The sequence below is a fragment of the Diceros bicornis genome, chromosome X (genome assembly GCF_020826845.1).
Source record: "Diceros bicornis minor isolate mBicDic1 chromosome X, mDicBic1.mat.cur, whole genome shotgun sequence".
NCBI lineage: Eukaryota > Metazoa > Chordata > Mammalia > Perissodactyla > Rhinocerotidae > Diceros > Diceros bicornis.
The window spans coordinates 113796820-113940998 of NC_080781.1; the positions used below are offsets into that span (position 1 = coordinate 113796820).

General features: G+C 35.9%; 1 protein-coding gene across 6 annotated transcripts; it reads left to right on the forward strand.

Annotated features, from left to right (window-relative positions):
• The first annotated feature begins 756 nt into the window (after positions 1–756).
• Positions 757–114927, forward strand: STAG2 (STAG2 cohesin complex component). Of its 6 annotated transcripts, none has more exons than XM_058536647.1 (34): positions 757–983; positions 46233–46376; positions 50033–50111; positions 53821–53985; positions 59516–59612; positions 63203–63279; positions 65198–65402; positions 67377–67528; positions 69949–70022; positions 71148–71271; positions 72081–72179; positions 72275–72354; positions 76072–76179; positions 77331–77442; positions 79165–79282; positions 79701–79804; positions 80851–80943; positions 81092–81181; positions 81774–81977; positions 83506–83576; positions 83907–83994; positions 84089–84169; positions 86310–86402; positions 89472–89646; positions 93829–93968; positions 95448–95549; positions 97806–97954; positions 99423–99551; positions 100420–100643; positions 103412–103601; positions 103692–103802; positions 106792–106918; positions 107909–107986; positions 113006–114927. In XM_058536647.1, exons 2-34 carry the CDS (start codon positions 46333–46335, stop codon positions 113027–113029), a joined length of 3807 nt encoding a protein of 1268 aa, XP_058392630.1. In that variant the 5' UTR covers positions 757–983; positions 46233–46332; the 3' UTR covers positions 113030–114927. The 6 variants fall into 6 exon arrangements, with proteins under 6 accessions (XP_058392630.1, XP_058392629.1, XP_058392633.1 ...); XM_058536646.1 differs by lacking the exon at positions 757–983 and adding an exon at positions 1849–1975; XM_058536649.1 differs by lacking the exon at positions 757–983 and adding an exon at positions 2207–2225.
• The last annotated feature ends 29252 nt before the right edge of the window (positions 114928–144179 follow it).

The following is a 144179-nucleotide window of genomic DNA, read 5'->3' on the forward strand; positions in this document are numbered from 1 at the left end:
GGTAGAGAATCAACTCGCTTTCTCTCCACACCCGAAGCAAAAAGCAAACAAAACAAAAAACTCAAAAAACCAACCCCCTGAATCCCTTAGGATCAGGTGCCAGAGTTAGGCGAGTTGAGTTCTTTCGGTGGGAAGGAGTGGGGACCGCGGGGAAGCGAGGGTCCAGGGACTAGGGCCGAAGGGCCCTCGCTGGGGCGTGTCAGAGGGGACGTCGAAGAGTGATGCCCGACTGGGCTGCCACCTCGGGCTGCACGGGGGGCGGAGGGTCCCGGGGGACGTGTCCCGAGCGAGCCCAGTTTCTGATTTGCCACGGCCCGGGGCTCTGTCGGACATTCGTACCGCCCTAGCCTCGACCCCCCAATAAACAAAGTGGAAACGCGGCCCGATCTGGTCCGCGGCGGAAGCGCAGCCAAACGAATGAGTAAGTGAGGCGCGGGCACGGCACCTTGTTTACCCCACTCGGCGGCGCGCCCCTGCGGGCGCCTCGTTTGGAGGCGGTGTCGGAGACGCTGAACCCGGCAGGCAGTCGGCCACGATTGGTCGGTGACTGGGAGGAGGACGCTGGCTGGGAGGGCAGGGAGCCAGGCGCTGCAGTGCCCGCTCTCGGCCGCTAGATGCCGCTCCCTCCCAACGGGAGCCGGGCGCGGGTTCGTGGCCGACAGATGGCGCCTGCGCGTTCCATTCGCCTCCAAGTCGCCGAAGAGCGAACACCCCAAACAATCCCGAAGCGCCACCAAAAAAAAAAAAAAAAAAAAAAAAAAAAAAAAACCCGCCGGATCCGACCGCCACTTTCAAAACCCCCCACCGCTCTAGAACCGCGGGAGCTTCCGTCCCTGAGTAGAATTCGAGGGTGTAAAGAAGAGGAAGGGGAAAATATCTTGTACCAGCCCAGGGGTGAGAAGCCCCCGGCCTGAGAAAGAAGGAAGGAGGAGTGGGGGAGGCGAACAGTCGCGTTGCTGCCTCTGTGTACGCTGAGGGGGGAGGTAAGTTATAAAATGGCGGAGGCGAAGCTTCTAGAAGTTTGGAGGGGCACCCGGAGGGCGCGGGGCCCACCGTGAGGTGTGTATGGTTGAAACAGGGCGAGAGAGAGGAGTTGGGAGGGAAAGAGATCGGGCACTCTGTTGCCATTTAATTTCCCCTCTTCTTCCTTTGCCCCCAGCGGGGCCCGCCGTGGAGCGGGCGGCGAAGTCAAGGCGGGAGACTCCGCCTCGTCCCCGCGTAACCCTCAGCCCTTCTTTCTCCCTTCTCCCCCAAGTTGCTCCCTCCACACTACCAAGGAACTTCCAGCCCCCTTCCTCCCTACCTCCTACTCCCAGAGTGGCTTTCTACCGCACGACTCTTCTTTTCGACTACCCTCGCGGAAGATTTTCTCTTCCTTCCCTCGCCCAACTCTCCCTCGGGGCCTCTACGGAGACCCCCCCCCCCCATGGGTGGCCCAAAATGGAGAACGCGGAGCGGCGCAAGATGGAGGCGCCGCTTCTCTGTGTAGCATTAGCTTTAGGTGCCTTTTCTCCGGCAGGCTCTTAAGCCTCGGAGAGCCAAAACTGGAGGTGGGGTGGGGTGCGAGCCGTAGTCGGGGGAGGCAAGCCGGGGAGGCTGTGGTCGGGGTGGTGGGGAGCGCGGTATCGTGGTGAGGGGAAGGAAGCGAGCAAAATGGTGGTGCTGGGAACCTAGGGGGGAGGGGAGAAGAGGAGTCTCAGTTGTGTATATTTGGGCCTCGGACCGAGGGAGGCGAGGGAAAATCTACTCTGATCACACCCCTCCCTCGTGCCCCCTCCCTTCTCCCTTCCCCTCCTTCCTTTCCTCCCTCCCTCCTCTCCCTCCCTCTCTTCCTCCCTTCCTAGAGAGGGAACAACATTCATGTGACGGGCCCCTCTGCTTCTCCCCCGCCCCATCATCTCCAGCGCGTGGTGGGGGAACTGCTTGGGAAAGCGATTGGCATCGATCTCTCCATCCCTTCCGAGGCCCGACTTCGGTCAGTTTTCTTCGGGCAACAATTTTATAAATAGGCTGGGGTCTGGCGGTGTCGGCCCCCGCGTGCAGTCCTTGCCCCGAAGGGGGCCCTGCCTGCCTGGCATGGGAGGAGGGGGGAAGGGCGGGAGTGGAAGGCTGTTTGTTGGGGGGTTTTGGCGCCACTTTTGTTTTAGTTTTAGTGCTGCTTTTCGTTCCCACCCCCACCCGCACTGTCTTTCTCAAGGCACGAACTGAGCTGATCCTTGCCCCAGGTAGGCAGCTTCTGCTTTTTCCCTCCACACTTTTATTCTTGCTTCGGGTTGACTTTCTTTTTTCTTCTTTCACGTTACCCGGTGATCTGTGGACGGCGATTTTAGGACGAAAAGGGTCGGATAGGCCATTAGGAGAGAGAAGGTGTGGGAAACAGCATCAAGTAGTTCCGCAAAACTTTGAGCCCCGTTCCCATTTTCTTCTGGCCTATATTCGTAAACGTTATTGTTGATTTCTGCCCCCCTTTTTTTTCCGTCGCGAGAATGTCTTGTTTTGCCTTTAGTTTTTTATAAACCGCTGTACTTTCGACATTTAGTTTTCGCTCCCCCTTGGTGTATATGTCATTTTATTTTTAATCCTGAACTGTAATGGGTTTTATCGTGTGATTTTTCATGCTGCAGTGTTCAGCTTTAATTTTTAATATTGCATTAGTAGTTTCAGCCGGTTTGTGAGACTTTCTTCTCCGTGGCCTAGAAATGTTTTACATGTTGTTGCCTACTCCCCCCACCCCGCCTTTCTCTCTCCCTCCTCCTTTCTCTTGGATGTAGTTTGTAAGTTGAGGGTCATGGTGTTTGATTAAATGGTTATTTACAGTTTACATGATATATCTATTAGAAACTTTTGATCTGTAGGATTAGGTTTAAGTAAACGAAAAGCTTGTGTTGGTTTGAAATGGTTCCTTAAAATGCGCGGGCCGCACCCCCCACACCCCACCCCCCGGTAAAGCCCCATCTTCCCCACACTGGAGTGTAAATTCCATACCCCTTTTCTCCCACGGACCGCCGTATTTCACAGCAGCCACACCCTGTATTTGTCTCTGTGGATTGGACTCATTATCAGCTTAATTTAGTGACTCTTAAACCACCATGATGGGACTTGCTTAAGCACGAAGCTTCTTTTCCTGTTTAGTCCTAGTGGTTAGTGTTGAAAGAGGAATAATCGAGGTTTCTTGATGAAACCTGGTGCGGTCCAACCTCTGCCTTTTTTCTGTTGTCTTTTTTCCTACTCCGGGCTGTTGGCGGTGTCAGCACCGCTGCTGGGGGCGGGGGTGGAGGGGAGAAAGAGTCGGGTTACCGAAGTGCGTCATTCCTGGCTCTAGCAGGGCCTGCTCGGGAGCTGCTGGTGTTTGTTACTGTCCTCGCAGCACTTTCCTGCCAACCTTCTCTCTGTGCGTATTGGTTAGGAGCAAAAGCAGGAGGCGGTCTCTTAATTCTATCTGTAGCCTAGCGCGTTGCGTTTAAGGGTATATGTGAACTTACTTAAAAAAAAAAAAAAACGGCCCTGGAAAGTGGATACATTTCTGTTTAATGACATACAATTCAGGTAGTTTAGACTTGCTTTCATATATTTTCCAATGAACGGTAGGGCTCATTTTGAACATTTTAGACCACTTACGTTAAAATGCCTGGTTTTCTTTCTACATTGATATCAATCTATAATTAGGGATCAGAAGGACCAGTTAAGGCGTAAGTGTTCAGCGGTTTTTCAAGTGGTTGAATTGTAATTTTATGACACATTATGTTAAATAGTCTGTTTTTTTTTCGTTTTGAGCCAAGATGCTACGTGAATGCAAGCTAATTGCAGATGTTTAAGTTCATTTTCATCACATATGCCTATTTACCCTTTTAGATATAATTATAAATATGTCCTTTGGAACTTATGGACTTCTTAAAGATGGCTATTTCTTTGTTTTTAACTGAATTCTTAAATTTTACCACCTAACAAGGAGTTGTGTAGGGTGGCTGTACAGTTAACGTTGTTCTCTTCTTGACTTCCTGCTAGTCTTTGATACTTTTATTATTTTTGGATTTTTCTTGGTGTCCTTACTGAGCGCACAGTGTCTTCCTTTTAATTCTTTTTTGAAGATAATAATTGGGGGAGGGAGTAGTGGGAGGTAGAGATGAAACACAAGTGGCCTTGAGTTGATGATTGTAGCTGGAAGATGAGTACAGGAGAGCTCATTGTACTGTTATTCTCTCTATTCACACTTTTATGTGTAGTTGAAAATTTCCATAATTAAAAAAATTTTGAAGACAAATTTTCAAATTGTCTTGCAGTTTTGGTGTAATGACTTAGGTTTATATTTACATTTCAATTATTTGCATGGGAAACTTGGCCTTGTGTACACAATGCCTGATAGACAAACTTTCAAAAAATATTTCAATTGAACCAGTATAGAATAAGCAACATAAATGCTTATAAATTAGTTGAACTTTAAATGTTTGTTACTTAGTCTGAATTGTTCTACTTTTAGTTTCTTTTTTAATCTTTTGAAAATAGGAAAATTCCATTTGAAAATTTTGTAAATTCTGCTTTGTGTCTATTTCATTAAGTTGGAGTTACAGTGAGTCAGTATGAGAGAGATTTACTATTAATAGGAGGGGCTTTGGCACTTGGAATAAGGGACAGTGGAAGGGATTCGAGTGCCCTAGGGAGCATTCCTGGTAGGAAGATGGAGGTAGGAGTTGATTTCAGTTTCAGTGTTTGGTGTTTAATGAATGGGTAGAGAAGAGGATTGGAAAAGAAATGTACTTATTAGCCATTCTTTACCACTGTGAAATAACTAGCATTCTAAGGTATCAGAGACTGGCAGTGGGGGTGGGGTAGGTTCTTTTTTTAACTGATATGAAAATGAATGTTTACATATAAAATAAGTTGTCTTCCCCCAAAACGATCCGATGCTAGAAATAGTTAAAAGTTGATATGTAAAATATTTTAATGTTTTCCATTAAGAACATTTTGACTGTTACCCATCAACAGTAAAATAAAAGTGCATTGTGATTAAAACCCTCTGAGTCTCCTTAATTAGTGTATTTGTGAATTGCTCCTAAATTCTTTGAAGGTAAGTGCCTTATTTTCTGCGGTTTTGTGTTATTCAGTGTCAGGTTTTTTCCTCTGTGAGATGTATTTTTGAATATATGTCAGAGTTCTAAACGGAATCCAAAATAATGGATATTTAATTTTTATGTTTGGTGAGGTGTGTTCCCTAATCATTATTAAAACAAAATTCTACCCTAGTCTGGGAACAGATATTTCATAACTGTTAATATTAGTCTGTTTGTATATTTCATATTCAACATTTTAGCTTTAAAAGGATGTTAAGAGAAGACAGATTATATATTTTGAATTCTTATTGTATGCAAATAATATTAAGTAGATAATGAGGATTGTGGCTTCAAATTTATTTTATTGTGGTGAGGCAACTGCTAAACTACTAAACCAGCAAATTAGGAGTTTGGTAACTTTGAAGTCTATTTAGTTAGGATTTTTCAAGTCCAAACACTCAAGATTTTAATGAAATTAAAATTTACCTTTTATTTTCTTTTTCGACCTTACTGACTTAACTGATTGCCTGAGGACCTATGAATTAAAATGGGTGGGGTGGGGTGGAGGTCAGGCTCAGGCTCAAATTATCCTTTGGGAATATAGGGTTAGATGTGAAAAAACGCCTTAGACAGTTTAGTAATGTTTAATATTCTGCATATTTAACTGATGCCACCCACAGTCATGTGTGGGAAGGGAGTAAACAGTGAATAGCATATTCTTTTTGCTTTGGGTTTTTTATAATAAATGGAAGACTTCAGTTTTTGATGCTGCAAGTTAACTTTTGAGCTTAAAATTTGCATTAGATGGACACAATGATTTGTCTATTACATCTCAGCGGGGTAACGTTCATATCTCTTTAATGTTGTGACTTTTCTGTCTTACATGTTTTAAAAAAACCTGGTCTTGTATTAGCACTTTGAAATTGACATTAGTAGATTATTCAGACTTGAACATGACAGTTTACTGTACAGTGGAGCACATTTTATACGTATTTTGGGATTTGGGAAGCATAGCAAAGGAAAGGGATGGTCCCAGTTAGCTATGGGTATCAGTATATACTGAAGTGTGATTAATGGTTGGAGAGTAAAGAAGAAACTTTAAAGATACAGGTTATTTGAAAAGTTCTTTACATTTTCCATTTGTAATTTTCTACATTTGATATATGTTTGGAACTTTTAATTTGTGGTTCAATACTGTCCCTGTATAATAATTCTCTATCTCCAGCAATCATGAGTGGTGGTTATTGCATGTTCTGTTTGGCAAAGACATGTGAGAAAACAAAATTGTCAGTTTGGTTTTTTTCAGTCTCCTGAGTTGCCTGCTTTGCCTTTTTTTTTTTTTTTTTTTTTTTTTTTGCTGAGGAAGACTGGCCCTGGGCTAACATCCGTGCCCATCTTCCGCCACTTTATATGGGACGCCGCCACGGCATGGCTTGCCAAGCAGTGCGTCGGTGCCCGCCTGGGATCCAAACCAGCGAACCCTGGGCCACCGCAATGGAGCACGTGCACTTAACCGCTTGCACCACCGGGCTGGCCCCCGGCTTTGCATTTAATTTAACTAAATTTTATATTTCTTCAGTGTAAGTGGTGTTGCTTGGTGGAGTCTTAATTTTTGTGTATGTGCATTAAAAACAATACATCTCTTCAGCAACTGTGATAATTTCCTACCTGAACTGTGTTTTGAATGTATGCTTGCTCTAGTTCTGTCTTTGATACTAACCAGAAGAAAATAAGAAGTCTTGACATATGGTTAGTCTAATCAAGAGATTATTGAAATTGTTTTAAACTCGCCACTCCCCCAAAGGAAAGGAGGGTGAATAATGTCAATGGTCTGTTCTTTTTTATTATTTTCATTGGAAAATGCATGACTAGGCTTGATGAGACAAACTGAGGAGATTTGTATAAACTCTGGATAATATAATGTACAACTCAAAGGCAAAATTCCTTTATAAAAGATAAACTGTTTAAATTCTGTTGAATGTTGTTAGAGGGGAAAAAAAGTAAGTCCTGTTTACACTTTTGCAGGGATAACATTTGTTGTAATGGAATTTCATCTATAACTTGTTGAATCCTTACATACTCTAAGAAACTCTTAATTGAGTTGCCATTTGAGTTCCTTTTGAATGCCTGTAACCGTACTATGTGTTTTAACATGTATTGTTTAATCTTCTCGGCTACCTTGCAAGATAGGTGGTTATCATCATTTTACAGATGGGGAAATTGAGGTTCTTAGAGAATAAATGACTTGTCACATGGTAATAATTGACAGCCTGAATTCGCAGCCAAATTAGTTTGGCCTCAAAAACCTTTGTGCTTTTTTGTTAAGCTCAGTAGTTTCCCTTAACTGGTTTACATCTTGGGTTATCTATCACCAGAAAGCAAATATCATTTTAATGTTACAAAATGAAGATTTTTTTTCATGTGTAGTGCACAGTAAATGCAGATTTTTACACAGGATTAGATGAGTTGCTGCCTGATGAAAGGTCTAAATTTGTTTTATACTAATAGTAGAAATACTTGCAGTAAATCTGAGCTTTGGTTTTGTTTGGGTATGCTCAGTGTACAAAAGTTTGTGGGATAATATGTTGAATTCTTGATTTTCTTGGGGTCATACTATGGTAGATAGAATGGTTTCACTGATTTTTTTTCCTTTATATCACTTACGCTCTTTATACAGAATGGAGGCTAAGTGTGTCTGAGAATAGTTCCCCAATCTTCAACTTGTTCATTGAGTGGTTAGATTTGAAAATAAAAATTTAGGTGACTCTCTTATAATTCACTGCTCTGCTTGGTTCTCTTGGGGGATTTTTTTATTTAATGGTATCTTAAAAATATTCTCTTTGCTTCTAAGTGTTAACATCTCCTCTGTTTGTTTCTACTTTCTATTCTAGTTCATCTTTTTACTTTTTTCAATTTTCTTGTTCTCTTTTTATCAGGTAATAGTTAATATTGGTTCCCTGGATTATTAGGTTCATTAGTGATCAGAATCTTGGTCTCAGCTTTCTTTGCTTTTCCTCTTTCTCCTTCCTGCTTTTCATAAACTATAACTAGAATTTTTCGTATCTGAAGGAATGCTAGATGTTGGATATCTGGCCTAAGATAAATTAGTGGACATGAGGTAAAACTGAATATATTAGTGCTTTTCATAGCCATGAGTAATTCATATATTTTATGTTAATCATTCCCTTAAGCTTCATTCTGTAGGGAATTATTTTTCTAGGTGATACAGTCGTCTACTCAGACTCTTCATCCAGTAGTCTTTTCATCCATATTTTCCCCTTTGTATTCCAAGAATACCAGGATCCTGGTGTGCTACAACAGAATTATGCCCCAAGGCATCCATTGTATATAATGAGTTAGTTTCTCTCCTATGTATCTAGAAAGATGTACCATTCTTGGGAGAATTCAGGAAATTGTTACTCAATTATTTTCTGAGTTCTGTGGTTAACATGAGGAACCCTGGTTGAGAAAGGCTGCTAGAATATTAAGGGACTTGGTTTGGCACCAAGCAAAGTTTTACTTTCACAGTTACTTTCCTATCAGTAACCCTAATATAGCCTCTACTAAAACTTATGTATGATAAAATGTGAATGCAAATTGATAATATTGCCATCTCTGTGGCTTGGTTATTGTTGACTTCAAGCAGTTAGTGTTATGTAGTTGTTTTAAAGAATTGAATATGGGAAGTTAAATGCTTAACTTTATTTGTAAAAAGGAATATCGTAGGAGCTCTGTTCATTATACAATTCAAAACCTTTTATAAAAAGCCTTTGACAGTGACTAACATTAACAATAGCTAACACTAACTGAACTCTTACTATGTGCCAGACACTGGTACAAATGCTTTACATGTATTAGCTCACTTAATCTTCATAACCTAATGAGGTAGGATGACCATATGATTTGTTGTTCAAACCAGGATACTTTTGAGAGTGAAAGGGGGCACTAACTGGATGGCATGCTGGGGTAATAGTAAAACTAGGACTGTCCCAGAGAAACTAGGATGTGTGACGACCGTAATTAATACCCCCCTTTTCAGAAGAGGCAACCAAGCATCGGGAGGCCAAGTAACTTGCCCAATTAGTAAGTGGTAGGAAGGGATTCAAAACCCCTACAGGGAGATTTCTTGAGGCATGAAAGTGATTTAAATTACTTTAAACTGCCATGTTCTGAGAGTTTGTTTATTTTTACTCTTTTGGAAGAGTTTTTATTGATATGGGGTCAATAGTAAAAGACAAGATACAGTGTTTTTTAAAACCCAGTAGAATTTCCATCTGGCTTTTTTCAAGTGACTATTAAGACTTGAGTGATTATGTCTTGATATTGAAAAGCAACTTCTCTGAGGTCCGCCTAAATAAAAAAGAGAAAACTCCAAGATAATTACTTTTACTGTTTACATCTGTGTTTGTTTTCCTTACATATTATTCAGACTCCCTTTACTATTTTCTTAGGAGGAAATATGAGTTGTATGATACTTCATGAGGGTTCTTATGTGGAAAATTTCTCCTGAGAAGAAAGCTGAAAGAGAAATAATTTTGTGACTAGGGAGAAATTGTATTAGAAAAGAAAGAAAAAGGTCTAGTTTAGAGACTTATCTGTAGTTAAACTCATTCTGTGACATAATTTGACTTGTCTTGTAGAGATTGATGTGTCATTTCATAAAATTAATAGTTCTCTTTTATTTTTGGTGACTTTTGTAATTGCTTTGTATTCATGCTTATTTATGTTTGTGGTACCTCCCACCTCCAAAAATGATTACTGTATTGTAAACTAAGATTTTTCCCCTCTTTATCTTTTAGTGGTGGTGAGTGATAGAGAGCTGATCTTAAGAGGACTTCGAATTTTGTTTTCATACTTGGCTATTTTAATATTTCATTGAGGAATTTGTGTGTTTTTTCCCCCTAGCTAGCTCAGTTTTGGAGGTTTTGTTGGTGTCACTATCTTATAAACAACTGAGAGGTTATTAAGTAGGTCTAGTCAATTTTTAAGCCTTTTTATTTAGTTCATAAAGCTGTCATGAAATTGGAAGGGGGGGACTGCATTTTTGACCAGATGAAGGAATTTGTGGGCTGCATAGTGACTGGTAGACAAAAGGTTATTTTTTGTGGATTTGATTTATTATATGAAATTAATACAGTATTTTTTAAAGCTATTACTGGTTTTTAATTTGGGGCCCATGGATAGGGGGGAGTTGTGAGAACCCTATGAAATTATGTAGACTATGTTCAAGTGTGTGTTTCTTCAGGTTCTCAAAAGGGTTCATTCATTGTTACATCAGCTGGTACTTAAAGTGCCTACAGAGACAAGCTATACAGTGGTATACTAGATTACATAGTCTCTACTCTCAGATAACATTGTCAGTTGGGCTTTATTACCCCAAAAGCGTTAAAAATAAACCTTTTTAAAAATATTATGTACTGGGATTACTATATATTACAGAATATTAGGCTAAAACCAATAGCTGTCAATGAGATTTTGATACAGCGTCCTTAATTTGAGATTAATGACAAGTATTCAATAATAAGGACTATGAAAGGCTTTAGGGGAAAATAACAATTGAGGACTGTTAATGTAGCCTTGCAATGCTTCAGTCTTTGGTTCTTGTTAATAAACTAAGTTAAAAGAGCCCAAGATTATCCCCCATAACCAGTTACTGTTATCCAAACCAAACCAGTTACTGTTATCCGGTAACCAGTTACTGGTATCCATAATACCATAAATGGTATTATAGTTCTGTGTAAAAGCAAAAGAGGCAGTCAACAATCACTCTGTTATATGGGACTCTTGTGTGTCTGTATTTCGAGTTCTAAATGCTTGCTTTTAAATAGGGATTTACACATGCTTGTGTTTAACTTTTGGATTCTTTGTTGGAATATTAGCTTGAAATGTCTTTGTAGCAGTATATGATACTCATTAAGTTCATTCTGTATATATGATATATATGATGATTTTCATTTGGTATATTTGAAGTAGTTGCATTTCAGGATTGGGATGTATGATATCCTCTTTCCTTGGATTTCTAACCTTTTTTCTCTTTTCAAAAGCAAGGAGAATTTTTCCACATTCACCAATGTGTCTGCTGCCTTGTACCCAATTTGCAAACTTGATGGCAACTAGAATGTTATTAAAAAGAGCACGATTACTATCCTCTTACTAAAAAAGGCCTTTTTTGTGGTTTAAAGAAATAGTATTAAAGATAGTTGGGAACATGAACCTTTGAGAATTTCCCTTCTACACTAAAGAAGTAGAGAAAATGTAGGAAATATTAGCAAAGCCATATTATTTTTCCTTTGGGATATGTCCCTCCCTGTTTCCACCACTCATTCAGGCCAAAAGACATTCCTCAGACTTTATTCCTGGCAGGAGAATTGAGGAAGTGGTGGTAGCCATGGCTGGCAGGGAAGCAGAAGCATGAAGGTATGTTTTTGAAAAGCAAATTTGTCAATGACAAATGGATTTTTCCAGCTCTGAGTATATGTACTTTTTTGAGTTTTGATTAAATATCAATGCATAAAGTGCTACTATTCATTGAGGAATATTCAGTAGTTGCATTCATATGTGGGTGTTCTAAATATACTTGAAAAATTTCAGAGGGATTATTTGGACAATATGGGATTATATTAGAAAAGATCCTTTAGTAGAGAATTAGTTGCTAAACCTTTGAAGTTAGACTGAAACAGTTATTCACGTTGCTGCAGAAAAATAGCAAACCTAACATGAGGTAATTATTTGTGTGTGTGAGTGTATAAATATATTGTTTAAATGTACAATATTTATGAATATCCAAATTTGTCTCTTGATAACTAGATTGTTAGCTTTTTCAGACTAGAAATTATGTTTTTATCGGATTTTCTATCCCTGTCGCATTGTGTAGTATATATTATATAGATTTTCAAATGGTAATTGAATTAAAACCTTAGGTTTTCTAGAAATGTAGCCCTGCATTATAATTACATTATTAATGTTCATATTAAAGAGCTGTAGGTTGGAAGAGAAGTAGGCAATTAGTTTCCTCTGTTGGCGTTGCATTAATGATAAACTTTAAGTTTATATCTACAGGATATCATTTACAGCATCTACTGCATGGCAAGTTGTACTAGGCTTCCTAACATTTAGTTTTTTATTTCTTAAAACAACCTTCTGAGATAGTTAGTGGTATTTTCATTTACTGAGGTTCAGAATGGTTAAGTGACTTGCCTAAGTTCACTCAGTGAGTAAGTAGCAGAGCCTACTTTTGATTCCAATTCTACCTAATTGCAGCACACTTTTTTTACACAGTGATACACTGCCTCCCAGTGGGATGATTTGTAGATTTCATAGTGATAAGTTTTTTGAGTAAAGAGAATAAAAGGAGACAAGAATCCTAAATTGATGAGATTGAGGAGGAAGTTAACTTTTCAAAGTAGTCAGAGCCTTTTGGAAATTAGGTAGGGGAAAGGCTTATTTTCTGCCAAGAGCTGATAGGATAAATCATTCTCAGTCTGAAGTTACATGTGATATGTTTCATATTTTATAATAAGCATCAAATAACACCTAGAAGGGGGTAGGCTGGGGGGAAGATGATAAAGTTTGTTATATTTCACTTGTTTTAATCTTCAGTAAATTGATATCTGAATTAATTTTAAGGAATTAAATTTGTTAAAAAATAAACTATGAAACAAAATGTTATCCAGAGCATTGTTGGCATATGTCTCACTAGTAGTGTTCCTACTAAAGGACAGTAATACTAATAGGAACAGTCCATTCAGGTAAATGGATCTAAGTCCAGACAACATTATGATGCTACTTGTGTGTTGTTTTGTTTTCATTTTCTCCAGCCTCTCTTTTCTGTTGCTTTTCCACCTCCAGTATCTTTACAATTTCTAAAATTCTCTACGGAAAGTAGAAATGTTTTGATGGTGATTTCCTTTTTATACTTTTATGCTATTATTGTTAATACTAGATAACTGTATGCTAGGCACTGAAATAGAAGTACTTTAAAATATTAACCCATTTAATCCTCCCAACAACCCTGTGATGCAGGTGCTATTATAATTTCCTGTTTACAGGTGAGGAAACAGGTGCAGAGTGAAAAGGTAGAATTGTCCAAGGACATATACCTAGGAAGTGGTGGAGCCTTGATGTGAACCCAGGCAATCTGGCCGTAGAGTCCATGTCCTTAGTGCTGCAGCACAAGACTGCTGATTAGTTGACGTAAATGGGAATGGTTTCTTCATCCTGGCAGTGTATTTAAGTCTTCTCTTTAATTGTGGAGTATGTTCGTTCATCATTATAGGAATTTTAGAGGTCAACAGAGGATTGGACAAATTTCTGATCCTCAGGTTTCCCAGCTGTAAAATAGGTATAATACCACCTGCCTTGTATGTTATTGTGGAGATAACAATAATATTTCTTAGTGTTTTCTGTCTGCCAGACAATATATTGAGGGTTTTGCTGGCATGATATGCCCCCAGATAACTGTAATATTGTCATTTATTAAGTATATTCCATGTGTCAGATACTTGATGTGATATACTACCTTTGCTTCTTACATGGTGTAGGGGATATTGTACCATTTTACAGGTGAGAAAACTGAGGCCTAAAGAAATTGAGTAATTTGTCCAAATAGGTTCTTACCTCAGGGCCTTTGTACTTGCTGGTCCCTCTGCCTGGCTTGGTTCTTCATTTCTTCAGGATATTTTGCTCAAGTGATTAGCCTTTCAGTGAAGCATTCCTTGGCCATATAATGTAAAATATTCTTTGCCCCCAGCACTCTCTTTCCTCCTTACTCTGCTTTATTTCTCTGCATGACTCTTTTCACCATTAAACATAGTTTTGCATCAGTTGTCTTTTTTCCCCACACTAGAATGTAAACTCAATGAGGGCAAGGATATTTGTCTTGTTCATTGTCTTAACCCCAGCACCTAGAACAGTGCTAGAGACATAGTAGGTTGTATACCATTTGTTGAGTGGATGCATTATGTGGTATCCTTAGACTCACTAGACTTATTTGCAAGCTGATCCTGAATTAAACTGATTGAATCTTAATGGACCAAGATGGGCATTCCCTGGAACAGAGAAGTGCTTGTGGCATGTGCTTGGGCCTGCTTTGGGGTGGAAGTGGGGAGGCAGTTGAGTCTTGTGTTGTTGTTTTTAGAACCCTATTCTCATGAATTGCCTTGAATTCCAGGAGGAGTATGTGCCCTCAGCTCAGCTTCTAGGTTCTGTGAAGCCTTTTAAAAAGTCTTAGTAGAGGTCTGCCTTCCAGCTTCTTCTGTCTTAATTTTCAACCCCTCATTTTGCCTAAAGATTTGTTCATTGGCCATTTATAGTGTATTTGTGATGTGTACAGTGGGGAACTAGATGTGAAGCAGGGAGTTGGCTTCACACAGGAGGATTCCTAGCTTTGCCATTTGTAATTTAGTAGGAAATAATATACATACAACATATGTATGCACATATGTGCATACATACATATGTGTCTATGTTAAAAAAAACTGCCGTGTGTTGAAACTTTCAATAATTATGCTTTAGTTAATATTTTGATAGCACAGAAGTCATTATTTTCTGATGTCCTAGAATGTATACCTCTCTCTTTGTTACTACTTCTCAAAAAATTTCTTACAATAATGTATATAGTTGAAACACAGTAATGATAATGTTGTATTATGCTCTTGCACCTAAATGATAGCTGATTTTGGAGAGAAAGAGATAAATTGTATTTTAGATACATCACCCCTAAGCTGATATTATGCAGCTGGAGCTCAGCAGATGTAAGAGTAGGAGATATATGTTAGGAATCCCTCTGCATAGAGTGCATTGGCTTTTAGAGGGGAGAACTTATAAATAAAGAGGAGCAGTGGGTCAGAGGTGAAAACGTCATTGTTCATTGGGCAGGAGGAAGAAATAGGACCATCGATAGAGTGGTCAGGGAGATAGGAGAAGATCTAGGAAAATGTAGCATAAAATCCATAAGCATCTCAAATTTGGAAAGAATCCAGATGGCATGTTCTCCCATCTGGAAGATCCTTTTAAATTGTATACAATATAAAAACTGTTGTTCCAATTATGTCAAGTTGAAATGATCTTTAAAGCTGATATAATCAATGATTATCCTTATGTAGATTGTTTTATTTGTGGCATCTCTTGGAAGTTGGGTTCTTCTTCCATGCTGGGTCCCAGATTACCAAGAGTAAGACTAAGCTGGGAGGTGGTCCAGGACAAGCAGGGGGAGGGCCTGTCTGGTTTATTGCATTCTAAAAAGTCAACTAAAATTTTATTGGAATTATTTTGTGTGAAACATTTATATTAGTGTGGATAATCAAAGAATTGATTATACTTAAATATGTGAGTGGTAAAAATAATATACTGCAATTTGATGTCTTCTTCAAAATAGCTATATGATTGGATTTGCTGGAGTCATTTTGAAAAGGAAAACCTTTTTTTCCCCCCTCTGTACTTCCAAGTGAAATAAATGTCTAGGCAACCACTTCAGTTTTCTTCAAGTTTTGTGGAAAAGCTACCTTGCGTAGAAATCATGCCAGACACGAGTATCTTATAAAATTTTCTCACTTTTCTGCTTCTTGGGATAATATTTCAACGAGAAATTATTGTTATCAACTGGAATACCACTCATAATTCTACTTTATTCATTCCAAAAATATTTAATTATTTTTTTATTTTGGCAAAATATACATAAAATTTTATCATTTTAACCATACAGTTCAATGGCATTAAGTACATTCACATTGTTGTGCAAACGTGACCACCATCCATCTCCAGGACTTTTTCATCATCCCATAAGGAAACTCGGTACCCATTAAACAGCTCCCTGTCTCCCCTCTGCCCTCAAACAGTCCCTGGTGATCAGTGTTCTGCTTTGTGTCTCTATGTATTTGACTATTCTAGGTACCTCATATAAGAGGAGGCATAGAATATTTGTCCTTTTGTGTCGGGCTTATTTCGCTTGGCATGATGTTTTCAAGGTTTATCCATGTTGTAGCATGTGTCAGAATTTCCTTCCCTTTTAAGGCTGAATAATAATCCATTGTGTGTATACAGTCATGCATCGCTTAATGACAGGGTTAAGTTCATTAGGCGATTTCGTTGTGCGAATATCGTAGAGTGTACTTGAACAAACCTAGATGATATAGCGTGCTATATGGTACTAATGGCTATATGGTACTAATCTTATGGGATCACCATCATATATGAGGTCCGTCGTTGACTGAAATGTTGTCATTTCACTGTCATGTCGCTGTATACCACATTTTGTTCATCCATGATGGACATTTGAGTTGCTTCCACCTTTTGGCTATTGTGAATAATGCTGCTATAAACATGGTGTACAAATAACTGTTTGAGTCCCTACTTTCCATTCTTTTGTGTATATACTCAAAAGTAGAATTGCTCTACAAATACTTAAGTGTCTAGAATGTGGCAGGCACTGTGCTAAGTACTGGGGATATAGCAGTGAACAAGACAGACCTGGTTCCTGCCCTCATAGAAGTCTAGTAGGGACTTAGCAGTCTAGTAGGGAAAAAAGATATTAAATAAGCAGTTAGGGCTGGCCCCGTGGCTTAGCGGTTAAGTGCGCGCGCTCCGCTGCTGGCGGCCCGGGTTTGGATCCCCGGCGCGCACCGAGGCACCGCTTCTCCGGCCATACTGAGGCCGCGTCCCACATACAGCAACTAGAAGGATGTGCAGCTATGACATACAACTATCTACTGGGGCTTTTGGGGGGGAAAAATAAAATTATAAAAATAAATAAATAAGCAGTTATAATTAAGTATGTTAAGTGTTAAAAAAGGGCAAGTACAGAGTGCCATATCTATGTTTTATATGGTTGTACTAATGTATATGTTAAGTGAAAAGAATACAAAACATCAAATGCTTTTCCATATTCCAGTATAATCCCCTGCAGCACCCCATTCACCCACACTTGGAAATCTGCTTTTTTTTTCACATTTAGAAATTTAATGCATCTGGAATTTATTTTTGACTATGGTGTGAGGTAAGGCTATGGTGATATTGTGATTTAAAAGAAATACATATTTGGTCTTTGTCCCCGTTTCTGGAATAGATCTCCTAAAACCCTTGGAATTTCCTAACTGTTGAGAATGATAAAGGTGTCTTTTGGAAAGCACCTAAGGATGGGGGCTGGTTGGTTGCCAGTGAAGCCAACCAAGTGATTGGAGGGTTGAAACTTTCAGTACACCCTCCACCTCTGGGAAATGGGGAGAGGCTGGAGATGGAGCCCAGCCAGCAGCCAATGATTTAATCAATCATGTCTATGTAATGAAGCCTCCATAAAAAAACCAAAAGGACAGGGTTTGGAGAGCTTCCAGGTTGTTGAACACATGGAGATTTGGGCAGAATGGCATGCTCTGAGAGGGCATGAAAGCTCCACGCCCTTTCCCCATACCTTGCCCTATGCATCTCTTTGATCTGCCTGTTCCTGAGTTAGATCCTTTTATAATAAACCAGTGATCTAGTAAGTAAAATGTTTCTCTGAGTTCTGTGAGCTGCTCTAGCAAATTAATCAAACCTGAGGACAGGGTCTTAGGAACCTCTGATTTATAGCCAGTGGGTCAGAAATACAGATAACAACCTGGACTTGCAACTGCTGTCTGAAGTGCGAGGAGGAGGTCGGAACCTCCAATCCGTAGGCGGTTGGTTCAAGCACAGGTAACAACCTGGGCTTGCTACTGACCTCTGAAGTGGAAGGGGGGACAGGCTTGTATGACTAAATTCTTAACCTGTGGAATCTGGTGCTATCTCCAGGTAGATAGCGTCAGAATAGAGTTGAATTGCTTGGTGTCTGAAGAATTACTTGGTGCTGTGTGGGAAACTCCCCCCAACACACACGTTGGAATTGGGTCTCAGAACCAGTTTAGCTATACATACTTTTGTCTTTTTTTTGTGCCATACAATGAACTACCTAATTATTTTCCTTGCTGTACATTTGTCTGTCTCTTTCCCCTCTGTTTTAGATGGCACTGCTTTTAGGAATAGCTTTGTTGGGTTTTTTTTTTCCCCTATCTAATTATGTCCAGCAATGGCATCATGCTGTCAATCAATATAAACTTTTTAAAGCTCTTTGTAACTAAAGATATATTGTTTTCCAATAGGATTGTACACACCTTACAGTGCCACCATTGCTGTGATATATGGTAACCACATTATCCGTGCTTTGGAGACGTTATTTTAAGCAATTTTGCCGGTGGTATCTCAGATTCCTTTAATTTGCATTTGTTTGATTACTAGCTAGAATGAACATTTCCCCTTGTTTTTGAGCAAGGTGTTTTGAACGTGACAGACAACACTTAAGTTTAACCTGAAGTCCTTTTAATTATGAGTATGTAGTAGTTTTCTGGTTAATTACTGGTAGTGATGGTTTTTAGTATTATGTAGATGTACCTAATTATTTTAAATTGGATTTGTGTATTATTTTGTAATGTCTGTTCACCTTATTCGTGGTTTTGGTTCATTTCAATTTACAAACAGCAATTACTTAGGAAACCTGCAATAATCTGTCTATCCTCTTGTCTAGCCCAGTGGTGCTAAGTGGCATTCAGTGGACAGTTTGTGGATGAGCTGTGCTCAAGTGTTTTGTAAATAGAGTATGAGAGAACCAGTGGGAAAAGCCTAGATTTTTTTTCTCACTGCCGTGTAATCTTTATAGCAATGAAGCCTACAGTGAAATTAAATTTTTATTAGTAGTTCAGCCTGTTTCTTGCTAGTAATGGTTATTTTTAGCCATGAGCAGGGTAGATAAAGTAAAATTGGCTGTTTGACATCATTCTTTAAAAAAAAATAATTACATGATTGTGTTTGTGGATAACCATAGACTACTTCCAGGTAGGAAGTCCATAGACTTCCCCTTTTGAGAATTTGTCAGTGCCAAGGCATGTAAAATCTGTGGAAAAAGATACCCTTCTTTTGGATATCTGAGAATGTTCTGGACTATCTAACTTTAGAGTGATTAAAGGTATACTAGCAACTTCGTAGTGAAAAAATTTTCAGGTCTGGGGAGAGAAGTTCAGGGCTAATGGAAATACAGAGTAGTTAATTTTCAAACACTCTTTATAGATTAAGACTTATTTTAGTTAGGAAGAGAAAATGTATTATTTATAGCTTTATTTAAAATGATCATGCATGTTACATTATGTTTAAATGTAGTGAATGGAGCCCTGCTCCCCTCTCAAAACAATCACCTTGTTTTATTTTCATGGTAGCTTTTACCACTGCTTGGCATTTTCCTGTTTCTTTGGTCTCTCTTCCCCCTGCTAAAATTTAAGCACCATGGCAACAGGGACTTCGCATTTTAATGTTGTAACCTCATTCGCTGTTTAATGTTGTAACCTCAGTGTTTCTAACAGTGCCTGGCACAGAGTAGGTACTCAAAGAATATTTGTTGAATGAATGAATCGTTTAATGATTTATCTGGATACTGATTAAAATATTTAGAAATAAATTCAGTCCTAGTTGTGAGTGTAACTAAACTTCTGAACTTTTAGAAATCGCTCAGAGCTTTTTGGGTTTTGTTCTTTTTTTTTAAAATCAGTTTGAGAAGTGGGAAAAAGGTTCGAGATCTGAGCGGCTTTATCAGTATTACTATAGAACAAAAGAAATTAGAGGTAAGGCTAAAAAAAGACACCAATCTCAAAAGTTCTATTAAATAAACCTTTTGCTGTATGTAACTATGTCTGAGCTCATTATCTGAGCTATAACCATTAGCGTATTTTCTTATCAGTTTTATCTTCACAAGTTAAGACAAGCTTTTACTCTTAAGCATCTGATTTGGTGTATTTCCAAACTTAGACAAGTTTCTTTTGCAAGTTGCAGGAGTTAAGAAATCTGAAGCAGGTGAGAAAAGAGTAGTTAGAAACTATATTGCTTTTTTGCCATCATCTTGTAGGAGGATTAGGGGAGGGGAGGTATGTTTGCTTGCACTATATTGTCCAGTGTTGGACATATTACCTAATATCAAATTCCGAGTGTGTTGCTTATTATGCGTGCTAATCAAATATAATAGTAGTGATGATTCCACCATTTTAGTGCATTGTGGAGTTTACATAGCACTTTCACTTTGTCCTCATAATAATCCTTTAGGGAGGGAGGTCTTGTGGTTTCCATGCTATTTTATAAATGAGGAATTAGCCTTTCAGAGGAGCCAAACAACATGGCCCAAGGTCACACAACTAGAATTGGTAAAATAAACACTAGAACATACATCTTGTGTTTCCTGGGTCTGGTTCTGTGTTCTTTAGAACCATAGAATTTCAGATCAGGAAGAAGCCGTAAGGACTCTAACCTCCTTTATTTATTTATTTATTTATTTATTTATTTATTTATTTATTTATTTATTTATTTATTTTTGAATGGCTTTATTAAATACTGAAATGTCTTTTTTTTTTTTTGTAAGGAAGATCACCCCTGAGCTAACATCCATGCTAATCCTCCTCTTTTTGCTGAGGAAGACTGGCTCTGAGCTAACATCTATTGCCAATCCTCCTCCTTTTTTCCCCAAAGTCCCAGTAGGTAGCTGTATGTCATAGTTGCACATCCTTCTAGTTGCTGTATGTGGGACGCGGCCTCAGCATGGCCAGAGAAGCGGTGCATTGGTGTGCGCCCGGGATCTGAACCCCGGGCCACCAGTAGCGGAGCACGCGGACTTAACCACTAAGCATCGGGGCCAGCCCTCTAACCTCTTTTATATATACAGGCATACCTTGGAGATATTGCAGGTTTGCTTCCAGACCACTGCAATAAAGCAAATATCTAAATAAAACTAGTCACATGAATTTTTTGGTTTCCCAGAGCATAAAAAAGTTACATTTATACTATACTGTAGTCTATTAAGTGTGCAATATCATTTTGTCAAAAAAACCCAATGTATATACCTTAGTTAAAAAATTCTTTATTGTCTAAAAATACTAACCATCATCTGAACCTTCAGTGACTCGTAATCTTTTTGCTGGTGAAGGGTCTTGTAAAAAACTGCAATATCTGCAAAGCGCAAAATAGCAAAGTGCAATAAAACAAGGTATGCCTGTATAGAGGAAATAATTTAACATTACAAAGCTAATGTACCAGGATTCCAACCCAGGTCCCCTCCTCAGATTGGTTCTGTATTGTTTCTAATCTCCCATGTCTTTGATCTTGGAGATGTATATGCTATTGGATGAATTGGCTGGCTGATAGATGAATTTGGGTTTCTTAATAGTTTTCTGGTTCATGTTTTTACCTGTAATGATGAGTAGCTTCCAAAAACATTTGAATGTATTTGAGGCAGCTTGGGATAGTGGAAAGAACATAAACCTTAGAGCCAAGCAGATTTGAGTTGGAATCCTGACTCCTTTCCTCATTAAATATGTGACCTTGTGGAAATTACGTAACTTCTTTGTTTTCTCATCTGTAAAATGGGCAGGATATCACCTACCTTGAAATAATTAAAGATTGTGTATTATGTTGTTTCTGACACACAGAATATGCTCGATAATGGTAATATTATTTTACAAAATGTCATAGAGATGAAACACTTCTTTACAGTACAGAAAGGAACAAGAAAGATGAAAACAAAATTGGGAAAGCAATTGTTGCAAACATGACCAAAGGTTTTATATTAGTTAGCATTCATACAAATTGATATGAACAACAATTATTATCTTAAACGTTTGTGGACATGAAGTGTTTTAATACTGCCACTTACTGAGTCTTACTAAGTGCCAGGCACTAAGCTAGATGCTTGATATCTGTCAATTTAAATCCTTAGGCAGTAACTATACAAAGAATAGGTGCAAATCTCCTCATTTTACAAATAGCAAAAAATTGTAGACATGCGCCTTGTCTCTAATCAAGAGCCCTAAAATAAATGTTGATCTACTTGGATCTAATAATGAGAAAATAGAGAATAATTCAACATAAAATCTATACACAGGAAGCAGTATTAGTTATTATAATGAAACATTGGGGTTAATCTTAATGTCTAACAATACATAAGTAGGTTATGGTACATCACATCTGGTGGAATTTCATGAAACTGTTAGTAGTTTTTACTATGAATATTACAGAAATGGTAGAAATGCATATAGAGATGAAAAATTATGCACAATTATATCCATTCTGTGGTTATAGTTTTGAAAAAATTATACCTGGGTATTTATCCATGCACATATGGACAAAGCCTGGGAAGAAAAATGAAAGTAAATGATTTATCAGGGAAATAGATGCTATGTGATAGTTCTGAGTCTTTTAAAAGTAATTTTGGGGGCCAGCCTGGTGGTGTAGTGGTTAAGTTTGCACGCTCTGCTTTGGTGGCCTGGGGTTCGCAGATTCGGATCCTGGGCACGGACCTGTGTGCTGCCTATCAAGCCATGCTGTGACAGGTGTCCCGCATATAAAGTAGAGGAAGATGGGCACGGATGTTAGCCCAGGGCCAATCTTCCTCACCAAAAAAAAAGTAATTTTGTCTGGACCAAAATCATATGGTTCATGTATAATGTGCACTGAAGAACATGGCCCTTAAAACATTCAGGGGGTTTGACCTAGATGACATGGTCCAGTATATTGTTTCTTATACTTTGAGAGGGTTTTAATAGTCTCAACTACTGGCTTCTTACTTTCTTCTTCTTCTTCTTCTTTTTTTTTTTTTTGCTGAGGAAGATTTGTCCTGAGCTAACATCTGTTGCCAATCTTCCTCTTTTTGCTTCAGGAAGATTTGTCCTGAGCTAACATCCGTTGCCAGTCTGCCTCTATTTTGTATGTGGGCCGCTGCTGCCGCGGCATGGCCCCTGACGAGTGGCGTTGGTCCATGCCCAGGAACCGAACCCGGGCTGCGGAAGCAGAGCATGTCAAACTTAACCACTAGGCCACCAGGGCTGGTCCATTTTTACTTTATTCTTTTAGTAAACTCGCAGTGCACATTATCATTCGACCCATTGCTTTAAACCATGGAATTTTAGTGTTATTCTTTTCTTATTTTCTTCTTGTTCTTGAAAATTATAGCTACAATAAGCAGACCTATATATTATATAACTATTTTTGTGCCTTAAGGATTTATTTGAGAAACTTAAACTTCTTTGTAACATGAAAGAAGCATGCTTTAAGCCCCATGTATATGTCCCATTGCAGTATTATGAGGGAGACCATCCATTGTAATCTTCTTTGCCTGTTGCTTTTTGTGTAGCTTGTCTTGTCAATCAGCAAAGCAAATACTTTAGTGCTTTCTGCCTTCCGAATTGCTTCATATATTTTATGGTTGATATATTTTATGGTATGTGTGTTCTTTTCTGTTTCATTGCTTCCATAAAAAAGACTGGTTGAGGTGTTAGTTTGATTCCTTCTCTTTTTCCGTTCATCTGTGTGTGCTACAAGACACAGTGAACCATTGATTCTTGCATTTCTCGTTTATGTTCTGATTTTAAAAGAAACTCGTTAGAAAGAATTTGCCTGGGTAAATGTTATGATGGTCTTGGTGGTTTGAAAACTTACTAAAATACTTTTTCAGTTGTTTCCAGTTGTGTTTCAGTTAAGGGTATTGTTAAATTGATTTTTTCTGTGTGTGTGTGTGTGTCTCTCTCTCTCTCTCTCTCTCTCTCTCTCTCTCTCTCTCTCTCTCTGTGTGTCTCTATCATTTGTTGTAAATTAATCTTTAGGGAGTGTGTCTGCAAGTGCAACCATTGAGAGTTCCCTGTACTGTAATTCTTTGGAATGTTGGCCTTTCTTGGGTTGTTGTGTATTTTACAGAAGCAGTATCCAGAAAACTTATAGATTCTGTAGCATAGTCCTCATGTCTTCAAAGGATTTTTTAAATGTTTAGAGCAAACTACTTCAAAAGAAGGAAGAACTTTATTATTACTTGTATAAAAATAATGATCTTTGCCTATGGTAAAAATTCAGTACAAAAGACGTGTAAAGTGAAAAATTCCAATCCCTCCAGTCCCAGTTTTTACGGGTAAACACTGCTGATAGTTTCTTTCTATCCTTGTAGAAATTTTCTAAACATTAACAAATTGGATCATATTTATATGTGTTGGTCTGTAACTTGTTCTTTTCACTTGGTGATACTATCTTACATTTAATAATATGAGCACATTTTTTTTAGCAGTGTATACTTTGTATTTATAAATCTAATCATCCTCCTGGCTTTTAAAAATGCAGACTTTTTCTGGGCATACATGTAATTTAGTGTTTTTTCTTCCAGAAAAAAATGGTATTATAATTATTTCTCTATGCAAAGTTAGCCTAGACAATTTTGTTGTGTGAGAAGTTCATGGTGATGTGATTTAGGGCATACTTTATGTCAAAAGAATAAACTTTATATGTATTGTAATGGTGTTTTCTTAGAGTTAATTGTGTGTAAGATAACAGTTTTTATCCTCAGCGAGTCCACAGTCTTTAATACAGAAGGTAGCTAAGGAAACAAAAACATAATACACGATCATTATTGTAATGGTGGAAACTTGTGAAAAGTATAGGAACAGAAAGAGGTAGTGATTATCTGGGAGACTTCAGGGAGTGTGCCTTGCAGAGAGGAGGTAGTGATTGAAGTTCAGTAGACGTTGATCAGGGCATTCCAAACCAACCAACCTCCCCCACCCCATACATGCAGTAGTATCCAACTGCTCTTAGTTCCCTTAACATACCACACTGTTTGATGCCTACATGTTTCTTTGCTTGAGCTGTTTCTGATGCCTAGAATACCCCTGCACCCACTTGCCCGCATAACTGGACATGTCCTTCCAGATTTAGATTGGGGTCACCTGGAAATAACACCTGAGCTCGCCTTTCTCAGTTAAGAGCCACTTCTCTGCCCTGGGGCTTCCTATGCATATTTATACCAGTGTACTTGCAGTGTACTCAGTTGTAATTGCTGTATTACACTTTCCCTGTACTGTAAACTCATTTGGGGAGGACGACTATGTTTTATTCATTTTCCTCCAACATTTTATTATGAAAAATTTCCAACATACATAATTGTACAGTGATCACCCATATACCCATCACGTAGATTCTGTCTTTAACATTTTGCTATATTTGCTGTGTCAAATATCCATCCATCTAGCCATCATTCCCTTCTATCCATCGATCATATGTTTTTTTTTTTTTTTTTGGATGCATTTCGAAGTAAGTTGCAGACATTAGTACCTTTCACCCCTAAACACTTCAGCATTAAGGTCATTAAATAGAGTTCATGTTTTATTCATTTTTTTTTTTTGTGAGGAAGATCAGCCCTGAGCTAACATCCGTGCTAATCCTCCTCTTTTTGCTGAGGAAGACCAGCTCTGAGCTAACATCCATTGCCAATCCTCCTCCTTTTTTTCCCCAAAGCCCCAGCAGATAGTTGTATGTCGTAGTTGCACATCCTTCTATTTGCTGTATGTGGGACGCGGCCTCAGCATGGCGGGAGAAGCGGTGCTTTGGTGCGTGCCCGGGATCCGAACCCGGGCCGCCAGAGCGGAGTGTGCACACCCAACCACTAAGCCACAGGGCCTGCCCAATGTTTTATTCATTTTTATCTTTTTTTTTTTTTTACATTTTGAAAATTGTGCCTGTTATTTTTATCGTCAGGGCTATCACAGTGCTAGTACAGGGGTGCTTAGTATTTGAATGGAAATCTTTAATTTTATGCATTTGACTGTAAGTGTATTGCACTTGAAAGGAGCAATTCATTAAGGGCTGGAGTAGAGAGAATTTCATAGAACAGGGATAATTATTATGATTATTTGAATAATTTGCTGTTTAAAGGCTGAAATAAATGCTCAATAAACAGAAAAGGGAAGTCAGGCAATGGATTTAGGGATAGGGTGGGGATGCATAGCTAGGTTGGGACGATACCAGGAGCTGATCTTAGAAGCTAGAGTTTTTATTGGGCCTCAAAGAATGATTTTAGTTTGAGTAGAAGGGGATGGTTATGGTTACAAGCTGGAGAAGCAGAGATGGGAGTGAACACCTTTCATGGAATAATGAGACAAGCATTGTAATTGGAGCCATAGGTTTGATTTCATTAATAAAAACATTGGTTTTTAGTCTTTGCAGGATCTCCTTGGGATTGAGAAGGGGCTTGATGATATTAAAATATAACAAGTGCCCAAAGAGGTTATCTTGTATTTTTCTTAAACTCACAGTTTTAAAAATAAACTCTTTTTTATCTGCTGCTTTTTTCCAATTGAGTAAACTTTTGTCTTGTGTTATTCAGACTTTCTGGAAACTGGCAGCTCATGGTATTTCTGTAGAAGATAGAGATTGGAAAGAGGAAGATCCCAGTGGCGAGTGGAAGTCTATATGGAATAAACTTCCTGGTGATTTTCAATCTTGGTTAACTTAAACTTGGGCAGTATCTTTTAGGAAAGGCACATTTCTTGCTTGTGGAAAGAAGAGTAGTGTGGTGACCACTGGTGGCTTAGACTCTGGGAAGCTTCTTAAGGACATTCTGGGGAAATGCATCATTGAGCTGTGGGTTTCTGGCATTTGAGTGAATAAGGTTCAGATGATTAAGTGGCCCAAGGCAGGAAGGGGGGGACGTGTGTTTGCTCCTCTTCCCCAGCTTCTCGTGCCTTCTCTGTCTCTAAAACTGCGTCATCCTGTATGTCAGAGGTTGCTGATTCTATGGCTTGAAGCAGCTTTTCCTACAGTAGGGTATAAACCCACCTATATAGGGGATTTATGAATAATACAGATACTTGAGACTTATATGCAGATCTACTGAATGAGTCCCTAGGTGTGGGTCCTATGATCCTGCATTTTAACAAGCATTTTATATGATTCTTAATGCACACTGGAATTTAAGAGAAACACTCTCTTATAGATAGAATTTTGCATTATTTATTGATTTAAGTGATCACTTGTAGGTATTATGATGAAGCTACTGCTCTCCTTCAGGGAAGTACAATTACAGGCAACAAATGCCTATTTGCGTTATAATAAGATTGATGGTAAAGTGCAGCTATTGGGGATTTTCTGCTGCTCAAGATTTGCTAGAGATCATTTTGTGTACACAATTGTAAGGAAACAATATTGTTTTTATTGCATGTATTGAACAAGGTGTGTAAGATATTTCAGGGGTTTCTGTATGATAGTTTGACATTTACTTAAATAATGAGGAAGGAAACTACCTCTCTTATATTTGTAATTGATTCAGAAGACTTTTTTTTTTTATTGATGTTTTAATGGTTTCTAACATTGTGAAATTTTGGGTTGTACATTTTTGTTTGTCCATCACCACATATATGACTCCCTTCACCCGTTGTGCCCACCCCCCACCCCCACTGCCCTGGTAACCACAGTCCAGTTTTCTCTGTCCATGTGTTGGTTTATATTCCACATATGAGTGAGATCATACAATGTTTGTCTTTCTGTTTCTGGCTTATTTCACTTAACATAATACGCTCCAGGCCCATCCATGTTGTTGCAAATGGGACGATTTTGTCTTTTTTATGGCTGAGTAGTATTCCATTGTATATATATACCACATTTTCTTTGATTCAGAAGACTTTTAAGAGCATAATCTCATTTATGATCTGAAGAGCTGATGTGTGAATTATCTTAACAAGACACCCTTCTATTTGTGAAGCAAATATGCAGAAGATAAGTTCAAGCCCAGATTTTGCCTCTTACTAGCTGTGTGACCTTGGGCAAGAGTTTGAACCTTGTAAAAAATATTCAGTGTTGATGAATGTTTAGGGGAAGTTGATTATGTGTTACAGAAGCCATTTTATGACATTACTTGCTTAAGTATTTTGGTAAGACTTCTGGTCTTACCAGGATGGTGTGAGGGCATTTTTCCTTTTGGGTGTAATACAGAAATAACAATGTGAACAGAAAAAACCCTCTGCACCCCCCCCCTTTTTTAAAGTATGCTTGGAGACAGATAAAACATACAGATTACAAAAATGTGTAAGAAGGGGTAGATAGTGCATCAAAGAAGCATAGAGAGTATTGAGCTAGCCCAGGGATGGCTGATCTCAGAAATCTCAAGTGCAAAAGATAATATCCTTTGTATTTGGCAATGAGGGCAGATAAAGAAGTGAGCAGGCTGGAAGATAAAGCCCTCACAGACAAGGTTTAGTCAGACTAGGAGAGATGGCAGGGCCGTATGAAACAACTATTGCACGAAGACACCATTTTAGCAGGAAGTGGAAGCAGTAGTTGGCTTATCAAGCCTGAAAGGCTATTCTAACACATAAAGAATTTTTTTTTTCCTGAGGAATACTTGCCCTGAGCTAACGTCTGTTGCCAGTCTTCCTCTTTTTTTTGCTTGAGGAAGATAAGCCCTTAGGTAACATCTGTGCCAGTCTTTCTCTATTTTGTATGTCGCTGCCACAGCATGGCTTGATGAGTGGTGTGTAGGTCGGCACCCAGGAACCGAACCCAGGCCTCCAAAGTGGAGCATGCTGAACTTAACCACTACGCTACAGGGCTGGTCCCTAAAGAACTTTTTGAAGTCAGCAAGAAAGAGATCATCAGCCTGTTAGGAAAATGGACAAATGACATGAGTAGAGAGAGTTTATGGAAAAGACAATAAGAATGGGTCTTAAACATAAGGAAATTAAAGAAGTGCAAATGAAAACTACAAGTATCCCTTCTTAGTCAGACCTCTTTGGTTCCTCATTTTCATTAGCAAAAGTTTAGATAAAGACGAATACTGCATTTTCCAAATCTGTTGGTTTATGAGTTTTGAATAACAAGGGATTTATTGAAAATGTGTGTTTGGTTCCTGAGTTTGTGAAGTATAACTTCAGGTAGGGAGATTCACCTAATACCCTGAATTACCATTTTTTGTCTTAGCAAATTGGCAAAAATTTGAGTCTTGACAGTGCTGTTAGTGAATGTACAGAAACAGAACCATACATAAGTTGCTGGTGGAAGTACAAATTGGTATAACCTTTGTTTATGGAGGCATATTTTGGTATTATCTGTTAAAATTAGAAATGCATTATGGCCTTTGGCCAAGATCTTCAATCATGTGTCAGTTGATATAAGGGATAGCTTATGTGTTTAATTGATTAAAATGACCAGAGCAGTGTGGAGTTAAATATTGTTAAAGTTGCTAAAACAGATAGTTTTGGGGTTCCAGTGTGGATATTGAAGAAATTAGAAGAAAGCATTGGGGTGGTTGTGGGGGGACAGCACTGATGGACACAGATTTTAAAATTTTTTATTAAGATAACATTTATATAAAGTCCGGTTCACTCTTTTTAATGTGCAGTTCTGTGAGTTTGGAAAAAATGTATATAATTGTATAACCATATCACAATCAAGATATGTTACAGTTCCAATACCTCTACCCCCAAATCCCTCCAGTCCTCTTTGATGTAGTCTGTCTTCCCGGCCTGAGCCCCTGGCAGCCACTGATCTGTTTTCCGTTCATACGTTTTTTTGCCTTTTCCAGACTGTCATATAAATGGAATCATACAGTAAGTAGCCTATTGAGTCTGGCTGCTTTCACTTAGCATAATGCTTTTGAGATTCAGCCGAGTCATGTGTATCAGAAATTTCTTGCTTTTTATTACCGAGTAGTATTCTATTGTATGGATGGAACATGATTTGCTTATCCATTCACCAGTTGAAGGATATTGGGTTGTTTTCCACCTTTTGCTGATTACAAATAAAGCCACCTAGAAGTTTTATAGTTTTAGGTTTTTACATTTGAGTCTGGCATTCATTTTGAGTTAATTTTTGCATGTGGTATGAAATATGGAGTAAGGTACTTTTTTTGGCATATGGCTAGTCAGTCATTTGAAAAGACTGTGTTGCTTCATCGAAGTGCCTTGGTACCTTTGTCAAAAACCAAGTGACCATATGTGTGTGGGTCTCTTTCAGGTCTCTATTCTGTTGATCTGTCCTGATCATCATTCACACTGTCTTGATTACAGTAGCTTTATAGTAAGCCTTGATATAGTGTATACTGTGAGTCCTCTAAATTTGTTCTTTTTCAGAATTGTTTTGGCTGTTCTAATTCCTTTGCCTTCTCCTCTAAGAATCAGTTTGTTGATTTTGAAAAAAAAGAAACAACTTTGCTAGAATTTTGATTAGACATTTTAAAGTTTTATTTTGTATAATACTAGGTTCATAGGAAGTAGCAAAAATAGGAGAGAGGTCCCATGTATCCTTCACTCAGTTTCCACCAATGGAAACTTCTTGAATAACTATAGTACAATATCAAGATCAGGAAATTGACATTGGTGCAATACACAGAATTTATTCAGATTTTGGTTACACGTGCACTCATTTGTGTGACTATGTTTGTTTGTTTTTTTTGTGAGGAAGATCAGCCCTGAGCTAACATCCATGCTAATCCTCCTCTTTTTGGTGAGGAAGACAGGCTCTGAGCTAACATCTATTGCCAATCCTCCTTTTTTCTCCCCAAAGCCCCAGTAAATAGTTGTATGTCATAGTTGCACATCCTTCTAGTTGCTGTATGTGGGACGCGGCCTCAGCATGGCCAGAGAAGCGGTGCGTCGGTGTGCGCCCGGGATCCAAACCCGGGCCGCCAGTAGTGGAGCACGCGCACTTAACCGCTAAGCCACGGGGCCGGCCCTGTGACTGTGTTTGTATGTTTATAATTCTGTGCAATTTTATCACATGTGTAGATGGGTATAACCACCACCACCAAGATACAGAACTGTTCCATCATCACCAAGATCCCTCTAACTACTCATTTATAGATATACTCATCCCCCTCCCTCACCTTCCTCTATTCTGTCCCTAATCCTTGGCTGCCACTAATCTGTTCTCCATAATTTTATCATTTTGGAGGCTGTTATATAAAGGGAAATCATACAATATATAACCTGTTGAGATTGTTTTTTTTTTTCACTCAACATAATTCCCTTGAGAACCAACCAAGTTGTGTTCCAACAGTTAATTCCTTTCTATTGCTGGATCGTGTTCTATGGTATGGATATACCACAGTTTGTTTAACCATTCACTCATTGAAGGATATTTGGGTTTGTATTAGTTTGCTAGGGCTGCCGTAACAAAGTACCACAAACTGGGTGGCTTAAACAGCAGAAATTTTTTGTTTTACAGTTGTGAGGGCTAGAAATCCAAGATCAACATGTCAGCGGGGTTGTTTCCTTCTGAGAGCTATGAGAGAGAATCTGTTGTATGCCTCTTCCCTAGCTTCTGGTGGTTTGCTGGCAATTTTTGGTATTCCTTGGTTTATAGAAGCATAACCCTGGTCTCTGCCTTCATCTTCACATGACATTCTCACTGTGTGTATGTCTTCAAATTTTCCCTTTCTATAAGAACACCAGTCATATTGGATTAGGGCCCACACTAATGACCTCATTTTAACTTGATAACTTCTGTAAAGACTCTAACTTGAAATAAGGTCACATTCTGAGGTACTGGGGGTTAGGAATTCAAAATATGAATTTTGGGGGAACACAATTCAACCTATAACAGAATTGTTTCCAATTTTTGGCTATTAAAAATAAAGCTGATATGAATATTCATATACATATTTTTGTGTGGACATAGATTTTTATTTCTCTGGGATAAATACTCAGGAAGGAGTAAGATTGCTGGTTCTTATGGTAAATGTGTGTATGGTTTTTGAATTTTTGAATTTTTAAATTATTTATTGAGATATAATTTACATACAACACTGTATAAGTTTAAGGTGTACAACGTGTTGATTTGATACACATATATTGCAATACGATTACCACCGTAGCTTTAGCTAGCACTTCTATCCCCTCACATAATTATGATTTCTTTTTTTGTGGTGAGTGTATGGTTTTTAGAAGAAACTTCTAAAGTGTTTACCAGAGTAGCTGTACTATTTTACATTTCCACCAGCAATATATGAGAATCAATTTCTTCACATCTTTGCTATCATTTGGTTTTGTCACTACTTTTTATTTTGGCCGTTCTAATAGGTATAGTGATATCTTGTTGTGGTTTTTATTTATTTATTTATTTTTGTGAGGAAGATCAGCCCTGAGCTAACATCCATGCCAGTCCTCTTTTTGCTGAGGAAGACTGGCCCTGGGCTAACATCCGTGCCCATCTTCCTCCACTTTATATGGGACGCTGCCACAGCATGGCCTGACAAGCGGTGCGTTGGTGCGCGCCCGGGATCTGAACCGGGGCCGCCAGCAGCGAAGCGCACGCACTTAACCACTCTGCCATGGGGCCGGCCCTCATTGTGGTTTTTATTTGTGTTTCCTTCAATTCAGTTTTAGCATGTGTTATTAAAGTTTTTTTGATAATTATTTTTTCTGTTAAGCACTTGATTCTTAATATCATTAATGTGATTACTTTTTTTGCAATCCTACAGTAAAAAGAAAACTTCAGAAGAGCAGAATCAGTATTACAACAAACAACAAAACTATTAAGTAAAGTTTAAATTTTCTTTGTATTTCTTTTTGTCCTTAGAATTTATCTCACTAAGGATAAAATGTGTTTTAAACTCTTCTTACTATAAATGCTTTCTCTGTATGCTCATGTTATTTATTTGATGCACATGATTAGGTTTATTTTTTCTGATTTCTGTTTAACTTTAGGAATTTGAAAAGTTCAGGTTCATTTTTTGAATAGGTACTTTATTTCCCTAAATCAAAAGTTAAAATTATATAGAAAGTATACATAGAAGTCTTCAGTGACTCCTGCCTCCTATATTCCTTCTTTCATCCCCTCCTCCTTATAGGCAACTTTAAAAGGAAATGTTTGTTAATCCTTCCAGTTATTTTTTCTGTGCAGACAAACAGATGCATCCGTATATACATTCTTATTTTACAGTTCTTTCTTGAAAGTAGCATATTATCAACGCAATTTGTTGTGAACATTGATATTGGTTAAGTGCCAGATGTAACAGAAGATGGTACTAGTTGTGTTGATGACGTTTTTCATGGTGTGAGAATTGAATCTGCCACACTGACTTGTGAACCATTTCATGATCTACCAGTTAGGATCAATATGAATTAGTGAGGTAGGTTCACTAGTAACTATGTTAACGATTATGTAGCCACTTCAGCAGTGGAGAAACCCTGCTTGTTGCTATGTAACTTTGGACAGAAAAAGAGACAGGTGAAATATAGTTGAATACCTTAGTAAGTTGTTATTGCTAGCCAAAGCAGGTGATACAGGACTAACCTGTGTGTGGGGGTGGGGGGTTGAGGGCTGGGGGTTAGTGACTTTATTAGTTACTTTATTAATGAAGTAATAAAACTTTCAATTAAAATGACATGACAGGGATATTTGGCAAACATTAGAATAATTTACAAGAAGCAGTTGGAAAAGAAAACTTTTTCTCTCTTTCTTGTTTGGAATTTATTAATCAGGAAAGCGTAGCATAATCACTGATGGTAGTGAGAGAGAGATTGCTTTTCATGATGAAAAGAGCATTTTGAGCACTTTTGCCAGAGTAATCATAGATTAAGATGGGAGATGCTCACAAATGAAGAATGTCCTCATACATGTTGTTCTCAGATTTTGCTACATTATTTGCCAGAAACCTTTTTGTGAAGTAGATCATTATACTCATGTTTTTCTATAGAAATAATTTTCTAATTGAGAAGTTTCTTTCCTGACTAATGACCTAGCAGATAAATTATTGGTGCAAGAAATTATGTCTTAAAAGCCAAGGTGCAATAGCTATATTATTATTATTATTATTTTTGTGTGAGGAAGATCAGCCCTGAGCTAACATCCATGCCAATCCTCCTCTTTTTGCTGAGGAAGACTGGCCCTGAGCTAACATCTGTTGCCAATCCTCCTCCTTTTTTTTTTCCCTTTTTCTCCCCAAAGCCCCAGTAGATAGTTGTATGTCATAGTTGCACATCCTTCTAGTTGCTATATGTGGGACGCCGCCTCAGCATGGCCGGAGAAGCGGTGGGTTGGTGTGCGCCTGGGATCCGAACCCCGGGCCACCAGTAGCAGAGCGCGCGCACTTAACCGATAAGCCCCGGGGCCGGCCCCAAAGCTGCAATAACTATAAATGTCGCCAATTTAATATAGTAGTTTCAAGTTCTCTGCAGTAGAATATATTTTCAAGTGTGCCTAACGCATAAAAACATTAGTTCTAGTATATGTTTGCTTTTAATAATATATTGGTCTTAATTAATATTAAATGTTTGCTGAGTCATTATTTTGCTTCCTTAGCATTTAGATAATTCTTTTGGGGATGTTTTGCAGGATGCTTTGATATATTCGTGGTGATTTAGAAATAAGGTAGTCTTTTGGTTTCAGTTGCTCTATGAAAGTTTAAAAAATTTCTGTCATGTTAGAGCTCAGATTGAGAGTTGGTCTGTTGTCCTCTTTCACCATTGGATGGCATACTAAAGTGGATGAAATATACTTATGGGTGTATAATAAGGCACTGAAAATGGAATAGGTTATAGGGCAAAATGTGAGGGCCCCTTGTAATGTCTAGTGCCGGTAATTTAACTACGTATATGTAACACTTCGATATCTCTTCTTACTGGTTCTTATTGGATCATCTTTATGATGTATGCTAATAATAAGCTCCCTCCCCCAAGTTTAATGGAATCGCATGCTATATTTTGGGGATCAGTAATTCCTAATTCCTAGTATCACATGATGCCATTCTAGCATGCTAGCCCTTGACTGATGCCAACTATCAGCAAGCAGCTTGCCTGAATTGCTGCTAGAAGGTTCTTGTTGCTTTTTTCTGGCTTTAAGTTGTGTGCTGTTCTCTTGTGGGTAACTATGAGACTTGTACCATCAAATTTTTAACAAGGGAGAGAAATGTCGAGCATTTATTAAATGGATTTCAATGATAGTTTTCATTCTCTGTGGCAAGTTTAAAAATGTAGCTGGGATTAGCTCACATTGTTCAACAAATGCTTCTATGTTTTTTGGAGGTTTTTTTTTTGAAAAGCTAGGTATTGCTTCAGATCCTTTGCCATAAAGTTACATAAGCTTTGGTTCATTTTTACTGTATTAAATACGAGACAAAAAAATCTGTTTGTCAAAATAAAGGATTCTGAGTATAGATATCAATTTTCAGTATCTTAACTTATAAAATTAATTTTCAAAAGATATCAATAGTTATGGTATATAGTGTGCTTGTTCAGTATAGAAAGGAGTTCTCAAGTGATTGGTAAAATCTTGTGAGTGTATATGATAATGAGAGAAGCTGGCTTGATAAAAGGGAGTTTAAATTTTTTTTATTGTGGTAAAAAAACATAAAATTTACCATCAGCCATTTTTAAGTGGACAGTTCAATAGTGTGAAGTAAATTGACATTGTTGTGAAACAGATCTTCAGAACTTTTTCATCTTGCAAGCCTGAAAGTCTATATCCTTTTCTCCTCACTCCACCCCCTGGTAACCAACATTCTACTTTCTGTTTCTATGAATTTGACTACTTTATTACCTCATGTAAGTGGAATCATACAGTATTTGTCTTTCTGTGACTGACTGGCTTATTTCATTTAGCATCATGTCCTGAAGGTTCATCCATGTTGTAGCATATGACAGGATTTCCTTCGTTGTTAAGGATGAATAATATCCCATTGCATGTATATACCATATTTTGTTTATCTGTTCAGCTGTTGAGGGACATATTGGCTGCTTCCACCTCTTGGCTATTGTGAATAGTGCTGCTATGAATGTGGGGGTGCAAATATCTCTTTGAGACCCAGCTTTCAATTATTTTGGATATATACCCGAAAGGTGAGGATTGCTGAATCATATGGCAGTTCTATTTAAACATTTTTGAAGAACCTCCATATACTGTTTTCCCTACCACTTGCACAATTTTACAATCCTAGCAACAGTGCACAAGTGTTCAGTTTTTTCCATAACCTTGTAGACACTTGCTATTGTGTGTCTCTTTGATTCTAGCCATCTCAGAAGGTGTGAAGTGGATCTCATTATGGTTTTGATTCAAGTTTTGCCCATTTTTTATTTGGGTTATTTGATTTTTTTGTTGTTGAGTTGTAGGAATTCTTTGTATATTCTGGATATAACCTCTTGTCAGATATATGATTTGCAAATATTTTCTCCCATTCTGTAGGTTGCCTTTTCACTCTGTTGATTGTGTCCTTTGATGTGTAAAAGTTTTGACGTAGTCCCATTTGTCTACTTTTGCTTTTGTTACCTGTGCTTTTGGTGTCATATCCAAGAAGTGATTGTCGAGTCCAATGTTATGAAGCTTTTCCCCTATGTTTTCTTCTAGGAGTTTTATAGTTTTAGGTCTTAGATTTAGATCTTTAATCCATTTTGAATTAATTTTTATATATGGTGTGAGATAATTAATGGTCCAACTTCATTCTTTTGCATGTGAGTATCCAGTTTTCCCGACAGCATTTGTTGAAGAGACTTTTCTTGGCACCCTTGTCAAAAATCATTTGAATGTGTATGTGAGAGTCTGTTTCTGGCCTCTGCATTCTATTCCATTGGTCTGTATGTCTGTCTTTATGCCGGTTCCATACTGTTTTGATAATTGTAGCTTTATGATATGTTTTTAAATCAGAAAGTGTGATTCTTCCAACTTTGTTCCTTTTTTTCTAAATTGTTTTGATTATTTGGAGTCCCTTGGATTTGGTGATGAGTTTTTCTGTTTCTGCAAAAAAATGCTGTTGGGATTTTGATAGGGATCGTGTTGAATCTGTAGATCCCTTTTGGTAGTATGGACATCCCAACAAATATTAAGTCTTCCAATCCATGAACATGGGGTGTCTTTCCATTTATTTGTGTCCTCTTTAATTTCATTCAGTAGTGTTTTTTTAAATTTTCAGTGTATAAGTCTTCTACCTCCTTGGTTAGGTTTATTTCTAAGTATTTTATTCTTTTTGGTGCTATTGTAAATGGAATTGTTTTCTTAATTTCCCTTTTGGATTGTTCATTGTTAGTGTATAGAAGCACAACTGATTTGTGTGTGTTGACTTTATATCTTGCAACTTTGCTGAATTTGTTTATTCTAACAAGATTTTGGTGAAATCTGTAGGGTTTTCTACATATAAGACCATATCATCTGTGAACAGAGATAATGTTACTTCTTCCGTTCGATTTGCATGCCTTTTGTTTCTTTTTCTTGCCGAATTGTTTTGGGTAGGACTTCCAATGCTATGTTGAATAGAAGTGGCGAAAGTGAGCATCCTTGCCTTGTTCCTGATCTTAGAGGGAAAGCTTTCAGTCTTTTACCATTCAATATGATAATGGGTGTGGGCTTTTTATAAGTGACCTTTATTATGTCGAGGTACTTTTCTTCTATTCCTAGTTTGTTGAATGTTTGTACCATGAAAAGGTGTTGAATCTTATCAAATGCCTTTTCTGCATCAATTGAGATGATCATTAGGTTTTTTTGTCCTTCCTTTTCTTTATGTAGTGCATTACAATGATTTATTTTCATATGTTGAACCAGCCATGCATTCCAGGAATAAATCCCACATGGTCATGGTGTATAATACGTTTATGTGCTGTTGAATTTGGTTTGCTAGTATTTTGTTGAGGATTTTTGTATTGGTATTCATTAGGGATATTGGTCTGTGTTTTCTTTGTGGTGTCTTTATCTGGCTTAAATTTAATTTTTAAAGAGTAATTTATATATTTTAATCTTTATTTAGGAAAGATTAAGTTTAGAGAGAATTTGGGCTGGCCCTGTGACTTAGCAGTTGGGTGCGTGCGCTCCGCTGCTGGAGGCCTGGGTTCGGATCCCATGTGCGCACCGACGCACCACTTCTCCGGCCATGCTGTGGCCGCGTCCCACATACAGCAACTAGAAGGATGTGCAGCTATGACATACAACTATCTACTGGGGCTTTGGTGGAAAAACAAATCAATAAATCAATAAATCAATCAATAAATAAGTTTAGAGAGAATTAAGATAATTTTAGAGTACAACATATCTGTGACTCTCCTGTCATTGTGTAGAATTACCAAATGAAGAACAAACTTCTTAGGTCTGAAATAAGAAATGGGAAGTACCTGTACTGTGTTCATAAACTTCATGGTGAAAGCATATTTGGTTTCTGAACTTGAATATGAATATAATTCAAGCCTATGAATTGTTTACTGTGGATGTTAGTAGAAAAGTTAGTGGTTCATATCAAGTGGATGCTAATGCTAGATATTTTAATAAGATGTTATCTAATCAGAAGTGGAAGATACAAAAATATTAAATATGTATGTTGTGTTTTGTGGTCATATTAAAATGAAAAAAAATATTGTGCTTAGTAGTAGTAACTGCAGTTCTAAATTTTAGATTAAAATTTCCCATTATCCTCTGTAAAGTGGTTTATTTTACACTTTGGTTTTATTGTTTATTGACTGAATTGTATCCGTTACAATTGTATCTGCATCTTCATGTGACTTATTAATAAATACTCTATTTCATTTGGATACTTTCTACTACTTTGAATAAATAAATGTGAAAATTTTTGATGCAGTCAATCCAAGAGTATGTGAAATAAAAATTTAGATTTCCTTCAAAATTCAGGCAGGAGTATCTTCTCTTCAGCTACTGTGCTGTGAAATCTGCCTTGATATCTGCTATTGCTTGAAATCTGCCAGTGAGCCGGCAGTGCCCAGTGTGAAGTAGGTTTGATGGTAATAATGCACTGTGTTTATATCATGCTGTATACCGTTTATGAGTGTTAACACAAGAATTTAGCTCATTGTTGTAAATTTGATTTTCAGGTCTAGATATTCATTTATACCAAGTAATTGGGTCTCACCTCTGAAATGTTGATAGCCGCTACACTCAGTTGTAATTACCACTGTTTATTCACGATATCTTAACATACAGAAAGTTATGTCAGCGGGGTGTGTATATATATTTTAACAGTATGATATTCAGGTATAAGTGAGATGAAGAGTAAGCGTTGATGGTACTTTTAGAAATTATTCCCGATTTAGCTGTTGACCTTGTAAGACTGAGATATGATTTTAAGGTGATAGTATATGATAAAACAAATATTTTACCTGTTTTGATATTTATCTTGGGATAGGTCTGGGTAATGTGTAGTCAACTGCAGCTTATTTGGGGAAACTGGAGAATTAGCAGACGTGGAATTAGATAGCTGATGTGTCTCCAATATATCAGGTATGGTATGGTATCCATTATCTAGCAGCAGCCAGTGCCAGTATGGTAGACAGATGAGGGGAGGACAGTATTGTGGCATTCAGATTAGGGCAACTAGAGAGACAAAGGGAGACTTTTTAGGGTGGGTTTAGGGGTAGGATTTCAGTTGCTGGGATGGGGTTAGTAGATATACTAGAGCAAGAACAAGGCATGGTATTGGTCCTTGGATGACTGAGGCACCGAGTACAGCTGAATACAGGGTGATAGAATAGTGGGTCTGCAGGAATAAGGTAGAAGCTTTTTCTTATCTCCCTCTCTATCCAAAAAAAAAACCCCACAAACCAAACAGAACTGATAGTACTCATTTGTTGCGAAGGTCATAGATGGCATGCTAGGGGCCGGCCCCGTGGCTTAGCAGTCAAGTGCGCGCGCTCCGCTACTGGCGGCCTGGGTTCGGATCCTGGGTGCCCGCACCGACACACCACTTGTCCGGCCATGCTGAGGCGGCATCCCACATACAGCAACTAGAAGGATGTGCAGCTATGACATACAACTATCTACTGGGGCTTTGGGGAAAAAAAGGAGGAGGATTGGCAATAGATGTTAGCTCAGAGCCTGTCTTCCTCAGCAAAAAGAGGAGGATTGGCATGGATGTTAGCTCAGGGCTGATCTTCCTCACAAAAAAAGCCAAAAACCAAAAAAATAAATGACATGCTAGATTTTCCGCAGAAATCAAAACTGATAGTCGAGGACTGGGGCTGAGTATGTAGGTTGGGCAAGGTGGTCCTAATTGTGGCTAAAGACTTGAGTCACATTTGGCATGTACTGGGGAATGTGGGTAGACAAGGAAATGAGGAATATTGCTAAGCACCTACTATCATACACTTAAAAATAGGAGAGGAACAGGTGGATGTTTCCAGTTCTGTCTGGCTTTAGTTTCTGGCAGTGTATAGTGATGCCATATCTGTGTAGACTGTGCCCCAGCTTGCTCCTTCTCCTCTTCCTGAAAGTAAAAGTTGTTTTTGAAGTGTTGTGGCGTTAGGTGTGTTCACTTTGCCTACTTAGTTATTTTAGGAAGTCCTTTTGCTTTTGGCCTCCCCCTTCCTCGTGTATATTATTTTTTAAGTTTGTAAGGGCAGATATTTGACCTATTTTACGGTTAGTTAGGAAATGTAGACGAGGTCATTAATTCTCTTATGTATGCAGATTTCTTTTAGTCATAACTTCTCTAGGTTACCTATTCCTGCACTAGAGCAGATAGTACCATTAGAAATTCTTTAGGACTCCATCCAGGTTTGTGAAAAGGAAAATATATTTGCAAAGGATATGTGTGGTAGCTGTAATGTGGGTATGCTATCAAGAAACTTTTAGGTTAAAATTTTGTTGCTGGTCTGAGTATACATGATCATTGCTTGATCTGTCATCCTTTTCACCCTGTCCTTTACTCAGAAGACTATAGCAGAAATTGGGGAGAAAAATAGAGGGAGGAAAAGTATCTTTTTTTTTTTTTTTGTGAGGAAGATCAGCCCTGAGCTAACATCCATGCCAATCCTCCTCTTTTTGCTGAGGAAAACCGGCCCTGAGCTAACATCTATTGCCAATCCTCCTCCTTTTTCCCCCCTTTTTCTCCCCAAAGCCCCAGTAGATAGTTGTATGTCGTAGTTGCACATCTTTCTAGTTGCTGTATGTGGGACGCCGCCTCAGCATGGCCGGAGTAGCGGTGCGTTGGTGCGCGCCTGGGATCTGAACCCCGGGCCGCCAGTAGCGGAGCGCGCGCATTTAACCACTAAGCCACGGGGCCGGCCCAGAAAAGTATCTTTGTGAGCAAGGAGAAATCTTTTTTAAAGATTAATCATCAAAGGGGCAGTAGATTTTCTTCTTCTTTTGAAGGTAGGTATTTATGTCTAATTTAATTTCTTGGTGAGCTTTTCATTTCTTGCCCTATGTCCTCCAAGTTGCCATGTGTCATTTGGCATATGGAATGATAGTAACTGTCCTGTTTTAATTAAATGTACTAATGCAGAAACTAGTCTACCTTTTAGCATTCACGATCTCAACCTAAATGACAGACTTCTGTCTGCTGTCTCCTAAGAAAGTAGATAGGCCAAGAAAAGGACCATAGCTTTGGGTCTCGTTGGGAGTTCGTAAGAAAGTTTCTGTTCCCTGCTAATCTTGAGTAGGTGAACATAATAAAGATAATTTTATGATAGAACTCAGAGTTTTTTGTAGATGTTTGACTTTATGAGATTATGTATCTGAAATATGAATAAATCAGGTTTTAGCAGCAGAGCTAGTTTTATAATTCATTAGGTAGTTCAGATTTTAAAAGAGAACATTAAAAAATAAATTTCCACCCTCATAATTTACTTTTTTTGTGCTAACAATAAAATTATAAATTAAAAATTTAAAAATCACCCACATTTTTACCACCCTGATAAGTTAACTGCTTTCATTTGCTTTTTTTTGTTGTTAATATTGCACCCTAATATAGGGCTTTTAATGTATCAAATTTTACCCATGTTGTTACACAGTCATCATAAATAGTTTCAGTGTATGGATGTCTTATTAATTCCTTTTCTGTGCCATAAATTAATCCATGGCAGGACATTTAGGTAGTTCCTAAAAATTTTTAAGTGTTTGTGTTGTAATGATGGTGGCATTTCAGAAGGGTATATTACATTCCTAGATATGATCCTTATAGGTAGAAGGATATAACCCTTTTGAGAGGAGTGTTAAGTTAAGGAGGTGGCATGTGATATATGTGCTAAATTTGCTGGCTTTTAGCAGTTGAATATTTCTGCATTTTTAGGGAAAGAATTAACACACCAGTTATTTTTTTTTTTTCTTTTCGTTGCTTTTTTGTCGCTGAGCTAACATCTGTGCCAGTCTTCCTCTATTTTTGTATATGGGACACAGCCACAGCGTGGCTTGATGAGCGGTGTGTAGGTCCACTCCCAGGATGCGAACCCAAGAACCCCAGGCTGCCGAAGCGGAGCATGCAAACTTAACCACTATGCCACCGGGCTGGCCCAATACACCAGTTATTTTAAGTGTTCCCCCCACTCTCCAATAACATGTGGATTCTGAGGAAGCTTGTTAGTGATGACTCTGTTTTGTAGCTTTTTATTTTCTATCTTGAAACTACTTGGGATCGAATTAAAAGAACTTTGAAACGATTATTCTTTTATTAAATCCAAATTACTCAATATTAAAAATATATTTTTATTTTTTCTTGGGGGGATAATTTTAATTAATTTAGCAACTCACTATTTGGAGTTAAAGATGCAAGCATAATTATATATAATTTTTACATATTTCTGTTTATATGCTATAGTTATAGGTGTGCAACAGGTTTTCAGAAGTAGAAGAAGAAAATTTTTTGCTATTGAATTAATTTAACTTGGAATCTAAACTTTGAGTAACAGGCCAAAAATGTATATTTATTATAGGTAACCTGAGAAGTTATGGTGATCAAATTTCAGCTTTTAGATCTCTGTTTATATCAAAAGTAGTGCCACTGAGTGCATCACTTGAATTTAATGTATAGAATTAAAAATGTGTAATTAGTTATTAATTTTTAATCCAATAATTATATATGAATGTACTTAAGAAACCTTTAATGGCAGTATACTATATACTTGAGCCTAAGGAAGTGGTTTTACTTTAATGTGTATTATTCAATCTATCTATAAATGTGTTTGCTTAGTTTTCAGTAAGGAGGATCAGAAGCTAGTTGTTACTGGATATAATTTTTTTTTCCCTAAAGGAACATAGTGATTGAGAGTTAAAGCAAGTTTTATTTGTATGCTTTATCTTCCAAAGCTTTTGGAATGTTAACTCTTCTATAGTAGTTATGGAAAATTGGTACATGTGATAAAAATCTTGGAGTTTTCCCTTGACACTAGGTGAGAGCTCCACCTTGTGATCTTTGAGCATATTTCTAAAAAAATTAATAACCTACAGTAGGCCAGGAATGGTATGGTGAGTTTTATTATTAAACTCATACTTTTATTTGAGCATTACATATTCTTACAGTTTTGGGTTTCCAAACTTAGGTCAAATGGTATCAAGTACACTTAAAGACCTTGTTTGTGAAATTTTTAATGTAAGTCTTTGGGGGAAGCAAACGGTATTTATATACAGCTGTAGACATTTGCAATAAAAAGGGAAAAGTTCTCAGCTCTTCCTGCAGATCAAGTTTACATTCCTTAAAAAAAAAAAAAACAATGCTAACTTACCCTTTTTCTCCCCATTTAAATTACAAAGCAACTTTAATATACATCAATTTTTTTGAGGTATGAAAAACTTTTTTGGTGGCAAATTGATTAGAGAATGATTAAAATAGTAAAAACTCAGATACATGGAATTTAGTATTCTTATGTTTAATAATATTAGGTGGCAGTAGAGGTAAGTGCCTTCTTGTAGAAATGAATATATTTTCACATTTATTGTTAGAGGTAGTTCCATAAGGGCAAAGTTCATTGCTCTCTTGTTCACCACTGTATGCCCAGTGCCCAGAACTGCATTTGGCACATGGTAGATACTTTTAATTGGCTGGATGGGTTTTTTTTTTGTGTGTGTGTGTGTGTGTGAGGAAGATCAGCCCTGAGCTAACATCCATGCTAATCCTCCTCTTTTTGCTGAGGAAGACAGGCTCTGAGCTAACGTCTGTTGCCAATCCTCCTCCTTTTTCTCCCCAAAGCCCAAGTAGATAGTTGTATGTCATAGTTGCACATCCTTCTAGTTGCTGTATGTGGGACGCAGCCTCAGCATGGCCGGAGAAGCAGTGCTTCGGTGCGTGCCTGGGATCCGAACCCGGGCTGCCAGTAGCGGAGCACGAGCACTTAACCGCTAAGCCACGGGGCCAGCCCTGGATGGGTTTTTAATATTTAGAAACTTTTTATTTTTTTTTGTGAGGAGGACTAGCCGTGAGCTAACATCTGATGCCAGTCCTCCCCCTTTTGTTTTTTCTTGAGGAAGACTTGCCCTGAGCTAACATCTGTGCCCATCTTCCTCTACTTTATATGGGACGCCGCCACAGCATGGCTTGACAAGCGGTGCGTCTGTGCATGTCTGGGATCTGAACCTGCGAACCCCGGGCTGGCAAAGCGGAGCGTGTGCACTTAACCGCTTGCACCACCGGGCCGGCCCCAGAAACTTTTTAAAACAAGTCTTTCGCTGGTATAGGGAGTTTGCCAGTTTAATAATTTTTTCTAAATCTATCAGTCCCTGGCATGATATTTCTTGTTAAAATATAGGTACCATGTTTGGGAGACTCACATCTTTATAAATTCTGTTTTTCTTTTGTGTTTGCTTTAGTTTATAATTACCAAATACATGTTAGTGTAGCCCTATACTGAGCAAAATAATTTGATCTGACAAAACTTCTTTACACTAGAAGTTAATTCTGTGCTATTTAGAGAAATGTAGTATATCACACAATACTTATTTTATATAGTGCTCTCTGCTTTTCAGAGCTCATACATTCTTTATGTCCCTTAGGAGAATATATTTATGAACTATCTTTAAAATCTGTTTAAAGATATTTTATTTAAGGAATGCAGCAAGTTTGGTTTTATAAAATGCTCAGAGAGAGTGAGCCAGTTGGGGAGGGGGCAGGTAGGCAGACAAAGCAAGCACTTTATTTCCATCTTGTCATCTAGATGACCTGATGTGTTGGTTAGAACTTATTAGCTCTGTACCTCTCTAGCTCCCTTTAAAAGACAGAATTATTTTATTTTTTAAAAAACAGTTTTCTTTTTAAAATAAGTTTAGATTTTTAGGAGGCTAGGGTGTCTCCGGCATGTGGATGGCAAGCCTCAGAACTCTGGTGTGTACTACTTAGATAATTCCTTAGGTTACAATAAGAATAAAACCAGATTAACAATTAGTGGTCTCAGAGGGAAACAACCCTGGGACCATGATTTAGTGTAAGGAGAAGACCATACTAACGGTCATCTCTAAATAAAGATTTTACTATGTATGAGTACTTTTCAGAACAAAAGATAAACTCAAAGTGGTGGTGCAGACAACCCTTGATTATGCAGGGCTTACTTTGTGGCTTCTTCATTCTTCTTGTTTCTTCTATTACCTCATTATTTTGCTATTTATAGTAGCTTAATTAGAGTGAGCTAGGAAACGCAGTGTTTTGGACTTCTGTATATTAATTAAATATTAGTAGCTATGGATTATGTTTTTTATAGATTTAAAATTAGTGGAAAAATTATCAGTTTCTTGTACAACATCTATTCTGTTGGAAACTTCTCTTCTAGATAGAAGTTTATCAGTATGTGATATTTGAACATTTATTATTAATTGGATATGTTTAGTCTTATCTGCTTTTTCTTTACGTGGCCACCAAGTACTAGATTCACTTGAAAATAAAAGAAAAACATAAGAAAATTATAAAAGGAAGTTACACATAAAATTAAGAGCTTGAGACCCAGCCTATTTTCTCTTTTTTGTTATAGACTTGTCATTTGCTTGTACGTCCTTCTCTCATGTAGGAACTGCATCTTTGACCTACAAAACTGGAAATAGTAACCTTCCTATGGCCAAACTTACACTTACTTCGGTCACAAATGGCATTCATCTGTTGTCTCTATGATATTATTGATATTTAAATTGACTGTAAGTTCCTTGAGGGAATACCTCAGAGCTAACATTTTTTTCCCTTCCCTGTTCAACACAGTGTGGTATTGTCATGAAGTGGTTATTTATTAGTAAGCCAGGCTTTGTACTGTATGTTTTTTCTACTGTAGAAGAGCCTGCTTTTAAAGTGTTTTAGGTTTTTTGTTAGCTCCTTTTAACTGTACTATACATCATCAGCAAAAACCTATAGAATTTTCAGGCATCTTGTATTGTGGTTTAAACTTGCCATAAGGATTTCAGGACCAGCAAAAGAGTCACATTCGGTTCCTAGTTAGGGCATACGTCTTTTTAAGCCAGGCTAGAGAATCATAACAAATTTTTAAAATAATTGGCTGTAATACAAGCTTCTTGCTTTGTATCTGTTATTACTATTGTGGGGCTACAAGAGTTGTAACAAATCCGTATCTAGAAAAAGCAGTCAAATGCAAGGGAAAGAAATCCTTATCTACTAAAACATATTAGCAGGCGCTGGGAAATTTCGTTTTTGAGTATAGATACCCTTCTCAATATTTTTGATGTGTTTATAGTAAATATGGCATCCTCCCCCTTTTAAAGGAATTGTCTGTCTTAGAAGAAAGAAGTAAACCATCGTTTTACCCACGTAAATACATGAATATATTTCTGACATTGGGGCGTTCCAGAAGATGATAAAGAAATGATAGCAGCTCCAGAAATACCAACTGATTTTAATCTACTACAGTAAGTATATTATGATAATTTTTAAATACTTGCTTTATCCACAAAATGGGAAATGTATTAAGTTAAAAATTACTTCTGCTTGAGAAGATCTAATATATGAGGTAGTATGTATACTTTGAAACAGTTTATATCAACATTCATTGGGCTCTGTAACAGTAGTTATTCCATGCTTTTTTGGTACTATGTTTCAAATTTATTTTTTAATTTAGATACTACACAATTTATTATTTTTGCTGTGCAGTTCTTTGAGTCAATAATTGGTTCTACAATAGCAACTGTTTTGAGGAAGTGTCATGAAATTCCTAAGTGTTCTCATTAGTAAGGAATATATATCATGCAGTAGTATTTAGGATGTAATGTCAGATTTCTATTAGAAAATCAAATGATGATAGGCTAAAACAAATCTAGGAGGGTAGGACATGCTCTCCATATTTTTGGCAGAAACAAATTATATGCTTATTGGTCCATAAAGTGACTTCAACATAGGTGTTTTCTTTATCCTCATCTTAAAAGCTACCTATACATCTTATTCAACTTTTATTCTACTTACTCTTTGGTGTTTGATATAGGAAAGAATTTGAGCTACTATATGTAATAGTGACTGGTTTTCATACTAAGCTCCAGTTTCACTAGTGCCTCAGTGAAAAGTGAACCTTTAAACTGCCCATGGATCCCTTTAACTTAACTTTACAAACACACATACACCACACTATATTTGCTATTAGGATCTTTATAAGACTTGATTTGAAAACAGTCTGGTTGCTAAAAATTTTGAAAACAACAGATAGATACCCTTGTACCTAATGGTAGCCAGTGTCTGCTTTTGATGGTATACAGGTTTTCATTTTTAAAATAATTTTATTGAGCCGGCCCCGTGGCTTAGCGGTTGAGTGCGCACGCTCCGCTGCTGGTGGCCCGGGTTCGGATCCCGGGCGGGCACTGACGCAGTGCTTCTCCGGCCATGCTGAGGCCGCGTCCCACATACAGCAACTAGAAGGATGTACAACTATGACATACAACTATCTACTGTGGCTTTGGGGGAAAAAATAAATAAATAAAAAAATTAAAAAAAAATAATTTTATTATTTTCAGTAGGGCCTAAGGGTCTACTGGGATATTGCCAGTATTTCAAAGTATGGTTTTTAATGTGATTTAAATCCGAGTATATTGACTCTACTTTAAGATTTTTGAGGAAAATTTGTTTTTCTTTTTGTTTGAGGGAGGATATGGGATAGTCTGAGAAAATTAATTTTTGGTTTGACTATTGTAAAATTACGTTATGAAATTTCTTAATTAAGATTAGAGATAATTAAAAAGGTTTGTATTATAAACTATTGACTATTAGACTATCTCAAGTAATCAGGGCCTGAAAAAGGATAGCGGATAAGAAGGAATTGATGTTGTGGAAGTAGAATAGACAGCATTTGACTGGATATGTGAGGTGGGGGGCTGGGTAAAGAGAAAGAAATGGAAGATTCAGTCATGTGATACTCATGAAATTTCAAGCCACTAAAGTTTTAACCCAATATTCTCCATAAACATATGTTATTTCACCTAGGATAGGGTTTTGTTGTTGTTGTTCTTTTTTTTTTTTTTTTTTGTGAGGAAGATCAGCCCTGAGCTAACATCCATGCCAATCTTCCTCTTTTGGCTGAGGAAGACTGGTCCTGGGCTAACATCTGTGCCTATTTTCCTCCACTTTATATGGGACGCCACCACAGCATGGCCTGACAAGTGGTGCCTCGGTGCCCACCCGGGATCCGAACCCGGGCCACCAATAGCAGAGTGCGAGCACTTAACTGCTTACGCCATGGGGCTGGCCTCGATTGTTGTTGTTCTTTTGATCTTAAAAGCTGAGAGAAAGCGTTGGAGAAAGACAGACGCATGAGGATATTTCTTCTCTGGTTGGGGATATTTTAGTTTCCTATGCTGATTACTCACTTCAGCTTTCTTCAGAAGGTTTTCCAGTTAGTAATCAAACCTCTAGTGGCTCATTCTCTTAGTTGGGATAGCCTGGAGATGAAGATTAAGAGTGTAATTGAGCCTTTGATTACTCTGTGGCCGTTGGAATATTGGGAAGACTAGTGATTGTTTGCAGACTTACAGCAGTTGCTGAGCTCTCTAAGAGAGCTGGTGTCCCACAAATGTCTTGGGAAGAAAGAAGTATTACTTATACACCAAGGTATTTTAAAAGCGTTTCAATTTTTTTTGTAAGGTCATATAGGCATTGGGAAGAATATTGATAACAATAGTTTTCTTAAGAAGTAACAGGCATGAGTTTCAGGGTTAATATTATAGTAGTCATTCAGTTTTTGGTGCATTAACTCTGGGAAATGGTATTATTATAGGCCCTTCCCTCGAAACATTATAGAATATAGTTAGGATTGCCACTATCTTCAATATGTTGTTTAAATTACTTTGTAGGTAAGTGCTATAAATAGTAATTTTTTTTCCCTGCTCACATTTATAAAGTATTCCTACCTCACAGCCTCTGGACAACTGCTTATTGTAGCATTAAAAATGGAAATATAAGAAATCTAGTTAGAGAAGACTAGCTTTAGAAAGATAGCCTTTCACTTTGATTCTATTTATTTTAAGCAAAACTGGCACTAGGTTTACACATTTAGAGTGGTAAAACCTTTATCTTTTACGGGTGTGGCTCAATTCTAAAATTCATTGTGACCCAAATACTGAGTATGCCTTGCCTTAAGCATTTAAATGAGGATGTGCTACTACTATTTAGATAGATAGACCCATGTTTACATATATAAGAAGCATCACACATGTGTATTTAAATTAGTCTACTTCCTTCTGTGTGAGAAAATCCAGGTTGTACACAATCCAGGTTGTTCAAAGTGTTCCTCCTATTCCAAAGTGAGGGACAATTTCTTAGAACTATAGATTTACATCTTGGAGATTGAAGAGACTTGAGAGATTTCATTCTTTCCTGCATGTACGTTGTTTATAGATGAGAAGATTGAGAGGTTGTCACTTGTCCAAGATCACACAGTTTCTTAGTACTAGAACCAGTTCTCCTGACTCTATAGCTCACCACCTCTTTACTTTATAAAGTTTTGATCAATTAGCACACTTTCCCTATTGTATTTCAAATGATTTAGTTTGTAAAAATGTTGTATACATATTCTTTAGAAATAGATGTTTTGTATAGTTACACCTAGATTTATGAGTATTTTTTGAGTGAGGTAGGAGAGGTCAGAGGATCCTTAATATTGCTAAAATTTCCTAATAAAGCTCATCCAATGCCTAGTGTTAAAATAGAGTTTTCCCTGAGCTCCATGGTCTTTGAATCAGAAAATAAAACCAGCCATTGCAACAGAACACCACAGTTCCTAGGGTTAAAGTTTTGAGAGCCACTGATTTCATTTTCTATGCTTTGGTTAAAAATTAACAAAATAAAAATGTTTAGACATTTGTGTTTTAGATTATTATTTTTGTGGTTGGTTATGTGATTTTATATATTTGGTAATGTGCTATGGTATGATGTTTTGGGAAAGCATCTTAATTACACTTAATGCTCATATGGAGTTTTGTAATGAGTAAACCAAGCCTTTCTTTTAGAAAATATGGCAAAAATTAGAAACGCCATCTCCATTTCTAAGGAAAGTTTTAAATAATTGCTTATCTTTCTGTCACAGGGAGTCAGAAACACATTTTTCTTCTGACACAGATTTTGAAGACATCGAAGGAAAAAACCAGAAGCAAGGCAAAGGCAAAGTATGTACAGAATATGGGACGTTATTTTGGTTCTTAAGGTCATTCATATACATAAATGCATACATATAATTATATACATAAAATATATATAGTTTTAATTATGTCTCAGACGTTGTCTTTTAAAAATATCTTTTTTTTCCTGATTGGTATGGTAAGCCTTGTGAACACGTGGATTCTTTGGCTTCTAGATCAAATATCTTTTGATCATCTATTTCCACTACCGTAAAGTTGAAATTAATAATACACTATTGTTTCTAGTAGTTTATTTTGTAAAGCACAGTATGCTAGGTAAAATGTGATATTGTTGGCTTTATTTTTACGCATGAGTAGTTAAATATAAAGCAAAGCAGTAAATGAAATGTCTTATTCTAAAATGTAACTCTACAACCAGTAAACCCTATAACCCTGAAAATGTAGCCTACAACCAGTTTAAGTCTAATGAGTTACAATTGACATTAATTTTACTCTTTACAAGTAATGTCAAGGATAAAAACAAAGTGAAGTTATGTGTCAACAGAATGCAAATTTAGAGTGGATAGCCTGAGGGCCCTGGATAACTTGGTGAATGGTTAAATCATTTTGCTGTTTTGAAAAGTACATTTGATCCATGCATATATAAATACATTGTGCAAAAGATGACTTGTTTTTGTTCAGCATTTTCTTTCTCAAAGTGAATTTTGATTTATATTTTCTCATGACACATTTACTTTTAAAAAGTCTAAATAATACAAAATGTACAATGAACAAAGTAAAATTTTCCTATAAACCTATCACCCAGAGGTAATTTATTCTTTAAACATTTTGATGAACATACTTTTATACATAAACATATATATATAAACATGCACATTGAATTTTACTTAAATGGAATCACAGTATGCAAACTGTTTGATTTGCTTTTAAAACTCAATGGTATGTTGTCAGCAGTTTTCTTATCAGTGAACTTTTCTTGTCTGTAGTATTTAATGGTGTCTTAGCATCCCATTTTATGTATGAGGCATGATTTATTTAACTAGTCCTTGGAATATTTTTTTAGAGTACATATAATCCATGTGTTTCATAATTCTATATGCTTTCTTAGTCCCTTAAAAAGTAGAAGTTTTGAGAGAGAACTGTGAATGAATAAAAATGTTAACTCCTGACTATCCACAGACAGCCATAGTTCTAGTGGTAGTATAGTCATGCGCTGCATAATGACATTTAGATTAACAATAGACCGCATATACAATGGTGGTCCCATAAAATTAGTACTGTAGAGCCTAGGTGTGTAGTAGGCTATACCATCTAGGTTTGTGTAAGTCTGCTCTGGTGTTTGCACAATGGGGAAATCGCCTAATGGCGCATTGCTCGGAATGTATCTCATCATTAAGTGATGCATGACTGTATATGTATATTCATTAGAAAACCATTTTTTCTTGTTCTGCAGCCATCTTGCAGAAATGAAACTCTACTTTTGACTTTGATTGAATTTACAAGTTGGGACAAGACTCACAGTGGTATCTGAATAGAGGACTCCCCAGTGTTTTTGTGGCATAGTTTGGTTAGCTTTATATAGCCAGTGCTGTGAGTGAGGTGTTAGAGGTCAGATCAAGGATTTATTATAATAAGAGCCAGTGTGTTTTGACACTATACTATGTATGTTCCATCACTGTAATAATACTTTTACATGTCATCTAATATTTCAACAACCCCGTGGATTAGAAAACTTCCTCATTTTTTTTGTTTTTTTGTGAGGAAGATCAGCCCTGAGCTAACATCTATGCTAATCCTCCTCCTTTTTCTCCTCAAAGCCCCAGTAGATAGTTGTAGGTCATAGTTGCATATCCTTCTAGTTGTTGTATGTGGGACGTGGCCTCAGCATGGCCGGAGAAGTGCTGTGAGGCCGGAGAAGCAGTGTGTCGGTGCATGCCCAGGATCCAAACCCGGGCTGTCAGCAACGGAGCACGCGCACTTAACCGCTAAGCCACGGGGCTAAGCCACGGGGCCAAGCCACGGGGCCAAGCCACGGGGCCGGCCCCTTCCTCATTTTTATAGATGGGAAACTGAGATCCAGAGAAGCTCAGTGGTTAGAGGATTTGAGCCCACGTCTTTTGAAAAATGGTGCTCTTAATCCACTGTAGTAGACTACCTCATATAGTCTATTTTTTAGAGATTTTTTTTCCTCTACAGGATTGTACTCAGGTTAACATGTTTACTTTTTGTACTTCCCTGTATTATCACTCCTTGCACATTGTTTTTTCTAGCATAGCATATCCATTGAGCCATTTTAATTGTACTAATTAGTTTTTCATCCTGGCAGGGAATATTGAGGTATATGATAGATAAATTGCAAATATATAGCTCCATGTTAATTAACATTAACATTTTGTACTTTTCTAGTGTACTCTTTGTAGTTGATCTTTTCTTTTACCCTTATCTCTGAAATTCCTTTTACTCAGGACAAAAGCCTTTCATTCTACAATTAGGAATTAATGGCTTAGGTTCACAAAGACTGACTCTCATTAACAAAATAGTGTAAATTAACAAATAATATCTTTCAGTTGTTAGGAAGGGGTTTGAAGTAGTTGTTAAGAGTAGGGTGGTTTTGGACTCTTGAAAAAGAAGGAAGGACCCTCAATGGAACAAAATATAGAAATATACAGGCTGTCAGTGAAAATAAATTTGTAGACCTGGCTGTAGACCAGGAGTCTGCAAACTATGGCCTGTTTTTGTACTGCCCGTGAGCTAATAATGGTTTTCGCATTTTTAAGGGGTTGACAATATGTTACAGATGATATGTGGTCAGCAAAGCCTAAAATATTTACTATCTGGTACTTTACAGAAAGTTTGCCACCCCTTGTTCTAGATCATAGAAATGCGTAGGTCTAAAAGAGGCCTTAGAAATCATCTATTCTCATCTGTAAAGATTTTAATAAAACTCTGGCATTTTAGAAATGAGGACTCTGAGTTAGGGAATGACTTGTTTTTCTATGACAAGGTATACAAGCTGTGGGAAGTATTTTATAACTGAGGCATCTAGGCAACCTTTTCATTGATTTATGAAGCCCCCACCCCCAATATTGACAACTTCCTTATGAAGGGGCTTCATTTCCACAGTGTTCATTAATTGAATTTTCATGATAAATAAGTATTGGAGAGAGGGCCCAGAATGAGAATGAGGTTGATACACCTATTCATACTATTTAGAATTCCTTTTTCAATGCACTGCAATGATTTATGACTAACAATAGACATCAGGTTAGAATGTTGAACTAAGTATGAGTTACTTATTTGATAAAGAGTTTTGTTGTTTTTGCTGCCCACTCTAGTCTGCACCCTAAAGCAGCAACCCTATGAAGTAGGCACAGTTTTAGCCTCACTTTACAAATTAGAAAATCTCTCTGAAGCACAGTGTGGTTAAGTAACTTGCCCAAGATCACTTAGCTAATAGGAGTAGAAATTTCATTCCATACAGTCTGTCAGTCTTCAGAGACTGTGCTCTTAACTACAATGTCATGTGAGGTGTATGGTAGTCTAAATGAAAAAATTGATACCACATAGAGGCTGTCATAACCATATCATTTTATTACGACATATGTGTACGGCACTTCCCTTTAGGTCAGGTTTAAGCGTGTTATAATTATGTACCCTATTAGCTGCCTCTGCTCTAGCTTTATTTTGAACTCTCAAGGATAATGATAGAACTTACTCAACTTATATTTTTATGCAGACTTGTAAAAAAGGGAAAAAGGGCCCAGGAGAAAAGGGCAAAGGTGGAAATGGTGGAGGAAAACCTCCTTCTGGTCCAAACCGAATGAATGGTCATCACCAACAGAATGGAGTGGAAAACATGATGTTGTTTGAAGTTGTTAAAATGGGCAAGAGTGCTATGCAGGTAATGTTTATCATGTTCTTTCCAGTTTATTTGTACATTTTAAACTTTAGTGAGTTATATAAAATATATCCCTGATTTTTGAAATTGCATTTAAAAATTTTCTAACACTGCTTATTAGAAAAAAGCAAAAACTAGTCAGAAATCTAGGAATCTGTCTATTCAGACAAAAGACCTTTAAGCTACATCTTGAGTCATTTTCTGCTGCATTATTTTCTTTTAATGGTGTATAATAAAAAATTGGTCAAAAAATATGCTGATGTAAACCCTGATTATGAAGTTTCAATTTCCCCTGGATTTATATAACTGCCATTAAAATATGAAGTCCTTTGCCCTTATAGAATTCTTGGTTGAGTGACCTAATATAATTACTATCCACTTTAGTGAATTGAATTATTTTGATCACTGTTGTCTATTACAAATTTTATTACTTGTGCTGTTTCTTAGCAAAAGACTAAACAGTTTGAGTTATATCCATGTCAGATCATACTAATTTTGTTTCTTCTCCATAATTTTATGACAATAGAAGCATTTAGGCTTTACAATGGAGGCTAAACCCATATGGTTTTTAAAAATTAAGTAAATACTATACTCAATATACATGCTTAATAAAGTTATTTAATTTGTAAAAGCTATAGGGAATAATTTCTTTCCTTCGTAGAATAATCAAAAGGTGCACATGGATAGTTTAGGGAGAACTAGCCATTTAAGCTTTTTGTTATTAATGAATAACTGAAACGCAAATCTTGTTTATAAATATGGGCTTATCTAAATATGCGTAGTTTTGTAAATAAATTTTAAAATATAAATTGGGACTAATAAAGAACATTTTAACATGTAAAATGAAAAAAAATTATTAGTTTTTAAGTTATCACCAATTGTGCAGAGCAGTGTATTTTCTTAAATTCAAATTTACCTTCATTTATCCATATATGGTTTGCTTTCATATAGTTGAGATTAGAGTGTGGATTTTATTTCCGGTATGATTTAAATGATTATTTTTATACACATTTGATATTAAAAAATAATATTATATTACTATACTGTGGTTTATTTAGTCATTCCCTAATTTGAAAAATTATCCCCCTCTCTCTAGTTTCCATTTTGGGTTTAATTTTGTCAAAGAGATAAATTATGTCAGTTACATGATGGATCATTTCATTAGTTTCCTTTTTATTTTTATATTATACTTTTTTTCTATAATATTTTGTTGTAAGTAGTTAAGTGCATTAATCTTTTTTCTGATATCTTTCATTTTTGTTAACATCAGAAATCTCAAATTATATCCACAACTAATTAGGCTGTTCTATTTTTGTCTAGTCTGTAGGGTTTTTGTTTAACTTTTTGGCTCATCAAAAATTTCTAATAAAAAATGTGAGAGTTTAGCTTTATACTTAATTCTTTTTGTTAATGGTATCTCAGTGTTTAAAAGAGTGAACATTTTCCTTATTTTTGTGTTGCTTATGGTTTGTCATATATTAAGATTGTACCTCTATGCCATCTGTTTCTAAATGTGCTTTCCCCCTGAAAAGCGGAATGTCCACAGTATCTCTCCGTTGATTTCCTCGAATCGTTTCTCCACCTCCAGTTGGTTTTGTCTACTCCCACTTGTGTTATCTTTCTAATACCAAATTTGATCAAGGAAGTCTCCTGTTTACAAACTTCCAAGAGTCATTCCTTATCTAATAAAATTCCAACCCAGATTTTCTTACGGCATACTTGCTATTCTCCAGTCACAGTATGTACTCTGCCACTAGGTCTTTCTTGTTTTTTCTTTGCCTGAAATAATCTTCTTTTCCTGCCTTCCATATCACGATTGACTAAATCAAATGTCACTCTTCTTTTGAGAAGCATCCCCCAAGCCCATTCTTGGGCTCTGTCTCCTTCTCCCTTTGAATCTATTTCTTACTCTTCTCTTTCCATTATAGCACTTAGTATATTCTATTATAGGTATGCATGTGTATGAATTTGCTTCTAGGTTAATTCCTTGATCATGTGTTATTCATTTTTTGTATCCCCAGGATATACCTATTTCAATGATTATAAGTGAGAATGAATAAATTCAAGACTGGCTATTGGTTTTAAAATACTTCTTACATTTTAAGAAAGGAGAAACCATGCATGTGGCCCTAGTTCTATTAGATAATAGGTGTTGAATTTTATTGAATACGTTCTTAAGCATACTATTGGATGATTAAAAATTTAAAATATATCTCAGTGTGATAGCTTGTATTATTTTTATTACAGCAGCCTTGTATTCCTAGTATAAACTCTACTTGATCTTCGTGAATAATTTTTTAATACGATGTAGTGATCTTTTTGTAAGATTTCATTAGATATTTTTGTATCTTTATTGATTCAAATCAGTATTGTTGTTTTTTTATTCCAATATCTATTGCTGCATAACAAACCACTCTGAACTTAGTGATGTAAAAGAACAACCATTTTATTATGCTTAATGATTCTGTGGGTCTAGAATTCAGACAGAACTAAATAGGGATGACTTGTCTGGGCTCCCATCCATGATAGCTGGGTCCTTACCTGAGACAGTTCGGATCCCTGGAGGTGACATAACACTTACGGACTGTAATCATCTGGAGGCTTCTTTATTCATATTTGGTGCCTAGTCTGTAGTGACTTGAAGGCTGGGATCAGCAGCAACTGTTACCTGGAGGTACCTACAAATGGTCCTTCCATGTGGCTTGGGATTCTTACAGTATGGCTTCTAGGTTTGGAGAGAGTGTTCTAAGCGGGGAGTGTCTAGTTCTCTAGTACTTGAAGAACTCAATGCAGAAGTTGAATGGCCTTCATGACCTAATCGTGGAGGTATCATTTCTACTGTACTCTGTTCTAGAGAAGGGGACATAAGCCTCACTTCTGATTGGGGAGCAATGTCAAACAGTTTGGGGCCATGTATTAAAACTCTCACAGTCCATAATATATTCTCTTGATATTTATTGCTCTTATCATATTTGGGAATAATCTTAAGCACGTTTCTTTCACAAATTGAGTTGGTTAATATACACAAGTTTTTGTAAAATATAGAAAAGGACTGAAATCTAGATTTTAAAGTTTTAGAATATCTCTAATCTTTTTGAGCCAGGTAATTCTTAGATAATGTTTCCTTTTTCTTTTCTTTATTGTGTAATCATATTATCTTTTTTGTATATCAAATTGCATGTATTTTATTCATTCAGTTGTACCCAGGTTCCGTTTTTATTAGTTTATAACTTAAAAAACATTTTTCCTTCCTGACTTTTCATTTTGTATATTAGCTGTTGTTTATCCAATTTTTTTTAATTTGGTCTACTTAGAAATTGTTTTTATCTGTTTTGTGGTTTCCTCTTCAGTCCCCCAAAGAATAAAGTACTGCTTTTACTTTAGTTCTATTCTATTTTTTAAAAAATTAGTATATTGAGATATACTTTACATACCATAAAATTCTTCCGTTTAAAGTGCAAATTCAGTGGTTTTTAGTATATTCACTGAATTGTGCACCCATCACCAAAATCTAATTTTAGAATATTTTTCAGTACCCTAGAAAGAAAGCTTGTGCCCATTAGCTGTCACTTTCTCCTCACCTGTCCCAAGTCTAGGCAACCACTAATCTACTTTCTATAAATTATGCCTATTCTGGACATTTCATATGTATGGGATCATATAATATGTGGTCCTTTTTGAGTGGTTTCTATGACTTAGCATAATGTTTTCAAGGTTCATCCATGTTGTGGCATGTATTATAACTCCATTCTTTTTTATTGCCAAGTAATATTCCATTGTATGGATATACCATATTTTGTTTGTCCTTTCATCCCTTGATATACATTTGGTTTATTTCCACTTTTTGGCTATTGTGAATAATGCTGTTGTGAGTATTCTTGTACAAGTTTTTGTTTGGACATATGTTTTCATTTCTCTTGGGTAATGTATACCTAGGAGTAGAGTTGCAGGGTTATATGTTAACTCTGTTTAACCTTTTGAGGAGCTGCCAAACAGTTTTTCCAAAGTGGCAGCACCATTTTATGTTCTCACCAGCGGTGTTTTAGCTCATCCTTGCCAACATTTGGTGTTGTCTGTATTTTTTATCATAACCATTCTAGTGGGTGTGAAGTATCTTACTGTCTTGATTTCCATTTCCTTGCTGGCCAGTTACATTGAGCATCTTTTCATGTGTTAATGGCCATTTGTGTATCTTTTATATAGAACTGTCTATTCAGATCCTTTGCCTGTATTTTTAATTGGGTTATTTGGCTTTTTAAGATTATTGAATTGTAAGAGTTCTTTATATATTCTGGGCACAAATCCCTTAACAGATATGTGATTTGCAAGTGTTTCCTCCCATTCTGTGGGTTGTCTTCACTTCCTTGATGGAGTCCTTTGAAGCACAAAAAGTTTTAATTTTGAATGTCAAATTAATTTTTTCTTTTGTCTCTTGTGCTTTTGGTCTAATATCTAAGAAGGCTTTGTCTAATACACTGTTATGCAGATTTATTTCAGTGTTTTATAGTTTTAACTCTTACATTTAGGTCTTTGATCCATTTTGAGTTAAGTATTGTGTATGGTGTGAGATAGGGTCCAACTTCATTCTTTGCATATAGATAGCCAGTTGTCCCAGCGCCATTTGTTGGACTAGTCTTTCTCCATTGACTTGTCTTGGCATCCAATAACCACCAATGTAAGGGTTTATTTCTGGACTCTGATTTTTATTCCATTGATCTACGTCTGTCCTTATGCCAGTACTATACTGTCTTGATTACTGTAGCTTTGTAGTAAGTTTTGAAATCATGAAGTGTGAGTCCTTCAACTTGATTTTTCTTTTTCAAGGTGGTTTTGACTATTCTGGATCTCTTGAATTACCATAAGAATTTTAGGATCAGCATTACAATTTCTGCTAAGAAGCCAGCTGGGATTTTGATAAGGATTACATTGAGTCTATAGATCAATTTGGAGATTATTGTCATCTAACAATATTAAGTCTCCAGATCCATGAACTGCCCTACTTTGTTTTGATGTTTATTTAGCCTTCAGTTTGCCTTTCTTATTAATACAGGACTATTGGTGCTCACTGTTGAAAAAAATTATTTTGTTCTGCATTTCTTCATTGACCTACGCATTCACTTTTTTAAAAAAAAATTATTTCCATTCCATTGCAATGTTAATATTTGAATATTATTTAGTATAATATTTTAGTCAAAAAGAATATAGGAATATTTTAGTCAAAAAGAATATTTTCTAGAATATCTTTAATGTCACTAGGAATAAGTAATTATATAGAGTTGGGTTCCATAGTTTGATTTTCAGATTCCTTTTAATGCAAAATAAACACAATCATCATTATGTGCTATTAGGTGATTATTTTACTGAATTTGATTCTATTTTATTGTTAAAATTTAAATTTTAGTGTACAAGTATTATGTATATGTTAATTTAAAGTAATGTGATAATGTTAATGTTGAATCTTAATGACTTTAATCAGACTTAATTAATTCTTAGAACATTAAAAAAGCTGATTTTTTTCCCCTCTCTACTGTAGTCGGTGGTAGATGATTGGATAGAGTCATACAAGCATGACCGAGATACAGCACTTCTTGACCTCATCAACTTTTTTATTCAGTGCTCAGGCTGTAAAGGTAAGATACATTTATTTTGGAAGCAGAATGTCCTCAAATGGTCTCTTCTTTTTTGTTCCACCTAAAGATATATTAGCACTTAACATGGAAAATAATGCCAGGATATTGAATTGTTTGTCTTGTCACCATACAAAATGTATAAGGAAGAAAGAGCAAAGACCAAAGTAAGAGAGACAGTCTGTTGAGACAGTTGTATTTATATGTTAAAGTTGACTAAAAACTTGGGAATTTATAATTGTTATGTTACTTTTATTAGATATATTTCCCACTTTCAGCATCTGGTTTTAGGAACAAAGAAATGGATTAAGAAGGGAGGAGGAAGATAATGAAGAGATACAGGTTCAAATGGCAGGGAGTAAAGTGTAGGGAATTAAAAAGTGCCATGAATAACAGTAAGTAAGTAAGTAAGTAGGTAAGTAAGTAGTAACTAAGTTAAGTAAGATATTGGTGAAATTTCCAGTTTTTCTTTTAAAAGATAGAGAAACTCTAGAGTGGGGAGTGGGGTCTTGTTGACAATGTTTTTACTATATTTAAAAATATTTTGAAATAGGAGTGGGGAAAATATAAAATATAGAAGTGTCTTCCCTGGAACAAAGATATTTAATGCAGACATTTGGCAGGGGGACAAAATTATGTGAGTTGGGGATTCATACATCCTGATCTGGATCAGTGAATGAGTCAGTCAAGATCATGGGCAGGGTATGATCTGTCCCGTGTCTCCTTAATACTTGGCCCATCCTTGAAATTCTAGAAGATACCCAGGCAAATAAATGTTACAGAGTTTTCCCAGGGTATTACATTTTTTTAAATGAAAATGGCACCAAAAATGTGGGTATTAGAAGCCAGGAGGAGGGAACATTAACTTAAAATTAGATCTAAAAAGTTAAGATGCTCAAGAATGACTGATTTAAATAGATTTGAAAAAAAAATCGCAAGAAGCAATTTACTTATGTCTACTACTTTAATTCTACAATACTCCCTTAAAAATACTGCCATTGGAATTGAAAAACAAGTAACATTACAAGAAATGATGCAATTTATTTTAGATTGATTACAACATTCGGTGCAGTGTACATATTAAATGTTAGGTATGTAAGGCCTGATAGACAAATATGTTAACTTTTGAGTCTATGATCGTCATAATACCATTAATGTGGTCACTTTTGAGAAATTTTAAAAATTGTCTTAACTTTAGAGTACAGAGAGTTACCTAGTTTACTTGACTTCCTAGCTAAAGGTAGCTGCAAATCAATATCAGAAAATTCTGCTGACTCTGCTCAGAGGAAGTATTCTAGTAATGACAATATGATGAACCAGATTAACTTTTAAAAAATGAGATATATTAATACTATTTTTATTTTGTCTATGTCCAGTCCATTTTTCTAGAGTAGAGGGGTAGAAGTACCTGTTTGTTGTGTTATGTTAAGGGCCATGTCCTTTCTTTTTAGATTCTTTTAAAATGGAAGGTTGACTACAGAACTGAACAGGTGCCAGAAATAGTTTGATGAGTTGAAATTCAAATTTTTATCTTCAGTCTTTCCTGTTACGCTGTAGTTTGGTCCTTTTTAGTAGGCTTCTGAATTGTAGTTTTAAAACAAGGCCATAGCCAGAGCAATTTCCCTTTATCAGATTCATTTTTTTTCGGCATCACTGTGATTATAAATTAGGAGCTTGCCAACTCAACATTTGGATATACCTTGTCACAAACCAGATTGTCAAGATTTTTAAAAATTCAGGTGTTGAAAACTTAAATTATCAGGTAGATTTAAACACTGCCATAGTATTTATTTTAGAATCAAAAAAGCTCCATAAAGGGGAATTTGCCATATAGTCAAAAAAGTTAAGGTCCTTAAGTACTTTCAGAACACACTCTAAATTATTTTGATAGAATTCTTTTATAAATGAGTTAGAAACTTAAGTATATGCAGTGTATTTTTTTTTTTGAGTGAGGAAGATTAGCCCTGAGCTAACATCTGTTGCCAGTCCTCCTCTTTTTGCTGAGGAAGATTGGCCCTGGGCTAACATCTGTGCCTATCTTCCTCTACTTTATATGTGGGACGCCTGCCCCACATGGCGTGACAAGCGGTGTGTCAGTCCGCGCCTGGGATCCGAACCTGCGAACCCTGGGCCACCGAAGCAAAGTGCGCAAACTTAACTGCTATGCCACTGGGCCAGCCCCTATACGGTGTACTTTAACCATTTCCTGTGGACTCAGAAGTGTCATTATGTGCATCAGTTATTTTACTGTAGTTTTGCTTTCTGCAGCTATTGAGGTGTGGAGGGATATTTGGCCCTATACTTAAAAGCTCCAAACTGCTTTGTGGTTGGTGATTCTGTGGCTGATGTTGCCTTCTTTTCTTTCCTGGTCAGCTGTCACTTTTTAGTTAACTAGTTTTTAGTGGTCTCACTTCATGTCCCCCACACTTAAAAGGCAGTGGCCTCTGACCTGATGTCCTAACGACGTTTTCACAACTGCCTCAGGAGTTACATGCAAGGAGTTTGTGACAGCTACTTTCTCTCCTGCTTGTTTTTGGGTTTCTGTCTGTCATATGGTCTGTGAGATGAGAGGAGGAGCTTTAGAAATAGGACATTTGTCAAAATGTATGCATTATGTTTGCTTTGAGATTTATTGATATGTAAGTGTTTATTTCGTAGAAGTTGTTTCAGGGATTGAGTTACTTGTATTTCTCTAGCATTGCCAAGTTTACCTGGGTATAAAGTTTGGGAAGGTTCTGAAGATATATCCATGACTCTATATTAAAATAGAAAACCTTCAAAACGTTTTTGAGAATGTGCTTTTTTAGCCAAGGAAATGGTGCTTTTCTTCCAAATTTGTTAATATGTTTAAACAATCATTTGGTTCTTTAATGTTGTGGTAAATAAGGGCTCTTCTACAGCACCACTAGAAATTGATCTTACCCAGGGATGGACAGCATGATGTAGATGAATAATCTCAGACAAATTATTTAACTTCTCTTTGCCTTAGCCTTAGTTTCCTCATCTGTAAAGGCAGGATTATAGTACCTGCCTCATAGGCTTGTTACCAGGGCTAAATGTATGTGAAGTGGCTGGCGCATAGGAGGCTCAATGGATGTTAGTTCCTGTTCTACTCCTGCTGGCTTCGTTATGCCACTGGAAAGTCTTGAATTGCATGCCCATAGAGAAGGAGCTTATGTATCGATTGTTTTTTTCAGGTTTGGGGTTGAAAAGAGAGTATGATGTTTTGTTGTTTTAAATTTAAACACACACACACACACACGAGTACACCCTCAATGACATATGTTTTATATTAAAGGGTAAGCTAGTATACATATTATAGGCATGAGTAAAGTAAGTCAGGTAGAAATGGCCAAGGCTGATTGTGCTAGGAAGAAAGATATGTGTCAGAAGTGTGGGACTGTTTTCTTGTGCATGTTGAGAGTGGCATTTGTGCTATACTTACAGGGTTGAGTATTATGGTAAAGATCACGTAATAAAGGAGTACACCTTATTGTGCGACTATAGATATTTTAGTGTTAGAGATGGACTGAGAAGTTCTCTTTATTTTGTCCTTCTGCCATGTATTAACTTCTTACACTTGCAAATTTCAGGAGTTGTCACAGCAGAAATGTTTAGACATATGCAGAACTCTGAAATAATTCGAAAAATGACTGAAGAGTTTGATGAGGTAACTTATTACCCTAAATGTTTTGATAATTTTATGCATGTTGATCTTGATTTACTCTTGAAAGTATTCTTAAATTCTGAGTATTAGTGTGAATAAGTCCTTTGGCACCAGAGTCAATCAAATGATGGCTGTGTGACCTTGGGCAAGTTGTTGACTTAGCATCAGTTTCATCATCTGTAAAATGGGACTAATAATTCTTATCTCATAAGGCTGTTATGAAGATTGAATTCGGCAATGTTTGAAAAATTCCCTAGCATTTTATAGTACCTGGCACCTAGTAAGAACTTAATGGTAGCTATTATTATTGTCAAAAAATTAAAATTTCAAGGAAGAATAAAATTTAGAGCCTAAGAACATATCTTGGAATGTTGTAAAAGGAAAATTTAGTCCATAATTGGGGAAACAGGTAGTTGAGGCAAAGAGAGGCACACACCATATTTTATTGTTTAAAATCTCTTTTGTGTTTCAAATATGAATGATAAGAACAATCAAATAAAAAATAAATAGTAGCTTAGACTTGAGTTGGTCCTTTATCACAGTGATATCTTTGAAGTACTGTTACCAATAAAGACATGTATATATTTACTATAATATAAGCTCTTACAGGGCAGGGATTTTTGTTTGTTTTGTTCACAGCTGTATTCCAGCACCAGTAGTTTTACTCTTCAAAACTTTACACCGTGAGTTTTCAAGTAGAAAGCCTTGTCTCATTTGAGTTTTATTTGATTATTTTTTTCTTGCTTCCTCTGATGAAGGAGCTTTCAACTATCATTCTAAAAGATAGACAAGAGTTGTTAAAACGGCTTTGGTGATCCCTAAGTGCTATTAATCAGTCTCCAAGTAGTTGAGAGGTAATTATGAGTAATGGTATTATTTTAACCTTCTAATATTAAATGTTTTAGTGAGAACCTTCTTATTAAAAGGAAACAGTTGAGATAAGAATCCTGAAATATGATATGAAAATATCAGCAAACTAAGTTGCTAACAACAATTAAGGTGATACATTTCAATATAGTCACTAAATGAGCCAATCAGAAAATATGGAAGAAAACATTTTTGTAGAGTATTATTAGGACCTTATTCTCAGATGAGAAATGTTCAAATTATATATGGCATGACTTAAAATTAAAAAAAAAATTAATGACAAAATTTAATTGTTAAAAAAATTTAGTAAACTATACTGATAAAATGACCTTAAGTCTCTAGGATATTCTTGTCAGAAACTCTTACTTTTAGAGGTTCTATGTAGTATTGGTCTCTGCTTTTAAGGACTGGTTTGTTTTTACGGATTTATGGAGAATCTCAATATAATTTTGTTGGAGAATGCCCCATCTTTATATAGAGGAATACCTGAGTACCTGTCTTTCCAGGCTATACTAGCTATATTTCCATTTCTTTTTAAAATTATCTGATTGTTTTTGTCTGTTGACTATTTGATGCCTGAAGCTAATGAAGACATACGCTGTAGTATTTCGATTATTTGTAAATCTTACACCAGTCCTTATACTGACTGAGAATATGATTTCATCGTTTTGAATCCATTGAAAAATATAACTTTGGTTTGATTTTGGTTTGCTTTTGTTTTAAAAGAAATTTAGTAAGTATATCTTTGCTTATCAGAATAATGTTTTGCTTTCATGGGAGAGGCTTTTTTTTAACCTCTGAGTAATTGGTATATATTTTCATTGGTTAAAGTGAATTCAGAATGTCCATTTTTGTCTTAAATAAAAGAGCAGAGGTGTTCAGAGGTACTTTTACCTTTGCATCTTATTCTCCTGCCTACTTTGAGGATTTATTGGAGAAGACAGGTGAGATAAAGGAATCTTTTCAGCTTCTGCCCAGAGTATTTCGAAAACAGGTGAAGTTTTATTAAGTCATGCATTTTAAATGAAATTGCTGTTTAAAATTTTTGTTTTAGGATAGTGGAGATTATCCACTTACCATGGCTGGTCCTCAGTGGAAGAAGTTCAAATCCAGTTTTTGTGAATTCATTGGTGTATTAGTACGGCAGTGTCAATATAGTATCATATATGATGAGTACATGATGGATACAGTCATTTCACTTCTTACAGGATTGTCTGACTCACAAGTCAGAGCATTTCGACATACAAGCACCCTGGCAGGTCAGTATTTAGAAATATTTTCTCTGTATTTCCTTAGGTTAGAGATGAAAATGATTTTCATTAAAAGAAATGAAATAATGGTGACAACTTAATAATTTTGTTTATAAAGTAACCACTAAGAGGATATTCTCCCCTCTCCTCCAGCCCCCATGAATTACTGAGAATAGGATGGTATTTTCAGTTTTGATTCTGTGAAGGCATACTGTAGTTAGTATGTGGTGATTTTCTTGTGGTTAACCTACTTGATTACTATGCCACAGAAAGGGAAAAGAGGTGGATAGGAATGTGTTGGGTTCTTGAAAGATGTTTTGTCAGGGAGGAGTTTGATAGCAAATTTGGGGAGACTCAGTCATTTTGGCTATGTAGTCCTAATGACCCTTATTTTGTCTCTGGTATGCATAGTCCCTCCTGGAATGATGATCCCTCTTTAACCACCACAGAAAGTTGATTTATCTTATGTTTCTGAGTAACGTTAGGCTGAGTCAAATTCTTTGATCTTTAAATTTTAACGAAACGAGTTACATTTTTAAGCCTCACACGTTTAATTCTAGAACAGAGATTTTTGGTGTTGATGTTGATAAAATCGTTTGGTTTCTCCTTTGTGCTAAAGGTAAAATTGTTGATACATGTATTGTTGAATGTGTGCTTTTTGATTTGTTTTTGAATAAATCAACTAGGTATTGTTACTATAGTATTCTAAGGCTTAATGATAAAGTATTTTGATTTCTACCAAAAATTTTCATTCTCTATGTGTGGGGATATTCTTTTCCTTTAGAGCATTTTCCCAAAGAATTAAAGCTACGATTAAAGATGTATTTCTGCCAAGCCCTCCATTTTTAAAAATAAAATACACACACTCACCCTGTAGGTTTTTTTGATTTTAGATTTGAAGTCACAAGATAGGATTGTGATCTTGCTCTATGAACTTAGATAGCATTTAATGTTAAGAACTTGATGGCTAAAGTAAATTAAAACAAGTATGATGGCATAAGGTGAATAATTTTAGATCAGGATGACAAACTGGTTTGCTGAGAGTGTGAAATAGCTCAGAGCAGAAAATTGGGAATCTCTTTTAAAGAGAGCCAGTAGCTACAAATTAAGATTTAGTTTTGTGTTTTTCTATCATGTAATCAAGCAGGTCTGAGAAATAGTCTGAAGGAAGCTAAAGAAAGTATAAAATGGTCAGATACTTCAATTACTAAGTTTTAAACCATGGGCACTGAGTCTTGTCTCAGGAGCAAGAGTTAAGTAACAGAAGGTGGGAATCTGGAGGAAGTCTGATAAAAAGCATTTCATTGAGTGATATTTTATTTTTTGTATTTTTGACTTTTCATTTAGATCTGTTCTTCATAATTTCACTGTTGTCTTTATGATGATATGTAATAGAGTAAAATTAAAGGAAATCAAATGCTGATAAAACTCCAACTTTTTTTTACACATTGTAGTTTGATATAAAACACTTAAGCTCCCTCTTCCTTTGTTACTGAGATAGCTAAATGACTGCTGTGTGAACCAAAATTTACTTAGAAGGTGAGTCATGATCTCTGAAAACGTTCATTCTCGGGGACATATAGAATAGTGAGATTTGAGCCTAGTCTGGAGTCAGATTACCTAGTTTTGAATCCTGGTTTAACTACTTATATGAACTGTGTAATCTGAGGCAAATTTCTTAATCTCCCTGGAGCTTCAGTTTCCTCATGAATGAAATGGGGATAATACTTAACTTGGAGGGCTGTTATGAGGATTAGGAGATAAATCCATGAAAAGTACTTAACATAGGTAACTGAGTGACATATAATAAGTATTCAGTACATATTAGCTGTTTTATTATTGTTGTCATTTGTAGCAGCTGTATTTTTCTTTTCTGATAGAAGCAGAACAGCTTATCTTGTTTTTGATTTCTTTTAATTTGATCTTAAATTGTAAATTTTTGCATCTGTGAGACTAATTTCAACATTTTCCGTTTAAAAATAGCTATGAAGTTGATGACAGCTTTGGTGAATGTGGCGCTAAATCTTAGTATTAATATGGATAATACACAAAGACAATATGAGGCAGAACGGAATAAAATGATTGGAAAACGAGCCAATGAGAGGCTAGAACTCCTGCTACAAAAGCGGAAAGAGGTAAACTTTTGTATTGAATATTTAAGCTATTAATATGTGACCAATTTGGTCACCATTAATTATGATATAACTTTGCTAGTTCGGCAGATAAAATTTTTTTAAAAATTTAAATTTAAATAACATTTCAAATTGTTTATATGTCTAAGTTAGTTTTGTTGACTATCTGTGCCACCAGTACCTTTTGCATGTATTTTCTTTCTGTGTGGACTAAGATTAAGAGTTCAAGGCTTCAAGTAAGGAGTCCTGGGCCAGTCTGGCAAGTTGTTTTAAGCCTTAGTATTTTTCATCTCTAGTGTGAAAATATCTCTCCTAGCTTCATCCCTCAGCTTGTTGTCAGGATGAAATGAAATTTTGCTTATGTGAAATCACTTTGAATAATAATTTATAAGCTATTTATGGTGTCTAAATTGGTGGGTTTCTTTTGTAGTATAGGAGGCACTTGGTTAACATTAATGACTGACCACCCAATTCAACTTTGAATGATGAAAATATTTTTTCAGCCTTAGGCTAAATAGTAAATAAAATCTTTTGATGTTGTGTTTGATTTAAATTCCTCCTTCACTGGTGATATAGTATTTTACTATCTGATATTGGGGATGTTTATTTTTATTTCTAATAAGCAAAGTCTGACGTTTCAGAAATAGTAGTAATGTAGTTGAGTTAAAATATTTGCCATGGTAATCCGTAAATTAGTTACTTGATTTTGACACTTTACAGGGGGAGGGGTGGTAGCTGTAATTTTAAGTTGGTTATTTCTGAGATAGTCAAAAACTTTTTAAAATGCCCAAACTCAAGAAAAGCTGGGAAAATCTTGTGCATATTTCCCCCATGCCTAAATTTCTCATCTTTTTCATATAGTTTGAAATGAAGAATTTACCTTTGGCCCCTTAATTTAGTTAATAAATTTCATCAGATGATTTATTAGGTAAACATAATGCATGTCTTAGTACTTGAAATTATGGCCTAATTCTTGGACATAAATTTAAGATTGTGAACATACAATGAGTAGGTATAGGTAAAAGAGTTTTGAGATTAAAATTCCTGTACAGATGTATTAGTATAGGTTAGGGTTAATTTTTAAACATGTTGAAAGACCACCTGTATCTTTGACTATTTATCTCTGCTAATAAACATAAGAAATGCATGCCCTTGTTAGTATTTGAAAATGCAAGGTTATATTCATAAAAAGAAAAAAACACACATTTTAGCAAAGCGCAGAACGTAACCTAAAAGCTAATGGATCCTTAGATTGTGAAAGATTTTTATCATTAACTCTCAAGCTCTGAAACAATTTTCTCTTAACTCTCAAGTTTTGAATTGAAAATATATGGGAATAGATAAGCCAACCAAGATTTGAAATGTTTACTTGATTGTTTCAGGTGACCTTTGTTCATCTCAAAAGAATTTAGCAGGGAGACAAGTTTTTTACCAAGTTATTTTACTCAAATTCCTTTTGTTCTTTGAGCAGGCACTAGTTAACTCTTCTTTTTCAGACCATAAGGACCAAAATAATGAAATATTGCTATGCTTTTTGTGTGTGTGTGTGTGTGTGTTTTGTGAGGAGGATCAGCCCTGAGCTAAGATCCATGCCAATCCTCTTTTTTTTTTTGCTGAGGAAGGCTGGCCCTGAGCTAACATCCGTGACCATCTTCCTCCACTTTATGTGGGATGCTGCCACAGCATGGCCTGACAAACAATGCATCGGTGCGAGCCCAGGATTCGAACCCAGGCCGCCAGCAGCGGAGCATGCGCACTTAACCGCTACGCCACGGGGCCAGCCCCCAACTATGCTTTTTTTTTTGATATGAACATATATGTTACAATAATATATGTTATATGTATTGTAATAAACTACTTAACAGATTTCTTTATGTACTTTTATGCAATGGAAATTTGTGAGCATTAGAAAAAATTAATTTACCAGCTAAACATGAAAAGCCAAGTCAGGTATTCCACATTTCAAGGGCCCTTAGCTACCTGATATACAACAGCTGTTAATTTTCCTATGTGGTTACTGTTGTGTAGTGGAATTAAAAATTAGATGTAACTGGGGCCGGCCTGGTAGTGTAGTGGTTAAGTTCACGAGTTCTGCTTCGGTGGACCGAGGTTCGCCAGTTCAGATCCTGGGCGCAGACCTACGCACTGCTCATCAAGCCATGCTGAGACAGCCTCCCACATAGAGCAACTAGAAGGATGTACAACTATGACATACAACTATCTACTGGGTCTTTGGGGAGAAAAAAGGAAAAAGGAGGAAGATTGGGAACAGATGTTAGCTCAGGGCCAATCTTCCTCAAAAAAAAAATTAGATATAACCACCAAAATACTGGAGAAACCTGCATTTGTACTTGTAACAACTTTTAGATGTTCTTTTGGTTGTCTTCCATTACAATTGAAAAGAAATGATGTATCCTTTTCAGCTTCAAGAAAATCAAGATGAAATAGAAAATATGATGAATGCAATATTTAAGGGAGTGTTTGTACATAGATACCGGTAAGTCAGGACAGTTTTTTCTGTGTAATTCTTACTCTATTCAAATTTGGATATTTAGTGGTTTAGGCAGTATAAAATAGTGGAAAGAGCTTTGGAGTAAGATCAGTGTTAGAATCTAGGCTCTTCACTGATTGAGACACTTTAGGCAAGTTATTTAACTGCTCTGAACTTGATGTTTTCTCTCTGAAAAATGGGTTAATATTGTAGCTGCCCAGCAATTGGAAGCTACTGCTATTATTAGGAGTCAGAGTACAGAATACTTAATTGCTTTTGGATATACTATGTTAGCAGAGACTGTTCATGCTGACTTCTGACTCTTTTCCATTTGAATATCAGTGGGAAAATTGGGATAGATTTAAGTGAGACATTTTCTTTTGCTATTTTGAATGAGTAGAGGAAAGAAATAGATAATTTTACCTCCATTTCTGCTGTAACGTCTTCTTTAAATGTTGGTGGCATTTCTATTCAGCTTCTCCCTCATTTCCTCAAGTTGGCAGTTATTGAATCAGGTTAATACTTCCTTTGTAATGTCCTTTTGTCCATTCCTACCTTTTTATTTCTGTTGTTGCCATTTCCTTAGTCTATTCCCTCATCATTCTCATGCCTACAGATTATTGCAGTTTTCCCAAAATGTTCTTTTGTTGCATTATTCCTCTGCTCAAAAGCCTTCAGTGACTCACCAGTACCTATAGGATGAATTCAAAATAATTTAGTCTCACATTCAAATCCAAATTGAGCTTGGCCTCAATGTTATGTGTAACTAATTCTCGCCTGGAAAATTATGCTGTAACCAGACTAGTGTGCCTACTGTCTTCTGAACACACCATGCCCAGCAGGTGTGAACAAAGGCTGGGATATGGCATGGTGCAAAAGGTGGGGATTGGATTTTGTTTGTAGTTTTATTTAATTTTAAATATTTGTGTGGTGATAATTATGCTTTGCCAACTAGACTGTAAGCTGTTGGCATTCAGGGGCCACGCTTCAGTTCTACTTTTAAATCCCCTGTCATACTTAAGATAGTGGTACATTCATAGTAAGTATGGAGTGTTTGACATCTCTTGAATAAACCACAAGTCCTGTGGTATAGTGGCACTCATATGCATAATTTTTCCTTCTTCCATTCAGCGATGCAATAGCTGAAATCCGAGCTATTTGCATTGAAGAAATTGGCATTTGGATGAAAATGTATAGTGATGCCTTTCTTAATGACAGTTATTTAAAGTATGTTGGTTGGACTATGCATGATAAGGTAAGATGCCCTACAAACTGCTTGTCTGTCTACACATAGGCATAGCTATCTGCAGCTCTCATTCATAATGAGTTATCTGCATGTAGGTATACCTGGGACCACATTTCTATAGGCCTCTCTCCTTGATTCTTTTCTGTCTGTTCCATGAAAACATGGTCTCTATCACATCAAGTCCCCTAGATTTTTGAATTTTGGCCACTGATTTAGCCTTCAATCTTGAATTAATTTTTGTACTGAAACATTGGGATCATGTAGGTGGTGGTGGTGAGGCATTTCTTAGAGCAGTAACAGGAGTCCGGACTCTGTTAATATGTGAGTGCTATATGTTTTTAAAAATTTCCTTAATTTTGATTCTCTCTTTTGATAAATGTATATCTTAGTCAGATTATAAGTTACAACTTGGCCTCTGACTTTTTTTGTTTTTTATTTTTTATTAATCTACCTTTCTCTTAGGCTGCCTCTTCACTAGCCTTGAAGTTCCTTGTATATATCCCTTACAAATATTACTTTCTGTAAAGGAAAACTTACTGTGAAATATGCTACTATCGTCTTTCACAATAGTATTGCTCTGAACAAATTTTCAAAAAATTTTCATTTGACCTACAGAAATAGTAACCCCAAAGGTATTTAGTCTTAAACGTTATATATTGATTCCTATTTTTGCATTATCAAAGATGAGAATTTCTGAAGAAATGCTATTGTATAGAATGTATTTAAAAATTTGAAGTAGAAAATGTTGTGTATATCTTGACTATTCAGGTTGAAAATATGCAAAGTTTTAATGCGTTTTCTCCTCTTGTTTCATTTAGCAAGGTGAGGTAAGACTCAAATGTCTCACTGCTCTGCAAGGACTTTATTATAACAAAGAGCTTAATTCCAAACTGGAGCTTTTTACCAGTCGCTTCAAGGTTAGTATTACTTTAAGTATTTAAAAATTACCTGTTATTTGAAAATATTTTTCTCTTGCTTTCCCTTTAAAAAGTCTTAATTTTTTTGTCCATAGGATAGAATTGTGTCTATGACCCTTGACAAAGAATATGATGTTGCAGTACAAGCAATAAAATTACTCACTCTTGTTTTACAGTAAGTGTGTATTTATTGCATGTAACTAATGTCTAAATATCTAAGTATCTAAATAATAGATTACTTGGTTTGAATTTTTCTAGATTTAAATTTTAATAACTTAAGTCATGGGGTTTTACAGCTAGAAGTTTAATTTTCTCATGTACAGTTGAGAAAACAGAAAGAGGGAACCATTAGACTAGAACATTCTAACTGAGCTAGAAATTCTTGTGTTGCCATTCTTTTGGCTAGTTTCCTTTCCATTTTAGTGTCTTAGATGCTCTTGACATAAAGTTCAACACTTGAGTGTATTAAATGTGCGTATTATATTTTGTCATCCTTTTATTTATTTATTTTTGTTTGTGAGGAGCACTAGCTCTGAGCTAACATCCAATGCCGATCCTCCCCTTTTTTCTTGAGGAAGATTGGCCCTGGGCTGACATCCGTACCCGTCCTCCTCTACTTTATATGGGACGCCGCCACAGCACGGCTTAGCAAGCGGTGCGTTGGTGTGCGCTCGGGATCCGAACCTGCGAACCCTGGGCCGCCGCAGCGGAGCGCGTGCACTTAACCGCTGCACCACCAGGCTGGCCCCTTGTCACCTTTTTAGAAATTAGTATTTACTGAAACACCTTTGTAAATAATCTGAATTTAAAACATATTCTATTATGTTAAAATATAATAGTGATATAATTCATGTTTGTCCTTCTTAAAAGAGCTGTGGTAATATATATAACGTAAAATTTACCATTTGAAACATATTTAAGTGTACACTTCAGTGGCATTAAGCATGTTCACATTGTTGTGTACCCATCACCACTATCCATCTCTAGAACTTTTTTAATCATCCCGTACTGAGACTCTGTACCCATTAAACACTAACTGCCCTTTCCTCCTTCCTCCCAATACCTGGTGACCACTGTTCTAACTTTCTGTCTCTATGAGTTTGACTATTTTAGGTACCTCATATAAGTGGAATCATACAATATTTGTCCTTTTGTATCTGGCTTATTTCGCTTAGCTTTAATGTCTTCAGGGTTCATCCATATTGTAGCATGTATCAGAATTTCATTCCTTTTTGAGGTTCAATAATACTTCATTGTATGTTTATACCATATTTTATCTATCCATTCATCCATCAGTGGACATTTAGGTTGTTAATACAATCCAAATAATAATTGCAAAAGGGTCTTTTTTTTTTAATCATAGCATGCTAATTCTGACACTCATGTGGAAAATTCATCGTATAAGATTAGCCAGCAAAATTCTGATAAAAACTGAGACGACTGCCCAATGTGATTTTAAGCCATATGGTAAAGCCATAGTAATTTTTAAATTTTGGTACTGGTGCATGAATAGACAGAGATCAGTGGCACAAAGTAAAGAGTAGAGACAAATGCAAATGCATCTAGGAACCTAGTATAGGGTTCCGATACTAGGAACCTAGTATTGGAAAATAAATGGCTTTATGACAACTGGCTTTTATTTGGGAGAAAATTAAATTGGATTCCTATTTCATTCCTATACAAAAATAATTTCCAGATGGATAAAATGTTTAAATGCAAATAAATGAAACCATTAAAATACTAGATGAAAACTTGGGGAAGATTAGAAATTTTTATTTTATATGTAAAATGACTGAGCAGCATCTTTCTGAACATGACAAAACCTAGTCATGAAAAAAAATCGTAAAAAACTGAAAATGTCTATATGACATAAAATACCATAAACTCAGAAAACAATGACAGATTGGGCAAAATATTTGGATCATAGCAGTCAATTTCAATAAATCAATGAAAAAACAAAAACCCAGTAGGAAAGTCGTCAAAAGTTAGGAACTAGATCATTGACAGAAAATAAAATAAAATTAAACAGTTAAAGATACGAAAAGATAGTTAGTCACACTGAATTAGAGACATGTATATTAAAATGAGACCATTCTTTACCTATTGCTTGGCAAAGATACAAAAATGTTTTGTAATAAACTATGTTGGTGACGCTATGCAAAAACACGTTGTTGATGGGACTATAAATTGGTATACCCTCTTTGGAGAAAAGCTTGGCAGTATCTATTCAAAATTTAAAATGTTCACATCCTCTAATATAGCATTGTTGTAATAGAATTTTGGAAATAGCCTAGATGATTATCAAGAGGAAGAATTAATATGTAAGTTAATAGCTAATATAAGCACCTTATATGGCTTATCTCATTTAATGTAGCAGCCCTGTGAGATGGTGGTAGTTGTTATTCCCATTTATATGAAATGGACTACACTGTAGTCATAAAGAAGGCAGCTCTAGCTGTAGACATTTTCTGAGAATTCACTTAACTGGGAGCATTTTGAGCAGTCTTAACTATTGCATTTTTCTTTAATTTTTAATTAGATTTAAAATTATAAATATTGCATACACGTTATGAAAATATTGAAAGAATCTTGAAATAAATAAAAAAGTAATAGTACTTGACATATATTTTTGTAGCTTCTTCCCCCTTCCTTTGTAATACACTATGGACATCTTTCCTTGTTGTTTCTGATATTTTTATGAAGGGTACTAGCCATTTATGTTGATTCAGCCTTGTATATACCTAAAAACTGAAACTTGCCAGGAACATTCCTTCTCAAACAGTTAAAATGAGTGAACTACTACACATTTACTATACTTGACCTGATTTGATTCAATATATGTTTTTTCATTATAAAATGACAAAAATGTTTTTTGCAAAAATGATCCATTATTAATTCATAGAGTAATTTAAATCACAGTGCTTTTGAAACTTGAACTTTAACGTTTTGGTTTCGTTTCTCTCACAAAGAAGTAATATTTCCTTATACATCAGACTTCTGGAAACCTTGAGCACAGCAGAAATCCCAAAAGGATCTCAGCTCCTTAACTAAGTATACTTAGGCTTTTCTCTCTGATGGTGGCCCTCTGATTCTTAATTCACATATAATGGTAAAAACCTAGATTGTTTATCTCACAGTAGACTAAAAGAATGTTAGGAAGGAAAGAGGTGCTGGAGGCCAGGACCCTGAATGCAGAGTCTGCAGGAGAAGAACCCAAGAAGGATAACCTTGGGGTACTGTGGTTGACAGCCTAATAATGACTGATTTACCAAGAAGATTTTGTTAGGTTTACTTTGTTCTTTTAAAATAGGAAAATGAGCAGATTTTTCCAATGATAGATTGTAATTAAAAGTCTTTGGTATTTGATTTTTATTTGGAAAATCCATTTGCATTGCCTTATATGGTGTTCAATACATGGTGGATGAAGTATTCTTTATCATTATGAAGTAACTGGGGTGTTAGTATATTTTAATGTTGTGGTATTGTCCTTAATATTACTATGAAATATATGCAGAGTGTTCTCTGTGATTATTAACTCTAAGCTCTTACCATGCCACCATTTTATTTTCTACATTAGTTTATGTTGTCTTCATTTCCCTTTAGCATCCTTGTCACATTATTACTTCTCTTTTCCATTTCTTTACATTCAGTATTCACTCTAAGTTTACCTCCCATTGATCTTAGATGTTAACAAAATACTTAGCTCTTTTGTCAGGGCAAGATTTTACTGACAGACAATAATCAGATAAGGTTGATTTCTTCTTTTTTATTTTTTTAGCATAAATTAGTGAAAGTGTACTATTTTTTAAGGTATGAGCATGGATTTTTGTATTCAATGTGCTTAAAATTATGACATTATTTTAAAAAACTGCTACTGCTTATTTCTTTTTAGGAGTAGTGAAGAAGTTCTTACTGCAGAAGATTGTGAAAATGTCTATCATCTGGTTTATTCAGCTCACCGGCCAGTAGCAGTAGCAGCTGGAGAATTTCTCTACAAAAAGTAAATCTATATTTCTATTACACATTTTCTAAAGTATAGTTTTATGACAGTAATTTATTGTGTTATAATTGATATTAAAATATGTGTATATAACTTACTTTAAAAAATTATTCAGTACAGGTCAAATTGACACTTTCACATTTTACTATTTCCTTTAAAATTTTTGATTTCCCTTCTCCAATTCCTTTGATTTATTTAAATTAAATCTCTAAAGGGAAACGTACCCATGTCTTTTAATGGATATGCGTAAATATATCTAACTATATCATAATGTTAAGACTGACCTCTTCCTAATTTTTCATGCTTCTTTTCTCCAATGTCAACTTCCAAATATTGCCTATACTATAATATTTAGTCTTAAGCCCATTTTTCCTTTGCTTTAGAAAATATTTAAAAGTTTTGCTGCAAGTACTTGATACAGTTTGACATAAAAATCCTCGAGTCTCTTTAATTTTATGTTGCCGTTTAACACCTTAAGTTAGGTAGTATAGATAGCAGTGTGAATATCTGATCACAGAAAACATTCAGCAAATGTTATGTAATGGCTTTTAAAGAGAACAATTTGAACCACATGGGCTATATATTTTTGTAAGGTTTTATTAAATTGCCCATTTGGGATGAAGCATTTATTAGAAAGAGTACATAATGTAAAACATTTACACTACAGTTTTCTATTCATTGTTAGCTAATGATAGTTTTCCTTTGTTGTTTATAAGGAAAAACGACCATGATATCCATAGAAAGAGGCCACTGAGTTCAGGCTTTGTGATAATTATGCAAGGATAGAAGGAAAATATGTGTTCACTTTTTTTTAAAGAGAAGAATATTTATCATGGATTTATGTACATAAATGGTATAGATTAGTCAGTAACACTTTCGTAAAAGGAGATGGTTGCATACAATGCAGTAAGGCTTTTCAAAAGAAATAGTTCACAACTCAGTTCAAAGAGGATTTAGAAGTACCAACAAGTGTGAAATGAAAAAGGTTTATAGCAGTTATTTACTTGGGTATAATGTTGGACAACATTGTACCTACCCAGCTCCCATTTACCCCTTTGTTAGATGCTTGAATATGGAATCCAGACAGTTTTTGTTTTTATCAGGAAATACGGCTTTTTGTTTTAAAAGTAAATATTTTACATTGATCATAGGCTCTTCAGTCGTAGAGATCCCGAGGAGGATGGAATGATGAAAAGAAGGGGACGACAAGGTCCAAATGCCAACCTTGTTAAGACGTTGGTTTTTTTCTTTCTGGAAAGTGAGGTTAGTTGATGTTGTACATTTTATACTGATGTTCAAAGCAATTTTGGAGATGGGGTTAAAATGATAGACATCTTAAAATCGTCCACATTTCACAGTAAATGTTGGATAGAGTTCTACCCATTCCACAAAACTGAAAAAAAACTTTCTACTTTTAGAAAGATGTTCAAATAATAGGATTTATGTGTAGTGCTAAGAATATGAATTTTGGAGTCACAAATACCTGATTACCAATTGAGCTCCTTTACTTATTATTTGTATAACCTTAGTTTAGTTATCTAATCTTTCTAAGCCCCATTTTCCTAGTAAAAATGTCGGTAATAATCTCTTACCTAACACTGAGATAATCCATGTAGAACTCTTAACACAGACCTAACACCTTGTTAGTTCTCAATATTTGGTACCTGCTTTTATTACTGTTGTTGTAAATATATATTTGCATTTAACATCAACTCTTTTAGGTCTCCCCCAGGTTGAAAAACTACCTGTTAACCAGAATTTGAGAGGCCCCAACATGTATTTTTGGTGTTCATATTATGCATTATTTAATCAGTTAGGGCCTTTTAATTAAAATTTCTAGTTGTGTCTGTATGTAGAAATACAATTAGTTTTTACGTATTGACCTCTTCAACTTTGCTAAATTCATTTATTTTAGTAAGTTTTTAATAGATTCCTTAGATTTTCCTATAATATACAGTCAAGTCATTTGCAAATAACAATTCTTTTACTTCTTCCTTTCCTGCGTTTATACCATTTTTTTCCAAGCCTTATTCAACTGGTTAGGACATCCAGTAGAATGTTGAATAGAAGTGGTGAGAGTGTACATATTTGGATTGTTCCTGATCTTAGGGGGAATACATCTAATATTTCAACATTAAATATATTGTTAGTTATAGTTGTTCTGTAAGCTACTTAACATATTGAGGATGTTTCCTTCTATCTCTTCTTTTGCTAAGTTTTGTCATGAACGGATATTGAAATCTGTCCAATGCTTTTTTGCATCCCTTGAGATGATTGTTTTATTTTATCCATCATTGTGTTGAATTATGTTAATTGATTTTTCGAATGTTGAACCAATCTTGTATTCCTAGGATAAAACCTGCTTAGTCATGATCTATTATCTTTTTTATATGTTGCTGGTTTCAGTTTGCCTATTTTTTGAAGATATTCCCTGTATGTTCACACAGGATGTTGGTCTGTATATTTTTTTATTTGTAATGTCTTTGACAGGTTTTGGTATCATGGTAATGCTGTTGCCATAAAATGAGTTGGGAAGCTGTAGGGCCTTTTAAGCTTCACATAGTGAAGAAAAATAATTTGTTTATATATTGGATTGATAAGTAAACATATATTTTATGTTTTAAGTAACCATTATCACTCCCATTCAGTTAAAATTTATAGCATATTTTATAATTGAGAGTAGCTAACTTATGTAATATTGGGTCCAAATAGGCAGTAAATATGCATGCATATAATCTTTTCAAAAAATAATTTTTATGTTAATGATTTAATGATTATTATGAGAAATGTTTAATGATACTACCTAATAGGATTTACTTATACACAGCAAACTAAGGCAGTTTCTTTTCTGTCTTTTCTTCCATTTGACCTTAAAAAACAGATCACTGTTTGGGTTTGTATATGGTGCCAACAAAGCTTCCATTCTTTTGAGTTAAGGCTAGTATGCTGTTTGTCTAAGAGCACGATGCACTTTTTTAATTTTAGTTACATGAGCATGCAGCATACCTTGTGGATAGCATGTGGGACTGTGCTACTGAGCTGCTGAAAGACTGGGAATGTATGAATAGCTTGTTGCTGGAGGAGCCACTTAGTGGAGAGGAAGGTAAGGATGTTTAATTATGGTATTTTTGTTATCTAGACAGTTTTGAAAATACATTTTACTTATTCCATTTGTCTATCTTTTAGTGTTAAAATAATTGAAAATCTTATTTTGTGAATAATTTTGTTTTCATACACATGAATATTATGCTATATAGAAAGATATAGGTGCTGTGAACATTCTTAAAAAAAATTTTTTTTTGGTATCTGTTTATATTTTTTTTTTGCTCAAATTGTAGACCAGTGATGAACAGATTTGTCTAGGAAGGTTTAACTTGTTCTGATCCTTTCTGTGATACAGTGATGGGATTTTCTTTAGTACATTAGGTCAGATTCTGTCATAGGCAGGAGGAACTGTTATGTAATAATTATAAGTGGCATATAGGGAAAAGAAATAGGTTAACTCTGATTTTTTTTTTCAGCACTAACAGATAGACAGGAGAGTGCTCTGATTGAAATAATGCTTTGTACCATCAGACAAGCAGCTGAATGTCATCCTCCTGTGGGAAGAGGGACAGGAAAAAGGGTATGCCAATATATTTTCAGTATTTTAAGCTGTATTTCTCCATTTTCAATATCTTTTTAAAAATTCCTATTTGTAACCATAGAACCAAACTTTTGAATCTTAACGTTTTATTTTTCAGATTATCTTTGCTTGTATAAATATGTGTTATAAGTAAATTTTAAAACATTAGCAATTTGGGAAATTTGAGTTTCTTCCGTAAGATACTTTGTTAGTTACTGCAGGAGATATAGTGATTGACAGTCCCTGCCTTCAACACTGAATGTAGTATACCATTTTAGAATGGTGCGTTTGTCTATTTTGGTTTATTTTTTAGATTTGCTTTCTTTTTCTTTTAATAAAAATTAGAAATAGAAACATAGTTATTCATTAAAGTGGGAAAATTCTTATTTCTTGGGGTTAGATTTTAATGCATTATTGCGAAGTTCACGTATATTTGCATTGTATACCAACAATTCCACAGGCTTTCAAACTTCTTTGATTATGAAGCACAAAAATAGATTTTTATATTGTGACCTAGTACACATTTATATGTGTGTGTTTGTGTATAACTGAAACAAAATGTCATCAAACAGTACTGAAACTTATGGTATATGACGCATTCAGTTTTCTTTCTGCTTTTTTCTTGTTTTTCTAATTGCTGGTAGTAACTTATGTTGAGTACATAATCCATGGATCATGGCCCACAGTTTAGAGTAGGCTGAAATGCTGCTTAATCCCATTATAAGCTTCTAAACTACATTTCCTATTCCTAACTGCTTCTCCTTTCATACAAAGGTAGAGCTGGTTAGTCTAATTGGGTATTGATTTTGCCTCTAGAACTATTCAAAGTTTCTTTGTTATTTTAGGTGGCTTTTTTTTTTTTTTAAATAATGTGCAAGTTATTCTCTTTGTCACTTTTGGGATTCAAGTTTTATAGTAGAAACTTTTGTATCTGTCATTTCAAATGTAGTTTTATTACTTATTTTGTATATTTTAACTTAAACTTGAGCACCTAACAGTGTTATTGTGCTTAATAAATACTTAAAAATGTCATTGTGTTAATTTAGGTGCTGACTGCAAAGGAGAAGAAGACTCAGTTGGATGACAGGACAAAAATCACTGAACTTTTTGCTGTGGCCCTTCCTCAGTTATTAGCTAAAGTAAGTTTTTGTCGATATCAGAGTGTTACTTAGAAATGACAGATTTTGTTTGGATATGCCACACAGAATTTTATCATTATATTTACTTACTACTATTGTGATGTTTTTGATGTGATTTTTTTTGTTGTTTTTTTTTTTTACTTCAAAGTACTCTGTAGATGCAGAAAAAGTGACAAACTTGTTGCAGTTGCCTCAGTACTTTGATTTGGAAATATATACCACTGGACGATTAGAAAAGGTATGGTGTTTTCTGTGTATAAAACACCTTGAAGAAAAATTTTTAGTTCAGTTCATCCCATCTCATTGTTTATATTTTTTGAAATATGTTTTTGTAACTTCTAATGGGAAAGCAAACCTATATCTTATATGTTTTCTGTGTTTTAGGTCAGTTGGATTTAGAGAATGACACTAATGAGGTTTCCCTTTGATTCATGCCCACAGCCGTACCCTCATTCCTAGCTATTATGTGACTATATCACTGATCATTTATGGAGATTAGGTGTGGGTAACTAGATAATAACAGTTACAAAATGAAAGCAGCTAATATCCATTGAGTACTTTTACTATGTTCCAGGAACTATTGTAAGTTCTTTATATGTATTAACATTCTCACCAAAACACTGTGAGATAGGTAATGTTATTCCCGTTAAAGTTGAGGAAATAAGTATGGGTAGGTCAGTGTATTTATTTACCATGACTAGAAAAACACCTTAAAATGTATGCTCTACTGGTTATAGAGTTACTATATTTGAAGATTTTCATCACGGTGGTCTAGTTGTTTTATGTCTATCGTATATACCTTTGTTTTAATGGAAAAAACTTTTTTACAGCATTTGGATGCCTTATTACGACAGATCCGGAATATTGTAGAGAAGCACACAGATACAGATGTTTTGGAAGCATGTTCTAAAACTTACCATGCACTCTGTAATGAAGAGTTTACAATCTTCAACAGAGTAGATATTTCAAGAAGTCAACTGATAGATGAGTTGGCAGATAAATTTAACCGGCTTCTTGAAGATTTTCTGCAAGAGGTATATATTAACAATTATTTTGTCAGTTGGGCCCCTTCAGTAACCAAGTTAGTCCTGGTGATAGTCCCTAGCAGTATGTTGAAAAGATGTTCAGACTTTTTGTTCTTTGATTCATCGTGTTACTATTACTCCTCCACCAAAATAGAAAGGTGGTAAGAATCTGTGACACGGAGAAGGTGAAAGCAAAACTAACATATTTCCTTTTTTTATTTTAAAGAAGGGATCTTGAAGTTACCAGGGTTTTAGTTGAACAAGAGGCTGTTAGGGAACCAAGGGGTTAATGGAACAGAAAAGTAGGGCTAGACTGTGGCCATGTAGCCTCAAAAGGTGGGGTATTCCTTAGTGTTTTGGCAGTGTTAGTAAGGAAAAGCAATTATGGTCTTTGATATTATAAAGCCTTGGTAAATTGCTGTTACAGTCACTGTTGATTTTGGGGTTTCCTTTGTTGTTCTGTTGTATTTCCAAAGAGGCTTAAAGCTTAAAATACAAATGCACTTGTATTTTTATTTTGATTTTTTATCTTTTCTGGAAATAATTACTTAAGAACTTAATTGATTTACATAAAATAAAAGTCATAATTCTCAAATTAATGCATTTAGCATTTTCCACATCAGTTTTGTCATCAATGCTGCAAAAATCCTATGGACTTTGTAATTTCCAGTTTTCTTGTTTAACAATTACTTCTTTAACTTTCTTTTTTGTGTGTAACATTCCATGCGTAGTAATTTTTGCTTAATTGGAGGTTTGTGCAAATATGTTGATGTACAATGATCACATTCTTAGTTAAAAATTTTAATGGCTCTACTCTTGGCTGGATATGATTATGATTAGGACAAGTTAATTTAAAATCAAGCAATGGTTTGTTAATTTAAGTTTAATTACTTTGTAGAAAAATTAAAATTTAAAAACAAGTAAGCTTTTTTTTTGAGAGACGTGGGGTTCAATACAGTAAGTTTCATAGTGTTTAAAAAAATTTATGTTTCATCCAGTAAAACTCATAAAATTTTCAAAAACTTAAGTTACTCTAAATTGGAAAGTTGATACCCAGAAAGGACTAACATATCTTTAGTCCTTATTCAGAGGATTTTTTCTAAATTAATTGTGATTGGTCTGATAATCTTTCTTGAGCACTGTGTTTCGTTCACTTAGGTTTTGTCCTTTGGGTGTTATCTTTATGATGTCTTGCTTGTCTTCTAATATATTTTTATTTGTGTCCTACTGCATTTATTACTGTGAAAGAGTAGATATCTTCATAGTTTTGTGTCAAGGTTACTTAAAGGAGAAAGGAAAAATGTCATTCAGTTTTTCTCTCTTGAGTATAATATACCTGATAACAACTCTATGTTGACTGAGTATTCCAGCTGTATTTCTTTAAATTTGGCCAGATCTAGGTATTGACTGACAAAGTTAATTTTTGGTTTTTATTACGTTATTCATTCTTTTCAAGGTGGTATCACCAATACAATAGCCTAAGACTTTTCACTTTGGTGGTTATTAATGTTTAATATTGTATAATTCATACTCATAGGGTGAAGAACCTGATGAAGATGATGCGTATCAGGTATTGTCGACATTGAAGAGAATCACTGCTTTTCATAAGTAAGTTGAATATTATTAAAGTTTCTGATTTCTTAAAACTGTAGCAAAATCAAAACCAACTTGCATGTTGTGGGGTAAAAATGTTATCAGATTCTTTGCTAGATTTCTTGTGCTTTTGGAAAAAAAGTACTTGGTAGAATCATGTTTTGAATTGGGGAGTGACTGACAGATTATCAACTAACATACTTACTAAAAAGTAAACTTTTTTCTGTTCTGAGTGTGTATTGAACAGTTTACTATATTTACTCTAACAACATTCTGTTAACATTCACGTCTAAAGCAAATGTGATTAAGCTTAACTTTTTAATATAAATTAATTCTTTTTTACAGTGCCCATGATCTTTCAAAGTGGGATTTGTTTGCTTGTAATTACAAACTTTTGAAAACCGGAATTGAAAATGGAGACATGCCTGAGCAGGTTTTTATTTATTTACAAGTTACATATTTAACTTTGAGAATGAATACTTGGGACTTTTTTAATTTTAACTGTATTTTCTTGGTTCTTTTTACAGATTGTTATTCATGCACTGCAATGTACTCACTATGTAATCCTTTGGCAGCTTGCAAAGATAACTGAAAGCAGCTCTACAAAGGTCTGTGGTGGTTCAGTGGAGTTTTTATTAGATTAAATATCATTAACTTTTCAGCAGACTTATACATTTAATAAGACCAGTTATTTCAATAAAGTTTTACTTATTTCTAATCTACTATTTAGGCATGTGTACCTTTAAGAACAATCGTGTTTGTAGTTTGATGTATATTCAGTGAAAGAACATTAATATATTTTATTTTAGGGTATGATTTTAAATTAAAGATTGTTCAGGGGCCAGCCTGGTGGCATAGTGGTTAGGTTCGCATGCTCCACTTCAGCGGCCCAGGGCTCGTGGGTTTGGATCCCAGGCGCGGACCTACACGCTGCTCATCTAGCCATGCTGTGGTGGCTTCCCACATACAAAATAGAGGAAGATTGGCACAGATGTTAGCTCAGTGACAATTTTCCTAAAGCAGAAGAGGAAGATTGGCAACGGATGTTACCTCAGGGCCAATCTTCCTCATCCAAAAAAAAAAAGATTGTCCACATTTGAAGGTGGCATAATTTATGGATTTCCATCTTAGTCTCAAAAGTGTACATACAGAAAGATAGATTATGTTAATGATGACCAAGAGCCTTTGAAACAAGCAGATACAGGTGTTGGAGTACATAAATTGATGATAACCAGCTAACTGCCCCTAGATCTTCTTATGCCTTGGTATTGTTTTGGGATCAGTTTGTGCATGCTTAGGATCTCTCTATAATGTACTAAATTACTGATGTTCCAAATTCATGATAAATTACTTTGTGGTTGAGTATAGTGTGCCAGCTACCAGGTCATTGGACTTTCAAAATTTTATCCACAATGATAATCCTCGATGTGTTTAGTAATTGAACTAAACAGTACTGCCTTTTCCATTTGTAAATTGGAAGTTTAAACATTGTACTTGTAGTAGTAGATGTTGCCTTAAATATTATTTGGGCACATTTTTATAAATATTAAGCAATTTCTGGAAGTTAGAATTAGTTGTTCATAGGTGTTTTCCTCAAAAGGGAATCCTCTTGATAATAAGTTTGTTTTGCATAAAACCACAGAATAATTTTAAATGCTTAGAATTTCTCTGAGCTTTTAAGCACAAGATGCTGTTGTATCTACTAATGGATATTTCCCCCTTAAAAAAGCAATGTAGTATTGTTATTAAAATAGTGTCCTTTTTGTCAAACACTCAAGAAGTTTATTTAATTCATCAAGCTTATAGTAGGGACAACAACCATATTAGAAAATATGATTGCTCACCTAAATCGAAAACGTTGAGTTAAAAATTAAAATGGGTAAAAAGTTAACACTTTTAGTAAAGGAAAAAGGGTAAAAGTGAATGTTATTGAATACAAAGTTATTTATGCTGAAGCTTGGTTGAGTTTTCCTCACCAAATTGATCATCAGGTTAAACCTGTTTTTATTTAACTCGTCTATTACATAGACCAAATATGTACTGATATTCTATCATTTGGCATCCAGTATCAGAAGATGGGCCAAAGGAAAGGTTATGCCTTAAATAAATTAGTGTGGATGATCTTTATAGAATAGTTTTCTATTTTAAATTAACTGGTAAATATTTAGAAATAGAGAAAAATGCAAGAAAAAGATTCATCTTTTTAGTGTAAGTATACGAGACATTTAAATTTTTTTTAATTGGAGTGATACTGCAAAACTGAGTTTCTTCCCTCTCTGTTTTTAAAAAGTACAACCAATATCCTTCAAATAAGAAGTGAAATATGCTGTCCTTTTTTTTATTAATTGATTTCTTCCATTCATCAGTTGGCCACCCTTCAAATTACAAAATGAGGATGGAGTGTAAACCTTTACTCTTTAGCATTCTGAGGTAGTGAATTTATTAAAGAGAGCCGTACATGGTCATATAAGTTTTCTTGTTCTAAAGAACCTAGACCACTTAGGATATTATCCATTAATATACCTGATATTTTTACGGCTGCATTTTGCTGAGATTTTTAAGAAAAATGGTCAAATTTGTTTTTGTTTTGCTTCCTGATATAAAATAAAGAATTATTTAAATCTAATATATAAGCAAAACTAATATAGTTAAATATAGGATAATGTTTTCTGTAATTTAAAATATCTTAAATACTTAATGAGTTTCTTTCACAGTATTTTAAAATGTTCATGTTTAAATTTTTTCAAGGAGGACTTGCTGCGTTTAAAGAAACAGATGAGGGTATTCTGTCAGATATGTCAGCATTACCTGACCAACGTGAATACTACTGTTAAGGAACAGGTTAGTAATTACTGTAGATATCAATCTTTTGTAAGCAACCCTTAATAAATATCTGGACTAATACAGAAAATTTAAGTAATGCTGACATTGAGCACAGCGGAACTATCTTTTATCTGTCCCTGTACACCATAATCAAAAAATAGATTAAAGTACTAATTTCATACAGAGTTTTATGAATTGCATTATAGATTACCCTCATATTGTAGTTATTCTATGTTACTGCTTCTTTATGACACACTTGGTAAACAGACCCATATACAGGTTTCCCCCTGCTATTTGAAAGTAGATCATTCCTCTGAAACTTTGTAAGCTGAAATGGCGTAAAGTGAAGAAGCAATTACCATTAATATGGGAAAAATTTTTAAGTGTTCCTAGACTGAAAAAATAACCTACCAAAATAAATCAAGAAGGAAGCAGAGATGCTCACAGACACAGTTCAAAACTATGGCAGCTTCATGGTGAGATGGCCAGTGTAGTTCCTGGGGAAGGAGCTTGGTGGTGCTACTCTCTCTGCTCATGGTATGTGTTGCCTCTATAATGGCTCACTGCAAAACAAACGCTATTTTCACTTTTTGCCTTTTCTCGTAAAAGTGAAGATCCTCTTCGAATTTCTTTCATTTAGCAAAAACAGGTACTAATGTAGGTCTTTCTTAAAAGTGAATTGGCAAAGAGCAAACTTTTGGTTGGCAGGGGAAACCTGTATAAAATTAGGTGTATGAAATTAGAAGTTATTCCTGAAAGCAACAAGTATAATAAGTATGCCTCAGGGAGGAAAGGTCTATATGGTTTTGTCATCTCTGAGAATATTATCAGTGTTGACATTCCTGCCCGTCCTGATTGTGTAAGTTATTTTTCCCTATGTGGACTTTATCTGAGATTTAAATTTTAATCACTTCCCTGCCTTCAAAGTGTTACCTTCCCACTCCGTATACCCTCGTGATTCCATTACTGCCACCCTTCTCATTCTGGAAATATATTGTTGCCTGGTGCCATAGGTAGTTTTCCCATCTGTAAAATGAATTCTGATCCTGGGACTAAGAGCCTTTTTAGTTCTAATTCCCTAATAGAGTATTAAGCTTTTTTTGGACACATGCCTTTTAAGTGCTTCTAGGGGAAGATGTTTTTATAATTATTTTATAAGAAATATTAATAATGATACAGTCAAAATGCTTATAGTGATTTCAAGTTTTTTTTGACCATTGCATCCTGCTTGACTTTTGTATATTGGAGCACAGCCCCAGGAGTCATCGTAAGTGCTATTTTCAGCAGCTTTTGTTATGTTGGGTACTGTTTGTTTTAGTTGAGAGTGTATTTACTTCTTAAAGCTACCAAGAAGGTTGCTCACCCACTTTGTTAGTCACTTGACTTTATTTTATTTTAAAATATCAAAACTAATTTTAATGAAATACATTTGGATTTTTATAGTTAAAAATTTACTTTCAGTACCCAACTGTTAATCTCATTTTTCTTATTTCCAACTCTTTTGTCTGTCCCATGCATATATGCTTGGGCACAGATAAATTAGAAGATACTAAATGGCCAAGATCCAGTTACTGAATTTTGCATTTTTCTTGTAAAAGTATGAAGTATATTGCCGTAATTATTACATTGCTGAATTTTCTTCAGTTTTAAGTATGTAGTTTTGAACTGTAGCAATAAGGACTTGGAACTTTAATTTTCATCTCTACAATTCAGGTGAAAGGAGAACAAAATTTCTGAAGGTAGTAAATTGAGTTTAGAGTTAAGCTTTTAGAATACGATTTTAATGAAGTATGCACTGATCCAAACTTAATACATGAAATATTACTTGATATATTTTCACATGCCACCAAAATATTCAGCTTAATAGTTCCTATTTTTTACAGTGTTCAGACCTAATTCCTTGTGGGTTATCATGTATAACCTCCTATATAATTTATTGTTCGGGCCTTGGAGATTAATTACTTTTGGTCACTAAATAGCTTGTGTGTCAGTCTTCCTAATAGCTTCTAGGAACATGTCCCGGTCAGGTCTCTTGACCTGCCAGTTCACCTAATTAGTAATTATCACCATGCTTATCACTTTGTATCATTACCATGTTTGTTGCCAAAGTTTTTGTAAACTCAAATACCCTGATAAGTATAAATTACTACTATCGTAGTAAAATGAGAGGAAGAGACTGAAAGAAGAGGTAAAAGCATAAAGAGGAAAAAGTAAATGTGGTTAGTTCCAAAAAGGCAAAAGTATTTTTAAGATCTGCTTTGTGCTCTGTATAATAATCTGTCTCTCTAGTAGTAGTCTTCCTTTAATTGTAATTTCCTGTTGACTTTGTGACCCCAAATTCTGTTTTCATTACCTCTTCTGAACAGGTAATTAACTTTTTTCGGTTACCTTCTGACTAGTTTTACCAGTGTTAGACTCCAGTTTAAAGCTCCTGGCTGAGTTTTTATTAAGCTCCGTGAGATATAACTTCAGCCTTGTGTTTATTATGATACTGTCAGGTTTGCCTGAGTAGTAGTAAACAGGCCCATACTTGGTTATGTGTTTTCCGCTTAATCACCACACGTATTGACAATGAGAGTGCTTAAAAAGTACCATAGACTTTGTGATCTCTCTTCTAAGAGATCTTCTAGGAGATATTCATCTCCTGGGTATAAGTTTTTTACTTCCATAGAAGTAAAAGATGGTACCAGGTTTATACATTATTTTATATTTGAGACGGTATACCATGAGGCGTTATGCTATAGTGTAGAGTGTAGGATTTGCAGTCAGAAAACCTGAGATTGAGTCCTGACGGCATGTTTTGGTAGTGTTAACATATTGCACAAGGCACTTGAAGTTGCTGAGAATGAAAACGAGTATTTGTGAAATTACGTTGCAGTTAGTGAAGCATGATGCAAATATTAGTAGTCATTGTTAGAGAAATTACATTCCTTGGCTTTAAAATCTTAGGAAAATATTAAAACATTGATTTTTATTGAGTTTCAAATATAGAAAGTTGGATTGTATTTCTGTGTTAAATATGTAAGTTACTCGTGGCTATTGGTGAGAAACCTTGGTTTATAGCATGCTGTCCTTTTTTTTTAATAGGCCTTCACTATTTTATGTGATATTTTGATGATCTTCAGCCATCAGATTATGTCAGGAGGGCGTGACATGTTAGAGCCATTAGTTTACACCCCTGATTCTTCATTGCAGTCTGAGTTGCTCAGCTTCATTCTGGATCATGTTTTCATTGAACAGGATGATGATAATAACAGTGCAGGTAATTTTATTGCCATATTTTTGTTAAATCTGTGTATCTACCATAAATCAAATTTAAGTAACAGTGATGTAAAGTGTTGCGTTTCTATTTGATATTTTATTCTGAAAACAGGAAACACAGGTACATGTTCCAGCACATTTGTGTTCATTTTTTGTAACATTGTAAAGACAATGTGATATCGCAGAGCGTAGACTTTGGAGTCAGATCTTGGCATCTCGCTAGCTGTATAGCCGTATGCCTGTTTTTCTATTTTGTAGCTACCTTAACAGAACTGTGTGAATTAATTAAACTGAGCAAAGTCACTAGTACAGTGCCTGGGCATGTAGTAGGTACTCAATAAAATTTACTCCCCCTTCCCCTTAATCATTGGTAGTAATACCAGTATTCAGGTAATTTGAGCAGAATGAAGTGTTTCTTGAAGTGATGTTTTTGTTGTATACTTTTATAACAAGGTTTTCATACTTTTGTGGGGGTATTAAACTATGTAATTTCTCAATGTTAGAAAATGTTTGAAACTGTTCTGTAAAAGTTTAGGGCAAAAAACAAAAAAGTTTAGGGCAGTACAGAATGTTCACAGGAAAATAAATTGAACCAGCCTTGCCTGGTGGTGTTATTCTTCACACCCTGAGTGCATATACAGATGCCTTACTTGAACAAGAGGTCGTATAAATAGTATTTGGTGGCTTCTTTCTGGGTTTGTTTTTAATTTAAAGTTATATTTGAAAGACAATATAACATATGTACAAATCCATACATCAACTGACACATCACTGCAAATCAGTCTAAATAAATATATATAATTCTAGATATGACTTGTAGCTTATTTTTATCAATAATGAGCCTTGTTTTCAAGTATTAAAAACTTAACCAGAACAGAATTGAGAAACCTAGAGTAGCCAAAACAGTTGTCAAAGTCCATGTACTAAAGTTTATATACTTACAGTTTTTCACCTTTCTCTTTCAGCTATTGGTTTAGTTAGACTTTAATTTTAACATTCATTGGTCAGCAGGCAGTATACTAGATGCTATGAATATCAAAAAATGAGACAAGTTCTTTTCCTTAAGAATTCAGTTCAAGTAAAGACATATCTAAAAACAAGTGATTACAATGCAATTCGATAAGTAATAGAGGCATGTACAAAGTGTGGGCATGTAAGGAAGTTCCAACTGGTATGTAGCAGTCAAAACATCATTGAAATAAGCTAACATCTGAAAGGGATCCTAAAGATGAGTAGGAATTTTTAAAACTTCTATGGGAAAGCATAGTTGCATTCCAAAAACTGATACAAAATCAGTTTTGGTCCATAGCCCTTTTGTTTGTTGGGACTGCCTCTACTTCATTTAGACCATGGGAAATAGAAGGAGAATAAGCTTGCCAATACTCCTGAATTTTCTAGGAGTTTCTTGGAATTACGCTCAGAGTCTTTATCTCCTTGGACTTTGTGTCTTTCTGTTTACACTTTAAAAATGAAACGTATTCCAGTTCTACGGAAAAGTATAAAATATATTTGTATATACCTACCACCAGCATTTGTCAAATTTTACTACATTCGTTTCAGATTTTTTTTTTAAGGAATAAACACTGATGCCAAAGAAGCCCTCATTTGTACCCGTTCCAAATCCCATTATTCTTTCTTTTTCTCTAAAGATAACTCCTATCCTGAATTTGGTGTTAATCATGCCTTTGCATTTTAATTTTATTTTACTAGGATTTATGTATGTTAACAGTATATCATTTATTTTATGTTGTTAGCTTCCCCATAAATGGTATCATGTTGAGCATTTTATTTTGCATCTTGCTTTTTTGAATTAACATTATTTTTGAAATTTGTCGGTGTTGACGTGTGGTTATAACTTATTCATCTTGACTGCTGAATATTATGTGATATGAATTAACCACACTTTATTTATCCATTTTCATACTAATGAACATTTACATTGTTTCCAATTTTTCCCCTATTATAAATAGTGTTACAACAAATGTTCTTACACTTACCTCCTTGAGCACATGTGCAAATGCTTTCCTAGTGTATACCTAAGAGTAGAATTGCTGGATTATGTAATCTTTGTGCATCTTAAACTTGACTACATGTTGCCAAATTATTCTCCAAAATGGTTGTATTGTTTTATTCTCCCACCACTAACATATGATATTTTCCATTGCTTTTCATTCTCATCTAACCCCCCTGGTATTGTAGACCCATGGTTATTTGTTTTGTTAGCTCACATCCGATTAGAAGGGGAAGGTAAAATAGGGAATGCTTCTAGAGGCACTGACAACACATAATAATAATGATAGCTGACATCTATTAGGGACTTATCTAACATTCTTTAATCCCCACAAGAGAAAAGGAGACTAAGTTTTGATGAGTAAGAAGTGAAGAAAACTAAAAATCAGGGCTCAAAAACTCTTAATATCTGGCTAATATAGTCTGTAGGGGGAAAAAGTCTGTATACCTCTAGTTCCTGAGAGCACTAGTAAACAATGATAGGAAGCAATATTGTCTAGAAATCCATTATAATCACAGAGTCATTAAGAAAAAGTTGGCTTATATATTCAGTGTAATCTTTTAAAAGAGTAAACTATGTTTTAGGTTTCTTAGCAAATGGCTTTGGTATTCTGGAATGTGTACTTATGATAAAACTTTTTCTGATGGTCTGAAACAAATTTCTATTATCAAAATTTGGTTTTAACTTACTAGCAGTTATCAAGGATTATCAGAGACGGTAAAATAAATACTTGTTTAAAAGAACATTCTTATTTTACACAAAAATATTTTTTTATTGTTGGGAATCTTACATTGAAGACCTGACAGGATATACACCTACTGTTCACAAAAGAGGAAATATAAATGGCTAATAAACACATGAAAAGTTTTAACTTCACTGATAACCAAATAAATGTAAATCAGTATAAGACAGTATTTTTTATAAGTAATTTTATTTGTAAAATTTGTTCAGAGGAAGCTTAAAAGAGCTTTTCATGTAAAAGGCTTTATCAGAATTTTATTTACAGTATTAAATAATTAGAAACAATCCTTTTTTTTTTTTTTTTAAGATTTTATTTATTCATTTTTTTCCCCCCAAAGCCCCAGTAGATAGTTGTATGTCATAGGTTCACATCCTTCTAGTTGCTGTACGTGGGACCCGGCCTCAGGTTGGTCGGAGAAGCGGTGCCCTGGGGCGTGCCCGGGATCCGAACCCGGGCCGCCAGCATCAGAGCGCGCGCACCTAACCGCCAAGCCACGGAGCCGGCCCCAGAAACAATCCTTTGACAGTACTTGGAGACTGTAGTCCCACTTCCCCGACTACGAATTTGGAAATAAGTCTTGATAACTGAACGTTAAGATCTCACATAATGGCTCAAAGCAGAAATATATGAAGTTATCTTAAAAAGACAGAATGGCAGGGCTGGCCCGGTGGCACAGCGGTTAAGTGTGCGTGCTCCGCTGTGGCGGCCCGGGGTTCGCAGGTTCGGATCCCGGGCGCGCATCAGTGCACTGCTTGTCAAGCTATGCTGTGGCAGTGTCCCATATAAAGTAGAGGAAGATGGGCATGGATGTTAGCCCAGGGCCAGTCTTCCTCAGCAGAAAAGAGGAGGATTGGCATCTGATGTTAGCTCAGGGCTGATCTTCCTCATAAAAAGAAAAAAAAAGACAGAATGGTTCCTAGGCCAGTCTAACTGAATATATGTAATATGTATAAACGAAGTATGTGTCAATAGGAGTTGGGGGGTGAGGTGAGGTGGGATCATCCTTGGAAGGGATAGGAGAATTTCTGAGGTTGGCTACCGCCAGGGAAGAAAGAGCCTTAACCAACAGACATTGAATATGCAGATCTCCTTGGCAAACTATCCTCTTCAGGAAGTACTAGATGAATGTGTTAGGCAAGCTTAGCCTGACTTCACTAAACATCAATTCCTCTGACTCACACCACTTGTTCCTCTTCCATGTTCACCATGCAGCCTTTTGATTATGATTTGACATGACAATTTTGTGTATTGGAATTAATGGGCTGGTCATTCACTAAGATGCTAAACAATAATAATTTTTATTTTATTAAAATGTTTTTTCCTTATTTTTTAAATTCTCCAAAATAAAGGTATTTTATAGTGAGAATTTTAAACATATATATAGCTGAAGTAAAATACAGATGGCTTAATGTTTGGAACTTTTTTCCCAGATGGTCAGCAGGAGGATGAAGCCAGTAAAATTGAAGCTCTGCACAAGAGGAGAAATTTACTTGCAGCATTTTGTAAGCTAATTGTATATACTGTGGTGGAGATGAATACAGCTGCAGATATCTTCAAGCAGTATATGAAGGTAAAGTTGAAAAATGGAGAGCAAGATATTTTTATAATGCTCAAAAGAAAATGAATGTAACGCTGGCATTTATGCTTGGTTGCCATTGAAAATTTTTAATAGTAAATTACTTTTCTAGTATAAAAGAAATCTCTTAAAATACTTAATGTTTTCAGTAACATTTCCTCATACCTCTACTCCATTAATGGACATTTTGGGTTCATTGAGTTCATTTATATTTGGAATATTGGAAACAGCTTGTTTTAGGTTACCTGTCATTAGAAATTGCATTTGTGATTAGTTTAAGACAACAGCATGATGTCCTTCCCGTGCTTGATGTAGCATAAAAAGTGTTGTTTTAGAAGTCAGGAGACCTAGGTGGTATAGTTTGGCTTGGTTACTATGGCTTGTGACTTTGAGTAACTCAATACCTTTTGGGTCCTGCCTTTCTTCATCTGTTCCACTGTGATAGCTAAGGTTCCTTTACGCTCTGAAAATCTGATCTGATTCACAGTAAGTTATTTACAGTTTTCACAAATACATGTGAGATTCTCTAATTTTTAAGTAGTAGTGGAAAGAATATTGTTAATTGTGCTAACGGGATGTGACTAAATATGGTAAGATAGTTTTTCTTTAATTCTTTCTCAAGTAAAATCTAATTATAAATGTAAACTTTTTTTAAGCCTTTGCTTTCACGAAATAAAATATGTAATAAATTTGTCAAGACCTAGTTAATTCTCTGGAATACTTTGCTATATGTTAGAACTCTAGCACCATTGTAAATTACTTTGGAACTTAAGTTATTTGGTATGATAATTGTTAGATTTTTTTTTTAAACTAAGGTTGTTTGTGAAGTCATTTTGCAAGTTTTAAACTTTTAAACTTAGTTATTCTAGATTAAAGTCAATTTTATTAGTTGTGGGGCCTGTTTATCCTGTTATCTCTGATAGTGGTTATGTATGCATTTTGAAACAAGATCTTAAATTAGGAAGAACAATTCATGTGTAACGTAAATGTCACACCAAGAAGTTTTCTTTTAAATGTTGTTAACAGGCTGTTAGTTTCTATAAGCCAAATAAAGTTGGAAACTGCGTGTGAACTACATGCCAAAAGCAATGAATAATTTATGAAAGTATCTGTGATTATATTCATTGTCTTAATAGTTCACAAAGAGCACAAGAACTTTGTTTATATCCTTTGTGTTATTTCTGAAAATCTGCAAAACCTACAGTTGTTTTTACCCCATACCTCCTTAAAACCAAGTCTGGAGTTTAATGGGGTTAATTCTTAACTGTCTGATATTTCTGAATTTATTGAAGTTAGGGATTATGTGTTTAGAAATTACCTTAAAGTTTCAGTCACATTATTTTGTGTCTTTGAAGGCATGATTTCAGCCAAATACATACTTTGTGACATGCTTACATGACTAACCTAAAATTAGTCTCAATGTCCATTAGTTTTAAGAGATAAAGCTCTAATTTGTACAAATTTCTTTTCTAGTATTATAATGACTATGGAGATATCATCAAAGAAACGATGAGTAAAACAAGGCAGATAGACAAAATTCAGTGTGCAAAGACCCTTATTCTCAGTTTGCAACAGGTAAGACATTAAGAGTACCAGCTTTAGGCTAACATAATTAACACTTAATTTTCTTTTTTTTTCTTTTTTTCGTGAGGAAGATCAGCCCTGAGCTAACATCTGATGCCAATCCTCCTCTTTTTTTCTGAGGAATTCTGGCCCTGAGCTAACATCCGTGCCCATCTTCCTCTACTTTGTATGGGACGGTGCCACGGCATGGCTCGACAAGCAGTGCGTTGGTGCGCACCCAGGATCCGAACTGGCGAACCCTGGGCTGCCACACAGTGGAGCGCGGGCACTTAACCGCTTGTGCCACTGGGCTGGCCCCAACACTTAATTTTTAAGATAACAGTAGAAAACTGGGCAAAGGATGCATATAGACAATAATTCATAAAAGTAAAAATACAAGATATTCAGTTTCGCTAGTAGACATTTGTGCAAGTGAGATGATTTTTTGCTTTCAGACTGGTAAGATTAGCAAAACCTATAGGTGTCTAAGGTATTGGGAAAATAGGTACTGCCAGCAGTATATATTGGTACAACCTTCCTGGTAGGCAGTTTGGCAATATATGTCAACGTTTATAATGTTTATGCCATTTGAAACAGCAATTCTACTTTTAAAAAGTTATCCAAGGTGGTAATAAGACAAGTTTGCAAAAATGGGTGTACAAGATTGTACATAGCAACATCGTTTATAATAGGAAGAAATTAGAAATAATCCATATGTTCCTCAATAGGATATTAAGTAAATATATTGTATAGTGCATCTCTGCAATGGTTATTGCATAGCACCTAAAATTAGTGTAGATCTGTATTCATTGATGTATAAAGATCTCTACAATATATAGTTTGAGAATAAAATAAAAACGATTATAGTATAGCATCCCTATAAACTTGTACATATCTCTATATCTATCTGGAAAAATAATCACCAAAATGTTAGCTGTGGTTAACTTGCTTTGGTAGGTTTCAGGTGAGTTTTACTTTTTTCTTTGTACATTTCCGTATTTATTTTAATAAGCATTTATCAGTCTTATCAAAACGCATCAGTCATTTGCATTTTGCCTGTGGTGAGGCAGGTTTAATTAGGAAAAATCATTTGCTTTAGTATACTTTTTTCTCTGGAGACCAAATGCATGCAAAACAATCTAATCCATTTCAATTTGATAAATTTTCTTGCTTTTTAGTAATCTAGGTATGAAAGTTCTTAATTTCATTTGCATATTGGGATATTCTTTATTAAAATTACGGTAGAATTTTAAAGATTTTTAAAGATAGCATTTAAATAACTTTTCTTTTGCTATAAAATAATAGCTACTTGCTCTAGAAAGTTTAGGAAATAGAGGGACTAGAAAAAATACAACTTATCCTTAATTTTTTTCACTTAACAATGGTTTTAGTTTTTAATAGCCTACTTAGTTTTTTATGCCTGTATGAAATTTTACTTTTTACAAAATTTAAGTTATATTGTGCATTCTATTTTGCAATCCTGAATTTTTCATTTTAATAAATTCCAAATACTTTCATGCCATTAAATGACTGTATAGTACTCCATTTTACAGAGGGACCATAATTTAACCAAGATCTCTTCTTGTTTGATGTTGAGGTCTTTTATAATCCTTGCCATTATAAATAGCACTAAAACAAAACATTTTTGCATCTATGTATTATGCACAAATGTTGTTATTATTATTATTCCTTTCGGATAAAGTCTGATAATTAGAATTGCTTAGTCAAAAGACATCAAAATTCTAAAGCTTTCACTACCTATTGACAGATTACTCTATAGAAAGAAAGATTATCTCAGTTTATGTTCCCAGCAGATCAGAGTGCTCATAGCACTGTATTCATATCAGTAGTAGCCATTATTTGTTAAAAACCTTGGCAATTTGGTAGTTGAAAAATTGTATTTTGTTTTGCTCACTTAATGATGAAAGTTCTTGATGTGAAAAATCTGAGTAACAGAACCTAATAATTAAGTGAGTTTCTTTTTCTTTACATTTTTATACGTTAATATCCAATCAATACCAGCAGAGTAGAATTCTGCCGTAACTAAAAGAGTTTCTAATGTCAGTAACTACCTCTAGTCTGAATATATCAGGTGCTACAATTTTGGTCATTTGTATCATGTTTTTTAAAATCCATGTTTTAGAATAAAATACGATGCCTCATTTATATAACATCTAGTATATTTTAAATAGGAAATATGGTATTTTAAAAGATGTTAATTCCATAGTTATCAAAAAACTTTAACAAGCTTTCTTTCTTGCCAAACAGCTTTTTAATGAAATGATACAGGAAAATGGCTATAATTTTGATAGATCATCCTCAACATTCAGTGGCATAAAAGAACTTGCTCGACGTTTTGCTTTAACTTTTGGACTGGATCAACTGAAAACGAGAGAAGCCATTGCTATGCTACACAAGTAATCGCCAAATATTTTATTCAGCTGTCCTGTTTTTAATCATGAAATTTTTTTGTATCTAGCTGTTTTGTTTAGAATAACCAAATGCAATTGATGCTTTATTATTTGTTTACAAATCTGTGGTGTATCTCCTTTCTTAAGTTAAGAACTAGTTATAATACTGTCTCTATTAACACGAGTCGAGACTAAAAGTCCTTTTATGGAAAGTCTTTGCTTTAATTAAAACCACACAAAGTCTTTATAAATTATGTGAAGAAAAACAGCATATATTCATCAGGTATTACAAAATCTCTTTTAACAGCTTTTGTCATAATTGCGCTGCTAGGTAGAGAAATTTTTGAGATTTAATTCAAGTTTTTTCTTTCTGGTTCTGTTCTCTATTTTGTAGTGACCTCTTCCCTTGTTTTGAGCCACAACCTTCTGTCTGTCTGCAAATTTTCTTTACCTTATCCAAATTGGAACATCATCTGATTTTATTTTGGGCATATGGTTTAGTGATTAGTTATGCGTTTAAGTATGAGTATATTTTAGAGCTTTAACATAACCAACACATGGATGTTAATACCCTTTATCTCTTAATTGTGGATAAAGAGCCTGGCCTTTGGGAAACTCAAGAGGCTTGGGATTGTCTTTCATTGAAAGCTCTCTGTTTTATTTGTGTCTCTTTTGCTCCTCTTGCTTATTTAGTTGTAAAAGTGTTAAATGTCTCCCTACAGACATTTTTCTGTTCTCTAAGTTAGTCTCATACCTTCCCCAACTTGAATTCACTCTCTCCTTTCACTTTGCTATAAAAATCTCAAATTCCTTTTTATGCCTTTTAATACATTGGATGCTAATTTTAGGAAGTAGTATATTGTTTTCTTGATGTAATAGCCTTCCTTTTTTCCTCCTCAATTTCATCTGGATTGTTTTTTATACAATTATATTTATGATAAGAGTATAATGTGGGTTGTTGTTTTGATTGATAGAGATATTTATTGTTAAATAAATATAGTTAAAATGGGCCGAGTGGAGTTTAATTTTTAAACTTTACTCGTAAATAAATCATTACAAATAGTCTAATCATTATTTTTAAGTTAATCCTATATGTTATAGTAGGTCTCCTTTATGTTTTCAAAAATACAGAAAATGTATCGATTATTATGTGAGAGAATTTGGGTTATTTTCTATGGAAAAGAGAACCGAGGAAAGAATGTTGATATACCAAACCGCATTCGAACTAAAGGCTAGCTGGTGTGTGTGTGTCTGTCTGGGTTTGTTTTGTTTTAGAGTAATCGTGAAATAAAATGTAAATATATTTGTCCATTTTCACACTAGAGCCTCCTTATTCTCTCTGTTCCTCAGATTAAATGCACAGCAAAGGAAACATCTTAGTAGTGGAATGAAAGTGTAGAGAGACATTTCCTTTGTAAGTTATTAAATTTTGTATCATAGTCCCTTAAATATTTGTCTTTTTTTCTTGTTGCAGAGATGGCATAGAATTTGCTTTTAAAGAGCCTAATCCACAAGGAGAGAGCCACCCACCTTTAAATTTGGCATTTCTTGATATTCTGAGTGAATTTTCTTCTAAACTACTCCGACAAGACAAAAGAACGGTGTATGTATTTGCTAGAAATACTCTATTTAATTTTGTTTCACAATCCTTAAAGATCACTTATTATACTTGGTTTCTCTCTCCTTTTACACGCACAGATTAGAATTGTAGGATTGCATTAATGCACAAAAAACATTATACTTCAGAAATTGTATAGTTTAAGGATTATAACTATATTTTATGCATAATACTCCATTTTAATTCTGTGAGTTCTCCTCATAGTATAGTTGTGGTTTTAGAGGTGTAACTTGAATGCTTTATGTATTCTTATTTGCATTCTTGGCTTAGCCTAACCAAAGAGGGAGCATTTAACAGACAATAATATTGGTGATCCAACAAGAACATCTTAGTCTGTGTCCTGAGCTGTGACTACACTAGAAAGTAGAAGTCCCCTTTTTATCTTTTTTAATTTCATTTAATGTGAGAATCTTGATAGAGACAAAATTGCTCATCAGTGTACCAGTGAGGCTAAGATTGAGTAGTGAAGTACTATGCCTGTGCTCATATAGCTAGGGGTTGGTAGAACTGGGACTAGAACCCAAATTGTGTGATTTTAAATCCAGTCCACTTTCCAGAAATATGTCTTGGGTTTGTTCTTCTAGCAGAAGACCTGAAAAGTTAGGATAGAACAGAATCATCTTGAGAAAGAAAACACTTACATCCTTCAATTGTTACTGTATGCTTTGAGGAAATGTAGACTATCAACCGTTATTTTGTTTCATTCTAATTTACTTTGCTTTCTATTTAATTCTGATGGAATCATTGAATGTTCCATATGGTATGTGAGCCTTAAGATTATTAGGAGGAATAAAGAAAAAAAAGCTATGGCAGTTTTATGTATCACAACTAATGGTTTCTACTTCTTTTTAAGGTATGTTTACTTGGAAAAGTTCATGACCTTTCAGATGTCACTCCGAAGAGAAGATGTGTGGCTTCCACTGATGTCTTACCGAAATTCTTTGCTAGCTGGTGGTGATGATGACACCATGTCAGTCATTAGTGGAATTAGCAGTCGGGGGTCAACTGTGCGGAGTAAAAAATCAAAACCATCTACAGGAAAACGGAAAGTGGTTGAAGGCATGCAGCTTGCACTGAGTAAGAATATAGTTTTTTCTCTTTATATTTATCCCTTACGTTTACTAACTTAGTCATTAAGGTTCACCTTATTTTTTTACTTGAGATACATGTTGTTAAATAATATCTCGCACAGTGTGTCCAGTTATGTGTAAATATACTCTTTTAAGCACTTATATACATAAACTCAGTTCTCACAACTTGTTAGGTACATCCTCATTTTCCAGATGAGAAATCTAGTACAGAGAGGTTAAGTAATTTATCTAAGGTCACACAGAGGTGAAGTAGCAGAGCCAGGCAGTCTCACTCTAGAGTGCCTGCTTTTTAATCACTGTGCTATACTGTATGCATAGGATATGGACTCAGTATTGTAGAGCTAATCATTACCGAAAAGATCAGATCATCTAGTTTAAGTGGAGCAACAGATTCAGAACGTTGCAACTTTTGAATTTCTATGAAGAGGTCATTAATCATGAAGAACTTTATAGAAATACAAATTGCTGTCTGTACTCTTAGAGGTAGCAATGTGTTATGATGCTTGCATCTCTTGGACTCTTAGCACTCCAGGGTTGGTTCAAAATGGGCCTGGGGACTTTTTTCCTTTCCTTAGGAACCTTTAAACAGATGAACCTAGTTGTCAAAATTTGTTCCAGTTATTATTGCTGAGTAACAAACTACCCCCAAACTTAGGACATAGCAGGGATATGATTTCTGGTGTTTCGTCTAGGAAGACTCAGAGGCTGGTGACCAGAATTGTATGGGGGTATCTTCACTTACAGATATATCTGATGCTGGCTGTCAGCTGGGACCTCAGCTGGATTGTCTGTCAGAACAACTACGTGTGACCTCTCCTGCCAGAACGCCTACATGTGACCTCTCCATGTGGCTGTTTGGCTTCCTCATAGCATGTGACTGGGTTCCAAGAGCAAGTGTCTCAAGAGACAGGAAGTGGAAGCTGCTAGTTTCTTAAGGCCAGAAACTGGCATAGAATAATTTCCACCATATTCTGTTGACCAAGCAATCACAGGGCCCAGATTCAAGAGGATGGGAGGATGGGACACAATCCGCCACCTCTTAATGTGAGGAGTGTCAAAGATTTGGGGGCCATATTTTTAAATTGCCACGTAATTTCTCAGCCATCATCAGGTGTGTAGTGTTTAAAACTTGATTGTCCCATGGATTAATGGTTTTATATCTTTTGTCCAATAATGTAAAGGCATAAACTTATAACTTGTACAACCTTAGATTTGGATTTGGTTGATTATATAGTCCCAACATCCCAGTCAATGGGGAAAATTTAGTTTACAGTGTCCTTGACCAGTTAAAATAGTTAGGGCTGATGGTTTATAGGAAGTTAAATAAATTTTCCTTTTTTAAAATGGAAAAGTTATCAAATTAAAAGATGATGTTTCCTACACATTACTATAAATTTTAAAAAGTTTTTCTCATCTGAATAGTTTGTAGTTACAGATTTGTGCTGGGCCATCAAAATCTCCTTTTTCTTAGATTTCATGGAGCACATATGAGTTGGTATTTACATAACATCTTAAAGATGGATTATCAAATCAGATACTTCAATTTTTATAGAAAGAGTCAATGTTCTCTTTGTTTAGGTTTTTGGAGAGGGCCATAGAAATTGAGGCATTACTAAGTTAAAAGAAGGAAGGATAAATACTGATAAGTTGGCCAGATAGTTGGAGTTTTGAAGACAAAATTGGAGCCTTAAGAATGTAAAGGCTGATGTAATTATATTGCAGATTATGAAATTTATGTCTAATCCATCTATTACTAGGGAGTTATTAGCACATTTTTCTTTCCACTCTTCCCTTAAAAACTTACATATATATAAGCACATAAGTAATATTCTAATAAAATAGTTTTCCTCCAAATTCATGTTCAGTCAGTCATCAAGTGCTATTAATTTCACCTCCCAAACCAGTGATTTTAAAGAATTACTATGAATTCAGTCACACTTGCATGTGAATTTGTCGTTTATTAATCATGGAAGCATCTACAGACATTTGAGAACAAGTAGCTTTTGCAGGTGTGAAAGCTGGTCTTTTTAGTCCAGTGCTTAATGCGCATGTGGATTTGTGCTCCCCTTGAAGTTGTTCTTAATGCTTGATCAGTGGTGAGCATCTTATAGACTGGGCACCATTCTCTCATTGTCTCTATTCCTGTTCCCACCTCTAACTCACCTCGGCTGCACAGTTAGCCTCCTAACTAGCCTGTTTGCTCATTAGTCTTCATATTCTTAAGTCCATTCTCCACACTGCCACTGCATACTTTGACTAAAATATGTAACTCACCACATTGCTTCCCTTCCCTAAAACCTTCAGCAGTAGTTCCTTTCACCTTAGCACAGCTTATAAGACTTTCCATAAATTGATTCCTGCCTCTTTATTCAGCCTTACCTTTTGCTGCTTACCCCAGAAATGCCAAACTCTTAGTTTGAAACACATGAAATTGCGATCTTTACACAGTATCTACTCTAGTTAGAAGTCACTGCTGGGTAGCTGGCTCTCATCCCTCACGTTGCTCCCATTCCACCTGTGCTTCCCTCTCTTCTAGCGCTTACCACAGTGTGTTGTAATTGCTGTGTTTTCCTTCTCCACAACTAGACTGTAAGCGCAGGGCAGGGACTGCACCTTACATACCTTTGTATCCCCCTTCCAAGCACTAGCATGTGGAAAGCAACCAGGTGTTTGTTGACCTGAACAGGTTGTATTAGACATCTGATTAGTCAAAATTAGCGACTGAACTTCATTGCTGTTGATTTTCTTTTTCAGCCGAAGAAAGCAGTAGTAGTGACAGTATGTGGCTAAGCAGAGACCAAACACTGCACACCCCAGTTATGATGCAGACACCACAACTCACCTCAACGATTATGAGAGAGCCCAAAAGATTACGACCTGAGGATAGCTTCATGAGTGTCTATCCAATGCAGACTGAACATCATCAAACTCCTCTTGATTATAAGTGAGTACATTTGATCATTTTCTGTACTATAACTTTATTAATTACATAGAAAAAAGTTAAGTTAAAAGAAGAATAAAATTCTCCTTGAAGCACGCAGGTAACATGGATGTTAGCTCAAAGACAACAAGAGGAAGCAAGGCAACAGCAGGAGAGAGCAGCAATGAGCTATGTTAAACTGCGAACTAATCTTCAGCATGCCATGTAAGTGAGAGTGCCTTATTGTCTGAGTCTAGGAAGTTCACTAATTCATTTTAACATATTTTAATGTGTGCCTTATCTAAAAATTTCAGCAAACTCTCTAGAGTAACTAAGCTGAAATAATCAAGGAACTAAAAATTGTTCTTTCCAACAGAAAAAACATCTTTTTAAGTTAAAATATTAACTAGTTAGCTAAAGGACCAATCTTAGGTTGATCTGTTGGAAAAGTTTAAATATGAATCCTTGTTTATTTTGGTACACAGAATTATAGCTAAAACCCAGTTTGTTACATTTTAATTGATTCCCCACCTTAGTTCAGGCCCTCATCTCTCACCTGAACTATTGTATTAGCTTTCTAACTCGTTTTCTTCCCCTCAGATCTCCCATTTATCCTCTCACCAAACCCCTCCCCTCACTCCTCCCACCACCACTCCATCATTCACACTGCCGTCAAGAATTACTGTTCTACAATAAAAATTGTGATCATGTAACTCTTTTACTTAAAACCTTTCCATGGCTCCCCATTGCCTGCAGGATAGAGTTCAAACTCCTTAGCTCATGGCATGCAAGATCTTTCAAAATATAGCCCCTGGCTACATATTGGTATCATATCCCATGCCCTGGCACCTGGTAAAATCATCATAAAAGAACAAGCTTAGGTGTCACCTTATGTGAAGCTGCAGTCATTTATGCTCCCATAACACTATGTATATTCATATTTCTTATACCACTTAGCACATTGTATTGTAATTTGTTTATGAATTTGTCCCTTTCTCTAGACTGTGAGCTCCTCAAGGGCAGGGACCACTTTCATTGCCTGTCAGTGCTTGGCACATAAAAAGTGCTAAGTAAATGTTCATTGAATGAATAAATGTCCAATGCTAAAAAACAATTTGTAGTTTAACTTTTAAATACTTTGTTTTTACTGGAATCTATATGAGACCTTTATAAATCTTTATTAACTTTCGCTCCAAAAGAAATGGCAGACAAGCAATCTTTAGATGATTGGTACAAAGGGGAAGATATGATGATTCTGATTATTTACATTTTTGAGTTTGAAAGCTTTGTATTTGTAACATAATGTGGTATATGTTTTAGTACTAAGAGATAGTGACTGTTACCTTCTCTTTTAAATTTATATTTTGTTTTATTGGTTTTTGAAATGATGAGAATTCCACCTATTTTTCTTAAGAAATGATCATTTACCGCATGAGTGGTAGCCTATTTAAATTCACTTTAGTTATCTCTATGGCGATCTTAAGAACCTCTACAGACAAAGTATAGTCTATCACATGTATAGAGTCTGATCCTAACTTGTCTAATATTGTCATCATCTATGCTATCACTTGGTTCTGTCCCCTATTCTGTTTCTATGGCCACATTCCCCTTAATATATGTTCTTATTTTATGCTGGATTCAACAACTAATTTCTTAGCTTCCAACCAGTCACTAGCCAGTCCAAACATTCCAGAATTCTGCCATGCAATCATTGAGTCCATATCTCTCCCGTGAAGACTTTGCACCAGTATCCAAGATCTTCCACAGCATCTCATTATTCAGTACCATTTATCATTACTTTTGTTTGTAGTTTGTTTTAATTCCCCTTAGAGATAAACTTCCCCAGGTGACTACAAGAGATTATTCCAGTTAAATAATTATTACCAGAAGATTCTTTTGGTTGTTGTAACATAAGTGGTCTATTGCCTGATACTTTAGAATATTTTTCTTTTTACAATGATTTTTCTGTAATGGTGTCTGCCCTATAACTGAAAATACTTGCAAATTATTTCTCTTTGTTTTATACAAATGAAATGCAGAATAGATTTCTGGTTTTCCACATAATGCACAAAGCACACATATTCCCTTCACAGTTGCCTCCACCAAATTTAGTAAAATTGCCATTTACTATCCAGAACACTTAGGAAATAGGGACCATTGTCAACATAGTTGTCTGGGTAGCCTGGATTAGACATCATGTCTTGAACATAGTATTGTGTAAGTTATAAGCAAGCATTCAGTAAATAATTGATTTGGGGATGGGAGGATCTTTAAATGAGTGAGAAAAGAAGGAAATATTGGCCAAACTGGGGAACAAAAAATCACCCTCAATTTCACTTTTACGCTGACTCGTTTATATTGGTCTGGGCTAATTTGTGAACTTGAAATTTGAGTTTATTCCTTATAATTATGTGATAGCATGCAGAATTTTTGGTCTTAATTTTTATTTTACCTTTCTATATATGTCTTAGTTTTGAGTTTCATAGGACACAGAATCCAAGTTTCAGCATAAATGTTGCTCATTTTTTTCTCAAGCAGAATTAATCTCTTTTTTCAGTATATCTTTATACCACTTGGTGCATATTTCTCTTGCAGTATTTATCACATTTTGTCATAATTAATTATCTCTGTTTCCCATAGTAGACTGTGAGCTCCTTGAGGGCAGGAACCATGTCTTATTCATCTTTTTTTTTTGCATCCATAGGCCACAGTAGAAGTCTGGCACATAATAGGCACTGGATGAATGAATGAGTGCGTGGTACACATTAGGTACTGAGTGAATGAGTGAATGATGGGTAATATTAACATTATATATTAATGAAAATATATGTATTCTGAAAATGTCATTTCTCTGGTCTCTGTTTTATATTTGTTTATTAATTTGTACCCTGCCTACTATCAAAAAGGATTTGAGGTATCTTGTCTGTTCCCATGTGGGAAATTCTCATTGAACTTTTTATATGGGATATCAAGACTATCAAGCTAAATGTATTGAAGTAATGTAGAATAAACATATCTCCTTAGCATTTTTAGACAAGTGAACATTGGGGTTTTGACATCATTGACGACATGATCAAATGCCTAATCATTTTCCCTGACCTTTAATTCCATCATTTTCCATTACACTTGAATATAGAGAGCCACATAGTTGCTGCCAATATATTAATAGTCACAACGTTGGTTCGGATCTTGACCTTGTTTTATATTTCTCTAGTCGGCGTGGTACAAGTCTAATGGAAGATGATGAAGAGCCAATCGTTGAAGATGTTATGATGTCCTCAGAAGGGAGGATTGAAGATCTTAATGAGGGAATGGATTTTGACACGATGGATATAGACTTGGTAAGAAACTTAATGATTTCTGTAAGATTTTCAAGTTAGATCCTTTGGAAATTAAGTTGGATATTTACTAGAGGAGAGAAATACTTGCTATGAAAAGTAAGTTTTGCAAAATTATTAAATAAAATAGTTGCCAAGTGTTGAGGTATATGAGAAGGGATTGAGGAGAGGGTGAGGTTGGTGAGGGTGTTAGATCTTAGTTTAAGATGATTAACTTTGAGATTAATTTAGGAATATATAGATTTAAACAATACATTTTGCTTAACGTTGTACTAAGTATCACGACACCTTATAATTTTCCATTTATTTACCTTTGTCAAAACATTATTAACTTGATACTCCGTTATTGAAACAAATTTCCATATCAGATAATAAAGTAAAATTACTTAAACTTGGAAGTTAAATGTATGTGAGGGTATATGCGTTATTGATAATTATATCATATATGTGATTAGGGCTTTATCATATACAAAATGCTTCTAGGTATTTTGTTTTGCCACATGTCTCATTCAACTTTGTGAGGTAGGTTGAAAGGATTTGAGGATATTGAAGCCTAGACAGCCTTATGCAGGGAGACAAAACTAGTAAGCAGTAAAGCTGAGACTTAGCGTAAGCCAGGTCTTCTGATTCTACTTCTCAGTATACCATGGTGTTTTCTCCTTAAAAGGAAGAAATAATTAAATATGGCTTCTCTTCAGAGTAGTGTAATTTGGTGCCTTTAAAGGAAAATGATTTGAGAGAGGCATTATTAAAGTAAAACGAAAAATGAGTTTTCCAGTTTTTATCTTTTAGAATAATTTTCCATGAATGAATTGCTTTTGTATCTTTTAAAACATTCTGTGGTTTGAATATACATATTTAAAGTATTGTAAGGTATACTTGCAACTTATATAGGCTATGTGAAAACTTAATGATCATTAACTTCAATATTTTCAGTTACTCTCTGGCTTATAGATACGGCAAGTGTCAACTTCCTTCCTTTTTTTCCCTTAGCCACCATCAAAGAACAGACGAGAGAGAACAGAACTGAAGCCTGATTTCTTTGATCCAGCTTCAATTATGGATGAATCAGTAGGTTTAATTTAAATGTACCCCAGGATTGCAAAATCAAAAATAAAGGCAATCCCTAAGTTTGAGGTTGAAGAGCTGGGACAGCACATTGAGAATGGGTAAAAACAAGTGGACAGGAGAAAAAGAGGCAGGCAGGAGGGATTTTGAGGGGATGGGAGGGGTGATGCAGTGCTGGTAACAGATTAAAAGTGCCTTTGAATCCCTGACCAACTGGGACTTGAATGTTATGTTAAGGAATTTGGGCTTTTCCTGTAGGTTTGAGTTACCCGTTAAAACATTTTGAGTGAGGGAGTGGCGTGATCAGAATTGTGTTTCAGAAAGATTTCCTTGGCATTTATGGATGGATAGGATGAATGAGAGGAATAATAATCATAATAATAAAAATCTTAGTGTGAACGCATGGTGAAAAATAGAACTTGAACAAAGGCTTTGATAAAAAAGAGAAGGGGATTGAGATAATTAGTTATTGTTAGGTATTGTCAATTCTATTTCTTAAGCACTTCTCATATCAATCCCTGCTGCCATGTTCTCCCCAACAGTGCCTTGGTTCAAGTCCTCCTCAGTTTTCGCTTGGAGTAGCCTTTAAACTGATCTTGCTGCCTCACCCCTCCTTTATATCTCTTTTGAGGTCATCTTTCTAAAATACAAATCTGATCCCCTTCTCATAGTTTTAGGTCTTTCATTGATTTTTTTTCCCCATTGTCATTAAGAAAAAATTTTGGCTCCTCAACCTGGCAAACAAAGCTTTTGTGATCTGCCTCCTTTGCCATCTTAACCTTGACCTTTTCCTTACATTTATCCTGCGCTCCAGCTGTACCAAATCTTGTAGTTCCTCTCAGGCACACTGTGTTTTTTCATGACTCCATGACTTTGTATAAGCTTTTCTCTCTGCCAGAATTGCCCCTTTCCTTTTCCTCCTAGTGAATTCTTCCTTTAATAGTTCGGACATCACCGGTGGAGATTTTGCTGGCCCCTCCGGATAGTTTATTCTCAGCTCCTATAACACTTTGTATACACTTTTATTTTGATAATTACCAGTCTGGTGTAGTGAAATAAGATATTACGTTTTGCTTGATAGACTGAACTCCAGGCAGTGATGATTTTATTCTTTTTGAATTCTGCCTAGCATAATGTTTGGTTTTATTTGTCAAATGAATAAATCCGTTTAAGTGCCCTTCCACCTCACTTTTTAGTGTCTACCCATTTATGCTCTTTCCTCGTATCACCTACTAACTCAGATGATTGTTGTAATGTCCTCTGAGGCCTGCCTTCTGTGCCCCAATTTCTACCATTCTCTCCTTGCCCTCCCCCACCTCATAATCTACTTTCAGATAGCTCTTGGAAGAATTTTGACAAACCAGCTCACACTAATAATAAGGTCAGTTATTTGAGCCAAAAGACACAGTTTGGTAGAGCAGCAGGTATAAAAATCTTTGGACAGGCCACCTTGGGATCCTTTAAATCAGTGTTGCTTAATCTCTAATGTGCATATGAATCATCTGGAGGTAGATTCTGCTTCAGTAGCTCTGGAGTGTGGCCTGAGATTCTGCCTCTCTAACAAGTGCTGTCAATGCTTCAGTTCCGCAGACCATACTTTGAGTAGCATAGGTGACCTAGGCCTACCCTAAGCCTGTAATTTAAGTGCATATTGAGGTATATGGTTCCCTGATAATCTAGGAATATGTATCTTCCCAATTTGTTAAGTAAAACATGAAGGTAGTGATTGTGATGAGGAGTAAAAGAATCTGAAATTTTCAAACAGATATTATGAAATGCATTAATTCAGCATTATATTGAACTAGAAGTTGGTGCTAAAGGGAATAAGATGCTCTCCCTGCCCTCAAGGAGCTCTCGTACCTTTACTATCACTTTGAAATGAAAAGGACGGAAGCTAGTATTTGTGCCTGACACTATGCTGGGCATGATTTAGCTTGATCCTCTCAGCAACCTTGTGAGAAAGGTGATGGGATCCCACTTTTACACCCAAGCAAACTTGGACTGAAGAGGTGGTTCAGTGACTTGCTCAGTTATACACCTTTAGTGTCGGAGTAGTAATTTGATCCGAGTTCTTTTTGATTTAAAAATCTTATGCTGTCTCTACTATTGTACTTCCCAGAACTAAAATTAGACCTCATTTGGAAGAAACACCAAGAAAATTTAAAAATTTTCTGAAATGATTAACTGTAGTCAAAATTGATATGGGCCGTTAGAGATCTTATTTTTTCTTGTGTTCATTTAAAGTCAGGAAAACTTTAGGCATTTGTTGCCTTAGTCACTTACTCGATTTCCAAAAAGGTGTTCTTCACTTCAGATTACAGCCGTGTGTCACTTAATGACGGGGATACGTTCTAAGAAATGCATAGTTAGGCGATTTTTGTCATTGTGCGAACGTCATAGACTGTACTTACACAAACCTAGATGGTATAGCCTACACACCTAGACTATATGGTAGTAATCTTATGGGACCACCGTTGGTTTGTTGTTGACCTAAACGTCATTATGCGGCATGTGACGGTACTAAAATAATGAAATAGCAATGTAAATTATGTGTATATGTTTTTGACATTTAACATCTAGAGAAAACTACAATCTCAGCAAGGCTCAAGATAGGGACCTAATAATTATTTGTTATTTATAGAAAATTTTTGGCATTCTCATGTTTATTGGATGTGTTATAACTAAGAGGATAGTAGTTTAGCTGCTTCTCTTACTAAAATTAGGAAAATGAGCACATTCATCTATACTTGTAGTTTTATAGTATTACCACATGATGGCAGCAGTCACATAACTGAGCACCCAATAATCTTTAAAGGTTCAGGTATCTTCAGAAGTCTTTGACCGTGTGTGTGTGTGTGTGTGTGTGTGTGTGTGTATGTTTAAGTTAATACTAGTTTATTTTTAAATATACATTAAACTTTACCTCATATTATCTGAACAATAATTTAAGAAATAGAAGAATGAAAAATTTTAAATGTAAAAATCTGTGTTTGCGTTTATGCAATAGCCTGCATCTGTTTTTACTCAAGCCTATGATAAGTGAGTCATCAATAGTAAAATAGAGACTTAAATCCTTTTATACCCAGTTCTAAGATTCTCTAATTCTAAGTGAAGGTAACCCAAAGCGTTCTAGTATAGATACTTTAGGTTATTACTAAATAAATCCTAAATATGTCTTTTGTAACATGATATCCACATGATTCAGAAATGGTAATATAAAAACTCTGAGGAGAACAGTTTTGAGTTGCATATACATAAAATTCTAGGTTTATTATTTAGTTAGTTTTATATCTGGAAACAGCATTGGTTTTTCCCTTTGTGCCAATGGTTGCTTTCTGCTACTAGTGGGCCAGTATTGCCACAACACACTGAAGCTTGCTGTTTGTACTTTTAAAATATGTGCTTAAGTGTTTATCAGTGTTAACACCAGAAACAGGGGTAGTTTATGTTAACACAAAAAGAGAACAAGTGTCACTAAGGGCATTCTTCTCTTGTGTTGAGATTTTCTTATTAGAATTACCTGTAGTATAGAATTGGTAGAAGGAAGATTCAGTATAATGGCGCTAATTTAATGTTCTAGTAAGAATCTACTTATAACCTAGTCTGCATAAAAAAAGAGAAAAAAAGTCTGTTCAGGCAGTTTCTAGTTAGGCACTCGGTTTGGAAAGATCTTGAGTTCATCTTCATGCCACACTCTATACTAAGAATTGCTAATTAAGGTTTTACCTCTCATCCATCATCAGACCTCCTCTTGCCCAGAGTCACAGAGTGTTATAGCTAGAAAGGGCCTTGAAATATCATCTAGGCCTCTTTGGTGGAAACATTCTAACCATCCAAACTCTGACTGTAACCAAAAAAGGAGAACCCTGAATCTTGTTGGAGGGTTGGCGAGGACACGGGGTGCATAGTGGTGGTGGTTTTGGTGGATGACAGGTAACAAGTGGGGTGCATTAATCCTCTTTGTTCTTGTCACTGGGGATTCCAAACACTTCACTTAATAATTGACTACAGGGAGGCTACAATCAGATAGATTTTTGTTTCCTGTTCTGAAAATACGTAATTCCTTCAGATCAAAACAATTCGTGAGTTCTATCACTTTTGTTAAAGTGAGATTTACTTAATTTGCAAGTAAGAGCCCTTTGTAATCCCAATCTTAGTTCATTACTTCTGGCTTTAATATCATTTCTTATTAGCTCATTACAGTATTTTATAAAATATTACTTAATTGTCATAGTAAGTGCTGGAATTTTAATTGAATAGCCTAACTCTTAGTCTGTAGAGCTAAAAGTTATATCTTGTTTTCATGAGGGAGAATTGCTCCAATCATCATTTGCTTTTACTTTTTTTAGTTAGTGGCAAGTAATTATTGGATTTTACCTAACATTCTTTTCCCACCTGGAATGTATGGAAAAGCATCAGTATAAGTTAGTTTGCCCAGATTTCACCTTACTTAATTGGATTTCTTAAAATTTGTAGTTCTGTTCATTCACTCAGGCCAGATTTCCTAAAGAATGCTTCCTATTTTCTACGTACTTGTATTGTTCTTGGATGTTTTTGGTCTGCATACTCAAATGCCTTTTTAAAAACTATACCCACTCCACAGTGCAAATGACCAAGTTTGCAAGACATTCTTAAGCTCTTTCCAACAAACCTGTGCTAGAAATGTATGTCAGCAAGCACATTCATTTGTTCATTCAATAAATATTGAGTGCCTATGTTCAGGGCATTATCTAGGCATGAGAGGTGTATTTAAACATATAAATGAGACACGGTCCCTGCTCTTTGTTATATTTATGAGGTAAGTAGCATCTTGATTAGGCCTGAGTAATTATTTCATTATATATTGATGGTCATTTTAATTTTAGAATTACAAATCTGAAGCAAGGGGAATTTTTAAAAGTGGTTTTATTAGCATGTCATTAAAGTTAATATTATCAAGTATCAATGTAATATTTACAGATATATTTTACAAAGAAATGAATGACAATTTTAACGAAGTTTTTTCTCCCTCTCTCTCATTAGGTTCTTGGGGTGTCAATGTTTTAATACCAGTACACAATTAAATCTGTGGTGAAGTCATTTCTAAGTGGAAGAGGAAATTTTAAAATAAAGTGTGGTAGATACAGTGAAATTCTGTACAGATTTTTCTCTAAGGAGAATATGACATGCTTATGCTTACCAAGATCAAGTGCATTGAGGGGCAGTTTTGTTTGCCTGAAAAAAGTAAAGGACAAGTAAACAATTTGATGATAAGCTACAGTTTTTCTTAGAAAGTAAATATTTTATTTATGCTCTGTTAGTTGGCTTTTGAATCGATTATTTCATGCTTTTTTTAAAGAAAATATAACAATCTGAAGAGGCATTTGGTACAGACATGAATTCTCTCACATTTATCTACTGGGTGTACTAAGAAATGATGACCTCTGCTGGATTTCTGTTTACATCCAAGAAACAAAGTTAAGGATGAGTTTATTCCCCTCCCCTGACATAATAGGATAGAATTGTTTTTAGCATTCTAAATTTAAATGCTTAAAACATCAATCAACAAGGCTTTCTTTTAAATATTGTAATTGTGGAGAAAAGTAAACTTATAAGCAGAACTTTTACAATTTTTTCATCTAAAATGTATTTTAAGATATTTTTAAAATCCAAGAGCTTCTCTATACTTTTCAGAAATATCCAGATGCAGTGAACTGCCAGAAGGTAACCAGTCTCAAACATGCTTATCCCATTATCAACCCTGAAAGTTTGCTTGTCCTTTAAGATAAAAATGTAATGTTGTGATATTCCTTCCAGTAGTGCCACTGTATTTTGTCTCCAAATAAAAGAAGCTTATTGTAGTATGTTTGCAGAAAAATTCTAAACAAAAATTATACAGCTTATTAGAGTGTGGGAATAGGGATCTAAATTTTAAATAAAATTATATATATATATAAATTGGTGCTGATTTTATAATTGCGCAGTTTGTTTAGTTTTTTCTTACTTTTAAATTCCAACTTAAAATTATGAGGTTTCAGAAATATATTGAAAGTTTAACAATGTTTAAAAATAGAAAAGCATGAGTGTTCATGCTTTAAAATGATTTTTAAATTTGTATTTTATATTGTTTTATCTATCTGTCTTTGCAAGCAGTCTTCAGGTTAAAGATACTTCTAACAGGTTACAGTACATTTCCTCTGTATGTAAATTAGATGGGATAATAGAATTCATAACCCATAATATTCTTTGAAAGCTAAGCTTTAAACTTCATTTTATGTCCTTTCACAAATAAATTAGTTTAAAACAGAAAGTGGCTACTTGCCATTTTGACATCAACTCATTTTGCGAGGCTTAGGCAGCTAGACATCGTTTAAAACAAAATATTAACTTATATTACATGTATATCTACCTTTTGTCAGTCGTCTCTCAGTTCTTGAGGTATATTATTTTAATCATTCCATGCCTTAATATGCTTGCAATACAAGAATATCTTCAGATGGGTGAATACCAAAAGGCTTCCAGTTCTTAGAGTCGGAAATCAACAAGCATTGGGCTGTGGTAGCCAAAAACCATAGGTTAGCTAAAAGATCATGATAAAATACAATTATTTTATTAAATCATGGTTAATAACAAATGAAACCAGACTTGTCTAACAGATTTTCCATCAACAAATATTGTTATGTGCAAAAATATTGCCTATGTTGTTTTTCACACCACTGCATTTACTAGAACTGCTGAGAGGACTGTATATATGATTTTAAACCTAAGTTGATTTTTTTCCTCCCTCTTGAAAGGAGTACTTCTTTGTGAAAGCAGTTCTTACAGCTTTGTTTTCAACCAGCTAAAAATGTTTTATATATTACTCTAACCTGTTGTCCTCCACATTCTATTGTCCTAATTGTACTGTTTTCTGATTTGTATTTATGTCTTGAGACAGTAACTTTTTGAATAAAAATAAACCTACAGTATGTTGTATGTTTTATCTTTTGTAATTGAAGGAGGAGGGTGGCTATAAATGGTTTAGAAAGTATATCATCACATCTTTTAATGATGTTTGAGTGGGAATAATTTATAGAAAACATTGCCATTTTATATTTTTAATAAATCGTGTATTTTTAAATGAGATTAAATCCCCAATTGGGTTATTACTTTAAAATAGAAACTGCGACCATTATTACTTTAATTTTTATCTGGTATGGGTTAAACACTCTTTAAAATGTCTGCATTGTTCATCCAGCATACATTTGAGTGCCTACTATGTGCTAGACATGTGTTAGAGATCTAACAGTGAACAAGATAGACAAGGTCCCTCCCTCGTAGGTCTAGTGGGTAAACAAGGAAAGAAACAAATAAAATAATTAAACTTGTAATAAGTACTAGGAAGGAAACTAGCGGATTGTGCTGAGCTAGAGAATGAGAGAGAGAGAGAGAGAGAGAGAGAGAGAGAGTGTGTGTGTGTGTGTGTGTATAAAACCTCCCTTAGATAAGGGACTCATGCTTGGAGGTAAGTGAAAGTCAACATTTGAAAAAGAAATGAATTCTTATTGAAAACTCTTATAGTCTTCAACATGTTGAAGTTTGCATGGTACTCTTAAAAATGATTCGTACCAGTGTAACACTAGCACATTGGTCATTTAGGCTAGTTTTTAGATCACGTTATAAGACCGGTCTTCTGTCATTGGTGATTCAGAACTGAACATATTAAATGATAGCTAATAGCTGGGCACTGTTTTAAGTGGTTTACACACAGTAACTTATTAAGTGTCATGACAATAGGTGATAACATGTTATTACCTCCCATCCTATTCCCCCCGCCCCCTTTTTTAAAAAATAAATCAGGAGGCAGTGAGGAAAATGAGGCACAGAGAAGTTAAAATACTTTGGGCAAGGGGCCGGCCCCGTGGCTTAGTGGTTAAGTGCGCGTGCTCTGCTACTGGCCGCCTGGGTTCGGATCCCGGGTTCACACCGACACACTGCTTCTCCGGCCATGCTGAGGCCGCGTCCCACATACAGCAACTAGAAGAACCTGCAGCTATGACATACAACTATCTACTGGGGCTTTGGGGGAAAAATAAAAAAAAAAAAAAGGCCATATAAAATACTTTGGGCAAGTTTATATGGCTGATAAGTGATGGAGTTGACATTCAAGCCCATGCAGTCTAGCTGCATTAAGTCTTGAGAGCATTCAAACTATTTGATACATAAGGATAACATAGATTATTGCATAAAGATAAAATGGCACGTTGTTCGTTGTGCCATGGTGAGGAAATGGAGCATCTTTAAGGAGTCTAGCTGACTATAGAATTGAGTGGTGAGAATCAACACTGTCCTTAATATGCTACCCAGCTGGCTTCTATAAACAGAGTATAAGTTAAATCTGAACCCTGAGCCCATCAATAGGTAGTAGTTAATAGCTTTTAAAGTTGGGAGACTGGGGAAGAACAGCAGGGTAACCCAGAAGAGATGTCTTCAATATCCTGCCACAGAGGGAACTTGTAGGATTCACATGAATGAGTTCCAGGTCAGATAGGTTGTTTTGGTAGCTGTATTGATTCAGCAAAAGAAAATGAGCCAGTAAAGCACAAAGCCTTTGGTTATGAGGAAGCTAGGTGATGAAGTTCACTAAATACCCTTCAGGTCAACAAATCTTACTGACTGCTGTGTGCCTGGCCTTGTGCTAGCTGCTGAGCAGTCAAAGACCAATAAGGCAGACTTTGTTTTCAAGTTGCTTACAGTTCCACTGGGGATTGGGATGCAGATTCACAACTAATAAAATGGAGTATGTTCATTGTTTTTACTGGGTGTTGTAGGAGCCCAGAGGAGGGGCACTAACTGTGGATGTGCTCTGGGAGGCTTCCTATAAGGCTGACAGTTGAAGTTTTTTTCCCCAACGTTTTATTATGAAAAATTTCACACAGCAATGCTGAAATAATTTTACAATGAACATATTTTACTATACTTGCTTTACGCATATCGCTCTATCAATATGTCTCTTTTTTTCTTTTGGTGAGGAAGATTGGCCTTGAGCTAACATCTGTTGCCAATCTTACTTGTTTTCTTTTTGCTTGAGGAAGATTGTCCCCAAGCTAACATCTGTGCCAGTCTTCCTCTACTTTGTATGTGGGATGCCGCCACAGCATGGCTTGACAAGCGGTGTGTAGGTCCGCGCCTGGGATCCGAACTTGCAAACCCTGGGCCGCTGAAGCAGAGCACATGAACTTAACCACTATGTCACCGGGCTGGCTGCAGTATGTCTCATTTTTAAAATGTATTTTAAAGTAAATTGCAAACATGGATACACGACCCACTAAATATTTCAGCATGCATATCATTAGGAGTTTAATATTTGTTTACCGCTTTTTTTTTCTTTTGGAGTAAAAACTCATAAACGATGAAATACACAAACCGTTAAGTATATATTTGCTGAGTTTTAACAAATGCTCAGAGCTGTTTAACTCAAACCCCTATCAAAGATATTAAACATTACTATCAACCCAGAAAGTTCCTTTCTACTCCTTACCCATCAATCCCTGCTTCCATCCATTCTGTGCTGGCAACAACTGTTGTTTCTTTCCACCATAGATCAAATTTGGCTGTCCTAGAACTTGATATGAATGGAATCATATAGTATGTATTCTTTTTGTGCAAGGTTTCTTTCACTCAGGGTTTTTTTGAGATTCATCCATATGTGTATCAACAGTTTGTTTATCCATGCGGTAGTTGAGGAACATCTGGGTTGTTTCAACTTTTTGGCTGTTATGAATAAAGCTGCTACTGGAGTTGAACTTTAAAAGCTGAGAGGTAGGCTGGGTAAAAGGGGGGCAGGATGACCAAGGCTGAGAATTCCAGGCAAAGGGGACAGCGTAAACAACCATCATGGATGTAAGAACTATTTAGTAACTGCTTAGGGGTGAGTGGGGCAAGACTGAAAGATAGTTGGCCATCCACTACGCCACATCAGCTTTAGAAATGAAAAAGGGCATTCGCAACTGGTACCTGTAGTAACTTAAGTATTACATGCAATGTTCTCAGACTTGGCAAATATCCCAAGTAGTAGTAGCAGGGTGCCTTTAAATGAGTTGTGATAGGTTGATTTGTTTAATAATGTGGATGTTTTAGTCACATTAGGCCGTACTGTACCATTGAGAAAAATAATACTTTTCCTATACTTTATCTGTTGTATAGTTGTATTAAAAATGAGCTGTAAATTCCTGAAAAGTAGATTCCTCAATTGACAGCAGTTTTGGGCTGATAGGGCAGACTTAAAATGAAAGGTCAGCTACAATAAGTTTACTTAATTGCTTTTTACTTTACCTTATTTACCCTCTGCTGTCTTAAGTTCAGGATAGGCATGAAGAGTTTAGTGCGTCTTTCGCAAGTTAGATTTTAAATAATTTTACAGTACTTACAGCAAAATTATAACTAATTTTGAAGAAATAATAACCAATATTTGTTGGGTGTTTACCGTGTGCCAAACACTATTCATAGTGCTTCACTGGTAGTTAATTCTTGCAGCAAATTTATAGTTGATGTTATCCACATTTTACAGAGAAGGAAACTGATGCACAGGTTAAATCAACTTGCCTAAGGGCACATAACTCATAAGTGATGGAGCCTAGATTTGAACCCAGGTCATCTGACTCCACAGTCCATGCTCGTAACCACCTCTCTTTATCTTGGTGCTACTAAAGGTACCCACCTACTTGCTTCTGTATTCGTATACACTGCATTTCCTTTTGTTACAGTGGATGAGCTGTTCGTGTATCTGACACCGGATACTCCTCCTCTCCCCTGAATTATCAGTTTTCCCCTCAGCTGGATCATTCCTAACAGCATCTAAACATCTCCCTCTTGCCACTGCCCCATTTTTCTCTTTTTGCTGTCTTGACTTCCTTTTCTCCCACTCTCTCTTGAAGGCACTCCAGTCAGACCTTCATTCCTACCGCTCTGCTGAAACTCTTCAACATCCCAGTGACCTTCATTTTGCCAAATTTTCTTACAGGTATTCTCTCTAAATTATCTACAGAGTCTAGTTTCCTCCTCCAAGTCACAGTCTCTTCCTCTGTGCCCCAGGTTAACCCATCGATGGTAGGTTGAGAGTTGTGCACTCTTGGAGTTTTGGGGATACCTTTGGCAGCCATCTCAGGGAATTGACAGAAAAGTGTTCCCACGTGGCTTTCCCAAAGTCTGTGCAATAGTAATTGAACTTGTAACTGCTATATTAACTCCCCAACCTCCAGAGCTGTCAGGGTCTGGCTTATGCCACATGGAAACTTATCTGTGTTTTCTTGGCTCTCCTTGTTAGTGGAGCAACCAATTTCATCATCTTCCTCTCCTTTGCAAGTGGCTTTGGTAGAGAGTTGAGAGAAGATTGGATGGAGTGTTAAGATTAACCTTGGAGCAGAGCATGGCACTCAATTTCACACCTGCCAAAATCTGTTTGGATCAGATTCACATTTTCTGATTCTAAATTTCTTGGGACCAGTGTCCTTTGTACCAAGTCTCAGTATAAGCGTAGACACATTTAACCAGCTCTTCCACAGCATTTAAAGGTTTATCTGGCATGTTCTAGCACCTTTAAAAGCGTTTTCTTAAGAATTGTCTGCTATGAGAGCCTCAGTGGCCTCTGTATTACTTCAGAAGTCTAAGCTGTTGTAAGAAGAGCCTCAATAGCAATTCAGTGACTTAATACATAAATTTATTTCTCCCTCTGGTAGCAGTTCAGGAAAGCTCTTCCAAATAGGCAGGTGCCTTTTCTCTATATGGTTGTTGTAATGGCAGGCAACTCTGCGATCTTTAATGCACGGCTTCCAAAGTTGTTCGGTCATCACCATTCTAGCCCTTAGGAAGTGGGGAAAGATCACGATGGAGTGCACATGGGAGGTTTTCATGGGTCAGGCCTGAAAGTGGCACCCATTGCTTCTGTTCACATTCCATTAGAGAGAACTTTGTTATATGGCCACACCTAACTTGCAAAGGGGATGGGAAATGTAGCCTAGCCACGTGCCCAGGAAGGAGGGAAGAATGGATTTTGGCAGACCACTGGCAGTCTCTGCCTCAGTCTTTCCCCTCTGGCCATCCATATACATCCTTCTTGACATTCTTAGAACACACTCACCCCCTCTCCCAAGGGAAACAACCCAAAGTCCTATCCAGTTACTACATGTGCTCAAAGTCAAGTTTCTCTGGGTTATGCTCAGTCTTCTTCATCAGGTCCAGATATGGATATCCTCTAACACCCATTATAGAATGGTGGAGCATGGACAGACTAACCATAATGACTCACATTTAGGAAAGGGATGGATGTGAAACTTAGCAGTCACCGGCCCATAGGAAACCTCCTAGACAAAAATTGTGAAGACTACCTGCCCTGGTGGTGGAGGAAGTCCTTTGGTCAGATTCTGGTTCTCTCTGGATGGGATTTCCTTATCCTTTGCCTTCCTTATCCTCCCTCTGGAAGTTTTTCCTTGTCCATTATCCTCCATGGCTGCCTCTGAGTTGGGCACTGCTAAATAGTTTATTTTGTTTGGCAGCATCCACTTCAAGGTACTTGATCTGTATTAATTGGTGTAGGATAGGCTGCTATTACAAGACCCGACAATGGCTTACACGCAGTAGTTTACATAAGAGAGGCTTTGTTCTGCTCTTTTACAGTCCAGCGTGGCTGTTCTATCTAGGTTAGGGTGTCACTCCTCTTTGTGGTTATCCAGGCTGACAATGAGAAGTTCTGTCATTTTTTACAACGATTGTTTTCAGCAGATATATCATTTACTAGAGTTCAATATTTACAGTTTTTTTCTTTTGGTATAAATTTTATATATTAAATGTTTTATTTTGAAATAACGTCAGACTTACAGAAATGTTGCAAGAATTAGTACAAAGAAGTCCCGTATATCCAGATTCCTTAAGTGTTAATGTTTTACCATATTTATCATTCTCTCTCAATGTGTACAGATTTTTTTCTGAAAAGTTTAAAGTTGCAGACATAATGCCCCTTTAGCCCTAAGTAATGTGTATTTCCTAAAATACAAGGATATTTACTTACATAATCACAGTACAATTAACAAAATCAGGAAATTAACATTGACACACTATTATTTAATCTACAGACCTTATTCAAATTCCTCCTACTGTCCAACTAATGTTCTTTATATCAAAAGAAGAACAATATTTGGTCTAGGAACTAATTCATGATGACGTATTGCATAATTGTCATGTCTCTTCAGTCTCTTTTAATCCAGAAACATTCCTAGTCTTTGTCTTTTTTGACATGGACATTTTTGAAGAGTACAGGCCAGTCGTTTTGTGGAATATCCCTCAATTTTGGCTTGTCTAATATTTCCTCATGATTAGATAGACTCAGGCTATGCACTTTCGGCAGGAATGCTACAGAAGTAATGTTGTGTCCTCAGTGCATGATACCGGGAAGCACATGATGTTGATTTGTCCCGTTACTGGTGATTTTAACTTTAATTACTTGGTTGAGGTGATGCTGGGTTTTTCCACTGTGAAGTTACTATTTTTTGCTTTGTAATTAATAAGTATTTTGTGGGGAGATACTTTGAGTCTATGTAAATATCCTGAAACTCATCAACTTTCTTGCCTGAATCAATTATTACTATTTATTTATATCAGTATGGACTCAGGGATATTTGTTTTAATCTATGGTTATAATTCATTAATATCATCATTTATTTTGTTGATCAAATTGTCCCAGATTTGGCCAGTGGCAGTCCTTTCAAGCTGACTCCTGTGTATTTTGACATGTTCCCATCATTCTTTGATCATTGCATTACTTTTTGGTACCACAAGATAGTGCAGGCTCATTTTGTATTTTCTCTGCCCAGACTTGGAATCAGCCATTTCTTTAAGAAGTCCCAGTTTCTTTATTGGAGAATGGTATTTAGAAACCAGGATATGGGATCTACATGTGTTCATTGGTACTGGGTTGTGATTGCTTCTAGAGGCCTTCTTAGAGGACAGAGCTGGCAAATGTATGTATGTATGCACATACATATGCATGCTTCTATATCTGTATATACGTTCTGTGACCCCCAATCCCCCGCCACTGCCACCACAATGTGGTTCTGTTATGTTATTCATTTGACACACAGTTAGGTTCATTTGCTTCTGTTTATATTGCATTTTGGGATCCTCTTCAATCCTTATTGATTTTATTTATTTTTGAATATGTGAAACATTATTAACATGAATCCAAAAGCCAAAACTATACAGAAATACTTAGAGAAGTCTCACTCCCACCCCTGATTCCTTCTATCCCATTCACATGTACCGTTCTTTCCTTCCTGTTCCCGCTCACTCCCTGTAGATAACCAGTCTGTTTAGTTTCTGGTTTATATTCCCTGTGTTTCTTTTTGCAAAATAAGCAGATACATGGATGTTTTCTTTTTTTCCCTTCTTTATTACTTTTTTTGCACTCTCCTTTTTTCACGTAACAATATTTCATGGAAATCACTCCATTTCATTCATAGATTCTTTCTCATTCCTTCTTGAGGTTACATAATACTTCATTGTGAGGGTATACTATAGTTTAACCACTCTCTTATGTATGGGCATTCAAGTTTTTTTCATTGTTTTGCAGTCACAAAAAATGCTGCAATGAATAACCACGTGTATATGTATTTTTGTATTGTTTAAGGTGTATCTTCAGGGTAAATTACTACAAGTGGAAATTTTGGTTCAAATGGTAAATGCCTGTGTATTTTTGTTAAATATTTCCAAATTGCCCCTCCATAGGGTTGTACCAATTTGCATTCCCACCAGCATGTGGTACTGAATGTATGAGTGCCTGTTTCTCTACAGCCTCACCAACTATGTTGTCTTACTTTTTAATTTTTGCCAATCTGATAGCTGAGAAATGGTATCTCAGTGTAGTTTCAATTTACATTTCTTTTACTTAAGTGAGGTTGAACATTTTTATTGTTTGGCCATGTTTCTGTCCTTTTTTTTTTTTTGGTGACTTGTCTGTATCTTTTGCTTATTTTTTTGTCAGGTTTTTGGTGTTTTCCTCTCAATTTTAAAGAGTTCTTTAGATATCAGAGACATTTTCTCTGTAATATGTTGCAAATATTTTCTCTCAGTCATTTGTCTTTGACTTTTGCATATATATTTGTGTGTGTGTGTGTGTGTGTGTATTGCCATGCAACAGTTTTTAAAACTTTTATGTGGTCAAATGTATCAATCTTTTATTGCATCTGGATTTTGAGGCATAGAAAACCTTTCCCTACACCCAGGATATATAGGAATTCACCAAAATTTTCTTTTAGGACTTATGTGGTTTAATGAATTTATTCAAATCCCTGATCCATTTGAAACTTATTTTTATCTTTTTCCAGATGGCTATCCTGCACTGTTTATTAAAAGTTCATCTTTGCCCCAGTGATTTTAGATGTCACCTTTATCATACGCTGAATTTCTTTATGTACTTGGTTTATATTTCTGGACTTGCTATTCTGTTTCACTGATCTGTCCGTCAGTTCATCTGAGCAGTACCACACTGTTTTATTTATAAAGGCTTTATAGTATGCTTTAACATCCCATGTGTGATTTCCTTTTCAGTGTTTTCTTAACTATTGTTGCATATTCATTTTTCCATATAGACACTATCAACTTGTCTAGCTCCATAAAAAAAAAGCCGTAGTATTTTATTGGGATTGTGTTAAATTTAAAACTTGAGGAGAATTGATATCTTTATGATGCTAAGTTCTTTTCAGGGACAGGGGATATCTTTCCATTTGTTCAAGTCTACTTTGTGTCTTTCAGAAGTATTTTGAAGTTTCCCTCATACAAGTTTTGTGCATTTCTTGTTAAGTTTATTTCTAAGTATTTGATCTTAATTTTTGTGATTTGAATGGGGTTTTCTTCTGCCATTATCTTCTTTAACTGATTTTTGCTTGTGTTTATGAAGGCTACTGATTTCTGTATCTTAATTTTATATTCTGCTCCATTACTGGATAAAATGATGTTGGAACCATTTCATGGATAACCACATGAAAACAATTAAACTCAACCCCTATCTCACACTATGCACAAAATCAATCTGAGATGGATTATAGATCTAGAGCTTCTAGAAGACATAGGGGAATATGTTTGTGATTTGGTGGTAGGCAAAGGTTTCTTAGGACATAGATAACAATATCTATCAAAGAAAAAATTGATAAAATAGACTTTATCAAAATTAAAAACTTCCACTAATGAAATGACACCAGTAAGAAAATATATAGGTAAGCTATGGACTGGGAGAAAATATTCACAACACGTATATAAAAAAGGACTGGTATCCAGGATATGTAAAAAAACCTCAGTGGAATAAATACCCAATAAAAATGGGCAAAAGATTTGAATGCACACTTCACAATGAAAGATAGTTGAATGGAAAATAAACCTGTGAAAAACATGTTCTATATAGTATTAGTCATGAGAGAAATGCAAATTAAAATAAGAATGAGATATCACTACACACCTCCCAGAATGGTTAAAATGAAAAAGACTGATGACACAAAATATTGGCAAGGATAAGGAGCAAGAGAAACTCTAATATTTTGTTTTGGAAAAAGGTCTGACAGTTTCTTAGGAAACTAAACATACACATATCCTATGATCCAGCAATTCCACTCTTAGGTATTCACCCAAGAGAAGTGAAAGCAGTCTATAAAAAGACCTAGTACACGAATGTTCATAGCAGCTTTATTGATAATAGCCCCAAACTGGAAACCGCCCCGCGTTCCATCAACAAGAGAATGGATAAGTAAACCGAGGTATATTTATACAATGGAATATGACTCAGCAATAAGAAGGAATGGTTGAAAAAATCATAACCAGAGGCATCTGGTGTGTAGAGGCCAAGATTGACTGGAAAGTGACACAAGCAAACTTTATGTGATGATGGATAAGCTTTGTCCTGTGTCACTTAAACCCTTAGACTTAGGATTTGTGCATTTCACATTATTTATATTTTATCTAATAACAAAAACCGTAAATAAACATTTAAGTCTAGTTAATATTTATACTGAAGTGTTTAGGTGTGAAATGTCCTGCTGTTTTTAACTTATTTCAAAGTGCATCAAAAATAAGATTAATTCGGGGCCGGCCCCATGACCGAGTGGTTAAAGTTCCACGTGCTCTGATTTGGCGGCTCAGGTTTGCAGGTTTGGATCCCGAGAGCAGACCTACTCCACTCATCAGCCATGCTGTGGAGGCATCCCACATACAAAGTAGAGGAAGATGGGCACAGATGTTAGTTCAAGGCTAATCCTCCTTAAGTGAAAAAAAAAAAAAAAAGAAGATTGGTAATGGATGTTACTTCAGGGCAAATCTTCCTCACACACATAAAAAGATGGATAGATGAATAGATATGTCTAGTTAAAATGTTAGTTTGTAGACTTCAGGTGGTGTGTATACGAATGTTCACTAGAAATCTTTCAACTTCTGTGTTTGAACATCTCCATAGCAAAATGTTGGAAGGAAGGAAGAGAGACACAGAGAGAGAGAGAGAGGAAAGAATCACTTATCCCTAACTTCTAAGCTGGGAGGATTTGGTCTGTGAAAACAGGGAAGGCCAGAAACCTGTTCCTGGTACCAAATATAATAGACTCTGAGGTAGTTAACTGATCGTACACAGACAGTATACAGTTTTCAAAGACCACTTAATTTACCATTGTTTAAAAATATGAGCAGTTATAATTAAAGAGCTTAACCAACAACAGCAACAAGAACAAGAATACCACTGCTGGCTTATTCGCTTCCCCTGTGGCAGAACTCCTAAAAGAAAACCCTAAATAATCCGTTGGAAAACTATTAGAAATAATCAACAACTACAGCAAAGTTGCAGGGTACAAAATCAATCTACAAAAATCATTTGCATTTCTGTATGCTAATAATGAACTAACAGAAAGAGAGCTCAAAAAGATAATACCATTTACAATTGCATCAAAAAGAATAAAATACCTAGGAATAAATCTTACTAAGGAGGTGAAGGACCTATACAATGAGAACTACAAGACATTATTGGAAGAAATCCATGATGACATAAAGAAATGGAAAGATATCCCATGCACGTGGATTGGAAGAATAAACATAGTTAAAATGTCTATATTACCTAAAGCAATCTACAGATTCAATGCAATCCCAATCAGAATCCCAATGACGTTCTTCACAGAAATAGAAAAAAGAATACTAAAATTTATATGGGGCAACAAAAGACCCCGAATAGCTAAAGCAATCCTAAGAAAAAAGAACAAAGCAGGAGGCATCACAATCCCTGACTTCAAAACATACTACAAAGCAATAGTAATCAAAACAGCATGGTACTGGTACAAAAACAGACACACAGGTCAATGGAACAGAATTGAAAGCCCAGAAATAAAACCACACATATACGGACAGCTAATTTTCGACAAAGGTGCTAAGAACATACAATGGAGAAAGGAAAGTCTCTTCAATAAATGGTGTTGGGAAAACTGGACAGCCACATGCAAAAGAATTAAAGTGGACTATCTGCTATCGCCATTCACAAAAATTAACTCAAAGTGGATCAAAGACCTGAAGGTGAGATCTGAAACTATAAAACTCATAGGAGAAAATATAGGCAACACACTATTTGACATTGGTTTTAAAGGAATCTTTTTGGATGACATGCCTACCCAGACTAGGGAAACTAAAGAAAAAATAAACAAGTGGGACTTTATCAGATTAAAGAGCTTCTATAAGACAAACGAAACCAGAATCAAGATGAACAGACAACCCACCAGCTGGGAGAGAATATTTGCAAAACATACATCTGACAAGGGGTTGATCTCCATAATATATAAAGAACTCACACAACTGAACAACAAAAAAACAAACAACCTGATCAAAACATGGGCAGAGGAAATGAACAGACACTTCTCCAAAGAAGATATACAGATGGCCAATAGGCACATGAAAAGATGTTCAACATCACTAATCATCAGGGAAATGCAAATCAAAACAACACTAAGATATCACCTCATGCCCGTTAGAATGGCTATAATCATCAAGACAAAAGACAACAAGTGTTGGAGAGGATGTGGAGAAACAGGAACCCTCATACACAGCTGGTGGGAATGCAAACTGGTGCAGCCTCTATGGAAAACGGTATGGTGATTCCTCAAAGAATTAGAAATAGAGATGCCCTATGACCCAGCCATCCCACTACTGGGAATCTATCCAACAAACCTGAAATCAACAATCCAAAGAGGCTTATGCACCCCTATGTTCATTGCAGCATTATTCACCATAGCCAAGAAGTGGAAGCAACCTAAGTGTCCCTCGACTGATGATTGGATTAAGATAATGTGGTATATATATATACAATGGAATACTACTCAGCCATAAAAAAAGACAAAATCATCCCATTTGCAACAACATGGATGGGCCTGGAGCATATTATGTTAAGTGAAATAAGCCAGAAAGAGAAAGACAAACACTGTATGATCTCACTCATGTGTGGAATATAATCCAACACATGGACAGAGAAAACTGTGCTGTGGTTACCAGGGGAAAGGGGGTGGGGGGTGGGCACAAGGGGTGAAGGGAGTCATATATGTGGTGTTGGACAAACAAAAATGTACAACCCAAAATTTCACAATGTTAAAAAATATTAAAACATCAATTAAAAAAAAAAACATTGTGGAATGAATAAATAGAATTGACATCGACATCTGAAAAAAAAATGAGGTTTTCACATTTAAAATTTTTGACATTACAATACTAGAACACTGATTTCTCAACACTGTCAGTTTTGTTCACTGCTTGAAGAAAATACTTTCTGAATATTTTTAAAATAGACTTTGTTTTTTAGAGCCATTTTAGGGTCACAGCAAAATTGAGTGGAAGGTACAGAGATTTTCCATATATTTCCTGCCCCCTCACATGCATAGCCTCCCCCATTATCAACACCCTATGACACGGTGGTACATTTGTTACAATCAGTGAGCCTACGTTGATACATCATCATTACCCAAGGTACGTAGTTTACATTAGAGTTCACTACTGGTGTTGTACATTCTATGGATTTGGAAAACTGTATAATGATATGTATCCACCACTATAGTATCATAAAGAGTATTTTCACTGCCTTAAAAATCCTCTATGCTTCTATTTATCCCTCCCCCAATTCCTGGCAACCACTGAACTTTTTACTGTTGCCATAGTTTTGCCTTTGCCTTTTCCGTGATGTCATATAGTTGGAATCATACAATATGTAGCCATTTCAGATTGGCTCTTTTTACTTAGTAATGTGCATTTAAGTTTCCTCCATATATTTTCATGGTTTGATAGCTCATTTCTTTTTGGGGCTAAGTAATATTCCATTGTCTGGAGGTACTACAGTTTATTTATCCATTCACCTTCTGAAGGACATCTTGGCTGCTTCCGAGTTTTGGCAATTATGAATAAAGCTGCTATAAATATCTATGTGTAGGTTTTTGTGTGGACATAAGTTTTCATCTCCTTTGGGTAAGTACCAAGGAGCATGATTGATGAATCATATGGTAAGAGTGTTTAGTTTTGTGATAAACCACAAAACTGTCTTCCAAAGTGGCTGTACCATTTTGCATTCCCACCAACAATGAATGAGAGTTCTGTTGCTCCACATCCTTGCCAGCAATTGGTGTTGTCAGTGTTCTGGATTTTGCCATTCTAATAGGTTTTTAGTGGTATCTCATTGTTATTTAATTTGCATTTCCCTGATGACTTATGATGTGGAGCATCTTTTCATATGCTTATTTTTTTAAATTTTTATTTATTTATTTTTCCCCCCAAAGCCCCAGTAGATAGTTGTATGTCATAGTTGCACAGCCTTCTAATTGCTATATGTGGGACGCGGCCCCAGCATGGCCGGAGAAGCGGTGCGTCGGTGTGCGCCCGGGATCCGAACCTGGGCCACCAGCAGCGGAGCGCATGCACTTAACCGCTAAGCCACGGGGCCGGCCCCTCATATGCTTATTTGTCTTCTGTATTTCTTCTGTGGTGAGGTGTCTGTTAAGGTTTTGGCCAATATTCTAATTGGGTTGTTTGTTTTCTTATTGTTTAATTTTAAGAGTTCTTTGTATATTTTGGATAACAGTCCTTTATCAGATATATCTCTTGCAAATATTTTCTCCCAGTCTGTGGCTTGGCTTTTCATTCTCTTGATGGTGTCTTTTGCAGAGAATAAAAGTTTAATTTTAATGAAGTCCATCTTATTAATCCTTCCTTTTATGGATTGTGTCTTTGGTGTTGTGTCTAAAAAGTCATCATCAAACCCAAGGTCATCTAGATTTTCTCCTATGTTATATTCTAGGAGTTTATAGTTTTACATTCTACATTTAGATCTGTGATCCATTTCTAGCTAATTTTTTGAAGGATGTAAGGTTCAGTTTTTTTCCATGGGGATGTGCAATTGTTTCAGCACCACTTGTTGAATGGCGAAATATGTTCTAGGAATTTATAGTTCTACATTCTACATTTAGATTTATGATCCATTTCTAGCTAATTTTTTTGTGTGTGTGTGAGGAAGATTGCCCCTGAGCTAACATCTCTGCCAGTCCTCCTCCATTTTGTACATGGGATGCTGCCACAGCATGGCTTGATGAGCGATGTGTAGGTCCACGCCTGGGATCCGCACTCGCAAACTCCAGGCCACTGAAGTGGAGTGCACAGACTTAACCACTACACCACTGGGCCAGCCCCTTGAGCTAATTTTTTGAAGGGTGTAAGATTCATTTTTTTTTGCATGTGTATGTCCAGTTGTCTCAGCACCTTTTATTGAAAATACTATCTTTGCTCCACTGTATTGCTTTTGCTTCTTTGTCAAAGATCAGTTGATTATATTTATGTGGATCTATTTCTGGGCTCTCTATTCTGTTCCAGTGATCTATTTGTCTGTTCTTTCACCAATGCCACAGTCTTGATTACCATAGCTTTACAGTAAGTCTTGAAGTCGGGTAGTGTCAGTCCTCCAATTTTGTTCTTCTCCTTCAATATTGTGTTGGCTATTCTGGGTTTTTGCCTTTCCATGTAAACCTTAGAATCAATTTGTTGATATCCACAAAATAACTTGCTAGGATTTTGATTGAGATTACATTGAATCTATAGATCAAGTTGGGAAGAACTGACATCTTGACAATATTGAGTCTTCCTATCCATTTATGTGGAATATCTTTCCATTTATTTAGTTCTTTGATTTCTTTCATCAGAGTTTTGTAGTTTTCCTTATATAGATCTTGTATGTGTTTTGTTAGATTTATACCTAAGTTTTTCATTTTTTGGTGTGCTATTGTAAATGATATTGCATTTTTAATTTCAAATTCCACTTATTCATTGCTGGTATATAGGAAAGCAATTGACTTTTGTATACTAACTTTGTATCCTGCAACCTTGATATAATTGTTCATTAGTTCCAGGAATTCTTTTTTTGTGTATTCATTCAGATTTTCTACATAGACAATCATGTCATCTGCCAGCAAAGACAATTTTTTTATTCCTTCCCAATCTGTATACCTATTATTTCCTTTTCTTGCCTTATTTTATTTGCTAGGACTTTCAGTATGATGTAAAAAAGCAGTGGTAAGAGGGGACATCTTGTCTTGTTCCTGTTCTTAGTGGGAAAGCTTCAAACTTTCCACCGTAGCTATAGGTTTTTTGTAGATTTCTTTTTTAAGTTGAGAAAGTTTCCCTCTATTCTTAGTTTACTGAGAGTGTTTATCATGAATGGGTGTTGGATTTTGTCAAATGCTTTTTCTGCATCTATTGATATGATCATGTGATTTTTCTTCTTTAGCTAGTTGATGTGATGGATTAAATAATTGATTTTCAAATGTTGAACCAGTTTTGCATACCTGGGATAAATCCCGCTTGGTTGTAGTTTATAATTCTTTTTATTCATTGTTGGATTTGATTTGCTAATATTTTGTTGAGAATTTTTGCATCTATGCTCTTGAGAGATATTGCTTTGTGGTTTTCTTGTAGTGTCTTTGTCTGGTTTTAGTATTAGGGTAATGCTTGCCTCAAAGAATGAGTTAGGAAGTATTTCCTCTGCTTCTATCTTCTGAAAGAGATTGTAGAGAATTAGTTTAATTTCTTCCTTAAATACTTGGTAGAATTCACCGGGGCCTGATGCTTTCTGTTTTGAAAGGTTATTAATTATTGGTTCAATTTCATTAATAGCTATAGGCCTATTCAGATGGTCTGTTTCTTCTTGCATGAGTTTTGGCAGATTGTATCTTTCAAGGAATTGGTCCATTTCATCTAGGTTATCAAATTTGAGGGCATAGAGTTGTTGATAGTATGCCTTTATTATCCTTTTAATGTCTATGGAATCTGTAGTGATGTCCCTTTTTCCTTCCAGATATTGGTAATTTGTGTCCTCTCCCTTTTTTTCTTAGTTAGCCTGGTTAGAGGCTTGTTGCATTCATTGATCTTTTCAAAGAACCAGCTTTTGGTTTTGTTGATTTTTCTTTTGATTTCTTATTTTCAATTGCATTGGTTTCTGCTCTAATTCTTATTATTTATTTTCTTCTGCTTACTTTGGTTTTAATTTGCTTTTATTTTTCTAGTTTCCTAAAGTAGAAGCTTAGATTACTGATTTTAGATCTTTCTTCTTTTCTAATATATACATTTAATGCTATAAATTTCCCTCTAAGCACTGCTTTCATTGAATCCCACAAATTTTGAGAAGTTGTATTTTCATTTTAATTTAGTTCGAAATATTTTTAAATTTCTCTTGGGATTTCTTCTTTGACTCATGTGTTATTTGGAAATGTGTTTTTTAATCTCTAAGTATTTTGGGATTTTCCAGCTATCTTTTTGTTATTGGTTTCTAGTTTAATTCCATTGTATGATTTCTACTCTTTTAAATTTGTTAAGGTGTACATTTTGGCCCATAATGTAGTCTATCTTGGTGAATGTTCCATGTGAGCTTGAGAAGAATGAGTATTCTGCTGTTATTGGATGAAGCAGTCTATAGATGTTCATTATATCCAGTTGATTGATGGTGTTGTTGAGTTCAACTTTGTCCTTACTGATTTTCTGCCTGCTGGATCCGTTTCTGATATAGGGGTGTTGAAGTCTCCAAATATGATAGTGGATTCATCTATTTCTCTTTGAAGTTCTATCAGTTTAAACCTCACACAGTTTGATGCCATGTTGTTAAGCACATACACATTAAGGATTGTTATTTCTTCTTGGAGAATTGACCACTTTATTGTTATCATGTAATGCTCCTCTTTATCCCTAATAACTTTCCTTGGTCTGAAGTCTGCTCTGTCTGAAATTAATATAGCCACTCCTGTTTTCTTTTGATAAGTGTTAGCATGGCATATCTTTCTCCATCCATTTACTTTTAATCTATATGTGTCTTTATATTTAAAGTGGGTTTCTTGTAGACAACATATAGTTGGATCTTGTATTTTAATCTATTCTGGCAATCTCTGTCTTTTAATTGGTGCATTTAGACTCTTGATGTTCAAAGTGATTATTGATATAGTGGGATTAATATCTACCATATTTGTTACTGTTTTTTATTTGTTGCCCTTGTTCTTTGTTTTCATTTTTGTCTTCCACTCTTTTTCTGCCTTTTGTAGTTTTAATTGATCATTTTATATGATTCCATATTCTCTCCTTTCTTAGGGTATCAGTTACACTTTTTTTTACTTTTATTAGTGGTTGCCCTCGAGTTTGCAATATACATTTACAACTAATGCAAGTCCAATTTAAGATAAGACTATACTGCTTCACAGGTAGTGCAAGTATCTTCTAAAAACAAAATAATCCTAATACCTCCCTTCTGTTCCTTTGCATCATTGCTGTCATTTATTTCACTTATACATTAGCATACGTAAGTTTGTATACACACACACACACACACCTACACACAGGTATACATAGTTGAATACAATGTTGCTATTATTGTTTTGAACAGACTGTTATCTGTTAGAACTATTAAGAATAAGAAAAATTAACGTTTTTTATTTTACCTTCAATTATTCCTTCTCCAATGCTCTTCCTTTCTTTATGCAGATCTGAGTTTCTGACTTATATGATTTTCCTTCTCTTCAAAGAATATCTTTTAACATTTCTTGCAAGGCAGTTGTACTGGAAACAAATTCCCTCAATTTTTGTTTGTCTGGGAAAATCTTATTTCTCTTTCATTTTTGCAGGATTATTTTGCAGAGTACAGAAGTCTAGATTGGTGGGGTGTTTTTACTCACAACACTTTAAATATTTCACTCCACTCTCTTCTTGCTTACATGGTTTCTGAGAAGTTGGTTATAAATCTTTCCTTTCCTCTTCTATAGATGTTTTTTTCCTTTGATTTCTTTCAGGATCTTTTTCTTTAATTTTCTGTAATTTGAAAATGATATGCTTAGGTGTAGTTTTTTGGGGCATTTATCCTGTTTGATGTTCTCTAAGCTTCCTGGGTCTGTGATTTAGTGTCTGACATCAATTTGGGGAAGTTATCAGTAATTATTGTTTCAAATATCTCTTCTATGCCTTCCTCTCTTTCTTCTCCTTCTGGTATTCCCATTATGTGTATGTTACACCTTTTGTAGTTGTCCCACAGTTCTTGGATATTGTGTTTTTTTCAGTCTTTCTTTCTGTTTGCTTTTCAGTTTTGGAGGTTTCCATTGAGATATCCTCAAGATCAGAGATTCTTTCCTCATTCATGTCCAGTTTACCAATATGCTCATCAAAGGCATTCTTCATTTTTGTTACAATGTTTTTGATCTCTAGCATTTCTTTTTGGTTCTTTCTTAGAATTTCTATCTCTTTGTTTACATTGCCTGTCTTTTCTTGCATGCTGTCTACTTTATCCATTAGATCCCTTGGCATACTAGTTATAGTTATTTTTTTTATTATTATTTTTTTTTTTTGTGAGGAGATCAGCCCTGAGCTAACATCCGCCAATCCTCCTCTTTTTTTTGCTGAGGAAGACGGCCCTGGGCCAACATCGGTGCCCATCTTCCTCCACCCCATATGGGACGCCGCCACAGCATGACTTACCAAGCAGTGCGTCGGTGCGCGCCCGGGATCCGAACCAGCGAACCCCGGGCCGCCGCAGCGGAGCGCGCACACCTAACCGCTTGCGCCACCGGGCCGGCCCCTAGTTATAGTTATTTTAAATTCTTAATCTGATAATTCCAAAATTCCTGCCATATCTGAGTTTGATTCTGATTCTTGCTCTATCTCTTCAAACTGTTTTTTTCCCTTTAGTATGTCTTGTAATTTTTTTCTAGATAAGCAGGCATGATGTACTGGGTAAAAGGAACTGCTATAAATAGGCCTTTAGTGATGTGGTGATAAGGTGTGGCGGAAGGGGAAGTCTTCTATAGTCCTATATTAGGTCTTAGACTTTTATTGAGCCTGTCCCTCTGGACTGTGAACTTCACATGTGCTTCTCAGATTTTTTATCCCCCCTTAGGTGGGAAAGGATCCTTGAGTTGAGTATTTCCCTTCTCCCAAGTGGAAGGCTATAGCTGGCTGGATTTAGTATTTCCCTTCCCCAAGTCAGTTAGGCTCTGATAAAACCCCAGCAGGTTAGCCTCTGGTTAAATAGTTTCTTCTGAGGGCAGAGCTTGTTAAGGAGAACAGAATGCTGTGGTATATTTCAAAATAGTTCCTTTTCCCCTTCCCTTGCTGGAAGCAGGAAGGGATTATTCTCTGATATTCACTGTGAGAACCTGGTAGAGATCCAGGAGGTAAAACTCACAGAAGTTTGGGGGACCCCTAATCCAGCTATTCCACTTCTGTGTATTTATCCAAAGAATACAAAAACATTAATTCAAAAAGATTAATGCACCCCTAGGTTCATTGCAGCATTATTTATAATAGCCAAGACATGGAAACAACCTAAGTGCCCATTGATGGATGAATGGATAAAGAAGATGTGGTATATATATACAATGGAATACTACTCAGCCATAAAAAAGATAAAATCTTGGCATTTGCAACAGCATGGGTGGACTTTGAGGGTATTATGCTAAGCAAAATAAGCCAGATGGAGAAAGACATATACTATATGATTTCACTCGGATGTGGAAGATAGAAAAACAACAACAACAACAAACAAACACATAGATACAGAGAATAGATTTGAGATTACCAGAGGAGAAGGGGGTGGGGGAGGGCGAAAGGGGTAAAGGGGCACATTTGTATGGTGATGGATAGAAACTAATCTTTTGGTGGTGACCACAATGTAGTCTATACAGAAGCTGAAATACAATGATGTACACCTGAAACTTATATAATGTTATATACTAATGTTATGTCAATTAAAAAAAAGTGTTGAGGGGCCAGCCCTGATGGCCTAGTGGTTAAAGTTCAGCACACTCCGCTTCGGCGGCCTGGGTTTGGTTCCTGGGCATGGAACCACACCACTCGTCTGTCAGCCGCCATGCTGTGGCAGTGGCTCATAAAAAAAAAAGAGGAAGATTGGCAACAAACGTTAGCTCAGAGCAAATCTTTCCTAGCAAAAATAGAAAACAAGTTTGGGGGACCCCTGATGGCTTGGTCCCCCTGGAGTTTTTAACTCTCAGACTTGTCCACCCTGAGCCTCTAGCAATTCGTCAATTACAGTTCGGGTTTCCCTACCCCAGCACTGGTCCCCGTGAAAGTTTCTACTCTGGTAAGTTGGGATTATCTGTATTCACCTGTTGGTCTCTCCCATTTTTTGAGCAGCGGTTTGCCCTATGACCTCATTTCTCTTACAGATCTAAGAAGAGTTGTTGATTTTTCAGTTTGTTCAGCTTTTTACTTGTTGTTAGGATGGAGAGGCGACTTCCAAGCTCCTTACATGCTGGACTGGAAACCAGACCTGTATTATTAGTGATCTCTGAGATCTTTTAGGTCAAAAACTGTGTCTTGAACTTTGTCATAAACTCAGCAACTTACATAATGCCTGGCACATGATAGGTGCTCAGCTAATATTTGCTAAGTGAGAGAATGAATGAAAGAATGAGTGTTGGCAGAGCAGTTTATGTTTTCAGTAAGACCTTTAACAGCTTTATAACCTCCTCTGAACTCCCCAATTCTTTGCCCAAATGTATAGAATCAAATGTGGGAAAATAACTCTTTTCATGCTGTACTGAACAGTTTCAGATGCAGTTTTAAGATTGTTGCCTTCATTTCTGTTTTTATTTCTGACATTTTATATGCCCTTGGTGTTTTTTTCTTTTGATTAATCTTTATTTTAAATTGTATTATCTTATTTTTATTCTATTTCTTAATTTAACATACAGTAGAATTGACCTTTCTTAATGTACAGTTCTATAAGGAGTTCATAAACCACTTTATGGCATCATTTTCCTAAGCACTCTCTGCTATCTCTCTGGTACTTGCTGGTTTCTGGGACTATCCTATTCAGTCCACTGGCCAGAAAGCTGGGACTTATAGTTGTCCTGTTCTGCCATGTACTTCTTGTGACTTTGCTCATGTCTGGGAGGAAAGAGAGAAGAAAGCAAGGGTGGTTTGCCCCACCCTCTTGATACTTTGAATTCTTGTCTTCTTTTCCAAGATGTCTGCTACCACATACTTTACAGAGTCTTCAAATAGCTGCTCCATGCATTCTATCCAGGTTTTACAGCTATATTGTGGGAGACATAGGGTAGAACGTGTTTCTACATCTTAGCAGGAACAGAAACCAGCCCTTGTTGTTTTATAAGATAATTTGAGAAAAATTTGCCTTTAAATTATGGATCTAGAAATGTGGCAATGGAGCAATGTCATTGACTCAAGATATGAAAATCACCTATGAATTTCCACCTATATCTCAGCATTCATTGCATGTATATATCCAGTCAACCGCAGAAGCAGATTTGCCTAGCTGACCCACAGCTGCTTGTAGACTCATGAAGGAGCCCAGCTGAGACCAGAAGAACTGCCCAGCTGAGCCCAGACTAAATTGCCAACCTGAAGAATTGTGAGCCACATAAATGGTTGTTATATTAAGCCACTAAGTTTTTGGGTAGTTTTTTTTTTTTAATTTTATTTATTTATTTTCCCCCAAGGCCCCAGTAGATAGTTGTACATCATAGTTTCACATCCTTCTAGTTGTTGTACGTGGGACGCGGCCTCAGCATGGGCGGAGAAGCGGTGCGTCTGTGCGCGCCCGGGATCCGAACCCGGGCCGCCAGCAGCAGAGCGCGCGCACTTAACCGCTAAGCCACGGGGCCGGCCCAGGGTAGTTTTTTTACATAGCAATAGCTAACTGATACTTTAAGCAAGTAAAACAAAAACATTAATCTATTGTGTTGTCTAATTTAAAAAAAAGATTTCTGGGTGTTTCTGCACATCCAAGTGTACAATGCACAAAATTAGAAAAGCACATCTAATAGTATCAATAATCATTTTGTGCACAGTAGAATATAATTCAGATATAACGTGTTCCACTAACTTAATTTCTAGAAGAAAATTTGTACCTGGGATTCATAGCTTGGGCAAATCTCAAAAATTCTTCAATTTCAAATACTGAAAGTGGTTGGCAGTCTATAAGCATCATTTCAACAAGTTTTGTTTAGATTTTTGACCTCCACAGACCTAAAACAATAAGGAAGCATTCCTGTAAAGTCTGTTGTGAAGTTTGCTTAGTGAGAATCAGACGAGCTTTGGCTATCTCGCTTATCTCTAATACCTTCTTCTTTTTATAGTCATTACATTCTTTATTGCTATATTTGGTGAAACATGATTTATCATGGATGTTGTGTGTGATTTTGGAGTTTTTCTTCCTTATGAAATTTTGAGGTAGAAAAGTTGACATTTAGCTTTTATTTCATCCTCATAAGCCATGAAGGATTCTCAAATAAGATTTTTTCTTGAAACACTCGTGGCCTTATTATAATTAAATAATTAAAAACTTACAGTTCTTAAAGGTTATTTTGTTTATTGTTATGAATGCTAGTGCAAAAAACAATTCTACAAAGATTAGAATTATGATATCTAATTTTTGTCTTATATTTAATGAAAAAAATTGGCTCAAAAGAATATAATGCTCTTAGATTTATTTGGTCACTGCATTTTTTAAAATATCTGTATTGACTTTATCTGTTTCCCTATTTTTCTTTAAATTATTTATTTTATTTATATATTTTTCCCCCAAAGCCCCAGTAGATAGGTATGTCATAGCTGCACATTCTTCTAGTTGCTGTATGTGGGACGCGGCCTCAGCATGGCCGGAGAAGCAGTGCACCGGTGCGCGCCCGGGATCCGAACCTGGGCCGCCAGCAGCGGAGCGCACGCACTTAACCGCTAAGCCACGAGGCCGGCCCCTGTTTCCCTATTTAACTATAAGTTCCTAATAATTATGTTTGTACATAAAATTAAATAATATCACAGTCATCATTAAGTATCATAGCATTTTACTCCTGCCATAATAAATATGCAGTTATACTTCAAATGACTGAAAGTTCAACATGTAAAGCACATAGGGAGATTTTCACTCCTATTGACATCTAGAATGCTTACCTATATTAGAAAATAAATGTTCAGATATTAAAAATAAATCTAAATGATATTCTTTGTTCATATTACTGACATTTTGATACTGATTTTATATGATGGTGACATACATGATTACATCCTGCACACGTTCTGGGATGGCAGAAGTGATGTTGAGGTAGACATTTGGCCTTCTAAAGGGTGAGGCCATAGCTGAGAGAAGATTTTGGCCAAATACTTCAGTGCATCCCTACATGTGACACTCACTTACTTCCTTGTTCCAGAACTTTCCTGGATGATATGACTTAGAAAAGTCCTTGGATGGTTTTAATCCATAGCAGCACATAGAGAAACATCATAAAATCCTGCTTCATTCTGCTCCACTTCCACATAACATCATGTGTTTTCACTAACATCCCACACCTGCCCCAAGAGACATAAATCTCTTCCATTTGTGAGCTGGGCCCTTTTAAAATCAATAGGGTGGACGAGTAAGTGGAGAGTGCACTTGTAGGGGGGAAAGAGAGATACCAATGAAAAAGATAAAAGCACTTGACTAAGAGAAGAACCACAGAGGACTGTGGTTTTCTTTAGAGAAGACTGCAGAGGTAGAGCTCCATTTGAGTTATTGAATGATTGTTGGAGGCTACTCATTATTTCTAATCTCCCCTAGGTATGGGTGTGAAAATTGTAAGTTTTAAGGAAAACACCCTTTGATGGAAGAAGCCATGTTAAATGTTGGAGAAAGTTGCTGAGGCAGGAAATCAGGAGTGGGGAGGAAGAAGAAGCAATGGAATGATGATATTCTCTGAAACCAGGAAACGTACTTACTAGGCACACTTTCCTGTTTGATGTCTTTATGGTTTTGTAAAAAGTGAGAATCACTTTTCTATAACAAAAGGTGTCCTGAACAAGAGATAGGTTTCCCTCAAGCTCATGGTTGTCTATTGCAGATAAAAAGGAAGGCCTGCTAAATGCAATGCAGTAACCTATATTGGATCCTGGAACAGACAAAGGACATTAGAGGAAAAACTGGTGGAATCTAAGTCTGGAGTTTAGTTAATAGTAACGTATCAATGTTGGTTTCTTGATTTTGACAAATATACCGTGGTCATATAAGGTGTTGACGCTGGGGGAAATTGGGTGGAGGCATATGGAATTCTCTGTACTATGCAAATTTTCTGTAAATCTAAAATTACTCAAATATTAAAAAATAACTAAAGCTGGAGGTAAAAAAGAAGGCTTTAATTTGAAAGTAGGGTACTGGGTTTTGATAGACAAGTGTTGCTTTTGGGGCAAAGCAGACCCAACAGATAATGTCAGGTTAGAAGGATGTAAGGATTGCTCCAGGTATGGACTAGAAAGTAAGGTAATGGGGGCTGGCCCGGTGGCACAAGCGGTTAAGTGCGCGCTCTCTGCTGCAGTGGCCTGGGGTTCGCCGGTTCGGATCCTGGGCACGCACCGATGCACCGCTTGTCAGGCCATGCTGTGGCAGCGTCCCATGTAAAGTGGAGGAAGATGGGCATGGATGTTAGCCGAGGGCCAGTCTTCCTCAGCAAAAAGAGGAGGATTAGCAGATGTTAGGTCAGGGCCGATCCTCCTCAAAAAAAAAAAAAAAGAAAGTAAGGTAATGGAACACAACTAAGGAAAATAAGTAGGCAGATAGACTCGCGTCAGCGTACTTAGTGTAAATTTTGAGGAAAATATCTCAATAGTAATATGTCTATTATAATGAAATAGTAATGGTTGGTCTAATATGAACTCATTCTTTAACATAGGTTATCCTTCAGTCATTGGCCAATGTTCAATTCACATGGAACTGACATTTGTCACCTTTGGTGAGAGGTACAGAAAACCAGGTGTATTTCTTCCCTTCTTCCTGTAGATGTGAGCTGCAGTGAAACTAGTTTTTGAGTGAGATGGCTCAAATGTTTTTCTTCTTAGCGTGTTGTTTTATTATGTAAAATTCTGCATTTAAAATATTAAATGGCTTCAAAAATGATTATAAACCACATCCACCTTTTTTTTTTCTTAACCACATAATACAAGAAGCATGTTTTCCTAATGAGACTGGGCCTTCTTCATGTCCCCTGAGTCTGTAAATGATGGCTGGGCCTTAGATCACAACTTCTTGGATTTCTGAATGGTTACGTGTATAACGAGTCACAAGCCATTCCAACACCTAGCCTGCTCTCCAATGCCAGGTCTGTAAATTGTGTCAGCCAACCAGTCCGGTTGCCTCACTCCCCTTTGGTAGACTTGGACAATGGAAGGTGGATTGGGTAAGATTCTGGTTTTAAGTAGTAAGTAGTATCTGAAGCCATTTAAGTAAAAATCCATAAATGGTCATTTAGAAGAAGGAAATGATGGAGGTCTTATGGTTTCTACAGGCAGGAATGTAGCTGGACCTCAGGAGGAAACTAGAACCAAGAACCAAAAAGCCAGTGCAGGAACCCAGAAAGCATACTCTCTTTTGGCCTCTCATCTTTGCTTCTCTCTCTTTGTAGAATGACTTTCTTGGCTTCTCTGTCTACACAGAGGCTGACTGGCTGACTCTAGGCACCATGAAAAATTCCCAAGAGAAAGAATCTGATTGGCTAACTTTCTTGTGGTTACAACCCTAATCTAATCAACTGCATTCATGGGGGCAGAGTCACATAGTATAAATATGGCTTCCTATCCATATAGGTAGAAGAATAGTACTGAGGAAAGCAAGAAGTGCTATGAGCTATGCAGAGACCTCAAAGGTTATTTACTATGGGAAATGGTGGTAACCATAATGGAGAGAAGAAAGAGGAGATTTGATTGTTTTGTAAAACACATACAAGTACATAAACCATGTGATATTGAGCATCCTCGTAGAGTCAAGCATCAGGTATTGCTTCAATTCCTCAAAAAATATTGAATATTTCCTCTGTGCATGGGTTTGGCTAAGTACCATGGGCAAAGAAGTAGTAGATATAGTCTCAGCCATCATTTGAGTTAGGGAGATGTGTCTATGAGAAAATAAACCAACAATACAAGGGAGTATAATATTAAATATCAAGTAGTACTGGTGTTAAGTTCTACTAGAATTCATGTCTATAATTAAAACTTTTTGCTTATCTTTTCATTTATGGTCTGATTTACTAATGGTGCAAATGCATACTGGCATTCGTTTTACCTTATACATTGTATGAATACAGTAGGGGCTATGGAGGGACATATAGTTAAAAGTCCAACTACTGTCTTAACATGGAAGTTGCTTGAAGAAATTTGTGCAACAGTGATCTAATTAAGCCCTAAGTGATCTAAGTGCCTGCAGGGCCTTCCCTACACATCGGTGGACTGAAATACACAATCTCATTTCCCCTGGTCACTTTTGTGGACATTGCACCACAAATTCCTTTTGTAAAAGCATATGCCTTCTGAAGTACTTTATTCAAGTGCAACTGCTCTTTGGAATACTGTATGATCAAGCATTAATACCTTAGCATAGATTAGTTTAGCTTATCCTAGAGACTGGTAAGCTTTGATAGAAATCAGAAAAGATCTTGAGTACAGAGTATGGGCAATAGCCCCTTTGGGGGACTGAGGAAGTGAATGATGAGGTGTAGAATGAGGTGGTGAGAGGCCGCTGGAAATTGCCTCACTTAGTTCAGGTTGTTGCCAAGAGTTCTGAAGGATCCCCTAGCAACTTCACTTCCCCTAGCAACTTCAGTTCCTAGCAACTTAAGTTCTGTAAAAATCTTAATTGCAAAGATTAGATCCTCTGTTTTCTCTGTAAACTCCTATAAAGGCTTATACTCATACTGACTTTCCTCATTCTTGTAGAATCTTGTAAATAAATCTTCAGTTGACTGAAGGATCAGGATTAGAAAATGTACTGAAGAAAACAGGAGCCTCAAGACACTGTAACTCCATCAGAAGAGCCAGTCATCTGTGTAGCCTCTTCCTCCCACCCCAAAATAGCTCTCTGGCTGGCCTGATGCCAGGAAATTTTCTATTAGAGTCCTTGCTTGTAGGCCTTTGGGATATTATTAACCAAGCCTGGCATGTAGATGGTGTTCATTAGTGTTTATTGTAAGATACAGTGATGACATTAGGGATTAGCATGAATGTCTTTCAGTTTAATGAGATCAGATTACCCATATAAAAGATTTGGGGTGGGGGAAGGCTGGTAAAATGTAAGTCATGGTTCTATTTATTCTATGACAGTGTAAACCTAGCACATTTTAAAAGACCAAGATAGAAAGTAAAAACAGACTATGGGCACCATGTCATAGAGAGGCTTACCACTACCACATCACATTGCTTCCCCTCTCTTCCATGACATCCTAGCCACCTGCTGATTGATGTCTGCTGATAAGGCCAGTGGTGGGGGCTGATCTGCTCTGCCAAAGTGAAATATACAAAACCAGTGCTTATCCCTCCTCACCTGCTCCAAACAAATCATCAGAGGGTGGAAATAACTCAGTGGCTAGATTTCCTGGGTTGACTTTGTTCAAAGCAATTTATCCAGATAAGTCTTCCTTTTTCTTCCATCTGGGAAAATACCATCAGAAAAGATCATGCAAAGTAAATATACTAGGTTTTAAGGAAAGCTCTATATTCCACTTCTAAGAAATATGTTTAAGAGAAACAAAATGAATTATAGAGTTTTCTTTGCTGGTTTTAATACAAATCAACCACATCTTCATCACTTGGTAATAGCTTCACCTTTTACTGTTTCTATAAAATTAGATAGTGGTTGGAGATGGTGAAAAGTATGCTGATAAGTCAAGAGGAAAATTTTTTTAACTGAAATAGAGATTAAAAAATTGCACCGAGAACTTGGAGAACAATTTGACAGAATTCAAGCCAATCTGTGTCATTTATAACACAATTGACTTCAAGGACCACGTGTATAAAACAGATTAAAATGACTAGTCCCTGGAGAAAAGGGATTTGAATGCATAAGCACTTTTCTACGTCAGCCATGTTTTTGGTAAAATTTTGAGAGGACTTTAAAGCTCACATTTGCTACTAAAATTTTTATTTTTTAGAAATATAGTTCATGCAAATAAAGATCTCTTTGGACCCAAATGAGCATTATTTTATGAGAGAAACTATTTCCAGTTTCACAACTATACCATAGAGTACCTATCAGTATAAGAAAACAGTTCAATTATTTTTTAATATTTATCCAATCAAAGCACCATATCTGACTTAATTCCATTATTACAATTTCAATACCCTGCTATTACAGTATTGATACCCTGCTGTTTTCATGGTATGCTTTGTTTTACACAAGCAATAAATTCAGGAAAATGCGTATGGAAATAGAATTATATTACCCTCCACTGATAATGTCTAATATGGTTCTGCTGTTTTAAGGCACTACTCATTTTCCCTTCCCTTTTTTCCCCCTCTTTTGTCACCATTCTCACCCCTGCCCAGTTTGGTAAAGTGCACTAGGCCAATGGGATAGGGAGGAAAGGAGTAAACTTTTTTCTGAAAAACTACTGAACGCAAACTACCCCAGGGTAGTATAAGAACACCTTTAACAATAGAAACATTGGCATGATTTGAATTAACTCTTTCATTCAGCAAACATTAGCTGAACATCTGTGTGCTGGTTGTTTTAGGCATTGGGAATACAAATATGAATAAGATAGTCCCTGACTCAAAGAGGTCACTCTTAAGTGAAAAGCATCACGGGATGGGAAGAGTGACAGACAATTTATAGGTGTGGCTGGGTTTAAAAGGATTGAATAGGAATTTTCCAGGTGGACAAGGAAGAGAAGGA

Coding starts and splice junctions, on each gene's coding strand:
- STAG2 (XM_058536647.1), top strand. CDS start 46,333: ATGATAGCAGCTCCAGAAATACCAACTGATTTTAATCTACTACA. Junction 67,529..69,948: donor TGCTACAAAAGCGGAAAGAG/GTAAACTTTTGT, acceptor TATCCTTTTCAG/CTTCAAGAAAATCAAGATGA. Junction 72,355..76,071: donor TTACTCACTCTTGTTTTACA/GTAAGTGTGTAT, acceptor ATTTCTTTTTAG/GAGTAGTGAAGAAGTTCTTA.